The 121,896-nt window shown below is 52.8% G+C and overlaps 7 protein-coding genes and 1 pseudogene across 15 annotated transcripts; 3 read left to right on the top strand and 5 right to left on the bottom strand.

Moving 5' to 3' along the window:
- Positions 1-458: 458 nt before the first annotated feature.
- Positions 459-20,861, bottom strand: THRA (thyroid hormone receptor alpha). The gene is made up of 9 exons (XM_079904883.1): positions 20,724-20,861; positions 9,967-10,314; positions 7,078-7,145; positions 6,428-6,528; positions 4,342-4,489; positions 3,526-3,731; positions 2,372-2,518; positions 1,525-1,783; positions 459-929 (listed from the first exon to the last, which is right to left on the bottom strand). Exons 2-9 carry the CDS (start codon positions 10,017-10,019, stop codon positions 679-681), a joined length of 1,233 nt encoding a protein of 410 aa, XP_079761009.1. The 5' UTR covers positions 10,020-10,314; positions 20,724-20,861; the 3' UTR covers positions 459-678.
- Positions 20,179-53,270, top strand: MED24 (mediator complex subunit 24; the record flags this gene model as incomplete). 8 transcript variants are annotated; one of them, XM_079904841.1, is made up of 28 exons in its annotated part: positions 20,179-20,541; positions 28,064-28,799; positions 29,193-29,403; positions 29,492-29,574; positions 39,289-39,327; positions 39,676-39,749; positions 40,114-40,346; positions 40,490-40,546; positions 41,990-42,101; positions 42,253-42,403; positions 42,695-42,808; positions 43,315-43,362; positions 43,771-43,853; positions 44,137-44,223; positions 44,663-44,774; positions 45,237-45,379; positions 46,149-46,186; positions 46,629-46,711; positions 47,054-47,232; positions 47,351-47,450; positions 47,769-47,944; positions 49,791-50,055; positions 50,350-50,531; positions 50,709-50,799; positions 51,110-51,209; positions 52,069-52,149; positions 52,405-52,553; positions 52,715-53,270. In XM_079904841.1, exons 3-28 carry the CDS (start codon positions 29,274-29,276, stop codon positions 52,829-52,831), a joined length of 3,027 nt encoding a protein of 1,008 aa, XP_079760967.1. In that variant the 5' UTR covers positions 20,179-20,541; positions 28,064-28,799; positions 29,193-29,273. The 8 variants fall into 8 exon arrangements, with proteins under 8 accessions (XP_079760967.1, XP_079760969.1, XP_079760964.1 ...); XM_079904843.1 differs by lacking the exon at positions 40,490-40,546; XM_079904838.1 differs by lacking the exon at positions 52,715-53,270 and having other exon boundaries at positions 29,236-29,403; positions 52,405-52,691.
- A 1,883-nt stretch (positions 53,271-55,153) lies between these two features.
- CSF3 (colony stimulating factor 3) lies at positions 55,154-63,416 on the bottom strand (the record flags this gene model as incomplete). Its single annotated transcript, XM_079905221.1, has 6 exons — positions 55,154-55,612; positions 55,952-56,098; positions 56,245-56,352; positions 56,761-56,915; positions 57,029-57,098; positions 63,366-63,416. The coding sequence occupies 6 exons, from the start codon at positions 63,414-63,416 to the stop codon at positions 55,448-55,450; spliced, it is 696 nt and encodes a 231-aa protein (XP_079761347.1). The 3' UTR covers positions 55,154-55,447.
- A 230-nt stretch (positions 63,417-63,646) lies between these two features.
- PSMD3 (proteasome 26S subunit, non-ATPase 3) lies at positions 63,647-77,360 on the bottom strand. Its single transcript, XM_079904852.1, has 12 exons — positions 76,806-77,360; positions 74,266-74,456; positions 72,493-72,630; positions 71,124-71,260; positions 70,021-70,211; positions 69,746-69,849; positions 66,273-66,387; positions 66,049-66,168; positions 65,803-65,906; positions 65,365-65,520; positions 64,293-64,343; positions 63,647-64,107 (listed from the first exon to the last, which is right to left on the bottom strand). Exons 1-12 carry the CDS (start codon positions 77,023-77,025, stop codon positions 64,030-64,032), a joined length of 1,605 nt encoding a protein of 534 aa, XP_079760978.1. The 5' UTR covers positions 77,026-77,360; the 3' UTR covers positions 63,647-64,029.
- A 2,732-nt stretch (positions 77,361-80,092) lies between these two features.
- On the bottom strand, positions 80,093-85,235 carry GSDMA (gasdermin A; the record flags this gene model as incomplete). Its single annotated transcript, XM_079905220.1, is given in 6 exon segments — positions 80,093-80,269; positions 80,273-80,329; positions 80,852-80,925; positions 81,650-81,764; positions 82,232-82,338; positions 85,217-85,235. Coding segments are annotated over 6 exon segments (549 nt in total).
- A 13,185-nt stretch (positions 85,236-98,420) lies between these two features.
- Positions 98,421-99,289, bottom strand: LRRC3C (leucine rich repeat containing 3C; the record flags this gene model as incomplete). The annotated part of the gene is made up of 1 exon (XM_079904893.1): positions 98,421-99,289. Exon 1 carries the CDS (start codon positions 99,285-99,287, stop codon positions 98,421-98,423), a length of 867 nt encoding a protein of 288 aa, XP_079761019.1. The 5' UTR covers positions 99,288-99,289.
- A 2,742-nt stretch (positions 99,290-102,031) lies between these two features.
- On the top strand, positions 102,032-103,648 carry LOC307177787 (ribose-5-phosphate isomerase-like; annotated as a pseudogene). The gene is made up of 2 exons: positions 102,032-102,555; positions 103,460-103,648. The product of its transcript is annotated as a ribose-5-phosphate isomerase-like (transcript).
- Positions 103,649-114,069: 10,421 nt separating this feature from the next.
- On the top strand, positions 114,070-119,694 carry ORMDL3 (ORMDL sphingolipid biosynthesis regulator 3). The gene is made up of 4 exons (XM_079904902.1): positions 114,070-114,174; positions 117,493-117,692; positions 118,407-118,558; positions 118,984-119,694. The coding sequence occupies exons 2-4, from the start codon at positions 117,519-117,521 to the stop codon at positions 119,117-119,119; spliced, it is 462 nt and encodes a 153-aa protein (XP_079761028.1). The 5' UTR covers positions 114,070-114,174; positions 117,493-117,518; the 3' UTR covers positions 119,120-119,694.
- The last annotated feature ends 2,202 nt before the right edge of the window (positions 119,695-121,896 follow it).

The raw sequence follows: 121,896 nt of genomic DNA, 5'->3' as shown, positions 1-121,896 counted from the left end.
TCTGGCCAGCCTCAGTTAATAACTTAATATCATCTCTCTATCAATCGCTCGCTCTCTCTTTTTTCTCTTTTTTTCTTCTGTCTAGTACTTCTTCATTTATCTTGTCTCCGTGCCTGGTTTCCAAAGTGCAGTTAGAATGACTGTAATTTTTAACCTCCAGGGGAGGGGCCAAGCCAAGCCTTTCTTTGCACCCAGGCATCTGGGGAAGCAGAGAGGCCCTTAGCCTGGAGGGGGAACCTAGGCCAAGAGACTGGGCGGGGGGCTCTCTCTTGCATGTGTGCAGGGGGTGAGTTGAGGGCATCTTCCCCCATCCCTCCATCCCCTACGGTCAAGATGGCTTGTCCCCTCTTAGCTCTCCCTCCCTTCTCCTACCTTCTCGGAGGACGGGGTCCTGGGAACTGCAGGACACGGTCCCCCCCGCCCCCTGAGCCCCCCCCCCCACCTCCCACACTGTCCTTTTCATAGCAAGTTCATTTGTTTGCCCTGCCCCAGGGCTGGAGGTTCTGAGGAGGGACGGGGCAATGCGGGGTGTGTGTGTGTGTGTGTGGGGAGCTGAATCTATCCGAGGACGAGAGGGAGGAGAGAAGAGGTGTGGGGGTCTCCCTCAGCCCCCAGCTCTGCCCCTTCTCTCCAGGCTCCTCCCCACCAGCTCCGCACACCCTCTGGCCGCCTGAGGCTTTAGACTTCCTGATCCTCAAAGACCTCGAGGAAGAGTGGGGGGAAGAGTTCGGTGGGGCACTCGACTTTCATGTGGAGGAAGCGGCTGGCGTGGCAGGCCCCGATCATGCGGAGGTCAGTCACCTTCATCAGCAGCTTGGGCCAGAAATGCGGAATGTTGTGTTTGCGGTGGTTGACGTAGTGCTCGAACGCCAGCAGGTACGCCTCCTGACTCTTCTCGATCTTGTCCACACACAGCAGGCCCGAGCGGTCTGCGGGGAAGGAGGGGCAGGCGGGTGAGTGGGCGGAGGGGGGCAGAGGCGGAGAGGCTGGGGGAGAGGGAAGAAAAACACGTTCTGGGCAAGTGTAGGGGCAACCGCAGGGCAGAGGGAGGGGACCGGGGGGTGGAGGGGCAGGTAAAGAGGACAGAGGGCAAGAGGTAGGCCTGGAAAGAGAGGAGACCTGGAGACAGGGCAGGACTAGCGGACAGAGAGATGGGGTGGGGAGAGCAATACAGAGGGAGTTAGGGGCAAGAAAGGGGCACTGAGGACAGAGGAGGGATGGGGGAGAGAAGGTGAATGGGAACAGAGTAGGGGATGAGGAACAAAGGGGTCTGGGAGAGACAGAGAGCAGGTGGGGGCAGAGAGAACAAATGAAGCCAGGATAGGAGGAGAGGAGGGACTGGGAGGTAAGAGATGGGCCTGGATATCAGAACAGAGTGGGGGTGGGTGAAAGAGCAGGGGACAGAGAGGTAGCTTTGTGGAGCAGAGAGACCACGGGGTTAAAGAAGGAGCGTGACAGGCCCAGGGCCCAGCCAAACTCTGGGCCCCTGGACGCTCCTGAGCCCTCCCAGCCAGGCCTCGGTACCTGTTGACATTAGCAGCACAGCCTGCAGCAGAGCCACTTCCGTGTCATCCAAGTTAAAGGCAGAGAGTGACTTGCCCAGTTCAAAGATGGCATCGGAGACGACACCCAGGCCGCCATTCTTGAGCTGCTCCCGCTTGACAGCCATCTCCCCGCTCAGTGTCAGGGTGTCGCTCTCGGGGTCATAGCGGACAGCCGCCCGCAGGGACATAATCTCCATGCAGCACCCCTTCAGGAGGATGATCTGGTCTTCGCAAGGCAGCTGCAGAACCACAGGGACACTCAGCAGGCCCCTCCCCGTAAGCATCGCCCGCGGGGGCCCCCTGGGAGCCGCAAGGCCACCACGGGCCAGGAACGTGTGCTCTGAACAGCTCCCTTGCAATGAGCGATGGGTCTGCCCTGTTTCATTAACTCTCCCAACCGTGCCTCTGAGTTAGGTCCCGTCAGTACCTCCATGCCCACCGCAGATGAGCAAAGGGAGGTATAGGGAGTTAGGCCACGTGGCCAAGGTCACAAGCCAGTAGGGCAGCCTGTTCCCAGAGTCAGTGCTCTTTAAAGTAAGGAGAACTTCCAGAGTCAGGATGGCTGCATAGACTTCAGGGGAGACAGGAAGGGACGGGCTGGGGAGGCTGGGCCCGTGGAGCCTGCTGGTTCTTTAGTGATCAGCTCACCCTGTGCGTGTATGTGTGTGCATGTGTGCGTGCGTGTGTGTTGGCTGTGTTGACCTACAGGAATTGCTCCCCATCCAGAGAGCTTCAGATGAGCACGAGCTGGGACTGGGTGATCTGGGGAGCAGCCCGAGGTCTCCCTCCAGCGTGGCACCGTGTCTCTCCTCCCATCTGCCACTCACCTCAGAGAACATGGGCAGTTTTTTGGCAAAGTCCACCACGCGGGTGATGGCCGGGGTGATGATCTTGGTAAACTCGCTGAAGGCCTCAAGGTCCACCTTGTCTCCGTCCGGCATGGAGACGATGGGTGACTGGCCAATGTCATCCGGCTAGAGGGAGAGATGGGGGTCAGCTGGGGCTGCAGACCCCTTTCAACCTCTCACAGAGGCTCCCTGCCCACCAGGGGGAGCTCCAAGGCAGCTTGGGGAGGCGGGGCCACCAGCACCTGGGGACAGCTGTGTCCCAACCCAGGTCTAAGGCTTCTCCCATCTTGGGGCAGAGAATACACCAGCATCAGAGCTCCAAGTTGGCTAATAATCACAAGGGTCATAATAGCAGTAGAGGTAATGTCATAACAATAGAAGCTAGATTTACTGAATATTAACATGTAACTAGGCATGAAGCCATGTGTTTTACACATACTATCTCATTTAATCCTCACCACGACTTATCACCATTAGTTGATGTTATACTTACCATCATTTCACAGATGAGGAAACTGAGACAGACTGCAGCTAAGTAATAAGCCCAAGGTCATGTGGCTAGTAAGTGGTAGAACCAGGATTTGAACCCGGGCAGTCTGATCCCCGACAAGTTACGCACACACGCGCTTGGGATCAGAGTCAGTGCTCCTAACAGCGTACTGTTCCGCACGCGGACACACTCCGCCAGGAGTTTTCTGCCTTCCCCACCATACACAACCAACTATCCGTCTCCTCCCAAGCTGGCCATTTTCTTGGCACTCAGTTTTGCCGGGGCCTAAAACAATGCCCAGCAACCAAGAGGTCCCCCAAAATGCTGTTACATGACTGTGTCCTCACCCTTCCTCCCAGTCACTGTGGACGGGAAAAAGAGGAGAGCTCACCTCCGTTCACTGGAAATTCGATGAGGAGGGCAAGGCCCTGCCCTCATGGAGCTCCCAGTCAGATGGAAAAGGCAGGACCCTGATAGCAGCGACACACACACAGGTGTACGGATCAGCACTGTCAAGTCGTGGAGACTATCAGCCTTGGGTCAGACTAAACTAAGAAGGCTTTCCAGAGGAGGCAAGACTCTGAGTTCACTCTCCTCTCCTGGCTACCTGGCTGCCGCTCCCCCGTGCTCCCTCTCTCCTTACCAGGAATTTCCGCCTCTGTTTCCAATGGCTGCCCTGGGCATTTGTGCTGCGATGGGCCTCCGTGGCAACGTGGATCAGGTCCCACTCTTCGGGAGTGGGCTCTGGTCGCTGCTGCAGTGATCGGATCATCTCCTCCTTCCGCCGCCGCTCCCGGTTCTGCTCAATCAGCTTGCGTTTGGCCACCCGCTTCGAATCATCTAGAACCACTGTCAACAACAGACAGATACGATGCCCTTTGCATGGCACACTCCGTAACCCACTCAGAAACTATGCTTCCCAGTAGGCCAAGAGAGGCTAAGTGACTTCCCAAATCACCTAGCAGTCGGGTGGCACAACCTGGATCCTGAATGATCACTGAGACCACATCAACTCCAATTTGGGCTGACCCAGAGGAAGACCATGTTCTGATCTAAAGGGCTATGGTGACAGTAGTTACTAGAAGACTGTACCATCCAATCCCTAGCTAATGAAAAATGCCCTCTCTCACCCAGAAGTGGGGTGCCTTCTCTAGTAGTCAGAGACACTGTGCTCTTGGGGGGGGGTACTCAGGACTTATTTCTACCCAACAACTCTAAGGCCCTGGAGTGGTGAAAGGCAGGCAGGCACTGGGGCCCATGCCCCGAGCCCAGAGAGGGATCCTGTTTCCTTTTCTTCAGAGATGAGGGCAGCAGGGACCAAGATTCTGAACATTCATTCTGCCACCAGCCTGACCCAGACTGTCCCTCTGCTCTGTGGGTACCTGGAAGGGAGCTGCCGTGTCTGAACGCACCCCCCTCCCACAGCTGCCTGGCCCGCTTCCCCCACCCATCCCCTTACAGTCCATGGCCATGCCCACAGCGATGCACTTCTTGAAGCGGCACAGCTGGCACTGATTGCGGGTGATCTTGTCAATGACACAACAGCTGTCATATTTGCACGAGTAGGTGGGGTGGAGGTTCTTCTGGATTGTGCGGCGAAAGAAGCCCTGGAGTTGGGGGAGGGCAGGGAGACGGAGCATGTTGTGATCACAACCCTCCCTTCCTGGATCAACCGTGCAGTTCTCTGGGGTTGGCGGGGGTGGGGGGCGGCGGGCTGGGGAGCTAGTGAGGGAACCTGGCATCCTCTCGACACAGCAAGCCCAGCATCACTGGGCTCTGCCAGGACTTAGAAATACACATCCTCAGCCCCCCAGCTGCCTAGGGGCCGGGGTACATGGGTAGTGGTGGTGGCAGAGTTAAGGATGGTGACCGCAGTTAGGAGATTTGAGCCTGGGATGGTGTGAGGTGCTCAGAGGCCTGAAGGAATAGCCGCTTTGGACACCAATTAATACCTGATTTTCCATCCTGTTAAACGACTCTAAAAACAACACTGGCCCCAAAACCACTCTCATACATGCTGCCTGTTGCCCATGCAGGTGGAATTCATGAAATGGGGGGCGGGGGGTCAAAAAGTTAAGAAAAGGCATTGGGTATGAACTCTAGTAGCATGAAGAGAATATTTTCAATTTTATATACAGAGTTTAGTCTTTGCTTTAAAGGAAAAACCTCAAGACTCAAGATGGCAGTGATAATATGAAGAGCTAATGTCTGCTGCATACTTACTATGTGTCGGGCACTTATAAGCCTTTTCTTTCCTGTATCATCACATTTAACGCTCACGTCAACCCCGTGAGGTAGGAACTGTTATTATCTCCATTTTGCCGACTAAGAAACTGCAGCTTGGAGAGATTAAGCACTTTGCTCAAAGTCATATGGCTAAATGGCAGCAGACACTCAGAACTGGACCTGAGGTATAAGACACAAGGTCTGAGCTCTCAGATTCTGGGGTGCAATTAAAATCACCTTGGGCAGCCATCAAAAATACAGACTCTTGGGCCTCACGCTAGCGGGCCTCACGCTAGACCTACAACATCAGGCTCTCTAGGAGTGGGAAGGCATCTCTGTCCTTTCGGGATGCCCCGCTGGGACTCAGATGCCCTTGAGGGTGAGGTTCCTGGCTCTATATTACACTGCTGGCATTGCTTGCAGGAACACTGCTAGGGGACTCTATATCCCTGGTGGTCTTGGTCTGATTGACGACACCAGGAAAGAGAGGAACTTGAAGCCTTGACACATTCTTAAAGCTTTCTGTTTCTTGAAAGGTCTTACATTGTCAGGAAGTGATGATCCTGGGAAAACCATGTAGGCTGATGTGTCCAAAGTGAGATCTAATGAAGCCTCTTCAAGCCAGAGACCCGCTCTGCCCAGGGAGACTCTGCCATCCTCTTCTCTGGCCTCCGCCATGCCCCCCAGCACTGGTTCTCACCCTTTCAGGTGCAGTGGAAGCAATCCAAGGCAGATTCCACCACAAAACATTCTGATTGAGTAGGGTTGGAATGAGGCCTTGGGATCTGCACTTAACAAGTACTGCAGGTGGTCCAGGAACTACGTTTTGAGAAACACTGATGCTGTTTAACTGATGTCAGTCTTTCTCTGGTAGGTTGTGAGCAACTTGAGGGAGGCACACATACTGCACATCTCACGCTTAATACACTGAATGGATGGATGAAAGCAGACATGTATTGAGTGCTTCTTTTGTACTTGGTGCTGTTTTAAGTACTCTATGTGCGTTATCTCATTTTATTCCTCTAGCAACTCTATGAAGTAGGTAGTATGTTTATCCCCATTTTATAGATGAAGAAACTGAGGCTCAGAGAGATTAGGCATCTTACCTATGAGTGGCAGAGCAGGGATTATGAATGAACAAATGAATGAATGAATGAATAAGAGAAGAGAAATGAGGATATAACAGGTGCACTTTAGCTTACATGTTTATAGAGCTGTCTGTTGTGCCAGGTGCTGAGGGACTTAAAGGGAATGTGATGGCAGGGGGGGAGGGTGGAGCTCAGGTGGTGGGGGAGGGGCAGGAGCTGGCTGGTCCATACCTTGCAGCCCTCACAAGTGATGCAGCGGTAGTGATAACCGGTTGCCTTGTCCCCACACACGACACACTGCTCGTCTTTGTCCAGGTAACTAGGGATATACCCTGGGAGGGAGGAAGGGAGGCAGGCAGGCAGGCATGGCTTGGGTCCCCAGCAGAGAGGCTCCTATACTTTCTCCATCCCCCAGCTTTTCCTTCCTGGCCCATCCCCTAGCCCAACCTCCCTGAAGGGTTCTCTGTCTCCAGGTATAATCCTGGAGACACATCAGAGGTCACCTTGTCCATCCCCTTCCCTAAGAATATGGAGAATCCAGTTCTTCTGACTGCCCCATTCAGGGCTTTTCTCTTGCTGCATGCCAGGGGCAGGGGATATGGGAGAAGGAGAAGCAAATGTCAGAGCAGCTCATCTTGGGGACCTCGGGCAAGGGAGTTATGGGGGAAGGGAAGAGGCCCTTCCTGACCTAATCCATCCTCAAAGGCTGGAGCGTGCCCCACATCAACCCTCTCACCCCAGACAAGTCCATCCCACGCTCTCCAGGAGGCTCTCCCTGTGGGACACAGGAACTGCTGGTATAGGCCCAGGCCCTGGAATTGTCCCGGCCTGGTTCTGTCGGGTTGAGGGTGGGAAGGAAGGCCACACGCAGCCAGGCTCACCTGACATGCTGGTTTTCAGGGAACATTGGCCGTTCTTTCTTTTTCGCTTTCCATCTGGTGACCTGGCACTGGATGGGGGCAAAGTGGGCCGAATCAGAGAGCAGTCCTTGGGCAGCCCCCCTTCTCATTCCATAGGCTGAAGTCATCCCCCACGCCTGACTCCCTCCTTCTTGTGTCCTCATCCTACCTCCCACCCCCAGGTCAACTGACAAAACTGAGAAGGGTCCAGCTATCTGGAAGCTTTGGGGAGAGAGATAAAGGGCTTGGCTGGGGCACAAGCATGTTCTAGGGCCCCAACATACACACACACACACACACACACACACACACACGAGCACGCCCATAATCTATAAGATAGCCACATATTTAAGCCTTCAGTACATGACACATACGCAGAAAGAATCTTCAGGACATGCTTAAAGCTATATAACCTTTAGAATACACACAAATGTGTGCAACATAAGACCAGCACCCACGAACAACTATGCTGCCTTCAGTACAAACCCAGGCACGGTAAACAAGCAGCAGGTTCTACCATCTATATCTATGCAACTTTCAAGGCTTCCTCAAATGTGTTACATGACCTCTAGGATATGCCTACATGTTACACAACCCTCTAGACGGGCACCTAATAATACCATGCCCCTCCCCCCAGTGAACATGTGACTTGATTTCCAGGTCATGCACACACGCTAAATAACCACAGTGGGACTTCCCTGGTGGCGCAGTGGTTAGGAGTCTGCCTGCCAACGCAGGGGACACGGATTCGAGCCCTGGTCCGGGAAGATCCCATACGCCGTGAAGCAACTAAGCCCGTGCACCACAACTACTGAGCCTGCGCTCTAGAGCCCGCGAGCCACAACTACGGAAGCCCGCGTGTCTGCCACAGCTACTGAGCCCACATGCCGCAACTACTGAGCCCGCGTGCTACAACTACTGAAGCCCGCGCGCCTAGAGCCCGTGCTCTGCAACAAGAGAAGCCACCGCAATGAGAAGTCCACGCACCGCGACGAACGGTAGCCCCCGCTCGCCACCACTAGAGAAAGCCCACGTGCAGCAACGAAGACCCAACACCAGCCAAAAATTAAAATAAAAGTAAATTAAATAACCACAGTGGCCCACTAGAACCTAGACCCAAGAATATGAGAAAAGGATGGGACTCCCAGAGCTGCCCAGTCCATGGCCTCCCTTTAACAGAGCAGCAAACCTAGGCCCCACTTGTGCTGGTGACACTGTGGCTGGAGTCAGAGCCAGGACAAGGACACTGGGCCCCTCCAAGTAAGGTATTAGCAACCCTCAGCCACTGCACACATATGTTGCCAGCCTCTCCACATACATGTTACATAACCTCGGCACACACAGGTTACATAAGCTTTCTACATGCATGCACGGATTGTATAACCTCCCACACCCACCCTGTGTGTGGCATGTTGCAGGGTCCTCCGCCCTCTCTCCACCCGCCTGGGGCCTGATGCGGCTCCCAACACACTGACACAGTGACCTTGGCCAGGGTCACAGCCACAGACAACTCTGTGTTCCACACGCCCTGGGGATTACCCCTGTCTGATGTCTACAACAGTTCGAGGGTCGGATCTCCCTCCTGCCTCTGGAGGGGTGGGTGTGGGGGGAACTCCCCGGCCACCTAGGCCCCAGTCGAGCTGGCAGTCTTCAGCAATTAACTAGACTCACAGCCTCTGGGTGCAGTCCCAGGGACAGCCACAAGGTGGCGCAGGGACATGGGGGAGGGGAGGCAGACAGGGGAGGGGCTGCAGTCCTGGGGGACCAGGAACTGGCATTCCCGCCTTTCTCAGAGTTAGCAGCAGACTTTCCCAGATCCACAGAAGTCTGGGCAGGGAGGTACAGAGGCTGTAAGTGAGAGCTACGCAATGACAGGCTAAATCTTTTTCAGAGCCCCCAGGGGTGGGGATTGGGTTGGGGGGATACCCCCATTGCCCTACCCAGCTGCCAGCCCCATCCACTTCCTCTACCCCTCCAGGGACCCAGTCTTGGGCCCCAGGGCTTTGCTGGGCCAGGCCTCCGGCCTCCTGGCTCAGGATCTGGTCTCCTAGGCAACGGCCACACTACTCCCCAGAGCACCCCCTCCCCCACCCTCTCCCTGGCCATAGGCACAGGCTGTACCCAGCTCCCAGGGCACCACGCCAACTGAGACTGAGCTCTGTGCCACTTGGAGCTGATGGGAGAGGCAGAGACCCTCTGGGCTCCTGAAGCACAATGCAGATAGTAGGTAACCCATCCCTAGTTGCGTGTGCAGGGCTGATGCCTCCTCCACGTGGGAGCAAAACCTTCATAGCTGGCATTCCCTTTCACTTCCTGGGAGGAGCCCCATGGCAATGCCCGCCCTTGCCCATGAACAAGGAAGAGCTTGTGAGGCTCCCAATAGGTTCCAAATATAAGCGTGAGCTGTGACCAACAGCTACTGGTGCATGTGCCCTGAAATGTCATGTCACATGCACCATGGCTTCTGGACAACACGCTGGTGGTCAGAAGTGAACAACCTGGTAGGGAGAGGAGGGAAATGGCAAGGCTTGGATTCCACATGCTCAGGTGAGGGTGGCTGAGGGGACACTGGGGGGCATTGGAGACTCCCAGCACTGTCAAGGGAGGGGCCACGTGCCTGCTGCCTGTAATTACTCTGCTCTGCATCACCTCCCCCTTTCAAAATGGGCATCTTTCCATTGAGGTGCCTAATTCCCTGCCGCATGGGAACATGACCTCATCTCCTGGGCAAAGGTAGGCAGCAGGCTTGTTGGCCTCATGCCCATCCCCCCAGAGGTGCTTAAAAGGCCCAAGCTCCACTCTCTCGGGCCCAGCCAGGTGACCCTTCCTGTTGCCTAGGAGTTGGCACGACCTAGTTGCCAGACCCATTACCTGTTCTCCTCTGGGTCTGACCCACACTCCACCTTGCTTGGCTTCTGTTCCATTCACTTTAATTCCATCCAGGATGCCCTCCAGCACGCCAAGAGACTGGGGTGGGCACACTGGCCCCCCCGGCACGCCCACAGGCCGCCCACCCCCCGCCACCCAGGCCCTAGGGCCCAGCACCCATGGTGCCCGCCTCAGCACTTGGCCTTTCACACCATGCCCTGCGCCCCAAGGGGGGCGGGCGGTGAGAGGGGCCAGGGAGTGGCAGATAGTGGGGTTGTGGGGGAAGCCGGGTCTGTGGGGGGGTCCTGGGCTGGGGGAGTAGCTTCGGAATCTTGTCCTGTCCGGAGGTCCCTGCAGAGAGAGGAAAGAGGCAGGGATAAGGCGGCGCCATGGTGGGGCTGGGTGAATAGGATTCCTTTGGTGCCAACATTTGGGGGCTCGTAACGAGATGGTGGTAGTCATGGAGGGCAGGCACCAGGACAACCCTTCAGATTAACAGACAGCAGGCAAGACTGGAGAGCCACATCCTGCTCCCCAGACATGGAAAGGGATGGAGGGAAAGAATGAGGTCACCCATGTACCTCGTCTCAGTCCTCACATTCCAAGTGCCTGGCCCTTAATAGGCGTCTATTAAACATCAGCTATTGTTACCACCCCCCAGTTTCCCTAAAACTCATCAGTATTACAGGGCAAGAGGCCACCAGAGATGGGCAGCTTCAGCCCAGGCATGGGGGGTACTGGTGAAGGAAGTGTGGCTTGTGGGGGCAGCATGCAGGGATCCTGAATGCCCACGTGGGTGCCTTCACGGAGAGGGGCATTGCAAATAGTAGGGAGACGACCCCCCCGGCTGCTGGCTCAGTTACGACTCCCCACTCCCGGCCCCCCAGGGAGCTTCCCATACAACGTCCCGAATCACACTTCCCAGTCTGAGGACCAGACTTCCCAGTCGGTTTAGCTGAGCTGCCACCCACCAGGATGGCAAGAGGAGGGGAAAGGAAACTAACCCGCGTTAATGGAATAGAGAATATAGGCCCTCTGGTATCAGAGCTGCACAGGTGAGGAAATAAAGCCTCAGAAAGCCCGACCATTCACTCGAGTTGGCACAGCTAGTGAGCAGCCTGCCTCCGATGCTTGCCTTGTCCTGCTATCTGGGGTCCAGGGCAGTGCCCACCTGGGCCAACCATTCCCCCCATGCTGCTCCGCTGACCCCAGCCTGCAGGCCCGAGGCTCCGTGTCTGCACACACAAGGCAGGTGTGGGCACGTGAGAGGGGACAGAAGGCGCAGCTCTCCGCACACAGCCTCCATCGAGTGGCTGCTGCACCAGAGTCGTTGCCCCTGGGCCCCCCCGGCCCCACCCCTAGGAACTGATAAGGAGCCAGGGTGGGAGGGGAAAGGAGAGATAAGTCAGGCCATTGGGCAGGGTAGGACCGGGCTGGACCATGGGACAGGGCCTCTGCACTCAGACAAGTCCCCATCCTGGGGAGCAGGGCAGTAGTACAGAAGGGTGGCCTACTCTGCTTTCGATGCCCCCGCAGACCAGAACTGGGCACTGGGGGCTGGACAGGAGACATGGGGTGGAGGGGTGCGAGCAGGGAGCCTTAGCCCAGGGAGCCGTCAAGAAAGTAGGTCAAGTTTTTCTTGGCTTGCGGAGAAATTCCTGTTATAAATTTATAATGGCGTAGCCAGCCCTAAGGGGTGGAGATGGGGGGAGAAGGAGTGGGTGGGGATGCCCAGAGCCTGGGCATAGGGGCCTGCTGCTCTCAGCCAGAGCAGTGAGGGGCTGGGGGCCGAGGCAGGCGTGGGCCTTGGGCTGGACAATAGAGGGTTATTTTCTGTCGCCTCTGTTTCCACTTCTATCTGTGCCCAGTGAAGCTTCCTTTGGTCTGTCTGTCTGCATCTGAATGTCTCTCTCTCTCTCTCTCTCTCTGGGTCTGGGTGTCTCCCTGTCTCCCCCACCCCCCAAGACTGTGCCTCGGTGCTTGGCACACCCTGGCTGCGGTGCTGCCCCCGCCCGTCTCCTGCCCACCTGGCATACTGCCACCACTTGTTTACAGAAGCTGGAAAAATCCACTCGCCAGCCTGAGGCCCGAGTGCCCCCGGGGAGGGGAGGAGGCAGGCACAGGAGTGGGCATGCTGAGAGAGGGGCAGCCGCGCGAGCAGGCCCTGGAGGCAGGTGAAGGGAACCGGGGTGTGTGGGAATGGGTATCAGCGGCTACGGGCCAGACCAGGCAGGGAGCACCGGCGGCAGCACATGGCATGGGCAGCTCCTGCCCCAGGCCACAGCTCTGGAAGACCCCTCCCCCTGACTTCTGCTACCGCCAGTTGCTACAGGGCACACCTGGGGCAGTGCCAACCTAAGCCACCATGTTTTTTTTCCCTTCCCCCGACCCAGCCTGGCCTTAACTCCAAATGTGGCTGGGCACTGCCAAGGGCTTGCACGTGCCTGCTGCAGGGGGTGGAGGGAGGAGGCCCCCACTCTGCCTCACCTCTATGCTGAGCCGAACGGTGCCTGATGCCACCCAGGCTCCACTGAGCCCCTGGTAGTGGGCAGGGAAGCAAGGTCCTGCCCTCACTGCTTAGGGCACCCTTGCCTGGCACCTAGCAGGAGGCTGGAACCCCTGGGGAGTCCTTGTCATCTCTCTGGGGACATACCTGGGCCTCTGAGGCGACAGGGCAGGCAGAGGGCCCAGCATGCGGGGAGGCACATAGCACATGTGCCTGTGTCAGCTGTGGGCAGTGGGGCAGGGGGGCGGGGCAGAGATACCCATGCTGCAGGGCAGCCTCTCTCCCCTCCTCCTGGAGTCCTCCTCAATTCCCCCAGTGCCAGCCTGGCACATCCCCTGCAGAGGAAGACGATCAGCATCCCCCCAAGAGGCAGAGGGCTGGAGCTATGGGGCTCTGAGACTAGGCCGGACAGCCGGCAGGCAAGGCCCACCTGTTGGCTGGCCTGGCCACCCACTCCCTCTTTGTCAGATAAGAGATGCCTGGTGGCAGTGTGGGCAAGGTGCCCGCGGAGGGGGAAGCATTTCATTAAGCTTAAGTGCTTCTGCAATGGGGGGACTGAGACAAGAGGCCAATGCGGCATCCATGGGCACCATGCCATGTTCCTGCTGCTGGACTGTCCCACTCCGCAGTCCTGTGGACCCAAGGGACTCCCTGGAAGGACTCCTAGGGCTGCCAGAGGGGACTCTCTGCCCCAGAATCCAGCCCCCAATTCTGTACCCACCACTCTCCTGAGTGTCTGCTCTTGGCTTTGGCCCCACCTGTCAGGGCCGGTGAACTTTGTCCTTAATGCTCTACGGAAAGCCCAGCCCTCCTCCTTGCCAACCACAGAGGGAAAGACTCACATAGAGAGAGGGGGGCTGAGAAAATGGGAGAAAGAGAAGAAGCAGAGAGGTGAAAGGGACGATGGGGGAAGAGGGGGAGAAGGATGAGGAGAGGCAAGAACAAAGAGATGGGCAGGGGTGGGGGCAGAGGCAGGGATGACAATGAAGCCAAGGGAGAGGAAGAAAGGCAGCAAGGAGATGGGAGTGGAGAGAGAAGGGTGAGGGAGAAAAGAGGACAGAGAAGGGAAGGGGAGACAAAGGCAGAAAGGTAACAAAGAAAGATGGGTGGGGGGTGCTTCATGGAGGCTGGGGGGAGGGGAGAAGAGAAATGGTTTCCACGGTGACAGCTGGTTCTTGGTGGCCTGGCATGTGGGCTATTAATAGTGCTGTGGGGAGATTCACACCTCCCTCTCCCCTTCCCCTTTGCCTGCTGCTAGGGTGGGGGGAGGTACTTCTCCCCCACTCCCAATTATCTGGCACTGACGCCCTGACTCCACACCATGGGGGCCAAGAAGGGTGGCCAGGTGGCCACTGTAGCCCAAACACACACACACACATACACACACACACACACACACACACACACACACACGGGCATGCACAGGCAAACACAGGCATCTGTGTGCAGACACTGCCGCCTGTGCCAGCGTGGGCTCCCATGGACAGCCACAAACACCAACAGCCCCGGGAGTCTGGAGATGGTGGAGGCTGCGGCAGCAACACAGGCACGCAGGTTGAGGAGTAGATGCCTCTCGGGGCTGGGACCTCTTCCTCCTCTCCCAGATCCCCCCGTTCTATTCTCAGGTATGGACTGAAGGGGACTGCCCCACCCAACCTGCTGTTATCCTAGTGCCAGCAGAGAGAGGAGGAGTGAAGGCGGGAAGGGAGGTACTATTTGGCAGGTGTGACATGGCAGAGGAGTACACAGACAGAGGCACCAGCTTGGCAAGCGTGGCGGGGGGGGCGTGGGTGGGCAGGGGCTGAGGCAGCCTCTTTGGTGGGCTCTCGCTGGGCCCCCATGAGATGGATTCTGGAGCGTAAGGGCAGTGACCCTTAAGTCTGATCTCCTAGCCACTGTGGGGCCTTGGAGGCTAGAGAATGGGAGATGGGGTTGGGGGATATAATATAAGGGGGAGATAGGTTACTTAAACAAAAGGATCCTCTCCTCCAAAAGAATATAACAGGAAATTCCCCCCTGCAGGCACAGACAGAAAGACATAAACAGTAGCCTTGACTTGGGCCAGATGCCCAGTATTAACATCAAAGACTGTGCTTCCCGCCCAACCCCACCATAACCTCACCCACCTGCTGCTCTCCTGTCCCTCCTCCCACCCCAGGCCAGCTCCAGTCAGGCATTAAGGTGGGCGCCCAAGTCTAGGCTCACCTCCATCCCCCCCACGCATACTGACGATGGTTGTGCCCGCATCCATGCTCAAGAGCTCAGCCCCTTCCCTGTCAACCCACAGAACTTCGTGCCCCCTGCCCCAGTTCCCCCCAGAAATGGAGGGGGAGATCCAAATAGCCAAGAAGGCAGAGTTAGGAGCACCCACAAGCTGGGCATACTCTCCCTGCCCTCCCCCCAGCAGCCAGCGGGTAATCGGAGCTGGGAGGTGGGGCAGCTGAAGGCTGGAGGCATGAATGTCACAGGGCCAAGGCGCTCAGTGCAGATGGCATCAGGGGCACAGGGCTTGGGGTCCTCCCTTCCCCACTCCCCTCTTCCAAGGAGGAGGCTGCAGAGAGGAGTCTGCAAGCGCTGGGGAGCACGCCCAGGAGGGAAGGGAATGGTGGACGGGAAAAGAAAAGCAGGGATGTTCTCCCAGGCACCCCAGAGAGGCGGGAGATAGCCCCCACCCAAGCAGAACTGGCCGAGGAGGGGAGGTGGGGGAGAGGGACGAAGAGAGAAGCGGGGAGAGAGAAGCCAGGAGAGGGAGGGAGAGAATGGGGAGAGAGAGAGAGATTGAAAATTGTGTGTGTGTGTGTGTGTGTGTGTGTGTGTGTGTGAGAGAGAGAGAGAGAGAGAGAGAGAGAGACAGAGAGAGAGAGACACAGAGAGAGAGAGAGGGGGGGAGAGAGAGAGAGAGAGAGAGAGAGAGAGGGAGGGAGGGAGGGAGAGAGGGAGAGAGGGAGAAGGGAGAAGGGAGGGAGGGGAGCGCATACGAGGGAGAGAGAGCAGGCGAGAGCGAGCAAGTAAATGCAGCTGAGTCTCCCGCACACACACGGACACGTGCAGACACACACACTCACCCCGCATGCGCAGAGCCTCGGGCTCTGGGTACCCCATTCCAGCAGATATTCAGAGCCCTCCCCAGCCCACACATGCCCAAAACACGCATACATGGATTGCACGCACAACACACCCACTCACTGATGTGTACAAAGACGCTGATAGCCACCAAAGCCTCAGGTCCCATTCCCCTTCCCTCGCCCACGCCCCACGCGCCTGGGTAAAAGAGAAAATGAAACAGGCAGCCAAGGCTCTAGGAGCCAAGAGCTCATCTCTTCCTTACAAGAGTAAGAGAGGAGGAAGAGGGCTGGGGGCTGGGGCCAATCACGCTGCTCTGCCACTGCTGGAGGTGTGGCTGTGCCTTTGGCCCTAACCTTTAACCCCAGTCCCCAGTGCTGGGTGCCCACCTCCAAAGCAGGGGACCAAGGATAGCATTTTCTGGGCACCAATAAGTTCCATCTTGCTCCCCTTGTCTACCCAGAGAACTTCTGACCCCTCCCTCTGGACCACCTCACACAATGGCATGCAAGCGGGAGGTCCCCTTTGGTGCCCCAGCCCTGGCCTGCCAGGAAGGCAGGCGACACCATATGCCTGAAAACCACATGCTCCCCTCCCTCCAGCAGCCCCAGATGCCTCTGTGAGAGACGGAGAACTGTCTCTGGTTCCAAGCAGCGTGTGTATCCGCACCCTGGAGCGTTCCAGGCCTTGGGAAGAGAGGAGAATCCACAGGCGTTGTTTGCCGTGCCAGTGCCAGGATGCAATACCGACTGACCACAGGTGTCACCCCACGTTATGTTATTTACCCTCACTCTGCGTGAGGTGGGCATCATTGTCTCCAGATTATGAAAACCTAGGCCCAGAGTCAGAAACTGGCAAATGGTGAAAACCCAGCCTCCAACTCCCAGCCCGCGCTCTTCCCGCCATGGTCACGCTCGCCTCCCTCCCCAAGAGGCACAAAAGTCCCCCAAGCACCTTTAGAGCCATGAGAACCAGGGTTGAGATGAGCTCCCTACTCCAGAGGCTCCCCAGTGGCCCACCATGAGGCATATCCCCACCACTGTCCTGGGGGAGCTGCATAAAAGGGATTTGGGGGGAGAGAGGAGTCCTATCACCAGATGCAGAGGAAAGGTGGCAACCCAGGACAGACCCTGGGTCTCGAGGTGCCACGCCTAACACCCTCCTTATTCACTGCCGCCGTCCTCCACACTAATGCCCCCTCCATGCAGGGGTGGGGAATCTGTCAGCCCGGGCTGGGTCCTGGTTGATTGATCAATGGCAGGTAGCTGAGATGCTGGGTCCCCAGGAGAGAGGAAGGGTGCCGTACTCTACTCATAAGAAAGGAGCGGGGGTATGGAGAGAGCCTGCTTTCCTTGTTTTTTCTCTCCCCCATTCCCAGTGCTCAGACTTGTCCTAACCAGAGATGCAGTGATGCCCAAACATTCGTGCATTTGCCCCTAACTGGGGAGGTGTGTCCAGGCTGAGATGTCAAGAGCTCCTTTTAAGAAGCAGCTAAAAGGTGATCAGAGGAGAGCAAGGCAGAGGGGCTCCAGCCTGCACAAACTCATGCGGGAGAGAGAGGGGACGTGGAGGCCGAGGAGGCTGGAGATTAGCGACCCACTATCCCTACCACCCCCATCCCCATCCCATTCCCGTGATGTCTAGGAGATCCAATTCTCCACCGAGCTTCTCCAAGAAGTGACCTACAGACCTCCTCGTTGTAACAGCTAACACATACAGTGCATGTTAGGCACCAGGCACTTGTTAAAGCGTGTTATGTATTCTGACTCCTCTAATCCTCAAAAAGCTGAAGGAGGTAGGTATTATCCTCCTCAATTCACAGACAAGGCAAGTGAGAGGTTAAATCGCTTGCCCAGGAGTATACAGCCCACAAGTGGCAGGGCTGGGATTCAAACCCAGGCGATCTAGTTCCTATATATATATATATATATATATATATATATATTTATCCCTGTTTTTAACCATTACAGCATATCACCTGCTAGAGGAACAATATCTTGTTCTTTCATCCAGCTATGTGTTCCCTGTGACCCAGCCTCAGTTTCCCTTTCAGTAGCAGCCATGGATTCTCTATGGTAGAATCCCTACCAGTGTCTCCTCATCCATGGTCTGGGCCACAGCTAGAGGGGAGCATGGCCAGAAATGGTAGATGTCCCCTGCTCAAACTCCCTCTCCGGAAGACTTGCCACTCTGGGCTGGAGGGCCAGCGCATGGGAGAGGGCCTCACGAAGTCTGGGCAGCTGTACCCTCAGAACCAGGCTCTGAGGCTGGGCAAAGCAGACACAGCTGTTGGGCATCTCGGAGGTGGGTCTCAGCTGCCAGGGGTGTGGAGAAAGGCCACTGTGAGTCCTGCCAAAGACCCAGCTCAGCCGGGTCCTGCCAACTCCTGCCACCGCCCCCGGGGGCAATTATCTTCCAGCGGGTCAGTGTGGAGGGAGCCCCCTCTCCGGCCTGTTTGGGAGCTGGCTAGCCATGGCCTGCACACCCAGGCCTTCCACCCAGCTGGTGTCCCCTGGCTGAGCCTGCCAGCCTGAGAGATCAGCATGGGCAGTGGCCGACCCCCTTTCCTTCTCCCCCCCACTCCCAGCCCCCCAAACTCGCTGGCCGCAGCTGCAGTACTGAGGAAGCGCGCAGGATGTCCTGAGCAGCCAGCTGAGCCCCCTGCCCCCCACCCCAACCTCCCGCTGACCCCAGAGGCAGGGCAGGCAGGCCGAGGGGCGGGGTTTGAGTATGAACAACTGGAGAAGAATGAAGAACCTCACCACCAGTTCCCAGCTCTGAGCAAGGAGGCTGCGGCAGAAACGGAGACCAGAACAGGGGTCGACGGGGTCAGGGACAGGTGAGAGTTACAGACTAGCAGAGAAGCGAGGAGGGAGGAGACACAGCGGAGACAGCGTTGGAGCGAAATTCCAAGTCAAAAATACACATCACTCACCCAGACACTCACCAACATACTGCCTCCTACGGCAGGCTTCCAAGTTTAGACAGGAGGGCAGAGGTGGGTAAAGGGGCCAGACTCACGGTGGGAGGCAGGAACTCAGCTGGGGGCCCGTGAGCATCCCCAGGAATGGCTCAAACAACCCCAGCAGGGGCGGCTAGGTTCCTTATTTGCTTTTGGGGTGGGGATAGAGGCTGCTTCCTAGGAGCCAGGTTTCCCCAAGACCCCCCTCCCCCCAGCAACCAGGATCATCTCAGCTCCTGAAGTCACTGAGCACTGCTTCAGGTCCATGACTCGGCCCTCTAGAACTCCCCTACCCCCTACTCTCTTTGCTCTAATTTCTCTGTCCCTCAAAAAAAAAGAACGTCAAAAAAGAAGACAGGAGGAAGCTTGAGGAGAAAAGTCTATGACTGTATGTCCATCTAGGGGTGTGCCTGACTGCACAGCTACACCGTGCGCATCCAGAGTTGTAGACCTGTGACTGTGTGGGCCGGAGCCTTGTAAGTGCCTTCTGCACCTGAGGCCCTGGGACTGTGTGCAAATGAGTGTACCTGTGTCCAGAGTTCCCACAGTCAATCAATTAACAAGTATTTACAGAGCACTTCCTATGCTAGGCTCTGGGTGGGATCCAGAGCAATTCCAGAGATTCTCCCAGGTCTCAAGGAGCTCACCATCTGGGGGAGGGGGGGGATGACAAGCGAAAGAGGTGGAAAATGTTATCGTGAATGCATGCCTTACACCATTATGGGAGCAGGGGTTTTGTGGTATACAGAACCTCAGAGAGCCACAGTAAGAGTCCAGGAAAATACTTGTTGCTAAGTTGTGTATCCGTGTGTTGATGTGTAACTGCATTTGCGTTTGACTGAGTGACAGCGACTGATACGGCAAGGAGATGATGCCTGTGTGACTGGGCTCATGCGAGCACGTGTGTGCCTGTGAGTGACAGGGTCTTTTGTAATGTACGGCTGTGTGCAATTGCTCTGTGTTCATGCAAGCGTGCGATAGTGACTTTTTCTGTGTGGGTGACAGCGACTCCTCCTTGTTGTGTGTGACAGCATCTCCATGTGACCCTGTGCATGGGTATGTGCATGGGTTGGTCTCCCTGCTCTTGGTCTCCTGTGGGTGTGTCTCACCCCTCTGAGCTCCCCTGTGCAGTGGCAGCCAGCCTCTTCCCTTGTCCCCATGTGGGTGTGTCCAGCAGCTCCTGTCCTTGAATCCGCCTGGGTGTCCCCGGGTGTGCATGTGGCTGTCTATGTGGGCACATCTGTGTGTCTGCATGTCACGTTTGCTTCCCCCCTCATCTTGGACAACAGCCCCCTTCATCCCTTCCCCCTCCTGGGGCCAGAGCCAGCACTGAGAGGTGGGCTCCCATCTCACTGACTTTCCTTCTGCAACCTCCACCCCTGGAAACGCGTGGCTCTCTCCATTGCCCCTATCATCCCCCACCCCGCAGGCTTTTCCTTCACACTGGACTAGGGAAGGCCCCAGGCAGAGAAGGGGCACCAGAGACACGTTGCAAGGGGAGGGAAACGGGTGGCACACACAACACGGGTCCATTCCTCCCTCTCTTCCCTAACCGCCCTAGCTTGCAACTCCCTTAATCATCTAGGAACCCTCAGATACACCCCCCCGCCCCGCACACACACACACACCCCCCCCCAACCAGTCGCGTTTTTGCAATTAGGAATGTTGCAACCAGAGAGCCATGTTCAATTGGGGAGGCGGGTGAAGGGGGGGGGACTTCCTCCTCCCGGGGCCAGTGCAAGCCCACCCCCCACCCCACTCCTACCGCCCTCCGCAGCTGGAGGCAGCTTTGCAAAGGCCACTCGGCCTCGGCCTGGGAGGCTAGGGGTGGGAGCTGGGGGGGCAGGCCTCCGGCGCACCGTAAACAAACCGCGGCGCGGCGGGCGGGGGAGCTCCGGCGGCCGGCAGCGGGGCCGGGCCCGGGAATGCGCAGCGGACGGGCCGGACAGAGGCCGGGCGGGCCCTCGAGGGGGAGGCCCGGACGCCATCTCCGCCGGCGAACCCCGGGGCCCACCGACCTCCCAGCAACGCCTCTCTTCCCCAGGGCGTAAGTTGCAAGCTCCCGGCCAGTGACAGGGTCACCGGGGCGTCCAGGAAAGCTGAGGCTGGCAGCGGGTACCCCTCGGGCGCCCCCAGCCCACCTGGGAGCTGGCCAGAGAGCCCCGCGGCTTTGCATAATCAATCGCGATGCATTTGCATATTAATGCCCCCTCGCTCCCTCCCCCTTACCTCGGCGTGGCGCGCTGGACCGGGCTGGGCAGCGACGCGGGGGTCTCAGCGCCCCGTGCCGGGGGCGTCCATGGGGGGCCGGTGGGGCCCGGGCCGCCCGCCTCCTGCGCCCGGGTGTGAGTGCGAGTGAGCGCGGGGGGGCGGGGGGCGAGTGTGGCGGCCCCGCGGCTCCTCCGGCAGAGGCGGCGGCCGCTCTTAGCTCCTCCCTCCCCCGCCCCACTCTGGCTGGGGCTCGGGCTCTGCGCGCCCGCCCGGCTCTCGGCTGCTCCCTGCAGGCCGCCTAGACGCCGCCGCCGCCGCCGCCGCCGCCGCCGCCGGCCCCCGCCTCCCGCCCCCCGCCCCCCGCCGCGCCCCGGGACCCCGGCCAGCCGCCCCTCGGCCGCCTCTGCCCCCGCCCCGCCCGCACTTGCCCGCCCCACTCCAGGCGTCTCCGGCGGGAGTGGTACTTGGTGACATATTTTGGAAGAGATGTCATTTAGAAAATAGCCTTCCCTTGCTGGAAGAATTGCAGGGTTGGGGGAGATGCACCACGGGGATGGAGAAGGGCTTATCGGCGAGCCGCCTGCACCTTAGAAGTCGGGGGGAAAGTCTAAATACCAAACCCCAGGAGGTTTAGAGTTTGTTTTGAGTTCGGGTCCCTTCTCTGCCAGTAACTCACTGTGTGACCTTGAACAAATCGCCACCGCTCTAGGTGGCAGAGCTGCCTCAACCTTAAAATTTGAGGATTGTGCACGGTTACCCCTGAGGTCCTTTTAACTTCAATCATCCTGTGTTTTTAATCCTTTTGGAGGTATGCTTCCCCATTACCTCCCTTGCAGGCTCATTTCTAACATCATTACCTGATCCACTGCCTCCTCTTTCAAATGTCACCCTCCTCCAGTATAGGCTTTTTCTATTCACTGTCACCAGTCATTTCCTCAACAATCTGGTCCTCTTGCTGAGCTGGGGAGGGGGTAAGGCTTGCCCTACCCCATCAATTCTCAGCTTCACAGAGGTGGTTTTTCCTCCCATGTTTGCCCCCCCCATCCAAATGTACAGGGCCAGTCTAAGGAGGAGGGTGGGCTGTGTAAAAATGGACCCCCTTCCCCAAAGGAGAGGCCTCCATCATGCCAGCCCCACCCCTCATGCACACACACACACACACACACACACCTGCATTCATGGACATAAAACCAACCCAGTGACGCCAGATCCTTTCATCTCAGGATCTCCCAGCACCAGGCAGAGCCCTAATTACCCCAGCACCCTCCCCTACCCCTCCGGTTCACCTGCTGTCATTAGCTCAGTTTTTACCAGTGGGGGCCATAGCCTACCCACGGCTCCCAGGGCGGGGCCCTGTCTCCACTCTCTGCTCTTGGAGAGGTGTGTGTGTGTGTGTGTGTGTGTGTGTGTGTGTGTGTGTGTTAAGGGGAGCTGTTCTACCAGTTGCCCAGTTTGTACTGAATCACTTGTCAAATGTGGGGTTCTGACCAACAGCCTATGTGAATTGGGCTGCCCTTGGTCTTCTTTTTTTTTTTTTTTTTTTTGCGGTATGCGGGCCTCTCCCTGTTGTGGCCTCTCCTGTTGCAGAGCACAGGCTCCGGACGTGCAGGCTCAGCGGCCATGGCTCACGGGCCCAGCCGCTCCAGGGCATGTGGGATCTTCCGGGACTGGGGCACGAACCCGTGTCCCCTGCATCGGCAGGCGGACTCTCAACCACTGCGCCACCAGGGGAGCCCTGCCCTTGGTCTTCTTAGTCTCAGCCACCTGCATCCTCAGCTCTGTTGGAACCACTTCTTTTAGGGGGTATTGGGGTTTGCAATGCATGGGAGAGGCGAGAGTGACTCTCTTGGGACCCCCTGGAATCAAGGGGATGAGAAATGCATGGGATGCAGAGTGGAGTGGTGGTGATTAGGGGTTTGCAGTGGGGGAAGGGAGCCTGCAGTGGGGAATTGGGGCTGCAGTGTGCAGTGTCAGCATGCAGTAAATGAACGTGTGGGTTCAGCCTGGGCTCACGGTGGACATGCAACAGCTGCAATACGGGGCAGGAAGCTGATCACGCAGGGTCAGGGCAGCATGCAGGGGGAGGTGCAGTGATGGTGGCTGTCTGCCAATCAATGCCACCTCCTCAGGGATCGGGTTTGGCTGATTGGCAGGGGGGGGTGGGGGGTGGGGGTGGCGCAGGGCAGGGCCGCGGTGTGCAGTGCTTAGGGTGCAGGCTGTACCATGTATGGAGATAGTCCCTTGGGACTGGGCTGCCCAAGGAGTTAGGCAGTACATAATCTCAGTACATGAGATACATTTATGAGATGAGGTGCGTGTATCCTCTGCATCCATCAGCCGGAAGCAGGAGGCAGTGGAGAGGTCTAGCAGCAATCTGGATTAGGTAGCGCAGGGTGATGGAGTCCAGAGTGAGAAGGTGAAAGTGCTATGGTTTTTGTCTCCCCTCCATTCTGGCTTCCCCACCACATCTTTTTTTTTTTTTTTTTGTGGTATGCGGGCCTCTCACTGTTGTGGCCTCTCCCGTTGCGGAGCACAGGCTCCGGACGCGCAGGCTCAGTGGCCACGGCTCACGGGCCTAGCCGCTCCGCGGCATGTGGGATCTTCCCGGACCGGGGCACGTACCCGTGTCCCCTGCATCGGCAGGCAGACTCTCAACACTGCGCCATCAGGGAAGCCCCCCACCACATCTTTTTGATGAAAGGCCCTAAAGTTATTGAATGAGGGAGACTTTTTGAAATCCTAGACCCAGAGCCATAGAAAATGAAGTGTCTCCTGATCCATCTTTTTTCCCCAGGGCCAGAGTGAGCACCTTGAACTCAAAGATGAAAGTTCACCATTCTTATCTTCTCCTTACCTCTCTCCCTTTCCTTGGCTCCAGATGTGGGCTGGTAACAGACCTGGGCAAGGACAAAGTGAAGGGCATACTGCCTCCAAAGCAGGCATCTTGCCAGATGCCAGGATCCAGCCCAAGTCTGTGCTTATAGCCCCTGGCCCTGTGTTGCATCACTCCCGTTCCCACCGCACTCACCCTGCCTACCCCCATTTCTTGAAGCTTATAGCTCGCCTCATGGTCATTTCATCCCCAACTCATGTTCCCTCCTTGCCATGAAACCTCTACCGGGATGCTCCGACCATCCCCGCCACCCCTGCCTCAGCGCTGAGTCCAAGGGGAGAACAGAATGGTGGGGCATGAGTGAGGATGGATAGAGACCCCGCAAGGGGATACATCTGACGGCCCCCTCCCTCTTAGACTTTGGTTGCCAAGGAGGCAGCAAGAACAGCCTGTTCTCTGGGCTCCCATTGGAACAGCTATGCCCAGGCCCCTCCCTCTCTTCCTTCTCTTTCCTTCTCTCCCTCCCAGACTGTTGCTAGGAAGCACCCCAAGATTTCTCAAGGGTCCCACCCCTAGAAGCCAGGGGATCCAGATTGCTTTCTGAATAGCTTCCCCAAAAGCCTGGAAGCCAAGACCCCACACAGCATTCTCCACCCCTGCCAAGAAGCCCCAAACAGTTTGGGGGAACAGGGGACAAGCCCTCTGCCAGCCTGTCCTGGAACTAGCTCAGTGGCCTGGGCCTCAGTAATTCCTCTCCCCATCTCATCTTGACCTCCTGGGCTCTGAGTGATGTCAGCAAGTGATGAGGTGTCCAGCAGACACCCCTTGACTCTGCAGACACAGCCCCACTTATTGGGGAGTTCTGGAAAGACTCTGGAAAGCAGAGGAAACTGAGGTATCACCAACTAAGAGAACTTAAAACCCAGGTATTTCTCCCTCTTACCAATTTTTTAATCAAGAAAAGATGGTGGAAATGGAGGAAAGAAAGGGGGGGTCAGTTTATGGGAATTGGGGATTAAGTGGCTGGCAGAGATGAGAGACTGGGAAATTAGCAAACAATTGTCCTGCTAAGAGTAAAGTGGCCACTTAATGCCCCCCTATCGACCACATTTGTCCCATCACGTGCCCTGGTTATGGGTCACAAAAAAGAATCAGCGAAGGGACTCGGGCCTGGCTGAGCCTTGCTTCTGGTATCTGAGGATAGAAATGGAAAACCAAGCTGACACCTTCTCCAGGTTGTCTTTCAGAGTTTCTCCTACTTTTATTCATTCATTTGACACTTTTTTTTGAACATTTAATACATGCCAGGTATTGGATCCCCTAAATGTGCTCAGCTTCTGGTCTCTCTGCCGTGTGGATCCCCTTCGTCCTGCTTTGGCAGGAGGAGAGAGGAGGGGAGGGGTATGGGGCAGTCTCCTTTACCTACCACACTGCAGCCCTCCCCCTTCAGTTAAAGGAGAGATGGGACAGGTTGATGTGGAGGCCAAGAGTACAGAGTGGCTCTCAGGGCCCGGAGGAAGGAGCAGCTGGCCTGTCCAGGATTCAGGATCACAGCACTCTTTTCTCCGCGCTGGAGGGTGTGGAGAGGGAAGGCATCCTTCAGGGTGTTAGGGAGGAAACAACTCCAAGGATTGGTTCAAATTCTGCCTTTCACTGTCCTGGCTTGTCTCTTTCTGGACCTTTCCTGGGGGCAGTGGGAAGACAGAGATGGAACTGTGGGCATCCAGGAGCTGTCCCTGGAACTACCTCGTAGCCTTCTCCCCCATCTTCCTCTTCCCCAGATAGACAGAGCAGGGATTCTGAGGTGGGGACTGGTGGGGGGAGGGAACTGGTTTGGAGCCAGCTGTGTATGAGTGTGTGGGAACAACTCTCTTTCTTTCCCACCCACCTGCTGCCAATTAACTCCCCTTAGTGGGGGGACCCAGGCAAGCATCCAAAGGAAAATGTTCCAGTTAGAGGAGGGGAAACGAGTCAGTTACCCTATAGAGAGAAGGGAAGATGAAACCCTTTGTGCGTTGTACGCTTACCAAGTATTTCAGTGTTTCTGGGTCTAGACTTGCCACTTTTCCTTATACTTCTTTACAGCCTAGGTGAGGAATGTTTCCATGTCCTTGGTTACCAAAACCCCAGTTCCTCACAGCCTCTTACTCCACCCCAAGTCCTCACTCTGACCTAGTTCCTTTTCTGCTACTGCTCCAGTGTCGCCGTGTCACTCTGCCTGGCTGGCTTCTATCTGCCCCTCTTCTCCAGCCAGACCCCTTCCCCAGGCAGACCAGGCAACAAGATGAAGAGCTTGGGGCTCAGGGCTAAGAGAGCAGAAGTGGGAGCCCAGTCTGGATCAGTGCTGAGGGAGAAGGAAAGGATAGCCAAGGAAAGTGGAATATGTAAGAGGGGCTGTGTGTGGGGCGGGTTTCCTTCTACACACAAAGGGGATGTTGGCATCTCTTCTCTCATTCACAGGAGTATTATCATGGAGTCCTGTCCTTGTGGAGGGCAAGCCAAGAGCTTGTGAGTCCTAGGAAGCTATTCTGGGCTGAAGGGGAGCAGTGGTGTACAGAAAGGCTGTCTCTGAAATTGATAGACTAGAGAGTCAGGCCAAAGTAGAGAAATTGGAAATAGCCCTTGCCCAGAACTAAGGAAGCCCTTTTAGGGAATTCCCTGGTGGTCCAGTGGTTAGGACTCCACACTTTCACTGCCAAGGGCCCAGGTTCAATCCCTAGTTGGGGAACTAAGATCCCACAAGCCATGCGGCATGGCCAAAAAAAAAATAATAATAAAAATAATAATAAGGGAGTTCTTTTACACCCTTAGGAGTCCAGTCCTTGGGGAAACCCTGCCAAACCAAGAGAAAGGGCTGCTGGTGACAGGTGGGGGATAGGGAAGGCAGACTGTCTCACCACAGAAGCCACCTCCCTGCCACTGTAAAGTGGGGAGGAGGCGCCCCCCGGAGATCTGCCAGCTTCCTGAAAGAAGGGGATGATTTTTTTTTTTTTTTTTTTTTTTTTGCGGTACGCGGGCCTCTCTCTGTTGTGGCCTCTCCCGTTGCGGAGCACAGGCTCCGGACACACAGGCTCAGCGGCCATAGCTCACAGGCCCAGCCGCTTCGCGGCATGTGGGATCCTCCCGGACCGGGGCACAAACCCGCGTCCCCTGCATCGGCAGGCGGACTCTCAACCACTGCGTCACCAGGGAAGCCCGGAAGGGGATGATTTAAGTTCAGACTATCACTATCCTCAGGGCCCAAACATTCTCCACTCCCATGTGGACTGGACCAAATACCTACTAAGTCTGGAGCAGTAACAAAGTTGACAGTTTTTCTCCAAGAGGGCAGTTTGGGCTCTGACAGATGGGAAAGGAGCTGCAGGATCCAGGGATGGGTCAAGGTGGGGAGCCCTAAGCTGCAGTAACAGCAAAGAGATGAGAGGAGGGAAGAGGCAAAGGTAGAGTGAGGGGCCTGGGAGAAGAAGGGGGGCCAGATATGTGAGGGGCTGCTGAGAAAAAGGGTCTGTGGCTGTCTCCAGCATATGTGTGTGTGTGGGGCGGGGGGGAGCGTGGAGGTTAAGTGTGAGGAGTCTGGGTTCTCCCTCCTTCTTGCTTTGGAAGCTTTGGCTACACATATTTAGCAGCTGTTTTGTATAAACATAATTTCCCCGTGGTGTCGCTTGGGCAGGCACTAAAGGGAGCAGAATGGAAGGGGTTGTGGGTGGGTTATGGGGATGGAGGAAGGCCATAGGCAGTCATGACCTTAGAGGGATGTGATCTGGCTCTCCTCCAGGTGCACTCTCCTCTTCAGAACAGGAGTTCTTGTCTCCCTGTTTAGACTATGCTCCAGATACCCAGGATCCTGTGATTCTCTGCCCTGAGGGCCTCATGTTTGCTTCCAGGGCCTTAGTGGACTGCTCTTCCAGAGTCATCCCTCTGAGAACTGATTTTGCCACTGAAAGTATGACCAAAGCATGGTTATTGGGAAATATGGATGGAGCTTGGACTCATGGATGGGAATATGAGGCTCCTCACAGTATGGGATGGGGGGCTGAAAATAGGGGTAGCAGGACACTGGCTGGAGGCTTCCATATTGTTCTGGTTGTAAATGTTAGCGATGACCTGTCCACGGGACAGGACAGGGATGAGGCCTGTGTATAGGGAAGCTCAGATGAGGCCCAGATGTTGGAGTCAGAGGTGGGTAGCATTTGCTTTTGGCTTCTCACTGCAGGGAAGGGAGGAAGAAGGGCTAATACCCCAAACACTGGACATAATTATCTACGATATGGGTCCATAGGATAAAGCGAGACATTATATTGGTTTTAATAAACATTTCTTTAAAGAATAGTTTTAGATTTATAGGAAAAAAATTGAAGATAGTAGAGGGTCCTTATGTACCCCACACCCAACCCCCCGCCTTTAACCTCTTACATTAGTATGGTTCATGTTACAATTAATGAACCAATACTGATACATTTTTATTAACGAAAGTCCACGCTTTATTCAGATTGCTTAGTTTTCACCTAATGTTCTTCTGTTTCAGGATCACATTCAGGATACCAAGTTACATTTAGTCATCGTGTCTCCTTAGGTCCTCTTGACTGTAACAGTTTCTCAAACTTTCCTTATTTTCTATATCCTAAACCTCAGTTTCCTCCTTATGTCTCCCTGTAGTCAAGCAGTATTCTGGGCCAAGAGATTCTGAGAGGACTTCCAGATTTGGGGGTGAAGTAGTGGGTGAGGTGTGTACAACTGACAGAGACTCAGTGTCACTTCTGGAATACAGGTGTGGAAATGAGAAGAACTCAGGAAGATCCAGGGGTTTAGGAGAACAAAAGGAGGCCAGGAAAGAGAAAACCTATTGCTGAACGTATGCCACACCTTTGGTGTGCCTACTAACTACGGGTAATGGAAGGGTGTCGGAAAGTGATTTAAATCTCGGTCGATAGTGACGTCACTGGACGATGCCTGATAAAAGGGAGACCTTTCGAGAGCCTTTCTCCCTAAGCCCCCCGAGTCTTTGGGATGCCTCAGCTACTAGTAGTCTTTTCCTAAAGGAGAGAAACAATGCGAGCTGACCAGCTTCGTCTCTTGGGTTCCTCGCTTAGCGTCCTCGCCAGCGGAGTCCAAGGAACTACAACTCCCAGAAGACATCGTGGCATGAGCGGTCTCTTGCTGCATTCCTACTGGTTCATGTTTGTTACTCCCAGCCAATAGAAAATTAGCTCTTTGATAAGTGCCAAAATGGCGGTACCTAGGATCTAGGACTGGATTATCCGGTAGGCTTAAATTTGGGGAGGTGGTGGATGAAAAGGAAAGAGGGAATTATAGTTTTAGGGTTGGGGAAGGTGGAGGGAATGCGGGGGAGGAATCTGGATTTGGGATGGTAGTGGCTGAGGGACGCAGCCAGAGCTAAGGGCGTATTTAGGCAACCGGAACTGGCTTAACCCCTTGGTACCCATTTATTCTTCGTATTAAGCCCATTTGACACTCTCTTCTTAGTGCTCCAGTTTAGAGAAAGTTGATTCAGGAGGGAAAAGCCTGACAGGATCCCTACTTTTCCCCTTTCTCCTTTCTCCTTTTCCGCATTTTTGTTCTGCCTCCCTTTAATCATCCTGTATCTTCTCCATTCAACTCTGTGCTGCACCCCTGCCCCCCGTTCTTTTCCTCAGAATCCCCTAGCCCCTTCTCTAGCTCGACTTCTCCCACCTCAAGGCTGACCGCCACGGGCCCCGCCTCCTCAGAGTAAAATCATGAAGGTGGTGAACCTGAAGCAAGCCATTCTGCAAGCTTGGAAGGAGCGATGGAGTGACTACCAGTGGGCAATCAACATGAAGAAATTCTTTCCCAAAGGAGCCACCTGGGACATTCTCAACCTAGCAGGTCTCAAGTGAAGTAGGAAGGAAGGATGGGAGGGCTAAACCCAAAATTGTTGTAACCGCTCAGTCTTCCTTTGTTATTCCCCTTGCAGAAGCACTACTGGAGCAGGCCATGATTGGACCTTCCCCCAATCCTCTCATCCTGTCCTACCTGAAGTATGCCATTAGTTCCCAGGTAAACTCTTCCACCTATGCCAGAGAATGAGGGTTTGAAGGTAAAAGACTTGGAATACAGTTGTCAGCTCACACTTTCTAGGTGAATTTGTTTGAACACATCGTTTCTCTGAGCCTCAGTTTTCTTATGAAAATAATAGTACTTCATTGGTTATGATGAATATTACGTTAACTTATTCTATCAGTAAATATTCACAGATGCTTGTATGTGCCAGACGGTGCCATAGGCTCTGGGGATTTAGCTGTGAACAAGGTCTAATCCAAGCACTCAAGGAATATAGTGGGTAATACAGTCATGTAAATAAGCAGTCAGTCACAGAATGGGACTATGATATAGGCTCGGACAGAGTACTATGGGAGTACATAGGAGAGATACCTAATCCAGTTTGAGCAACCAGGTAGGAAGTGATGTTTAAACCAAGACGTGAGTGTTGAGTGGGAGTTAGCCAGGCAGATTGATGAGTGTGTACAAAGCAGAGAGAAAAGCATATGCAACGGCTGGGAGACAAACATCACATGATGTTTAGGAACTGAAAATAATGTGGTATGGCTAGAGTAGCAGTTTTGGTCTCAGGACATTTTGTATTCTTAAAAATTGAGTCTCCTACAGAGCTTTTGTTTAGATTATATCTATTCATATTTACCACTTTAAAAATGAAAGCTGAGAAATGTAAAAACTATGTATTTAAAAATAATAAAAAGTAAACCCATTATATATTAATATAAGTAAAATTTTAATGAAAAATAACCATATTTTACAAAACAAACAAAAAAATTAGTGAGGAAGCTGGCATTGTTTTACATTTTTGCAAATCTCTTTAACTTTGACTTAATAGAATACAGCTGAATTCTCATAGCTGCTTCTGCATTCAGTTGTTGCAGTAGGCTGTTTCAGCTGAAGTATATGAAGGAAATCTGGCCTCACACATCAGGTATTTAGTTTGAAAAGGGAAGAACATTTTAATAAGCCTTTCAGATAAATGTAGATATTCTTTGACATTCCACTAAAGTTCAATAGGTGATGTGAAATCACATCAATGAACTTTTAATACTCTGTTACATTAAAATCCATTGGTCTCTCTCTTGCGCTTTGAATAGATCTTTTACCCATGCCTGATTTTATAAATTGTGAATTGGTCATTTGGTAAATATCCATTACTAAGTTATATAGATATTCTAATTGTTGACACATTTAATTACATAGTGTAATCACATGTCATGGAGCCTCTGGGACATTCCACTGTACAATTGTGAGAGAATAAGAGTAAAAAAGGGGGGCTTCCCTGGTGGTACAGTGGTTAAGAATTCACCTGCCAGTGCAGAGGACACGGCTTCAAGCCCTGGTCCAGGAAGATCCCACATGCCACGGAGCAACTAAGCCTGTGCACCACAACTACTGAGCCTGTGCTCTAGAGCCCGCAAGCCACAACTACTGAGCCCATGTGCCACAACTACTGAAGCCCGTGCACCCAGGGCCCATGCTCTGCAACAAGAGAAGCCACCACACCACAACCAAGAGTAGTTCCCACTCGCCCCAACTAAAGAAAGCCCACGCGCAGCAACGAAGACCCAACGCAGCCAAAAATAAATAAATTAATTAATTAAAAAAAAAAGAATGAACTACTGACATACACAACATAAAGCTCAGCAACATTTATGTTAAATAAAAAAAGATAGCGTTAAGAGTTTATACTATATGAGTCCATTTCTATGAAATCCAAATATAGGCAATAGTTATCTATGGTGATAGAAAACATTTAGTGGACTAGAAAAGGAAAGATGGACTAGAAAAGCGTACAAGGAAACTTTCTGGGAGAATGGAAACATTCTGTATCTTATTTTGGAAGTTAGTGACATGGGTATACACAATTACTAAAACTCAATGAATTAATCTTAAAAGCTGTACGTTTTATTGCACGTTAAATAGTGTATATATATATATATATATATATATATATATATATATATATAAATCCTATCACACTATTCCTCCACTTAAAACCCTTTAAATGATTATTCATCACCCTAAGGTAAAGTCCAAACTCCTTAGCATCACCCACAGGTCACTTATGACCTAACCTCTGTCTTTCTCTCTAAACCATTCTCCTCCTTGAAGTGCTAACCCAGCAGTTATCAAAATATGGTCCAGGAGCCCCTGGGGATCTGTGAGGTCAAAACTGTTTTTAAAATACTAAGATGTCATTTGCCTTTTTTACTCTTTTTTTTTTTTAAAGCAATGGGATGCTTTGTGTGTGTGTGTTTATAAAAATTTATTTATTTATTTATTTATTTTTGGCTGTGTTGGGTCTTTGTAGCTGTGTTCAGGCTTTCTCTAGTTGCAGCGAGTGGGGGTTACTCTTCATTGCGGTGCGCGGGCTTCTCATTGCAGTGGCTTTTCTTGTTGCGGAGCACGGGCTCTAGGCGCGCGAGCTTCAGTAGTTGTGGCACACGGGCTCAGCAGTTGTGGCTCGCGGGCTCTAGGGCGCAGGCTCAGTAGTTGTGGCTCACGGGCTTGGTTGCTCAAACCCGTGTCCCCTGCATTGGCAGGCGGATTCTTAACCACTGTGCCACCAGGGAAGCCCTTCATTCTTTTTTTAAATTGCTGAGTAGGGACTTCCTTGGTGGTCCAGCAGTAAAGAATCCACCTTACAATGCAGGGGACACGGGTTTGATCCCTGGTCAGGGAACTAAGATCCCACAAGCTGTGGGGCAACTAAGCCCGCATGCCACAACTACTGAGCTCGCATGCCTCAACTAGAGAGCCTGCGTGCCGCAAACTACAGAGTCCACACTCTGGAACCTGCATGCCACAACTACTACAGAGCCCACGCACCCTGGAGCCTGTGCGCCACAACTAAAGAGAAAACCTGCATGCCTCAAGTAGAGAGAAGCACGCACACCTGCAACAAAAGATCTTGCGTGCCTCAACAAGGATCCCGTGTGCCGCAACTAAGACCCGACGCAGCCAAAAATAAATATAAATAATAAATCTTAAAAAAAAAAATTGCTGAGTGGTATTCCTCAGCTGGCTCATGGTCCTTATGCTTCCTTTTTCCTCTTGGCATCAAGTCTGCTTTCTGTGTTGGCACATATTCATCTACCTTGTTCTTTTTTTAAAATAAATTTATTTATTTTTTATTTATTTATTTTTGGCTGCATTGGGTCTTCATTGCTGTGTGCGGGCTTTCTCTAGTTGTGGCGAGTGGGGGCTACTCTTTGTTGCGGTGCATGGGCTTCTCAACTGTGGTGGCTTCTCGTCGTGGAGCACGGGCTCTAGGTGCACAGGCTTCAGTAGTTGTGGTGCGCGGGCTCTAGAGCACAGGCTCAGTAGTTGTGGCACATGGGCTTAGTTGCTCTGTGGCATGTGGAATCTTCCTGGGCCAGGGATCAAACCCATGTCCCCTGCATTGGCAGGCAGATTCTTAACCCCTGTGCCACCAGGGAAGTCCCTACCTTTTTCTTTTTCACTGCTGCCTAGTGTTCCATATGTAGTGTAATTTAAGTTGTTTTAAATTTTTTACTGTTATAGTCAATGTTTTACTGAACATTCTTGTACTTGCCTCTGCATATCTGGGACTATTTCCCTAGGATAGATAGCTAGAAATGGAATTGCTGGTTTGAAGAGTGCACACATACTAAATTATAGTAGATCCTGCAGATTGCCCTCAAAAAAAGGATTGTATCAGTTTACACCTGCCCCATAGTGCTTGATAGTGTTTCCCCACACCTTTGCCAAGGTTGAATCTGTTAAGATTATTTTCTAGAGAGGCAAAAAATTACAACATGTTATAAGATGTATTTCCATGATTGTGATATTGAGCGTATTTTTTCATGTTTATTGGCCCTCTGTGTATATTGTATGAATTACTTATGAATATCATTTGCCCATTTTTCTGTCATTAGTTTGTTTTCTTAAATTTTTTAGTAACAGCTTTATTTGAGATATAAATCACATACCATACAGTTTACCCATTTAAGGTGTACAATTCACTGGTTTTTAGTATATTTAGAATTGTGCAACCATCACCACAGTCATTTAGAACCTTTTCATCACTCCAAGAATTCTTACTGATTTTTCAGTCTTTTAGTATACTCTGTCTTGTAATCATTGTCTGATTTTTATGTTTTAAATTTTCTATCACTTTTTTACTTTATCATTTTATTTTTTTTAGCATGCAGAATTCTATTTATTTATTTTGGCTGCACAGTGTGCCTCGCAGGATCTTAGTTCCCCAACCAGGCATTGAACCCAGGCCCTCGGCAGTGAAAGCATGGATTCCTAACCCCTGGACTACCAGGGAATTCCCCAGAATTTTATTTTATTATTAATTTTTAAAATATTTATTTATTTGGCTGCATCGGGTCTTAGTTGCGGCACACGGGATCTTCGTTGTGGGCATGGACTTCTCTCTAGTTCAGGCTTACGGGCTCTAGAGCACACGGCCTTAGTTGCCCCGCAGTATTTGGGATCTTAGTTCCCCAACCAGGGATCGAACCTGCGTCCCCTGCATCGGAAGGCAGATTCTTGACCATTGGACCACCAGGGAGGTCCCTCCCCAGAATTTTAAATATGTATTTGTTGTCAGGTTTAACCATTTTTTCCTCTGTATGGCTTTTGTCTTGCATAAGGGCTTCCCTGCTCCAAGGATCAGAATATAGTCTTTAATTTCTGCCAACACTTCACTTTGTTTAATCCATTTAAAACTTATGCTGGTGTGAGGAAGAGATCCAAATTTATTTATTTTTCCAAATAGATGGACAATTGGCTCAACTGCCTTTATTGAATAGGCCATTCTTTGTCATATCTTAAATTCTCTTATAGACTAGGGTCTATTTCTTGACATTCTAGTATATATCATTGACATATTTGTCTTTTCTTGTACCAGTACTTTACTGTTTTAATTACTATACCTTTATAGTATGTTTGATATCTTGTTAGGGAAGTGTTCCCTTAGTTGTTTTATTTTTCAAAAATTTCTTGGCTATTTTCAGGCATTTTCTTTTCCAGACAGATTTTAGACTTAAGTTCCTTAAAAAGGCCTTTTGCATTTTGATTGGGGTTTCCTTGACTTTGGATTTGTGGATCAATTTTAGAAATATCACTCTGATTGCAGTTTGAAGAATGAGTTGGAGGGAGGTAAGACAGAAAGCAGGGAGACAATTTTTCTGTAAAGGACCAGATAATAAATGCTTTCAGCTTAGCAGGCTGTATGGTCTCTGTTAGCAGGCCTATAACGTGTAGGCGATATAGAAGTAAGTGGACATGGCTGTGTCCTGATGCAGCTTTATTTACCAAAAAGGTGATGAGCCGGATTTGGCTTGCGAGCTGTTGTTTTCCAGCCCCTGATTTCGGCTGTTGCAGGGATTCAGGTAAGAGACGATACCAGCATAAACTTGAGAAGTGGCAGCAGAAAAAAAAAAAAGGTGAATTCAAGAACAAATTAGGAAGTGGCATTGCGAGGACTTGGTGATTAGCTGGATGAAAGGTGTGAGGGAGAGGAAGAAGTCAAGGCCAGTGTCTAGGTGTCTGGTTTGGACATCCGGATGGCTGATGGGATCGTAAGGAGACGGTGGGAGAAGAGCAGGACTGTTGTTAGCATTGCAGATGAGGGGTGGAGATGCCTTGTTTGATTCTGGCCTTGGTTCGTGGAAAGCGCCTGTGTGGGCTGTCAAAGAGAAGATACTCAGTAGGCAGTAGAACATCGATGTCTGGGACTCAGGAGGAGAGGTCAGGGCTGGAGCTACGGTTTAGGAGTTGTCAGCCGCAGGTGGTAATTGAAGGTATGGGCGTGGATGAGATTTACCCAGAGAGAGCGTGCAGAGGGAGCAAAGAAGTGACCCAAACCATGTTTCTAAGGAACCAGTCACATTTAAGGAACACACGTAGGAAGAAAATTCCTCATAGGAGTCTGAAAAGAAGGGGCCAGTGAGGAGAGAAGGAAAACAAGGGAGTGTGGTATCAAGAAAAACCCAGGGGGGACTTCCCTGGCGGTCCAGTGGTTAAGACGCTGTGCTTCCAATGCAGGGGCCGGGGGTTCGATCCCTGGTTGGGGAACTAAGATTCAGCATGCCTCAAGGCGTGGCCAAAAAAAAGAAAAGCCCAGGGAGGAGAGGACCAAAGGATGAGTAGGTGTTTCCTGGTGTGAGATGCTGCTGAGAGGTCAGCGAGATCAGAACTGAGAAGTATCCATGGGGTTTAACAAGTTTGTTGATGAGCTTCATGAGAGATTTCATGTGGTGGGAAGGACAGAAGTGATTGGAGTGGGTCGCATTGTGAATGGAAGGTGGGGAGGTAGAGTGTAGAGAACTCCTATGACTGTGAAGAGAGCGTGGTGGTTAATTGGAAGTATAGGGTCTGCGGGAGTTTCTTTTAAAAAGAGAAGAATCTTGAGATGTGTAAACTGGTGGCAAAGGCAAGAGAGAGGAAGAGGCTGAAGTACCAGTGAGTGAGAAATAAATATATATGCGAGACCTCCATGACTGGCAAAGTGCTGTGCAAAATTAGTAATTTATTCTTCCTTCGGAGTCAAGAGGCTCTTTGGTCCAGTGCTGTGCGTGTAGAGAGCCCTTAGGAGTAGTTGAAGGCGTCGAATATGAAGAAGAGAAGGGGGATTAGAGAGCAGCTGCAGGGTCTCTCTGGGCTGGCCAGGTGTGCACTGGGCTGCGTCAATGGGCTCCAGCCTTGGGGGCTGGTGGTAGTTCAGAGCTTCTACGTTGATAGATATAGTAGGACTGAGATAAGTTATAAGTCCTGCTGTGAAAAACAGTTCACCATGTGGAAAGTATTTTTAGGTCTTTAGAGTAGAGGGCTTTATCGATACTGTTAGCAGAAATTCACTGAACACAATTCTGAATTTGGAGACAATAAATTCATGGTAACTGACAACATCCCTTAGAACATACAGAATTGGGGCTTTCTCTTGTGGTAGTTTGGGGTCAGTTTCTAGTGGAAACATCCAGCTCCCCCTTCAGGTTGGTATCCAGCAAGGTTCGGTTCACTTCCAAGCTCTTGCTATGGGGACATCAGTTATTAATAAACAAACACTCGCCTGGAATGCTATGGTCATCCTGCCAGGCAGGCTCCCAACTTTCTGGTCCCTGTCAGACACCAGCTAGTGCTTCACAGCGTGACCCGCTGAGAGTGGCACTAAACACTAATTGTGTATTTAAGTCCTCTGTGTGTTTTGCTCCTCTTTATCCAAGAATACTGGTTAAAAAATGTCTGAACAGAGAGCAGCCTGTTCATGTGAGGGAGAAATTATACATGGAAGGCATTGCCAAGCATGTAAAATTTGCCATACTGAGTCATTGAGGGTGACTTAGCTTTCTTCTTTTTTTAAAAAAATTTATTTATTATTTTTGGCTGCGTCCGGTCTTCGTTGCTGCGCACAGGCTTTCTCTAGTTGCGGCGAGTGGGGGCTACTCTTCCTTGCGATGCACGGGCTTCTCATTGCAGTGGCTTCTCTTGCCGCGGAGCACGGGCTCTAGGTGCACAGGCTTCAGTAGTTGCAGCTCGCGGGCTTCAGTAGTTGTGGCTCGCGGGCTCTAGAGCGTAGGCTCAGTTGTTGTGGCGCACGGGCTTAGTTGCTTCGTGGCATGTGAGATCTTCCTGGACCAGGGCTCGAACCCGTGTCCCCTGCATTGACAGGCGGATTCTTAACCACTGCGCCACCAGGGAAGCCCTAGCTTTCTTCTTAAATCTTTGGAAATTTCTTTTCCTCTAGTGAAGACAACCTATGAGGCAGGTGATTATCCTGACAGTTTCTGGCATTGTATTCTGCTTTTTATTTTGGTATATTTTGCCACTGATTTTGAGTATAGAGTTGTAACTATTTTCTATAGTATTATTCATATTTGATCAGCATGCTATAATTTTTTTTTTTTTTTGCGGTACGCGGGCCTCTCACTGTTGTGGCCTCTTCCGTTGCGGAGCACAGGCTCCGAACGCGCAGGCTCAGCGGCCATGGCTCGCGGGCCCAGCCGCTCTGCGGCATGTGGGATCTTCCCGGACCGGGGCACGAACCCGTGTCCCCTGCATCGGCAGGCGGACTCTCAACCACTGCGCCACCAGGGAAGCCCGCTATAATTATTTTTTAAAAATATGACAACTTAAAAGCTCTCTGTTAGGTTTGATTTCATTCAGGACAGATTATTTCTTTTGAACTACATCTCCAATCTTATAATGGTGATAATAGGTTTTGCTAATAGAAATTTGTGTTACGGTAAAAATGTTTTCAGAATGCTAGTTACTAGAATTCGTCAAACCAAAGCAGTCCTACTATGTGGTAGGCCCCAGACTAGGTTCTAGGGAAACATATAAATTTAACACTATTTCTGTTCTCAGGGATCTTGCTGTTCAGATGGCATTTTGCGAAATGTGTTTTGCAGATACTAGTTAAATGAGATTCCTTGGTCAAGTAAATTGGAAAAATATTGCTTGCTTCATCTCCAGTGATCTTAGAGAGTCTCATTGTATACAAGTATATTATTATGGGTAAGAGCAGTCCTACAGTAAAGAAAGCTCTTTACTAAAAGAACCCTTAAAAAAAAGCTCTCTGTGTATGTTTATTTCAGGGTTTCTCAAATTCATGTCACACAGAAGCTCTGCGTATGTGTGTGCATGTGTAAAAGTTTTTAACATCTTGAGGACCCTTTGGAACAGCATCACCCAATAGAACTTTCTACAGTGATAAAAATGTTCTGTATCTGCGCTGTCCAGTACAGCAGCCACTAGCCCCATGAGCCTGTTGAGCACCTGAAATGTGGTTACTATGAGTAAGGAACTGAATTTTTAATGTTATTTAATTTAAACTTAAACAGCCATATGTGGCTAATGGCTTCCCTATTGGACAGTGCAGCTTTGGAAGCTACTTTGAGAAATATTGATCTAAAGTTGTGTTTTACTTATTCATTCTACAAACATTAACAAGTTGATGGTGGTCACTGAGTAAAATCACCCTTGTCTTTTTTTTTTTAACATCTTTATTGGAGTATAATTGCTTTGCAACGTTGTGTTAGTTTCTGCTGTATAACAAAGTGAATCAGCTATATGTACACACATATCCCCGTATCTCCTCCCTCTTGCGTCTCCCTCCCACCCTCCCTAAGCACCCTTGTCTTCAAGGAGCTCCTAGTTTGGTGGGGGCAGCAGGTACCCACTGTGTAATGATGGGTCTAAGGGGATTACTTGGAGCACCGAGAAAGGATTTCAGCTTTGGGTGGTGTCCTGGAGGTATCCTAGAGAATGAATATGTGTATTGAAATTCACTTCCTATTTCAAAGTGGAGTTACTACCTGTTCATTGCAAGAGCAGTTCGTATGTCTCCAGTTCTTGTCCAGATAAAATCACCCTTGGTAGGAGTTGCAGGAGTAGAGTAACTGACCTCACTTGTGTCCATTCTTCTGCCCACCAGCAGTCAAACCTTGTACTATACGGTGGACAGTGTGTGGCAGGTGAACATGAAACATGGCCCCTTTGAATACTCCCAAATCATCTTCTTAGTGGGTTTATGCTGGTGCTGTCAATCATAGTGAGTTTGATGGAAGCAGGGATGGGCACAGTGCCTGGTGTTACTGCCTCGGGGCTTGTGGAAGGCCTCTTGAAGGGGTTGAGATTTTAGGAGCGACTTTAAGTGTCTGTGTTTTGTTCCTCTCAACTGTGTTGTTCCTCTCAGACACCAGTTTTCTGAACTTTATCTTTCTTCTTTCCCTCCAGATGGTGTCCTACTCCTCCGTCCTCACAGCTATCAGTAAGGTATGACCATAGATACTTACAAGCTAGATGGGGGATGGGGGGACAGAGATATGGTAGTGACAGATGGGGCCCCACCTCCTTGGCTGCTCTGATAGAGTGACCTCTGTGGCTGGGCAGGCAGCACAGCATGCCTCTGGCTGGCATGGCTGCCTCCCATTAGAGGGAGGGGGATCCTAGGAAGTGGGCACTGGCAATTAGGAGCCAATTTCCAGTGTTGAAAGGCTGCCGAGTCTGAAACCTGGGGTTGGAGGAAAGATGAGCAGGACTCGTGAATGCGCCAACTGCCTCATGTTTGAGACTGGGGGGTGACTGGGACACCCCGTCGCATCGCCACTGTTCTCTCCACAGTTTGATGACTTTTCCCGGGACCTGTGTGTCCAGGCTTTGCTGGATATCATGGACATGTTTTGTGACCGACTGAGGTAATGGCAGGGATGAGGAGCTCACCACCTTCCAGCATTACCTTAGTGTAAAGGAGAAGCTCCCGGCATATAGGCTCAGACCACCTCTGTGGGTTCCCACACTTCTTCCCACCTGCTCGTCTGCACCCACCCATCCACGTCTTTTTCTACTTACTCCCTTAGGACTAAAGTGCCTCTTCTCTATTTGGAGTAACTCATTTGAAATCTTATCCAGTGAAAGCCAACAGGGCAGTCTTCCCCAGGACTTTGCAAGCTTCCCAACTTTCTTCCCTAGTAAGGGAGTGCCAGGCACTCTGGGGAACATGGGTGTGGGTCGGATTTCAGCCTTTGGATCAAAGACAGATTTTGCATCCTTTCCCGGTAGCTGTCACGGCAAAGCAGAGGAGTGCATCGGGCTGTGCCGGGCCCTTCTCAGCGCCCTCCACTGGCTGCTGCGCTGCACCGCAGCCTCTGCAGAGCGGCTCCGGGAGGGGCTGGAGGCCGGCTCCCCAGCGGCTGGTGAGAAGCAGCTTGCCATGTGCCTGCAGCGCCTGGAGAAGACCCTCAGCAGCACCAAGAACCGGGCCCTGCTCCACATCGCCAAACTAGAGGAGGCCTGTATGTCCCCTGGTTCCCTGAGCCCCACCCGTCACTGCTCCCATAGCTGGTTCTTTAATTGAGAGGGGAGAGGCAGGATGCCATCCCACTTTTTTCCAGGAGGATCTGAAATCATCCCACTTCCTTTTTTTTCTCCCCATAAGCATTGCATACATCCCAGGGACTTGGGCAGGGTGGCACCCGAGCCAATCAACCAACAGGTATTTACTGAGCATTATTGTACGCCCAGCACTGTGCCAGGTGCTGGGGGTGGGGGCGGGGGGCTACCGAAGGGGCATGTGGCAGGGTCCCTGCCCTCAACAAGTGTACGTGCTAGTGGGGAGCAAGGCTAGTACATAATATACATGGAAAAAACGAGAGGTCAAGACAAGCACGCCATCCATCGCTGTGTTTGTCTCCATGTTACTCATCTGAAAGCAGATAACTTTTGTGTTTGAGTGCTGCCTAAAACATCCCTTTAAATGCAGTGCCTGCCTGCTGCCAGGCCTGCTGAGCCACACGCCTCTCTACTCAAGTGCAGATGTGAAACGTTGGAACCCTCCAGAGCCCGGGATCAGACAGATCACCTGGTGGGAGGGAAGACGGGTATTTCTGGACATGGGGCCTGAAGGCCACGGTCTTGCTGCTGAGGCTCGGGGCCACCTAAGGATCGCTTGTTCTCCAGTAACGAGAATGCTGGGGTGGGTTACACCCAGGTCTCTAGGACCTGGTTGAAGAACTTGTTACAGGATTAGTATATTTATTACTTCTCAAAATATGGCTATGGGCTATGAAAAGTCCAGAAAGATGATCACTACGTAAAAGTGGGCTATGTTGACAGTTTGTCTATTTTGAGCGCTTGACAAATGTTTATTGGCTGAAAAATGAATGAACTTTTAACTTAATTTTATTGGATCTCAGGTCTTATCTTTTTGTTTTTTTCCCCTATGCTACATGGAGGTTAATGGGCTAGTTGGCGCCATTATTCATCATTTGACCCTCTGGAAGTGTAACTAGGATAAGTGACTTATAAGTGCCAAACTGTGTGGTATAGACCATGAGTTCAGGCATTTAGGAGTAAGAGGTCAGTGGGTTGGACCAGTTGGGTAAGTTGTTAAAGGAGCTGGGGCTTGAACATAGACTCGCAGGGTAGTGAGAGTGTGAGGGGAGAAGGTGAGTAGGAGGGGCTTTTCAGAGGGGAGAACAGCGAGAGCAAAGGCCCAGACAGGGAGCAGGTGAACACAGAAGGCTGTTTAGGAATCCAGCTTGACTGCGGTGGAGAGCGGTGGCCACTTGCAAAGCTGGCCCACTCTCGGAATGATTTGTGGTCACCTCCCTGTTCTGGCCACTGGACTGCAAGCCCCCTGGGCCTCTCTCTGTCACTGCCTGTCTTCTGCCGTACCTAGTTTCTGAAGTCAGCTGTGGGCGACCCCTAAGGAATCGGGCTTCTGGGGATCGTTTCTAGTGGCTTCATCATTGGTGCTCACCCCCCTTCTGGAAACAGTGCATGCTGCCCTCAGGCCCCTAGCTTCCACGCCATCCTCGGGGGAAGCCTCCCTGCGTGGTTTTTGTGGGCCCAGGGGGTGCCAAGTCAAGGAGTTTGGGGCCAGTCTCTCTCTCTCCTCTGCTCCCCATGATTCTCTGCATTTTCTTTTCTCTGCCAGCCTCCTGGACTGCCATCGAGCATTGTCTCTTGAAGCTTGGGGAGATCCTGGCCAATCTCAGCAGCCCCCAGCTCCGGAGCCAGGCTGAGCAGTGTGGCACGCTCATTAGGAGGTACCTGCTCCCAGGGTGATCTGGTGAAGGGAGAGAGGAAAGGCCCGGGTATGGGGGGGAAGATGTGGCCTCTGGCCCTGACCCCTCTGCTCTCCCCTCCTCTCTGACTCTCCCTTACCGCCCGCACACTGTCCCCTCTGTGTCCCCTCAGCATCCCCACCATGCTGTCCGTGCACTCTGAGCAGCTGCACAAGACTGGCTTCCCCACGGTCCACGCGGTGGTCCTGCTTGAGGGCACCATGAACCTGACCGGCGAGACACAGCCCCTGGTGGAGCAGCTGATGATGGTGAAACGCATGCAGGTGGGAGGCCAGCGCTGCTTCTCTGTCCCCGGGGCGGGCCGGCTGTGTGGGGGCGGGAGGGAGGATTCTTCTGGTCTTTCAGGGGAGAAATAGGGTTTCTCCTAATTCGTGGTGGAACGTGCATGGTTCTGTCAGGTGGAATGGTTCTGCCATGTCGCCTGCTCTCCCTGGTTCTTGCACACGAGTCGGGGAGGTGCCTGTGCTGCCCTCCTGTGACCCACTGACCCCCGGGGTCAGGAGACGGGACGGGGGTGGGCGCCCTCTTACGCTCTCCCTTGGGTCTTCCCACAGCATATCCCCACCCCGCTCTTTGTCCTGGAGATCTGGAAAGCCTGCTTCGTGGGCCTCATCGAGTCTCCTGAGGGCACGGGGGAGCTCAAGTGGACAGCTTTCACCTTCCTCAAGGTACCTGGGACGTGGGAGCCACAGAGGGCCAGTCTCAGGATGGTTCCCAGGAAGAGCGGAGACACCCTGGGCCTTTGCCCCACATTTCTCCCCGCTGACTTCATGCCCAGCTTGCCAGGTCCCCCAGCACAAGTTGCCCTGATTTTCCCTGAAGGTCCCAGGGCTGTTCAGCCTGCTTGGCAGGCTCTGCCATGTCTTGGCCCACAGGTGCTGGGAGCTTGGTCGTCAGCCATGTTGGCGCGGGGCAGCTCCGGGAGCCCACTTTCACTTAGAGCGTTTCCTTGTTGAGCCATGGCAGTGCGGGGTTCCTGGGCCCCGCGGGCTGAGGGCAGCGGGCGCGTGGCTAGACGTCAGCTTTCGCATTTGGCTCTTGGAGCACCTTCACTTCCAGGGCAGGAGTGTTCCTGTCTCAACCCAGAGCAGGGGGACGGAAGGGATGCCTTTCGTTCTGGGTGAAAGAGAGAAGAAATTGAGCTGCCTGTTTTTCCCCCTGCCTCACCCTGTAGATTCCACAGGTTTTGGTGAAGTTGAAGAAATACTCCCATGGGGACAAGGTAAGTTAAAGAAATGAGATGGGGAGTTGGCATGGGAACAGGTGAATCCTTGTTACAGCTCTGGAGAAACAAGGGCAAGGGAAGGGTCACTTGGCCCTACCTGGGCGGTAGTGCGTTCTTGTGCTGGGGAGGGCTGGAAGCGGGGGTATCCCCCGAGCATCCGCGGGCACCCACGCACAGAAGGCAGCCAGGCTGCTCCAGAGGCGAGGGTGCCCGGGATGACCAGGGCCGAGATGGCAGGGAGCAGTGATGCCCCATCCTGTCCCCGTCCAGTCGCTGGAAGCCAGCAGTGGGCACGGCCGACCTGTAGGCGGCTGTGCCCAGCGGGGTGTCATTGTGAGCCTGCCTCACGGGCCGTGGGTGGGCGGAGGACCTGGAAGCCAGAAGGCAGTTTCTGTCTCTTTGCAGGACTTCACCGAGGATGTCAATTCTGCTTTTGAGTTCCTGCTGAAGCTCACGCCCTTGCTGGACAAAGCCGACCAGCGCTGCAAGTATGAGGTCCCCTGCTCACCTCACTGTGCTGGAGGAGTCCTGGCTCTTCCCCTGCTCTTTGTGCCAGATCAGCACCGGGGACCGGCTCCTCGTTCCTCCTCTCGGCAGGGGCAGGAGGCAGCAGCCCCGTGGCTGCCGAGTGCCCAAGCCCCTCTGCCTCCCCTCAGGCACTCAAAATGTTCTTCACCCTAAAGGAGGGAGGATGTTGGGCAGGGCCTCACGGCTCGCCCTCCATAATCCCTGCAGTATGCCTAGGCCCCCCATCATCTTTTTCCCTCACAGCTGTGACTGTACAAATTTCCTACTCCAAGAATGTAGCAAGCAGGGGCTTCTGTCTGAAGCCAGTACGAACAACCTCATGGCCAAGCGGTAAGTATGAACTCCTGGGCTGGCCCATGGGCCCCTTGACCACCCGCCTCATGTCCAGACTGGGCTGCTGGGTGCCTTTTCCCTCCTGTCGAGGGTTTGAGTGTGGGTGATGGGAACCACACCTAGGGTTACCAGGGACAGGAGACACTGATTTCTGCAGACCAGGGTTTTGCACTGTTAGGGCTTTAACTCTCGCCCTCCTTTGTGATCGAAGTAGAAATTGTAAGACTTCCTTCAGTCTTAAATGAACTTTCAAAACAGATGTGATGACTAGAGACGATTTGAAGCAGTTGCGATACTGGACGCACTTTCATAGGCATCACCCGAGCCCGTGGTGCTTATGTGCTTCGCGCCTTCTCTGTGCCTCTGCTCCTGGGCCTGGACTAAGGAGCGTGTCAGGAATTCATCTCTGTTCCCTTACCTTCTCTTGTGGCCACAGCAAAGCAGACCGGGAGCACGCACCCCAGCTGAAATCAGATGAAAATGCCAACATCCAGCCCAACCCCGGGCTGATCCTCCGCGCAGAGCCCACCGTCACCAACATCCTCAAAGTGAGTGCGCTGTTCCCTTGCCACCAGGGGCATACCTTCCCTCTTTCCAGTTTCCCTCTTCTTCCAGATAAGTAAATAGGCCACGGACCTCTCTCTCTTCTGGTTACTTTGGAAGTAGAGAAAGGGGGAAGGTGAGGGAAGCGCCCCTGGAAACAAGTGTTTGTTGAGCTTCACTGGTCAGCCAGGCGCTGTGGTGGGTGTGGAAACAGCGCTGAATCGCACAGCAGAGACCTCGCCCATCCTGACTCCAGCGCCATCGTCCATCCCAGTTTAGTCGAGAGGAATGGATCGGAGAGCAAAGAACTTAAGGAACGGCTTTCCAGATTGGAGTCAGATGTCGATTAAATGGCAGGTCCTGGTATCCCGTTTAATGGAGACATGCAGAGAGAGAAACTGTGGCTAGGCTGTACCTGGGGGGGTCTTCAGTGTTCTTCAGGACTTGGTTTCCTGTCTTGTCCCCAGACGATGGATGCAGACCACTCCAAGTCCCCGGAGGGGCTGCTGGGGGTCCTGGGCCACATGCTGTCTGGGAAGAGCCTGGACTTGCTGCTGGCTGCTGCTGCGGCCACTGGGAAGCTTAAGTCCTTTGCCCGGAAATTCATCAAGTAAGGAAGCCTGAGCCCCTGACCAGGGTCTGGGAGGCACGTGTGAAGGAGGAGGTGGGAACTTCCCTGGTGGCCCAGTGGCTAAGACTCTGTGCTCCCAATGCAGGCGGCCCGGGTTCGATCCCTTGTCAGGGAACTAGATCCCACATGCCGCAACTAAGAGTTCACATGCCGCAACTGAAAGATCCCACGTGCTGCAGTGAAGATCCCGTGTGCCGCGACTAAGACCCGGCACAGCCAAATATAAATAAATAAATATTAAAAAGAAAGAAAGCAAAAAACAAAGGAGGAGGTGGCAGAATAAGGGCAAGGCACTGGGGTCTGAGTCTCCCCAGAGATGCCAAGGCAGAGCATGCCAGCTGGAGACCTGGGGGAAGGGCCCGTTCTCTGGACATGAAGTGCTGTTTTCTCTTCAGCTGAGGATGGAGTGCAGGTGTTTGGCAAGGTGACGAGGTGTTGGATAGCAGGTGTGGAGGGATGGTGTTCATACCCACTTATTAATAAGGGACTCTCAAATTCTGCTGACTTTTTGGATTGACCTGGAATTTGATGTGTAGAATGTTGTTCCATTCAGCGAGCCATTCTCTAGGCCTTGGAAATCTTTTGAAAATAGAAAGAGTTCTTGTTTCTGTAGCAATGGTGTTCCTTTTAAGTTGAACCCATAATTCAGACTCTAGTGACCGCCTCTCTGAGTGGGCAGAGCCCCTGACCCCAGCCGCTGCCCAGCCCTTGCCCTGGTTGATGCAACCTGTCTCCATTCCTTCTGCAGTTTGAATGAATTCACGACACACCGCAGCGAAGAAAGCAGTAAGTCAGCTCCACACACCCCCAGGCCCAGTGGTGCTGAAGGAGGGGTGTGGAGGGAGAGAACAGGGGAGGGAAGAGGACACTTTTGCTCATCCTGGGGAGGCTGTGTTCTCCCCTAGGAATGACTGACTGAAGCTTTTGGGGAGCCGTGAAAGAGGGTCATGCTGGGAAAAGCATTCTTCCCAAACCACCCTTTGCCTCTCTCCATCCCCCCTTGCGATTTGGTCAGGTGTTGGGGGAAAGGAGGGTTCAGGAGTCTTTGGTTCCAAGGAAGGGATGATGTTCCAACTGAGACTCAAGAAAAGGATTCTGAGCCTCAGAGCTTTGAAGGAGCCACTCGGTCCCTGACCTTCCTTGAGGCAGATCTTGAGCCCCTCCCGACCCAGACAAGGCCTTTGGGCCCCTGCCCTAGGCTGGGGGTCAGCCTTTTCATCCTCCACAGCCAAGGCGGCCTCAGTTCGAGCCTTGCTCTTTGACATCTCCTTTCTCATGCTGTGCCACGTGGCCCAGACCTATGGCTCAGAGGTGAGTGACGGGGAGCAGTCAGGCTTGGGGCACTTGGGACAAAGGGGAAGGTAACAACCAATAAGTCTCCCCACCTCACACCCCTACCCCACCCCCGTCAATGTCCCAAGCCAGTTAGTTCTCCTGGCTGCAGAAATCAGATGCCCCTGCCCCAAGTCAATAGATGCCCCCTTGTCATGTCCTGAATCCTTCAGTTCCACACCCACCACTAGGTGGCAGCATAGCCCCTGTCTTTCCCCCTCAGACCAATTTGTCCCCAGTTCTTCAGGCTGGGAGCGGGGAAGCCACTGGGCAGGAAGAGAGGTGCGGGGTGCTGCACCTCCCCACCCCCTCCTTTCTCAGGTGATCCTGTCCGAGTCAAACACGGGAGGAGAGGTGTTCTTCTTTGAGACCTGGATGCAGACCTGCATGCCCGAGGAGGGAAAAATCCTGAACCCTGACCACCCCTGCTTCCGGCCCGACTCCACCAAAGTGGAGTCCCTGGTGGCTCTGCTCAACAATTCCTCGGAGATAAAGCTGGTGTCAGTGGCCTGGGCGCCCACTCCAAGGGTGGTAGTGCGGGTAGGGCCCAGACCCTCTCCCTCAGCCCATCCCACGCCCCCCAGTGGTGATTTTTCTCCCATTCCCACCCTCTCGTAGGCAGATGAAGTGGCATGAAGCCTGTCTCAACATTTCGGCGGCCATCTTGGAAATCCTCAATGCCTGGGAGAATGGGGTGCTGGCCTTTGAGTCCATCCAGGTAGCCCCACCTTTCCAGCGGCCTTCTCTCTTCCCTGAGACACAGAGGCAGTCTTCGATAGCTTGTCAGATTTCGTAAGAACGAAAAGGCCCTTAATCCAGGAGCCTGTGTGTGGCTCTTGATCTTTCTTGTGGTCATAGTGTTAGCTGCTCCGTCCCCCGCAGGGAACTTGGGGAAAATCAGGCCTGTGGTGAAAAGAGGCATGGAACACGGCCCTGGATCCCACTGACGCGCTGAGCTGCCCACGGAGGCCGGGGCAGGTGGTGGCCAGGGAAGGGGAGAGGGTGGCCCCATCACCCTTCCCCCCTCCCCCCCCAGAAAATCACCGATAACATCAAGGGGAAGGTGTGCAGCCTGGCAGTGTGTGCTGTGGCCTGGCTTGTGGCCCACGTGCGGATGCTGGGGCTGGACGAGCGTGAGAAGTCGCTGCAGATGATCCGCCAGCTGGCAGGGCCGCTGTACAGCGAGAACACCCTGCAGTTCTACAACGAGAGGTCAGCGGCCCATCCCCTCCCTTCTGGAACTCTGCAGGTCTGTCCTGAGAAGCCAGCGCCTCTGGAAACCACTCTCTTCCTCTTCTCTTACCTTCCCAAACATGCAGCTCACCTGCTCAGTCTCTTCCTCACTCACTCACGTTCTCAATCACGTCTTCACTCACTGACTCAGCAACACTTAGTGTGTGTCTCTGTGCCGGGAGTGTTATTACCCAGCACCCGCTGTGTGTGCCGGAACTACAGACCCCACGTGGCTATGATTCCTGCCCTTGAAGGGCTCGAGTCCTGGGGAGCTGGCTTGCCAGAACGGAATGGTTATCTTAGCTCTGTCACTCTTAAGGAACTGTGAGCCCATCTGTAGATCTTATAGGCCTTGGGCCTGTCCACCCCCTCCCTACCCTGCCCCTCCAGGCCCAGCTATCTTCTGTACCGTTTTCCTGCCTGGGCTTTTCAGGGACTTGGAGGACCTCCCTAGCGACTTCAGCTGTGTTGAGTTCAGTGGTGTTTGTTCATTTGCCCATCCAATAAGCTTTTTAAAAAAAATACGGTAAAAAATACCTAACATAAAGTTTACCACCTTAACCATTTTTAAGGGCACAGTTCAGTAGTGTGTTAAGTATATTCACACTGTTGTGAAACAGATATCCAGAACTTTTTCATCTTGTAAATCTGAACCTGGACCCGTTAAACAACACCCCTTCCCCCAGCCCCTGGCAACCACCGTCCTACTTTCTGTTTCTCTGAATTTGATTTCTTTCGGTACCCCATGTAAGTGGAGTCATGTAGTGTTTGTCTTTTTGTGGCGGGCATATCTCATTTTGTGTAATGTCCCCAAGGTTCAACCATGTCATTGCATGTGTCAGAATTTCCTTCCTTTTTAAGGCTGGATCGTATGTATATACCACATTTTGCTTATCCATCCCTTGGTTGATGGACACGTGGGTTTCTTTCACTTCTCGGCTTTTGTGAATAGTGCTGCTGTGAACGTGGGCATGCGCCAAGCAATGAGTTACGAGCGATGACCCACAAGGTAGCCATCAGGATGTCTTTTAAGAGAAGTGGAAACACTGAGCTGAAATGAGGTTGGGAGGATCTGTAAAATCCCGTCTCCTCTTTATTCCTCCCCTCCCTCAGCGTCCTCCCCGCAAAAGTCATGGACTGTTTTCTGTGACGTAATCCATTCTAAGCACCCTGACTCCTGTCTGGGAAATCTGTGGCTCGATCATGCAGGTGGAAATAGTGGCCGTGAAAGTCATGGTGACTTTCCCAGAGCCACCCAGTGTTCCCCGAACGGTTAGCGCTCAGGCCCAGGCCTGCATTCCTTGTCGAAGACTCTTCATGAGAAAATTCCTGGATATACATTTATACTTGCCCAGCTACCAACGGCCGGGAAAAGTCTTGTGGGGCAGTCCTTGGGCCCTTGTCCTGGAAGTAACAGCTACTTTGGGAGGAGGCCAAGGCTGGGTGGGGAACCCCCGCAAGCACTCAGCCTAGAGGGAAGTGATTGTATTTATTTATGCCAGAGGATTGTCAGGGCCCAGGCCTGGGGGATGGAGGAAGTTGGAGAGAGAGAGTGAGAGAAAGTATGAATGAATATATTGCTAGAATGACCTGGGGGAGGCAAGTGCCCCGGCCCCCCATAGGCTGGTGCCGGAGCAGGACTCGTGGGGTCAGGTCTCCTAGGGGTTTGCAACTTCCCCTTGTCTCCTCCCTCAGCATAGAGTGGGATTAATTCCGTAACCCGAGTCCTGGGAAGGGTCGGGCCTGCCTGTTCCTGCCCCCACCCCAGCTATTGAACCTGCTGCTGCCTGAACCATAGGCCCTCCCGCCTCCCTCCCCCCATCAGGGTGGTGATCATGAGCTCCATCCTGGAGCATATGTGTGCGGACGTGCTGCAGCAGACGGCCACACAGATCAAGTTCCCATCCACGGGCATGGACACCATGCCCTACTGGAACCTGCTGCCCCCCAAGCGACCCATCAAGGAGGTGCTGACGGACATATTTGCTAAGGTGCTGGAGAAGGGATGGGTGGACAGTCGCTCCATCCACATCTTTGACACCCTGCTGCACATGGGAGGCGTCTACTGGTTCTGCAACAACCTGATTAAGGTACTGGGGTTGGGGGTGGGGGTGGGCTGGGGGGAACAGGCGTCCTCAGACCGCCGGAGACAGCTGGGAAAACGCCTGACGGGACCAAGTGTGGTCTGGTCCTCTGGCTTCTCAACCCCCAGCCCAGTCGGCCGGGCTTCTCTGCGAGGCCCACTGAATGCAGAGAAGATTCCTTGGACTCCAGAGGCCGGTCCTCGCCTCGGGAGCTCCTGGGGTCTGAAGGGAGTTGCAGGACGTCACTGCCCACGTTGAGGGCCCTCAGCTCCTCGGTCCTCCTCTGCCCCGTCCTTCCAGGAGCTGTTGAAGGAGACGCGGAAGGAGCACACGCTGCGGGCGGTGGAGCTGCTCTACTCCATCTTCTGTCTGGACATGCAGCAAGTGACCCTGGTCCTGCTGGGCCACATCCTGCCTGGTCTGCTCACCGACTCCTCCAAGTGGCACAGCCTCATGGACCCCCCTGGCACCGCTCTCGCCAAGTAGGATTTTGTGGAGAGCCTTAAGTCCCCCCAGCCTGGAGTGGGGCACCCTGCCTGGGCCACCCAGGAAGCTGGGCTGTGGGGAAGCCCTGTCGGGTGGGGCCTGATCAGCATGGGCACAGAAACCGCGTCGGGGCCTCTTTGATTTTACCCCCTTTTCCTGGACCCCTTTGCCAGGCTGGCCGTCTGGTGTGCCCTGAGTTCCTACTCTTCCCACAAGGGGCAGGCGTCCTCCCGCCAAAAGAAGAGACAGCGCGAAGACATCGAGGTAGGGTAGGGGCCCCTTCCCCCGTTCATTGCCCTTGTGCTTGTTCAGCAGATGCTCACTGAGCCTCTTCTGGTAAGAGGCGCCTTCCCGGGCACAGGCAGCCAGGCATGGTCCCTGCCTCTGGGCCACTGTGTCAGGGGTGACTGTGTGGGAGGGTCTCTCCCTAGGGTAGTGGGAGAGGCGAGGAGAGGGAAGCTGACCCCCTGGAGATGCTGCCTGTGGCCTGTGGGGGCTTGACTCCAAACTGAGCTCCAGTCCTGGAAGATCTGGGGATGCAGCTGTGGGTAACAGTGGCTCTCCTGCCCCCCAGGATTACATCAGCCTCTTCCCCTTGGATGACATGCAGCCCTCGAAGCTGATGCGACTGCTGAGCTCCAATGAGGAAGATGCAAATATCCTTTCGAGTCCCAGTGAGTGTGTGGACGGGCCGGGCGGGCTGTTTCCTTTCCCGGGAACTCACTCCTCCTGAGAGCTGCTCTGCAGCTCGCTGGCTGGTCGGAGAGGCTGTGGTAGGAGTCTGCCCCGTTCTGTCCCCTACGGATGCTCTGCTTCCTCTCCTCGAGCCACCAAAGCTTGCTGTGGATCACTCCCTAAGGGCTGAAGCTCTTCTGCCCAGATCCCATCCCAGCCCGGGGTGCATAGTTGACCCTTCCCCACGCCTCACGGCAGTGAGTTCACTGCCTTGGGCACAGTCTGTGCCACTGACTCACAGCTCTGACCTTCCTTCCCCTGAAGCAGGCCCTGAGACCTGGAGCAGGCCTGGGCTGGTACTTGGGACTGCTCCCCACTCTTCCTGCCTGGAGAGCACCCCAACTCCACCTGCTTCCCTAGATGTCATCGCCTCTCCTTGCTAAGGGCTCTTCCGTGGCGTTTAATTTTTCCTGTTTCCAGAGATTTCTCCTGAGCCTAGAAGTTTCTCTGAGGTCTTTTAGGGACTAGGGGACCAATTGTGCACTTGAACAGAGGAAAGCTGCCATGGCCTTTGGCTAGTCACTTAGCAAATCTCAGCCTCAGCTTCCTCGTCTGTAAAACGGAGACGTGAGGATTAGCGGTTTCAGCCGTACGCAGCCCACAGATTGGCACCTGGCGGTGACCAGATGGTAGTTCTCTCTCACCTGCTTGTGGGGAAGCCTGTATTTGGGGACCGTGTGACTGGACCCAATCATCTTCTCCGGCCGGGCCCTCCACCCCCGACAGGCGAGGGCTCCCGTGGGCGGCGGTTCGGAACTCAGGAGGCCATTGGCTCAGTGCCCCTCGCTTGCCCCACAGCGGACCGGTCCATGAGCAGCAACCTGTCAGCCTCCCAGCTTCACACGGTTAACATGAGAGACCCGCTGAACCGAGTCCTGGGTGAGGCCTCCCAGCCCCGCTCCCCACCCTCCTCCCCTTTGCCCTCCGTCCCCCCTGATTGCCAGCTCTCCTGTCTCCCCCAGGCCCCCGTCGCGTCCCTCTCTGGCTCGCCCCCAGCTTTCCTTTGTACTTTCTCTTTTTGACGTCCCCATTTGGGGGGACACCCTTAGCACTTCTTTCTTCTCCCAGAATCTGACCTCTTCCCAAACCCTTCTCATGGAGTTCTCCTTCCCCCCCGCCACCCTTTCCTCACAGCCAACCTGTTCCTGCTCATCTCCTCCATCCTGGGCTCTCGGACCGCCGGCCCCCACACGCAGTTTGCGCAGTGGTTCATGGAGGGCTGCGTGGACTGCCTGGAACAGGGCGGCCGAGGCAGCATCCTGCAGTTCATGCCCTTTACCACCGTGAGTGCCGCGCCCCCGGGCCACTGGCCCACCCTCCAGCTCAGAGCGGGTCAGCACGTCGCAGGAGAGCTTGGGGTCCAGCGGCCAGGAGGGAGGGCTTCTTCCTCCTGGACGTCACACCCACCATCACCTTGCTGAGCAGCTGTCTGTCTGTCTGACAGGTATCGGAACTGGTGAAGGTGTCAGCCATGTCCAGCCCCAAGGTGGTTCTGGCCATCACGGACCTCAGCCTGCCCCTGGGCCGCCAGGTGGCCGCCAAAGCCATTGCCGCCCTCTGAGGGGCTTGGAGTGACCACAGGGGCTGGCAGGCAGGGTCCCAGCCCCGGGCGCCTCAGAAAAGGACGTGTGGAAAGATGAGACATCATTGCTCATATCCACATGATGTAACTACCCTCCGTCGGTCTCCAGATCTTTCCCCTGCTCCTGACTTCTGACCTCTAAGACGGCTCCCAGTTTCTTTCATAATTTCCTTTCCCACTGCCAGCACCTGATGCGTGTGAGCAGCCTGGTTCCTTGACTCCGGGCGGTCTGACTGCAGCCCTCCCGCCCGACCCCTGTGCGTGCCTCCCGCTTCCAAGAGTGGATTTAGCTCCGGGGAACTTTACAGGTGCAGGGTATGTGTGTATATATGTGTGTGTGTATATATATATATATATATTATCTCTTTTTACATGGGTGTGTTCACCTCGGCTGGCTTGTAAGTAAAGACCTCGTGGATCCCTCTGTGCCTGTTGGTACTGTTGGTGCCTGTGTCCGATGGGGGTGGGGAACGGCTGGCTCCGCCTTGGACCCGTGCAGGCCCAGCTGGAGGAAGCAGGAGGGCGCAGAGGAGGGCTGGGCACAGGGTCCCTGTTTGTGTGCTCAGTAGGGGTGGGGCAGGGCAGCGGGAGCAGCTTGCCTTCCTCATTCCCGCCTGCCACTTCCCCCCACCTCGCAAAGTCAGACTTACTCCGAAAAGGGAGAGGTTTTGGCTAAAGGCCCCGCTGGTGCTGGGGTAGGGTGTCCTGTTCTGATGTTCCCCAGCCCGGCCAAGCCCCACCCAGAGTCTGACTGGCCTGGAGTTGGATCTTTCCTCTCCAGTAAGGACTTGGGGGGTATGAGGGGTGAGGGGCTGAGGCATGAGGGGGGATGGAGGCAGGAACTCTGTTTAACCCTTCTTTGCCTGGTCGTCTCCAAGCCCCGGTTCTTCAGGACCAACTAGAGAGGGGGGACCCTGAGCCGTGCAGCTGGGGGTTCTAGCCCCACTCAGCCCGACCCTGCTTCTAAGGAACCAGATGGGGAAGGGAAGTGGGAAGTGACTCAGGAGCTGAGGATGGGGAAGTCTTGGGAGGGGACCTGGGGACTGGTTGGCCGTCTGGACGTCCTTGGTCTGGTGGTGGCAGCCTGGAAGCATACGTGCGTCTTCAGCTGAGAGCACAGAGAGCTTTGTCTTGAATCTGAGCTGTGAAGCGGCGCCTCCGGTCTCCCCAGGTGTGAGCTCAGGCCTCTTCAGCCCATTAGCCCCGAGACAGGTAGGAAGGCTGCGGGCTCCCCGCCAGATCAGAGGCAGTGCTTGACGAGGGACAGAAGTGCAGAGCCTGGAATGTGGGGTCCAACCCAAGCTGTCACCTTGACCTCAGCTTCCTAATCTGTAAAAGGCCCTTCATAATTCTGTGTTTGTGGGTGGCTGTGAGCATGGATGGGTGAAGGTTTATGGAAGGTGGTAAACTGAAGCCCTGTGCACATGTTAAATCCTCCCTCGCTTCGGGCCCGTGTCCATCTGTGTCTGGACTGTTGAGCCCCCCAGTCCCCCTCTCCCAACCCTACTCTCTCCTCCCCCGGTACGGGTGACCCATCTACCTTCTGTCCTCCCTGCTAGGCGGTGGCTCCACGGGGCCAGGGACCACGCCTGCCTCATTCACTGCCGTGTCCTAGCACCCGGCCCAGTGTCTGCACCCAGTGGGTGCACCTCCTCTTCCCCTCCTTTGGGCCTCGCCCTCCATTCAACTCCCTGCCCGCGACCCCTGGCCAGGCACCAGCTGGACTCAAGAAGGAGGAAGGACATTTACTGGAGACAAACACTTTATTATCGTGAAGTTTGGCTACAATGAGAAAGTGGGCGCCGAGGGGGAAGGTGAACGGTCGAGCGTCCCTCTCACACCCCGTCACACGAGCCCCCTCATCTTTTCCCTCCCACATTCCCAGCCCCACCCAGCAAGGCAGAGACACGACTGCCCAGCCTGAAAAGGAGTCAGAATCCCGACCCTGACCCCGGCGGGGTGGGGCAGGCGCCACTAGACTGATGGTGTCTATAGCGCATCCAGAAAAACGAGGCGTCGCTGATGGTTGCCTGGGCTCCCCACACAAGGAGTCAAAACGTGCCCGAAAAAAATCTTAAAACGATTCCCCAGCAAATTCGCGGGACCCCAGGGTCAAGCGTCCCGGCTTCGGCTGCCTCTGATGGGCTCCGTGCCCGAGGCAAAGGGGACTCGAGGGAAGCAGCCAAGTCAGGCAGAGCCAGGGGTGCAAGGACCCAGTTGGGGAACACTGCTGTTTAAATATTAAACAGGGCTGTCTCATCTCCCACGTGGGAGACTTCCCGATGATTCCAAGGGTCCCGAGGTAGGCACCCTCAGGGTAGGGGTTCGCTGTGGCTCTCCCCAGAGCCCACCACGGAGCCAGGCAGGGAGGAGTCACGGGAAGTAATACTTGGTATTTACCAACTCCCTCCCAGTCCAGGGGACGGGAAGACGGGAGTTTTTCTCCCTGCTACAGGCGGGAGAATGAAACTTGGAGGTGGAGGGAAGGATCCAGGAGTCCGGGGCTCCTTTCTGTCTTCCCCGTCTTTAAATATTAGGTTTAAATAAGCATAAATATTAAATAGAGATAAATACACTGGATGGGGAGGGCTTTGCTCAGGGCTCGGCCAGGTAGCGCAGGACACGGTACGCGAGCTCCAGGAAGCTCTGCAGCTTGGAAGCAACCAGGACCCCTCCTGCCCGGCGCTGGAAAGCCGAGGTGAAGGTCGGCATGGGGCCCTGGGTGGGCTGCACAGCAGGGGCCACCCCCAGGTCTTCCATCTGTGGGGGAAGGTGAGGTCAGCAATCAGGCCGTGCTGAGTGGGTAGTTAGCACGGGGAGGAAAGGCGAAGGGCTGATGGGCTGTAGACGATCCAGGGTTCATGGTGGAGCCAGGACCGAACCCAGGTCTCTTTAAGGTCCAGTGACCCCGCCTCATGCCCTCAACTAGGGGGGATGGGGTAGGGTCCTGGGATGAGGTGGTAGCTCCCTACATCCAGCCCACCGAGAATGTTTCTGCCCCAGCCCTAGAGAACTCCGGGGTCCCCAGGCTGGCAGCACCACCTTTGAGGACCAGCTCGGTCCGGGGCCCTAACGCTTGCTGCTCCGGAAGAGACTCACCTGCAGCCAGATGTTGGTGGCAAAGTCGGTGACGTCCAGCTGCAGTATGTCCAAGGTGGGGGCCAACTCTGGGGAGATCCCCGCCAGGGCCTGCAGGAGGCCCTGGTAGAGGAAGAGGCCGCCGTGCAGTTGGCTCAGGCAGGCTGTCTGGGAGATGGGATAGGAAAGTCAGGGGACGCTGCCTGGGCTGCTCCCCTCAGGGGCCCAGCATGGAGCCTGGAGGACTGGGGAGCCTTCCAGGTCATCCTTTCCCGCCTGTCCCCTCATCTCCCTTCTCCCCTCCGGACACTCACCAGCTGCAGGGTCTGGCTGGAGCAGCTACTCAGGGAAGCCTGGGGGATGCCCAGAGAGTGCCCAAGCAGCACCAGCTCCTCAGGGTGGCACAGCTTGTGGGTGGTGCACTGGGGATGGGAAGGATGCTGAGTGAGGGGGACTGGCAGAGCCGGGCGGCTCTTCCTTCCCGAGTGCCCCCATCTCTCCACATCCACATCTTCCCTCCCTCCACGTCCCGCCAGGCTTCTCAGCCCTGTTCCTCCGTCCAAGCCCCCAGCCAGCCCCTCCCAGCACTGTCCCCAAGAGGTTCTTCCCCCAGTTCCCCACCAGCCGCTGGGGCTCTGCCTCTCCTAATTTCCTCCCATTTCCCCTGAGTCTCTCCTCTCCCATCCCATGTCCCTTCCCCATGGTTCCCTTTGCTTCCCTCCGCTTCTCTGTCTCCCCTCAGCTCTGCCTTGCACACCTTCTTTCCTCCCTGCCCGCTGCTGCAGTATCTCTGTCCCCTCCCTGTCCCTCCGCAGGCTGCCCTCACTCACCAGCCTCTCCTGCAGCTCAGCGCCATCAGCCTGGATTTTCCTCACTTGCTCTAAGCACTTAAGCAGGAAGCTCTGGGGCAGGGAGCTGGCAGGGCCGAGGGGTGTGGCTTCTTGCACCGTCAAGAGTGCGCTGTGCCAGAGCAGCAGCTGCAGGGCTGGGAGCAGACGGGGGCTCAGGAGACGTGCATACCTCTCTCGGAGCCCAGGGACCCTGCCCTCTGCCACTCCGGGCCCCGCAGCTCTCCCCTCCTGGGGCCCGGACACTCACCCATCAGCTTCATGGGGCTCTGGGCAGCAGGTTCAGCCGGGGGTCTGGATGGGTCTGTAGGTTCTGGGTTCTGTCAGGGACCAGGTCCAGGGGCCTTTATACACAAGCCCATGGAGGCCTGGGAGGAAATTACCTGGTGCTGCGACTAAGGCTTAGTAATAACTTCCCAAGATTTATGCAAATTTGGTGTCCAGGACAATGCAGGGGGGTTGGGACAAAAAAAAGTGTTTGCGAAAGTTTTGTGAAATTGTGGAATCTCTGATTCTTCTTTGACGTCTTGCCCCCCTCAAACTCCCTTCCTCCCCTCAGCCCCACCCAGGTCTGAATTGCCCCAGAGTGTTTGAACTGAACCGCTGAACCAAAGCTGAGCCAATGATAAAAGCCGGGGAGGCTGGAGTCAGGTCGACCCCGGGGAAGAGGCAGGCCTAGGCCTTGGGGCCCTCCCTCCCACCCTCCCCTGGCACATCTCCTGGGTCAGCCCCATTTGCCACTCTCCCTTGGGATTCTCAAGCCACCTGCTCCCTAGGCCCCCAATTCTGAGAAGGAAGAAACCAGTTGCCCTATTTCTATCCCCCCCAATTCCCAGAGGCTGCCTTTCTGAGTGCCCTCTTGAGGGGCCAGGGGCCTGAGATAGGAACACTGGGGTCTTGCCTCCTGTCCCCACCGCACATGTTGAGAGGCATCACCCTGGTTCCTGTCCCGAACTGATTAGCTGGGAACTCCCCAATCCCCCCCATGACTCATTCCTTTAAAGCCCCCGGAATCCTGGCAGAGACCAGAGGAAACCGGATGTCTGTCCCGAATGAAGCAAGACCCATTGAGGCTCTCGGTTCAGGTTCACCTGACCTTGCCCTTCCTCCTCCCCGCACCCCCCCCCCAACCCGCCCGCACTACCCCTCCCCCCTAGTGTCGCAGTGCTTTGGAGTTGAGGGTCTGGGACAGGTGGCTTCCCTGGCCAGGTTCACTGCCAGCGGGCATGTGTGTGCTGCCCTGAGTGGAGAAGCGCTAGGGTGAGCAAAAAGAAACCACCCGGCTTCAAACCCGAGAACCACGTACTCTTAGCGCTGGAAGGGACTTTGGAGTCTGTTCCAACCCTGTGAACTGGGCCAGTGAGGGAAGAGGCTTGCCCAAGGTCATGGGTAGCAGAGTCAGAGTTATAATCCAGACCTCTGCCTTGGGCCTGAGAGTTTTCCACAGGCCATGGGGCCTGCCTGGGGAAGTCTGACCAACTGCACGCAAGACTGTCATGTTCTGTCCCAACAGAACGTTGTTCTACCCCAGGACGGGCCAGAACAGAGTCTCTTCGGATGAGGAGTGGGTGTGTCTGACTGGGCCAGGCCATCTCTGGGGCGGGGGTGCCCCCTGGTGGCCACAGCTGGCAGGGCCTTCACCTGCTAATCAATTCACGTCCTGCCTCTGGTCCCTGGTCCTGCCGGGCAGCCCTGGCCCCCAGCTCCACCTTAGGCCAGGCAACTGGCCACCATGCCCCTATTAAGCCCAGTTCTGCGCCCACCTCCATGGGAGGAGAGGGGTGGGTTTAACAGAACTGTGGCGGGATGGCAGAGGTTCTCACAAACATGCCTCCTCTCCTTCCCACTAAGAACCTCCGGAGGACCCAGCCCGCCCCAGATGTTGTGCAGAGCATGCCCTGTACATTGGCAAATGCATTGCTTTCAATAAGCCTATGAGGAATGTATCAGAACCATTTCCCCTTTTACAGAAGATGAATCTGACCTTGGAGAGGTTGACTTGCCCAAAACTAGCAGAGCCAAGGTCTGCACTGTGCCAGAGTCTTAAACTCTTACCCATTGAATCTCTTTCATTCATTCATTATTTATATAAAATTTATTTATTTATTTGGCTGCGTCGGGTCTTAGTTGTGGCACGCGAGATCTTCCTTGTGGCATGCAGGGTATTTCGGTGCGGTGTGCAGGCTCTAGAGGGACAGGGCTGAGTTGCCCCACAGCATGTAGGATCTTAGTTCCCTGACCAGGGATCAAACCCCCGTCCCCTGCATTGGAAGGCGGATTCTTAACCACTGGACCACCAGGGAAGTGCCCACCATTGAATCTCTTGACCAATGTTTGGCCTTCCTCAACCATAACCAGGCCAGCTCTAGACCCAAACTTTAATTTTCACTTACAGTCCAAGTGTGTCAGAGGTTTGGCTCAGAAAATGCTACTTCTAACGAGGGTGGCCAGAATGGTGAAAGGACTTGCGATGATGATTTGAAGAAAACACACCATTTTGTCTGGTCAAGAGGAGAGGTTGTTGTGTGGTCTCAAGGGCTAGAAGCGGGCAGGGAGTGGAAGCCCAGCTAGCCAGCTTTCAGCTCAAGGAAAGAGCTTTCTAACTGCCAGAGGTGCTGGAGGATGGAGTGGGCTACTTCCAGAGGAAGTGAACTGCCTGACCAGGGAGGTGTTCTGGCCTCCATTCCATAGAGGGAAAATCCGAATGTTGGCTGGCAGTTACCGGACACCTCTTATATGCCAGGCACCTTCCATTACACTTTTGTCTTTCATCCTATCAACCAAGTGTGGACTATTCCCATTAGAGACAAGGGACAGCCTCAGAGAACCGAAAGGCCCAAGATCACAGAACAAGTCGGGGGCAGAGCGAGGCAGGATCTGTGATCAGCCTTCCCAAGCCCCCGTCATTCCTATTACACTATCTTCCTGTTCAGAGAGCTGTATGTACTTCTTGGATGATGGCTCAATCCAGATCTCAGCCCCACCCATGAGAGAATAAAGACCAGGCAGAGAGAAAGCCCGGTTACCAGTCCTGACACATGCGGGCTGAGCCAGACTGAAATGATCTGGCAAAGGTCCTGGCTCCAGAGACCCCCCACTAGCTGTTATTCATCCTTCCAGCTTCCTAAAGGCTTTCCCAGTTATTTCTCAATGGCCAGAGTGGGTGAGTGGCTTCCACTCACACTTCCTGTTTTCATCTGGAACTGGGCTTGGAGTGTCCTTATGAAGGCTCCGGCGTAATGCCTTTGTTGCAGACTTGGCCTCTGGGCCAAGATACGTACACCCTGAGTTAAGAATCGGTTTTACATGTTTTAAGTGGTTGGAAAAAAATCAAAAGATTTTTTTTTCTTTGGCTGCATTGCGCAGCATGCGAGATCTTAGTTCCCTGACCAGGGACCTCGCCCCCTGCAGTGGAAGCACAGTCTTAACCACTAGATTGCCAGGGAAGTCCCAAAAGAATATTTTAGCACAGGTAAAAATCATGAAAAGCCAGTGTTCATAAATAATTTGTTTACATATTGTTTATGTAAGGCCCCTTTCAAGAAGGGCAGAAGTGAGTAGGTGTGAAAGAGCACATGGCTCACAAGCCTAAAAAACGTACCATCTGGCCCTTTAAGAAAAGTTCGCAAACTAGCACACAGGACATATGTACAAGGGGACATACAGAAATGTCCTCTGCAGTGTTGTTTGTAACAGTAAACCAGTGGCCACCAATAAATTAATGAACAAATAAATTGTGGCACATTCATACCACATGTGCCTCTCCATCCTTCCACAATAGAAAACCCACGACGAAAGCAGTTTGTTTCATTCAGTTCTTTTCTTAGTCCCTAGAACAGTGCTGGGCACGGGTTTAAACATGATTAGATCTCAAAACCCATACTGAGTAAAAGGAACTTACTTTCATGTGATACATCATTAACAAAGATTTAAAAACTCAAGACAATACTATATTTTGTAGTAAAACTATAAAAACATAAACTGGAAGGATACCCACTGAATTCATCAGAGAGGCTGCCTTTAGGGAAGGAGGGAGGAGGCCTGGGGAAGGAAGATGGGCTTTTAACTTATCTGTCATGTTTTATCTTGCATGAAAAAACTTGACATGATAACAAAAGGTTGACATTTATTAAAATTGGGTGGAAAGTACATGGGTATTTCTTATGTTATTCTTTGTACTTCTCTGTAGTTTTCTAATTAAAAAACAAAACTGGAAGGTAGAGAACACAGTGAACTCTCCAAGCATAAAAATAACACTGAACTTCTCCAGGAAAAGAAAGCTAAGCCAGTGACGATGAATTATAAGAAACTTCCAGACTGTGAGCAGACAGAAGAATGGTCTATAGACTCAAGGTGGTTGAGAACCAGGAAATCATGACAAATGACCCCAACTCTGTGTAACAGGATGATAGACTCTCCAATCCATTACCAACCAGGAAAGGGTATGGGGCACTTTGGGCTGGGTGCTGACTTTAAGATTTGTCATTGGGAATAACAGTAATTACAACTAATTATCACACACTCAAAAAGAAAGTCATTTTAGAGGTCAGGTAAAGTGGTCATGGGCCAGAAGGACAGCCATGTGGGGACAAAAACCAACCAACCAACCAGATAACAGAGCCACAGACTGAGGCTGGGAGAAGGCTGCACAGCCTACAGAACGTGACCTGAACTTGGTATCACGTAGGCCAGTGTTCAAGTCCCACCTAAGCCTGTCCTCACGAGCCTGGAAGGGGCACAGAGGGGTGCTCACTGTTAGTCCCCATCCTTCCTGGAAGGGAATTAAAGATCTCCTATTAGGGGCTTCCCTGGTGGTGCACTGGTTGAGAATCTGCCTGCCAACGGAGGGGACACGGGTTCGAGTCCTGGTCTGGGAAGATCCCACATGCCGCGGAGCAACTAGGCCCGTGAGCCACAACTACTGAGCCTGCGCGTCTGGAGCCTGTGCTCCGCAACAAGAGAGGCCGCGATAGTGAGAGGCCCGCGCACCGCGATGAAGAGTGGCCCCCGCTTGCCACAACTAGAGAAAGCCCTCGCACAGAAACGAAGACCCAACACAGTCAAAAATAAATAAATTAATTAAAAAAAAGATCTCCTATCAGATTTTCGAATTGGCCTGTAAAATGGGGAAAAGATTGAATCCTTTAAAAAAAAATAATGGAAAGTTTGGATGCTGGAATAATAACATCTTCCACAAAGATCAAGGGGGGAGCTTGGGGAAAAAAAGTGCTGTTTCACAAAGCAAACTTTAAAAAGTTTCACTAGGTACTTCCCTGGTGGTGCAGTGGTTTAGAATCCGCCTGCCAATGCAGAGGACACGGGTTCGAGCCCTGGTCCAGGAAGGTCCCACATGCCGCAGAGCAACTAAGCCCGTGCGCCGCAACTACTGAGCCTGCGCTGTAGAGCCCGCGAGCCACAACTATTGAGCCCGTGTGCCACAGCTACTGAAGCCCGCGCACCTAGAACCCGTGCTCTGCAACGAGAAGCCCGCGCACCACAACGAAAAGTAACCCCTGCTCGCCACAACTAGAGAAAGCTCGTGCCGCAATGAAGACCCAATGCAGCCAAAAAAAAAAAAAAAGTGTCACTACCTGGGTTTCACAAAAGCTTAAAGGAAGTGGGCAATACCAAATCACACCGAGGCTGCGGTGGGATCAGAAACCAAAGCAAGGCCAGTCTAAAACATGCCTTTGATGGAAGTTAGGGCTATCGGGGTATGAAAATCAGCAGCTGGTGATGAACACATGGCGTACCTTTCCTAACAAACAAGACGTTAACCAGCTCGTGTGCCAGGTACTGGGCAAGGCCCCGGGGGGACAGAAGTGCCTCATGCTCTTTAAGAAGTTACAATCTAGTTGGGAGGATAAGGCTTTCACAGCGACAACCTCCTAAGAGAATCTGATTATCCAGTGAGTGGTTCAGACGCCAGGGAGTTGAATCACTGTGAGGCAGGATGCCTGGAAGATGTGTAGCAATCAGCAAGGTGCAGAGCGAGAGCTCGACAGGAGAGGGAACGCAGCTAGGAGAGGCAGAAACCCACGAGGCATCGTTCTGATAGCAGAGCTCGCGCAGCAGGAACGAAGGGTACGTGTACGGCAACGCCCCAGGTGCCAACCAGAGAACATCAATGATGCGAAGAACCCAATGTGGGGAGCACTGCTGACAGCGACTGGGAGACTTACAGAGACCCTGGCAGGTGCATTTTCCCACCACATGCAGCTGAAGGTGGGCTGGGCATCCACAGGGAGCCCCCTCTCGCCTGACCCCCGCTCTGCTCTCAGGGAGGAGCCTATCCCCCACTCCATAAGGACCACTGGGCAGAACCCTGCTCTCAACCCGCTGGAGCCTTGCAGGAGACCCTTCTCTCCTCTGTGAACCTCACCTGAGGGTCAGACTCGCACCTTGTGTTTGATCCACTGGAAGCCCAGATTCCCAGTTTTAGAGCCAGGAGGTCACTGAGTCTAATCATTTATCTGGCAGATATGGGAAAGGAGCCTGAGAAGTTTGGAGGTGCCAGTTATCTGAGAGCCAGTTAGATATGAAAGAGTAAACCCAGGCCCTCTGATCCCAGATCAGAGTCTCTCCACCCAGCCCTCGGCCTCCTCTTCATCTACAGCTGCTTCGGGTCCTCGGGTCATGCTCCCCACACTGGGTCCTCTGCATCATTGATGTTCTCTGGTTGGCACCTGGGGCGTTGCCGTACACGTACCCTTCGTTCCTGCTGAGCGAGCTCTGCTATCAGAACGATGCCTCGTGGGTTTCTGCCTCTCCTAGCTGCGTTCCCTCCCAGGCCAGAAAAAACTCTGGGCCTGTTAACGTTGCACATGTGAGAGTGAAATAAGAGTAATTAACTGATGCACAAAGGGTCCTGGAGAACTTTTTATTGTTTAAAAATCACAACTGAAGCTTCAAAAAACATACAACCTAACACATGTCCCAGTTCCAGTGCCCTCCTCCCTGGAGGAGAGCACAGGGCTAGTCCCTCCCATCCTGCTGCCCACACTGCTAGCCAGGACCCTGCCCTGGGGAGGCTGCCTGCTCGCCCTCCTGCCCACGTGTGCTACGTCACCGGCTGGGGAGGGGCCCTGGGATGAGGTGGGGGTGACTGGCTCCCTGCACCCCTCAGCCCCTGCACATATGCAGTCTGTGTGCAGCGTGTGGGAAAAGGGGCCGGTTCCCTGGGCAGGGACCCCCAATGGGGAAGGATAAAGAGCCAGTCCCCACTCACCCACCCCTCCCCAGCCCCCCAGCTCAAGGAAAGCTGTCATCGTCATCTTCCGCCATCTCCTTGGCAAACTCCAAGTCCTGCTGCTCCCGCTCCCGCCGCTCCTGGGGACAGAGGGGGCGAGGGCCGGGCTGCTGAGGACAGGTCGGGCTCTCTCACTCCGTCTCCACCCAGGGCCAGAGACCGCCCAAGCTTCGGAGTTGCCCCAGCCCTTGCAGAAAGCTCCCCTCTCCCCTTTCTAGAGGGAAGTTTGATCTTTCAGTCTTACCCGAAGCAGAAGGCAGCTTACCTCCGCAGACTCCAAGTCCTTGTTGTACGATTTGGGAGGAAACCTCATGGCCTGAAGCACAACAGAGAGAGGAACAAGGTGAAGAGGAGGCATCAACGTAACACCCACTCATCGTGCTCCTGCGTGCCAGGCGCCAGGGTATGCGCGGGGTAGGTGATCACTCCCTAGTTCAGTCCGGTGGTGGAGCCAGGCATCGAGACTAATTCATTACTACAACACCACAGGATAAGTGCTGAAGATGGAGAATTAGAAGAAGCCAGAGGTATAAATGATTAACCCTCCTGATCGGGCCGGGAGAGGGACTGGCAGTGAGAAGGAAGACGAAGAATGGATGGGCTGTGGGAGTGGAGGAAAGGCGTTGCAGGCAGAGGACTCAGGGTGTGAGCTGGCCCGGCCTGAGTTCATTGGGGCCAACTGGGGCGGAGGAGGGGGGTCGGCGGAGAGGTCCTGGGTGGGGGGGAGGCCAGGGACGCCGGGGACCAGATCACGAAGGGCCTTTCCTGTCTAGCAGAGCACAGCGTTTGCCTGGTTATAAGTGAAGCTATATCCCTGGTTTCCTGGGGGAAGAGAGCAGGAAAAAAATCGGCAGCCCAACAGTACCAGCACCTAACCCAGCGCCTGACACAGGGTAAGAGCTTAAGAGCCTTTTGTGGAATGAGATGGCAGCCCTACCTTTTACACAATTCAGACTTCGCTAAGTGCCCCAAGATAGTGATTTCATGTAATCCTGTCAACCCTGCGAAGCAGGCAGGGCAGGTAACACCTCATTACCAGCTTCACAGAAGGAGAAACAGGCTCAGAGAAGGTAAATGACTCAAACTTGGAACCAAATCCAGAACACTGCGCTCTGAATCCCTGTCTGACCCTCCCTGGCAACCAGACCCCTGAAGAGCAAAGGGAAGGTGCTGTGGTCCCACAAGCAGTCCTCTGCCCCTTCCGGACACCCAGTGGTTTTACAGAGATCGTCTGGGAACTGTGCCCCAAACCAAGCCAGTCTTCCCTGAGGAACCCGTGGGTGTGGAGGGGGGCACGTTGCTGCCAAGCATCGCCTCTGCAGCCCAGGGCTCCGCACCTTGACAGACATGTTGTGAATATCCAGGCAGAAGGAGATGCGCTGGTGGAAGGCTAGCTGGGGCTCACGGGTGGAATAGATGTCAATCATCTCCTTGGACTGGACGTAGCCCTTCTCGTGGTTGATGCTGGCCTCAATGACGCCATCCCGGATGGCCTGCAGGCCCCAAAGGTAGGAAGAGTCACCAGAAAGTCCATCTTCTAAGTCCTAGAACATCTTGTCCCACCTCTTTGTCCTCCTTGATCTCTCACACACTCACTGGCATACACACACCCTCTCTCTTTCTGTGGCAACTTCCTGGCTTCACTGCAAGACGGGCACTCCCTGAAAAGACTATGCCACTGCTTTACCCATTCCCCTCCTTGGTCAACCTCCTCCCACCCCCATCTCTGAAATAAGGCAGGAAGGTGACAACCGCGGTCCCCGAGCCAGGCCCACCTTGGCAACAATGAACTCTGCATCCTCTGGGCTATCGAGCTGCAGCTTCTGGGCGATGTCCGCCAGGGAGATTCGGGAATAGGAGAGGCTGATCATGCGCACACCTGGGAGAGGAAGGAGCGGTGGGGAAGATGGGGCGGGCACAGACCCGTCACCCGCCCAGGCGCCCACAGGGTTGTCCCTGCCCCTGGAGAAGCCTAGTCCGGGTCCTGCTCTGCCAGGGGCCCCTCAGACGCTGCTCCACACCTGTCTTGATGACGTTGTGTCGCAGTCGGATGATGAGGGTGTAGGTCCCATCTGCTTGAAACTTCTCCCCAAACTGATCCAGGACCTGGTTGAACTTGGCCAGGTTTCCCGTCCTGACAGCTGCAGTGGGGAGAGGAGTGGATCAGATGCTGCACAGGGTGCACACAAAAAAGGGGCCACGGTGCCAGGGGTCCGGCAAGCTCTGGGAGGGGACCAGCCCTTACCCTGGGTCAGAAGGAAGTAAGGCATGAGCGAGCGCTTGAGGGACGGTTGACGGAACTGCAGCCGGTCCGGGATCTCCCCCAGCAACAGCTCCACCACAATCAGAAGCTTGTGCACCTGGCAGAGTGCGACAGAGGAACACAGTGGGCAGGGAGCCCCACCGGGTGGTAGAAGAGAATGAAATGGGGCTTCAATTCAGTCAGACACACAGGGAAAGAGGGAACGTGGCACTGGGACCAGGCCCACAGAGAGAGGAAAAAAATCCTCAAGCTGTGCTGGGCGTGGAATTGAAGCTCTGCCTTGGGAGACAGGCCTTGTGAGCTTCTGACCCTTTGGCCACACCAGGTCCTCAGCTGCATTTCATCTGGCCAATCGGTGCACAGCGCCCTGAAATGGCAAAGTTCTAAAGTACAGGCAGATGGGTAGGTTCTGTGGCTCAGAAATGGTGAGGAAGCAGGGCCGAGAGGCCTAGGCAATGGAATGTGAGTCAGCCAAAGATGCTGCTAAGGAGGTGAACTATGTGTAAAGTTAGTTATCTGGGTAGAGGCAGCAGCTCAGGGAAGGGCCTGCAGCACCTCAGCGAGTGAGCCGGCTGGCTGGAAAATCGGGCCCCCCCTCCTCCAAATACCACTGTGGGTATTTCTCAAGGGCGCCTCCCGTGGATTCAGCACCGTGCAAGGACGACTACGGTGGAGGGGACGATGCCCAGCAGTTACGGAGCCTCCCACCAAGCAGGAGGGACAGGAGCACAGACAGCTAAACCACGTGACAGCAAGTGTCACGAGGGAGGTAAGGGGTTAAAATGGGTGGTGGCTGATGGTGTCCACCCCTGGGCAAGGACCCTTCCTTCGCTCCTCCACCCACACCCACGAGGCTGCCCTGTCCCTTGGCCCTCGGCGTACCCCACGAGTGAGGGGAAAGCCATGCCGACGGCAGAAGCTAACACATGCCTTAAGGATTCTGATGAAGCAGAAAAGGAGGGAGGACGTTTCAGACAAGGGAACAGGCTGGTGAAGAGGCCGGCATACTGGAGGGGGTGTGTGTGGGGCCACCTGGAGAGATGAGCGGGGGCCCGTCCGGGGACGTGCGGTTTTGAATGCCAGGCTGAGTTCTGAGTTTGGAGACAGAACTAGCTAGGCTGTACTTGCTAGCTAGGAAACGCTGAGCAACTGAGTCTTTGGTTTCTACCTCCCTAAAACGGGCCTAACAACAACAATAATACCTGGCTTGCCTACTTCACAAGACTTACAATACTCTACTGGGCGGGCAATGGGGAGAAATGCGAGCTTCCCGGGCCACGCAGACGGGCCTGGAGCTCCGCTGAGTCAGGCAGCTGTGCGGAAGCTGGGCTGGTGGAGGGGAGGATGGCGACCAGCAGGGTCAGCGGCTTGAACAAGGGCACTGGTAACATCAGAGAGGAGATGAATACAAAAGCCATGGAGGCAAATCAACAGATGACTCAGCGATGGTGAAGGGGGTGTGGGGAGGAGTCCAAGATGGCCCGGCGGCTCCTATCTGGATCAGGAGGGCAGGAGGAAGGACTGGTGAGGGGTGCCCAGAAGGGCCTGTCTGGACAAACTGAGGGTGAGGAATCAGGCAGTCTCTACACAGAGATGCGTGGTGGGAAGTCGGATTTGCAGGTCTGGCTTCATGAAAGGGGTTAGAATTTGTATTATGGGCTGAACTGTGAACCCCCAAATTCATATGCTGAAGCCCTAACCCCCTAGTACCTCAGAATGTGACTGGATTTGGAGATAGAGCCGTTAAAGAAATAATTAAGGTAAAATGAGGTCATATGAGTGGGCCCTAATTCAATACGACTGGGGTTCTTATAAGAAGGATTAGGATACAGACGTGCACAGAGGAGAGACCATTTGAAGACGTCAGAAGATGGCCAACTACAAGCAAAAGAGAAGCCCTCGAAAGAACCAGCCATGCTGACACCCGGACCTTGGACTTCTTGCCTCCAAAACTGTGATGAAATAAATTTCTATTGTTTAAGCCACCCAGTCTTGTAATAGCAACCCGAGCAGATTAAGACAGTTCGTAACGGACTTTGGTGAAGCGTCATGGAGGTCACAGCTGAGCCATGAAGGCAAATGAGATCACCCAAGGCGAGAATGTGGATTTCTACAGATGGATACTTTCAACATGCTCTGTTGTGGACTCCAAGTTAAATTCGATGTCTCTCTTTACCCATTCTCACTCTCCCTGTTTTTACTTAAAGCTGGCTTCTCCATGTGGGCTCTCATCCCACTCCTCCTACCTTGTTCAAGGCCTTGGCCCATCGCCTATTTGCTTAAGTCTCTCTGGGTGGCAAGTTCCCCAACTCTGCCCCTTCCCCTCTCAGGCAACCCTCCCACCTCCTTCCTGGCTCCCTGGCCAACAGTCTACAGGTCAAAGACCGTACTCCAGCGCCCTCTGCTCCTTCTTCTGGCGACCTGGCTCCACCACAGAAAACTGTGAAACCTTACCCATCCACAGTAAAACCTGGTCTGAAAACACTGCTTTACCCCACGAGACCTCTCCCTGGTGCACAACACAGCCTATATGTTAATTACCTGTATTTTTAGTGAATTTTTGAAGAAGCCTTAGTGTGTGTCCTACGTTGTAAAAGCAATCTCTCACTGTGCAATGTACCCCATGTGTCTGGAAAGCCATTCCTTTCTATGAAAATTCTACCCATCTTTCAAAACCCAGATCAAATTTAACTATTTAAGATTACTTTGACCACAACTGAATCTGCCGTTCTCTGAACTTCTGAACTGAAACAAAACAAACCTCCCACCACACTGAGCTAATCACTGCACGTGCTCACCCTGCTCTCTTTCAAGGGCACTAGGAGGTGGATGTGTTAATGTGAGAGCAGAGGTTTGTAGCTGGGAAAGCTGGTCCTAATTCTGGCTACCAGTCTCTGTGCCTTTACACAGGCCGTCAAGCCTTTCTGAGTCAATGTTCTTTATCTATCTCTTCGAGGGCAAATACCATTTCTTATTCTTCTTTTCTATCCCTCATAGTGCCTAACGTGAAGGTCAGTACTCAAAAAACTACCTGGTGACTGACAGCTTTGCCACGGCCAAGGTTTACCTCCACCTGAGTCAGACAGCCTTAGGGAGAGCTCTGGGTTCCCTGGCCACAGACAACACTGCTCCCGAAGGGGCATGTGAGGGACCAGGTAAGAGCCTGGGGTTTATCAACACAATCCAGGCCCTCACCCGCAATGACTACAGGGGGTTCTGGGGAATGAGGAATATTCTAAACCTACGTACCGGGGAGAATACTGGAAACAGAAACTGCCCGAGGTACAGGTAGCGTCTGCCTAACGCGCCCTGAACAGTGTCACGTGCAAACAGACATGCGATGCCACCTTCAGGGTAAGAAGATTAAGGACCTCCTGGGCTCCTCAGATAGGGAAGCGGCACTAACATGGTATGAGACAAGTAAGGGGGTCAAAGGGGTGAGAACTGCCGCTCACCGTCTGTTTGAAGCCGACAGCTGTGTGCTGAGGGGCCTTGCGAAGGGCATTGGTCATCGTCCTCCGGGCCTCTGAGTACTCCAGCTGGATGGCTTTGATGCGCCCTGGGTGTGAAGAAGAGAACTGATCAAGAGGATGGTGTGATCCAAACTCCGGCCCCCCGCAAACCAGAGTGCCAAATGGGCGCTCTTATGCACCAAGGGCACCACTTTCTTAGCAAATTTGCACCGAGTGAGCCCGAGACACCTTCCGGCTGGGGGCCGGGCCCTGCTCACCTGTATAGTAGAGGTACCTTGCCCACTCATTGTTGTTGGCCTGCTCGGGGAACACAGACTTGGACACCAGCTTCTCGGCCTGGTCGTACAAGCTGTAGTGTAGGTAGTTCCGCAGCAGGAGGTTCAGCAGTGTGGCCTGCCCGTCCGCGTCATGCCGCAGGGTGGCGGTCCGGAGCCGAGCGTGCAAGAAGCTTCAAGAAGGAAAGAACCGGGAGGTCAAAGCCTTCACGTAACAACTCTTCAAGCTGCCTCTGACCTCTCCATTCTCTCTCAATTCCTAAAAAAGTGACTCAAACTGCTTTTCTGGTTATTCACTGAATACTCAACAAATGAAGCACTAGTCCAGGTGCACAGAAGGACAGAACTCTGCTCAGGGAACCTGCATTCTAGTGGGGGGAGACAGACAGCCATCACGATGAATAAGCGTACCATGCAGCTCAACAAAAGGTGGTGGGGTGACGTCGAAAGCAGGGTAAGTACGACGGGAACCGCAGAAGGAGAGGAGGATGGGGTTGCAACTTTAAACAGCCCAGTCAGCGTAGGACTCGCTGAGAAGGTAACAGTTAAGCAGAGGCTTGAAAGAGGCAGGGAGGAGAGCGTTCTCGGCCGAGGGAACAGTGCGCTGGCGTGCCCGTGATAGAGCGAGGCGGCCAGCGTCCGGGGAGCAGTGGAAATAAAGTCAAGGAGGCAGTAACGGGGGCCAGACCCCGTGGGGCCTTATAAGCTGACATCACGAGGGCTTTGGCTTTTCCCTGAGGGAAACGGGGAGCCGCTGCAGGTTTCAAGTAGAGGAGCGAAAGGCTTTCCGGCCTGAACCTGCTTGCACCTCTGACCCACTAATGAGTCCTCCCCTGACGTGTGGTGAAGGGAAGAGCCTGGGAGACAGGACTTAACAGGCCAGTGGTCGTCTCCATTTCCTCATCTAGTCTCAGCCTTGCCCTCAAACCCTCGCTCTCAAACCCTTGCACACCCATTACCCCCACTTCCTGCTGGGCACGTTACATCTACCAGCCCACAGCCCCCTGCAAGTCCACAGCTCTGTGGTAGTGCCTGACCGTGTCTCTGACCCCACGGGCCGCGAGCCAGACCGCTGGCCACAGTACCTGCGCACCACATCCAGCTTGTCCAGGAACTCATAGACCCGAGCATGGTAATAGTAACACTTTGCAGCCACAAGGTCCAGGGCCCGGCGGTTCTGAGTGCTGATCTTCTGCATCAGGTCATCAGAGATCTTCTGTGCCTGGGGAGGCAGCCAAAAGAGAATCAAGCGTCAGTGTTTCAAAACGTTAAACACGGAGCCAGCAATTCCCCTCCTAGGCATACGTCCAAGAGAACTGGAAACACACGTTCACATAAAAACTTGCACACGAACATTCATATCAGCATCATTCACAATAACCAAAACGTGGAAACAACTCAAGTGCCTATCACCCAATGAATGGATAAACAAAATGTGGTATATCTATAGGATGGAATTTTACTCAGCCATAAAAATGAACAGAGTACAGATATATGCCACAACATGGATGAACTTAGAAAACATCATGCTACAAAAAAAAGCCAGACACAAAAGGCACATATTATATAATTCCATTTAGATAAAACGCCCAGAATAGGAAAATCCATGGGACACAAAATATTAATAGATTACTGGGCTGGGGTGAGGGCAGAACAAGGAGTGACTACAGATAGGTATGGCGTTTTTCGGTGGGGGCAGTGATTAAACTGGTGTGGAATTAGATAGTGAGGGCGGTTGCACAACCTTGTGAATATACCAAAGACTACTGAGTTGTACACTTTCAAGGGAGTGAATTATTCCTAAAAACCAACCAAACGAAAGCCAACCAGTGGCAGAGCAAGGAAAACACAAAACAGAGGACTGAGGAGACCTGTCATTTTTGGGGCATGCTCTTGGGACAGCAGCTAAGCCTGACAAAGGAGCTGGCCCCGGCTGGAAGGCGTGGTACAAGAGTGCTATCCAAAATGGAGTCTTTCAGTTTCATAATAATAGCTACCATTTATTAAAATGTTGTGAAAGCTTACTACGTGCAGATCATTGTGCTAAGTATTTTTAAAATATATTATTTTATTTAATACTAACAATAATCTTGTAAGGTGGGCAGTTTGTCTCATTTTACACACAGCTGGGAGAAATTAATGTGCCTAAGGTACAAACGGGATTTGAACCCAGGTATTTCTGTCTCCAGACCTACTCTTCTCGAAAGCATCCACTATACTGGGATCGCACCACAGACGGGTACAGAGTGGCCACTGCCAGCCCTTTCCCAGAGCCTGAGCAGGAGTTGAGGGGTCTTCCCCGGATGTGGGGCTGGGTGCATTCCCACACGGGGGAAGAGCCTGGGGGACAGTTAATAACCCAGCGATTGTCTATTTCTTCACTAGAGGCACCCTCCCCCACTAAGCCCGCACCCCGCCTGGGGCGCGTCCGTCACTTGCACGGGCCCCGGCTACCTCTTTGTAGCTCTTGCTGTTCATCAGGAAGATGACCACGAGGAGCTGGAGGTAGGCTTCCACTTCAGGCAGGAGGGGAGCAGACGCAGCTTTTCCTGTTCGGGGACGGAACTGCAAATCGGCTTCTGTGTCCATGGGCTAGAGAGGACATGAGTTACCGTGGAAGAGCTCAGTCAGATCAATCAACCAAGAATTTATTAAGCACTCACTATGTATTTCAACAAATATTTAATAAGTGTCTACTACACGCCAAGATTTTTCTAGGTGCTGGGGGTTCAGAAATAAAGATGACACAGTCTCTTTCTGAAGGGAGTCAAGGAGGCTGGCAATACAATAAATACAGAAAAGGGTTACAGGAGTATAACATCCTTACAGAATATAATGTGGACAGAAAGGATGATGTAAGGACCCCTCGGAGAGCCTACAATCTAAGTAAAGATTAAACCACCATACTTGGAACCACTGCGAATTCTATCAGGCAGGGTTAATAAAGGGATATAATTCTAGAGATGAGATCAAGAATAATGAGTCAGGGAGTTCCCTGGTGGTCTAGTGGTTGGGATTCTGGGCTTTCACTGCCGTGGCCTGGGTTCAGTCCCTGGTTGGGGAACTGAGTCCTGCAAATCGTGCGGTGTGGCCAAAATTAAAAAAAAAAAAAAAAAGAATAATGAAACAAAAATTTTTTTTTGGTGGGAACAAAGGAATTTGGGGAGAAATTGACATATACATAGTACTTACCTTCAGATCTAGTCACCAAAACTGGAATAATGTGTAATAGATCAAAAGACGATCATGGTGGGTTACTTTAGAGATGTAAAGGTTAAAAACATTCCAGGTGGGGCTGGGAGAGGGGGCGCTTTTCCTTTTTCCCAGACAGTAAAGTCTTCACTGTCCACCTCAAGGATTTTCTGAGTTTTTACATCTATGAAACAGACTGTAAGCATACAGGATTTTAGGGAGATGAAGGTGTCTGAAGGGCCAGTGAGGTTTGAGAAGGGGCAGGACCCGAACTGTATCATGGATGATAAGGGGAGTTTTACAGCCAGAAAGGAAAAGGAGAGGTTTCTCCTGGCATGGAGACCACTACCACCAGCAAACTAACTTCATCAACATGCACTCTGTGCCACACCCTGTTCTAAGAGCTTTCCCCCTCCTCCTCGCCCCCCCCCAAATCTGTTCATCACATTTACCAAATGAAGAAAATGAGGCACAAGGAGGTTAGGTCATTTGCCCAAGTCCCACAGATACCAAATGGTAGAGTTTGGATTCAAATTCAGCACCCCCTCCAAAACCTGTGCTCTTAACCACTGTTCTTTTGTTCCTTTTTTTGTTGCTTTTTTTTTTTTTGGCCGCACCATGTGGCATGTGGGATCTGTGGGATCTTAGTTCCCCAATCAGGGGTGGAAGCAAGGAATCTTAACCACTGGACCGCCAGGGAAGTCCCTTAACCACTGTTCTACACATCCTTCATGGTGAAGCTTCGGAGGCAAAAAGGCAGTGGAATAGGCCCCCTGTTGGGGGTGGTGGGAAATGAGTGTGGCTGGAAGGGTCCTGATTCCTGGCTCTTCTTCCTGACTCAGAAGAATGACTCTACAGGGCAGAAGGATGGTCGCCTTGTTAGAGGGCAAATGAGTATTAAGAGGGGCTGTCTTGCTTCATGACTCTGCTATGGCAGGTAACAAGACAGGTCTCCAGGATAGGAAACAGTTACACAGGGTGGAATGTGTGTGTCAAGCCAAGCCTGCACCCTTCACCCTGGCCTGACTCACTTACCTCTTCCAGAAAGGGTAGCAAGAAGTCTCGAGTGGCACTGTTGGAGGTGAAAAAGCCATGCACAGCCTTGTACAGAACGTAGTGGTTGAGGCGGCGTGATGTGGAAGGTAGCATCCGCAGGGCCCGCAGCACGAACCGGGGCTCCTTGCCTGAGACTGCCTTCTCCAGCTGTTTCACGTGCTCCTTGATGTCTGTGGAGGACAAGGGGAGAAAAATGTTAATTCCAACTCCTACTCCCCCCACCCCCCGCCACTCCAGCCAAGCAGTCCTAGGGAGCCTCTTACAAATGGCAGGATGTGGCCAATCACCGCTTTTGCCCTAAGAGCAATAGTTATGGATGCCATACATTGATTTTAAGACATAATCAAGAGACAAAGAAAAATAAAGCTGGGGTGGGGGAAGGAGTAGAGGGTGACAGAAAAAAGAAAAAAACAATGAAAAACAAAAACACGTGGAGATTTAGCGTATCGTCAAATAGGAAAAGACTTCTAAAATTCTTCTGAGAACTGTAAGCAAAAGAAAAATATCTGCAACACATGTGACCAGAGATTCATATTGTTTTTCAACAAGGAGCTCGTATAAAGGATTACAATAAATAAAAATGAACATGAATGGACAATACAAAAAGAGGAATGACAAATAACAGACGTGAAAAGTATATTTCACTAGTATTCAAATAATCACAAGGGAAAACATTTTTCAATTACCATTCTAGTGGTGTTTAAAAAATGATAACATATAGAGTACAGGGGTGAGCAAGACATTTCTGCTCGTATAATGTATATCAGTACAGTTTTTCTGGACAGTAACTACCAAAAACCTTAAAAACAAACGTAAATACCCGTTCAATTCAGGGATCTCTAATGAAGAAATAATTATAGAGGTAGATCAGACACTTGGGCACAGAGATGACGGCTGCAAAGCTATTTGTAACAGAGAAAAATAGACACAACTTAAATATCCAGAAATAAGGGAATGCAATCAATTGGTCGTTTCTCAGTTACCTTTGTATTTTTAGCATAGGGTGCCGGGGTCACATTAACGATATAATAATAATAACAGCTAATATTTATGGAGGATTTTACTATGTTTTCATCACGTATTAGGCACAGTTGTAAACATTTTAATCTTCACAACAACCCAATTAAGTAGGTACTATTACTTGCACTTATAGAGATGAGGAAACTAATCCCAGAGCGTATATTCTTAGCCATTATATCAGTTATTCAATAAATGTTTCTGCAATACATTGAATGCTTTGTTTATGGATATGTTGCATGAAGGCACACAAAATCATCTGTATTTAGTTATGCCTTGTTCCAAACTGTATATATAAACTTGATCTCAATTATGGGAGAGCAGCTCAAAAATTCATAGGAAATAACGTCAACCACGGTTGGGTTTTTTCCCCCCCTACTTTAGACCTCTTATATTAAAATGTTTATAAGAAACATATGTATATACCCAGTAGGTACTGCTGAATGGCACCTTTGCCACTGGTTGACTATCGTTATTTCATGTAAAATGATCTTTATTAGACACTGAGCCTGCTATCCAACTTCAGAGTAGAAGCTGATGCAGTCAGCGCTACCACATCCTCAAAGCACCACCCAGGAGCCTAACTTTGCTTATTTCAATGTTTTCGAGCTAGTTTCTCGTGCAGTTAAGTAGAGAGAAAACCCGATAAATAGTCCGGTCCTACTTGATCCAGAACCAGAAAAGAGCACCAGGGTCACAGTGGGAAGCTCTCACTCTACCCACTCCAAATGCGGACAGGATGCTCTAAGTAGGAAAAGTGAAATATGAACTTGGAGGAACAAGAGGATGATAGGAAACAGGGAACAGGCACCTAGGAGAAAAGAAATGGGATTGGTATATAGTTTACGTGGAAGGTGAACATTAGGAACTCACACATCCGACACCTAAAAAGTTGGAGTGTGTAATGTGTTTAAACTCTTTAGAAACAGAGTAGGAGTAAGTGCTTGCAGGAAAAGAAAAAGAGCAATGGGATCGTTTGGGCACCTCAATTACAGCAACAAGGAAGCAAGATACTAGGTAGAAAGGGGGAGTTAGGGGAGTTTGCTAAAGGTAGTTAAGACAACAGAAACCATTCTTAAAATGCAGGGGCCAGTATTTGGCGTCATTCTGACCCCCTTCAAACATAAATACAGACACTGGTTTTTAGAGAGATCAATCGTGCACTGGGGTCGCTAGAATCAGTCCGGTGGGATGTAAATGGAGTAATAAGGTCAGAGGAGAAAACTCAGAAGAGTCTATGGGCCCAGTGAGACCTACTTCTAGATGCAATCCCCAGTGGGGGGTGGTGTGTGCGAAGGGAGGAGTCCTGAGCCTAGAGAAAACGTTCAGTTATCCGGGCTGGGGTCGGGAGTGTCAGGGTAGTGGGGGCAGGCATTTTGGGTGATCGCAAGGAACCCTCAAGTCAAGGTGGTAGAGGCTGCGCTGGCATCCCAAGGAGAGGGTGGATCACCGCTGCGCTGTCACCCGTGATAATGGCACGTCCCCGGCCCGGGCTCTCTTACCCTCCAAGGTGACGGTGTCCAGCTCTCGCTGGGAGTGCTCAGCCGCCGCAGCCGCCGCCTTGCCATCGGTCTCGCCAGTTGATCCGCCACTCGCCGCCGCCTCCTCTTTCATCTCTACATCCTGGGTCGCCGGGGGCGGCGGTGGTTCTTGTTCCCCTCCGCCGGGCGGCGGCTTCGCCTTATCCGCGCCGCGGCGCCGCGCCGAGCCCTCCTGCTTCATGGCGCCCGGGGTCGCGGCCTAGTCCGGGGACCGAGGCCGGGGCCTCGCGTGAACCCTCGCACCGGAGACCAGGAACAGAGCCGGGCCTGCACACGAGCGCGGACTCGCGTCGGGCCGCACGATGACGGAGCACCTGCAAACCCCTTCCCGGCGCTGGGCCTTCTGGGAAACGCCAGGCCGGGCTGGCCGATGGCCGAGTCATCAAAGGGGAAAAAAGTCAACCGCCGAGATGCAGGATGGAGGCGGATCTTCGCAGAAAGAGCGGGGAGGAGCCTTTATGAATTTGCGGGGCTTGCTTTGGAGTGCTCCAGTGTGTTGATTTTTTTTCTTGCGCCTCTCGAGTGCATTTCCGTATATGTCCACAAGAGGTCACCTCAGGCTCCAACTGGGTTACCGCGGACTCCACCGCGAGTAACCCACCCCGCGTGGAGTGGGTAGGGCCTATCGGAACGTAGGGCGTGATGACGCCACGAGTTGCTGGGCGGGTTTCATGCCTAAACTCGCTCAATTTGCGCCTGGCAAGAGGTCCGTTTTGATATCCAGGAGGCTGGTCTTCAACCGCCGCCCGAAGGGATGTGGAGCTAGGTTGTTGGACTTAAAATAAAACCAAACTGGAGACAAGGAAGAACCTTATGGGATTCAGACTTCTTTGTCCGAGTTTAGCTCGTGCTGAAAATAAGGCATAAAATCTCTGCAGCCTGGGAGTGCGGATGGGGGCAGAGTGCATTTGTGTGTGATTACTTAAGTTTAATAAAATTTAGGGGTCCACTCTGTGAGGCCCAGGGCTAGCACATTCAGGGGGAGGGGTGGTAAAAAACAGCGCCAGAATGTAGCCTCCTGGAAGCCTTGCTCTGGGCTGCTGTGTATTGTGAGGCCAGAGGAAAGAGAGAGGCTTCAGGGGGTACGTTGGGGCGCCTTTATGCATCCAGACAGACACTGAAGTGAAATGGGGGAACAGAATAATAGTACACCTAAGGAGCACCTAAGAATCCTCCAAGGGAAAGAAATTGGACCTGAAACCCTGGCCACTTATCTTTCAAAGGAATCCTCCAGCGATTCTGCAGGAGGAGGATACAGTTTCCAATTTCTTAAGACACAAAACAAAAACTCCCTTCCTATCTTGGAACTTTTATCTCTTCCATAAATGGAAGTTTTAAGTTTTAGACCAGGTCAGACCCTGCAAGACAACCTAGCCCTGTTGTAAGGTCCTAGAGGGCAGAGAATATGTTTCGACTATATTCTCCTTTATATTTATACAGAGAGAGGGTATTCTCTGTATTCCTCCTTTTGCACTATTGCAGCGAATAGCTCCTTGCACTAAACAGCCACTTACTCAATGGAAAAGTGTGTGCTCCAGTTTTAGGGGAAAAATGCCTTGGCCAATTCCTCCCTAACTGTCCCCCTGCCCCCTAGGACTGGGAGAAGGATAACAGGACTTTTGAATCATCACTGGAATAAACTCATGAAAATCTCTTCTTTGTAACACCATATCTGTAACTGAAGGTGGGCGTGAGAATGGTAAAGGAAGAAAACCGACAGGTTTTGTTGTTCATCTTCATGAGGTTACCCTTCTGGATAGTTAAGGTGTTAGCTCACTTCATTGTTAAGTTTACATCACAAGGGAAAAATAATCAAGTCAGCAGATAACTACCCAGTATGTCCTTGAGCAATATAGCGAGGCCTTGGAAGATGCCCCAGAATGGGGGAGGATGGCTTAACGCAAAACTTTTGTCAGTGGGTCATGAATTCTTGGTGAGTGAGGGAAGCAGCCTGGGTAGGGGGTGGCTAAGAATGGGGAGAGTCTGACTCCTGGGGCCAAAAACCTTGCAGAAGTTATTCCACCCATAAAACTATTTTAAGAGAGAATGGTGGAAGATGTTAAAACCCAGCTTTAGGCAGAGGAGGCTGGTATGAACCCAGCAGTTTTATGACACTGAATGTCTGTATTAGCCCTTCCACATGCCAACCTACCCACATGACAACCACGCTAATTGGGGGCAGAAGAAGGAAAGGTGAAATGAGAAGATAATATCACACTTTCTTTTTAAAGTTTGGCATCAGTCTAATTCTTGGGTACTGTTTATTTATTTAGTTTTACTTATCTGCATTTTTTTTTTATTATCTGCATTTTTAAAGAAATTTTATTATTTTTTTTTTGGCCGCGCCGCACAGCCTGCGGGATCTTAGATCGAACCCGGGCCCCCAGCATTGGGAGCGTGGAGTCTTACCCACTGGACCACCAGGGAAGTCCCATCTTTTGCCTTTAGAATCTAGACTCCATATTCCACACCCTCACAGTTCTTCTCTAAGCATTTTCCAGGTGGTTTGAGGACCACATGATAGTATTCATGTACATGTAATCTCTATGTAGTATGATAATGTTTATTTATTTTTTCCTGGCACAAATTAAGAATTTCCTTAGGATAGGTTCTTCAAAGAAAAACACCAAAAGACATTTCACCCAAGGTGAAATAATATTTTTTTCATCAATTCCAGTAAAGCTTGATTTTTGGAATCATAAGCGGTAGGGATTTTACCCAGATGATGCACTGGAAGATCTACAACTGGATAAACCATTTCCTGAGGTGAGAGAACATTTTCAGTCTTATGATTTGGATCATATGGGGGAAAAACGTCCATAGCCACACTCCATAGATTATAATCATTGCTAAATATTTAGCACAGTGGAACAGTGAAACAAATGGACGAACACCTAAAATGTATAAAGAAAAAGAGGACTTCAGATATTTGATTAGATAGGGGGTTCTAAAGGGGTAGGGGTTGGGCTAGGAAACTGTTTAATTTTGGTTTTGCTGAAATGGGTCATAGTTTTAAAAGTTTGAGTGTTTCCACTTTTAGAGGACTTAAGCATCAGCAGATGGGTTGTGGAGCCATGGGGCAGGGGGACATACAGAGCTGGACAAGTGGAAATTGATTATCTTGGGTAATCAGCTAAGGTTTCCATCATCCTCAGCCTGCTGGCTCCCAAACGCCCTTGCATGTCAGGACAGGGCACAATAAAGTAGGGAAGGCCTTAGGAGAGCAGGAAGCCAATGGAAAAGGCAACTTAGGACGCCTTGGTCAGTAGCTGCAGGAGGGAGAGGCCAGCGTAACGGGCACAGAGGCGGGGAAGGGTGTCTGCGTCCCATGTGTACTGGGGGCCCGATCTCTGCACTTCCAGGCCACTCAGCCCCACTAGGGCCTCTGTGAGGGTCAGTTCCTCTTCCCCAAGAGAGGAAAGCAGCTAAGGCTGCAGGGGGAAAACACTCTCTTTATCCTGGAGGAAATTCCGTTCCATTGTGCTCTCCACCCAGAAGGAACCAAAGTAGTATGAAAAGGAAGAACTAGAAACCTCTCTTCCTTTTTCCTAACTCAAAAAAACCATGAAGAGGGCTACCGTTCTTTTACTATAACCCCTTTTGTTACATTACATGACAACTCTGTCTGGGCCTTTTAATAACGCTGAATGATGAGCAGCAATTTGTTTTTAGCCCCATTTGACAGAGGAGTGAATTGAGGCAGACTCAGAGACATTAAGATTTTCTCACATCCCTTGGTTAGGAATAAACCAAGTCAGAGTTTTCTGTCTCTTCTACTAGGATCAGGTTGAAAAACCCAGATAGTTGCCCAGAAGGGCACTCTTTTCCCTCTAGTTGTGAAATAGCAAACAGGAAGAAACATGGAGAGAAATGAGAAGTGGGCATGAGCTCCTGGGATAAGACAGAGGCCCTGGAGGATGGTTCTGTCATTAGGCGAAATTGTATCTTTCCACTGGTTCTAGCTGACTCCCTCGCAAACTCTCCCGACATCTGCCATTTTTTCTCACCAGCTTTAGCTGCAAAGGTAAGATCTTTTTCTCCATGGATTGTACCAGCAGCTTCTGTTGGGCTTCACTTAGCTCTGGAGAAGAAAAGCAGAGAAAGAGATGTGTGGGTGCAAAGGGGACTACAGGCTCCCAGTGGGTGTATTTCCAGAATGTTGGCATCCGTTGATTCATACATTCATCCGTGGTTGAATGCCTGCTCTAGGCCAGGCACCTTTGCTGGATGTGTTAGGTAAAAATCAACCTCTCTTCACTCAAGGAACTTGCAGTCTAGTGGAGAAGACAAAGTAACATGCAATTATAATCAGGCTGTTACAGGAGCCATAGCTGAGGGTCTACTTTGGTCTTGGTGTTTGAGGGCAGGCTTGGTGAAGGAACAAACACCTCAGCTTACACGTGAAGGTCCAGAGAGTTTTTCGAGGTGGGGGAATGTTTCTTGCAGAGGGAAGAAGAGAATTCAGGGGCAAGATCAGAAGATGTTATCCTCGAATTAAAACTAACAGATATCGATATAAACGTGATGAGCTTAGATATATGTAGAAGTTTTAAATATATGGCTGATAAAACTAGGGTTATTTCCCAACCTCTGTTAGCAAGACTAGGCTATGATGACCAAGTGAATCCTTAGGAATGAAACCAACTTTTTTAAATGTAGATATAAACTACTTAACTGTAGTATAATTTGCCTGACATTTACTTCTTTACTCATTCATTCATTAATTTATTCATCTGGAAATTCATTCAGTGACTCATTCCTACCACTGAATAGGTATATAAATGAAGACCTCACTCCCCACTTACCTGTTAGGGGTCCAAGGAAATAGAGGAGAGCACCCATAGCCTCCTTTGAGAGTAGGACATCTTTTGGGAGTGCCTGCAGGGTTACTTCATGTCCCTTGTCTAGAGCTCCTTCAAGCTGTGGGGAAAGTTGGGTTACTATTCAAGATAACACAGTTAAAGGGCATAGTGCCTGGCACATAGCATTCCCTTGAGATGTGCTAACTATCTCCATTTCCTTGTTTCTTTTTCAAGGTATCAAGCCCTGAAAAGTGTTGGACTCCTGGGTTCCTTGGTGTCTGAGCCCTGGACTCTGGAAAGGAAAGGTCCAGCCCCCTTCCAACGGAGGGGGAGCCTACCCTCTGTCCATGAGGAGGGAGCATGTGCTTCGGGGGAATCTGCACTGTTTGCCCTTCTCCAGAGGGACACGGGGAGCAGTGGCGACCCTGGCAGCCTGGGGAACACTTGACCAGCCTTGGGGAAGGCATCCACTGTCGATTCCTCTAGCTACTGCCCACCTTCTGCCAGATCCGTCAGATAGCCACACACAGCTCCACCAAAAGCCTTCCTTCTTCTGCATCTCCTACCCTTCCCTTGGGTCCTCACCGTGAGCTCCAGGTCTTCTAGCTCCTTTTTCTTCCCTAAGAGTTTGCTGAGGGAGCTGAGCAGGGAGCTCTTCCCTTCTGGGCTCAGCTTCTCCACTTCCAGGGTCTCTCTCGTTTTTTTATTTTTTTGGCTGTACGCGGGCCTCTCACTGTTGTGGCCTCTCCCATTGTGGAGCACAGGCTCCGGACGCGCAGGCTCAGCGGCCATGGCTCACGGGCCCAGCCGCTCCGCGGCATGTGGGATCTTCCCGGACCAGGGCACGAACCCGCGTCCCCTGCATCGGCAGGCGGACTCTCAACCACTGCGCCACCGGGGAAGCCCCCGCAAACCACTTTTGACACGTTCGATCAGTCACAGCACCTTCTCCATACACTGCACAAATCTTTTTTTGCATTTCAGTTGCGTTTTTACCTTTCTTGAAATAATAAAGCATAATATTCAGAAAATGTTGCTGTTTTTCTTCCATCTTCAATATTAAAATGGCTACACAAAAATTCACCAATTTTGGACTTCCCTGATGGCGCAGTGATTAAGAATCCTCCTGCCAGTGTAGGGGACACAGGTTCGAGCCCTGATCTAGGAAGATCCCACATGCCGCGGAGCAACTAAGCCCGTGAGCCACAACTACTGAACCTGCGCTGTAGAGCCTGCAAGCCACAACTACTGAGCCCAAGTGCCACAACTACTGAAGCCCGGGTGCCTAGAGCCCGTGCTCCACAACAAGAGAAGCCCCCACTCGCCACGACTAGAGAAAGCCCGCGCGCAACAATGAAGACCCAACGCAGCCATAAATAAATAATTCTAAAAATTCACCAATTTTGATTTTTTTTTAAATGCACGCTGATGTGACAGCTGTCACAATACAATCTAACAAAGTTGTTTTGAATGAAGTTAAAGACAACTAAGCACTACTAGAGCCATCTTACAGAAAAAACCAAATGATCTTTTTGGCCAACCCAATACAATGTTGTGTTGGTTTCAGGTGTACAGCAAAGTGATTCAGTTATATGTACATATTCTTTTTCATATTCGTTTCCATGATGGTTTATTACAGGATATTGACTATAGTTCCCCGTGCTATACAGTAAGACCTTGTTGTTTATCTATTTTATATATAGTAGTTTGTATCTGCTAATCCCAAACTCCTAATTTATCCCTCCCTACCAAGGTCTTGCTCTTATCTTAAATCCCTGCCTGGAAGGAATTTTAAAGGGGACTTGACACACATGGCAGATCTCTAGATGACAAACCAAGACATTTACAAGCAAGGCTCCTGTGGTGTTGGGATGTGTGTCTGCGCATCCGTATGTATAACCTGAATACCACTGAGCCTTCATACACTCACCTTTAGGGTCTCCTCAGTATCACCCAACAAAAATGAAGTGTGACCTTGAAGGCTATGAACAGTCAGTTAGGACTTCTTTATTTTGGCTGCACTGCCCAGCATGCGGGATCTTAGTTCCCTGACCAGGGATCAAAACCACGCCCCCAGCATTGGAAGCGCGGACTCAACAACTGGACCGCCAGGAAGTCCCAAGGTCTTTACTGGAGGTTTTCTTGAAGGGCTGGTGGTGAATGGGGGAGATTAGACCACATAACACACAGCAAAAGTCCTAAAAACTTGACTGTTCCTCCTCTGTCCCCAAAGTCTCATTCAGTATGACAGCTGCTCCCAAATCTGTCTCCCCTGTCTTGAAACAAAACAAGACTTTGCCCCTGCTGGGCCTCTGGTCCCTGCCCCCATCTTTTGGTTCACTTCCCTTCCCATCCACCCTGGGCTCGTCTTGTTCGGCTGTCTAATACCTCCTCCTTCGACAGCTCTAACCATTACCTTCAACAAACATCCCTTCTCCTTAGGCGGTGGGATGGGAGATTGGGCGTGGGGGAAGGCTGCCATTAGTCACGCGGTTCCTGTCACAGTTGCACATGTATGCAGAAATGTGTGTCTGTGTAATAACCTTTCCATCTCTCTTTTCCTGGTTCTTCCTGGATTTCCATCTCTTCCTCTCTGTATCTCTTATTCAGCACATTGATGTGATACGACAGCAATCCAGCATGTGGTCCTGGGCTGTGCAGTCTCCCATCCTTTAATCAGCTCCAGAGAAGGCGGCTCCACTCCCCACCCTCTTCCCAGCCCACCATTGCCTCAGCCAGACTCTTGGGAGTTTCTTCCTAGTGTCTATCTTCCTCCCACTGACTGCAAGCCAAGGTTTCCAGTTCAGCTCATCCTCCAAAGACTTGGAGAATAGTGATTTCAAGAAGTCACACCTGGGACTTCCCTGGTGGTCCACTGGTTAAGAATCCGCCTTCCAACACAGGGGATGAGGGCTTCATCCCTGGTCAGGGACATAAGATCCCACATGCCACAGGGCAACTAAGCCTGAGTGCCACAACTACTGAGTTCACGCGCCTCAACGAGAGAGCCCGAGTGCCGCAACAAAAAGATCCTGTGTTCTACAACTAAGACACGACACAGGGGCTTCTCTGATGGCGCAGTGGTTAAGAGTCTGCCCGGACATGGGTTCGAGCCCTGGTCCGGGAAGATCCCACGTGCCGCGGAGCAACTAAGCCCGTGCGCCACAACTACTGAGCCTGATCTCTAGAGCCCACGTGCCCAGAGCCCGTGCTCCACAACAAGAGAAGCCACCGCAATGAGAAGCCCGCACACTGCAACGAAGAATAGCCCCCGCTCGCTGAAATTAGAGAAAGCCCACGTGCAGCAACAAAGACCCAATGCAGCCAAAAAAAAAAAAAAAAAAAATTTATTAAAAAAAAAGACCCAACACAGCCAAGAATAAATAAATAAATATTAAAAAAAAAAAGTCACACCTGTTTCTGTTCTTCCTGAGGACCCAGAAAGTCCATCAAGCCAGCTTTCTCTCCTCTGACCTAGAAATCTTGCTACTTTATTTCTCTTGCCCTCCTTCCTTCCCTCTGAACTCTACCAGACCTGTCCTTATTCTCCTTGTCCTGCTCCCACCCCACCTTCACCCCCTCGCACCATCCCCCCAACTGCATGATGGTGTTCCAAGCAGGAGCCTTTGAGGGTTCAAGGCACAGAGAAGAAATAAGGGCTTGTGAGGTCAGTCAGGTTGGAAGGTCTTGTGCTTTTGGAATAAAAACATCCATGCCAGGCTTGTCCCAGTGCTGTTCCTCCCACCCAGCATATGCTGTCTTTTTGTCACCCTCTACCCCATTCAGCACCAGCTCCTCAAGAAAACCTCCAGTAAAGTCCTTAGGGATAGGCCACAGAATCACTTTAGGGTCCAGAGACTTCTTTTCCTCAGAGTCCTTGTTTATGTTCAGGGGAATCTGGGACACAATTCAAATTGTGTTGGAGGAAATTTAAGTTGGATTAATGTGTAAGTACTCTTCAGGTCAATTAATTGTGATTTATTGAAACAGGAGCCTGGGTAGGGCACCGTGCTGATGCAGGCAACAGGCTTTACTCTGTATCTCCCTCTGGTGGTCAGTTAAGGGAGGTAATGGGCGATAATCATCCCAGAGTTTTGCTCCAATCTCCTGATTTGTGTGTGGTTGCTAGGAGATGGGGGTCAGGCAAGGGAATCGACTTAGGGGAGGAAGCCCCAGCCACCTGTTCTCTAAGACGCTGACCCACAGAGTACACTGCAGACTCTGAAGACAGACACAGACATTGGGACAGGGCATTATTTACTTATTTTACTTACCCATTTTCTTCTTTAATCTCCTTTTTTTTTTTTTACAGTTTTTTTTCTTCTTTTGGGGGGTGGGATGGGGTTTCCTTCTGTTGTAGATTTGATTTTATTTTATTTTTTGGCCACGCTGTGTGGCATGTGTTATCCTAGTTCCCCGACCAGGGATCGAACCTGTGCCCCCTGCATTTGAAGTGTGGACTCTTAACCACTGGACTGCCGGGTTATTCTTCTTTATTATTCTTAATTTTCTCCTCAGGACGGGGCCAAAGAGGAAGGAGAGAGGGGTAGGCTACTGAAGTTCAGGAGGGTGGAAGGCATTGATCCTGGCAAGAATGGGAAGAAGCTGACACCCTGGGAGTTATGAGGGCAGGAAGGAGCTTAAGGAACGTGCCTGTAGCAGACAGAGCCAATTTGTAGGGTGTGGGAAGCCTGGAGCACTTGGGGGAAGGGACCCCCTGCACAGACATACTCCCAGACCTTTGCTGAGTTAAAGGAGGTGGACTAGCTAGGGATGAAGACAGGCTGGAGTGGTGGAGAAGCAGGAAGAATGTGCTGTGAGGGCGTTGCGTTTTATATTTCTCATGGGGGACTTCCCTGGCAGTCCAGTGGATAAGATTCTGCGCTTCCACAGCATGGGGAGTGGGTTCGATCCCTGGTCAGGGAACTAAGATCCCCCATGCGAGGCCAAAAAAAAAATTATATCTCTCATGGGAGGTTGGAAGTTTTGGGGTGCACATTGCCGATTGTGAGCTATACTTCCATAAATAAACTATACTTCTTTTCTGAATGGAGTAAAACCCCCAGACTCTTTTCTTATCCCCTAAAAAAAAGTTCTTCCTAAATTCTCAAACCTGCTTTAGAGCCTAAGACATCTCCAAAATCCTGGCTGAGCAGACACTGGTCAGTGGCTTGTGACACTTACTCAAAGTTGTGCTGAATCACTGAAGAAGTACGTCAAACTCATGGTCAAACTACAAGGTGCCAGCCCTCGCTGCCCCTAGCCCTCTGCTGCCAGGCCCCCTACCCCTAGTCAGGCTGAAGATGCAGCTGCGCCAGGTGCTGGAGCTCCTGTCCACTCACAGCTGATGAAAGAGAAGCTTTCCTCCTCAGCTGTGACTGCTAGGCCCTCGTGATGGGACAGAGGTCCCAGATCCTTGTTGAAGAGACTGGGTCCCAGATGGAGGCTTTGAAGCTCTGCTTCCAGGAGAACTTGGAGTCGAAGCTCCTCTCCATTTCACCAGCTCCCCCAGGCCTGCGCCAAGCCCCACTCTGTTTTCCCCAGTTCTGGTTGGGGAAAGCCAGGTGTTGTTGGCCACACCTGAAATACGGCGAGGATGGCATGGAGGGCGCAGAATGGTGACAAGGCATTGGGGTCCCGGGTATAATGGTGTCCATCCCCTTGTATGTCAAGGCTGCAGAGTCCGACTAGGGCTGGGTGACCTTCAGCTCCTCGCCCTAAAAGCCCCTGAGTAGCTTGAAGTGAAGACAGAAGAGCACTGCATCCCCCTGGAAAACTTGGTCCAGGATGATCACCACCTGCACAGTAGAGAATAAACATTACAAGGTGCTTTGCATTTGGGGAGCTACCAACTTCAGAGGTGGTCCGCAGTAAAATTTTATATTATTTTAAAATTATTTATTTAGGCTGTGCCAGGTCTTAGTTGCGGCACGTGGGATCTTTTCCTGTTTTTGTTTTTTTTAAAATAAATTATTTATTTATTTTTGGCTGTGTTGGGTCTTCGTTTCTGTGCGAGAGCTTTCTCTAGTTGCGGTGAGCGGGGTCCACTCTTCATCGCGGTGCGCGGGCCTCTCACTGTCGCGGCCTCTCTTGTTGCGGAGCACAGGCTCCAGACGCGCAGGCTCAGTAGTTGTGGCTCACGGGCCCAGTTGCTCCGTGGCATGTGGGATCTTCCCAGACCAGGGCTCGAACCCCTGTCTCCTGCATTGGCAGGCAGATTCTCAACAACTGCGCCACCAGGGAAGCCCCCACGTGGGATCTTTGTTGCTGCATGTGGGCTTCTTAGTTGCGGCGTGCATGTGGGATCTAGTTCCCCAACGAGGGCTGGAACACAGGTGACCTGCAATGGGAGCATGGAGTCTTACCCACTGGACCACCAGGGAAGTCCCTGCAGTAAAATTTTAAATTTCAGCCCCTGCCCCCATCCTTGACCCCTTCTGCCCATTAGTGCTAGAGCAGAGGAAAAATAGGCATGGGTTAAGAATTTGGAAACCTGAGTTCTGTAGAGAGCTCTGCCAAGAGCCTGCTGTGTGGCCCCGGAGAAGTACCTTCTGCTCTCTGGTCCAGAGTGCTCATCAGTGAGAGAGGGAGTAGAGCTGGATGCACTCCCACATCGTTTCTAGCGTTCAATTTTACCCTAGTTGTCATCCCTGACACCCATCTTGCGACCCTCAGATCCTCATCAGCTCTGTCTGTTGGGGAAGGAACACTTTCTCCGTGGACATGGCTAGTAGCTGCTGTTGCTCCTCGCTCAGCTCTGCAGAGGGTAAAGGAGTAGAGACCACGTGAGGGACAGGGGCACAGTCTCTCCCTCTGGTGGGCAGCGGATTGTAAGGCAGCTCTGGTAGTTGGGGTGTGTGTGTGTGTGTGTGTTGGGGGACAGCAGATTCAATCCCCTCCAGGAGAGGATAAGAGAAGATTCCTAAGAGGATACATTCCCCTTTCTTTTAGGAAAAATGGGTGGGTGGGTGGGGTAGAAGGGCTTGCACTTCTTGCCTTTTCCTCGGAGGTGACACCTGGGTTTGGACCCTGAGACGCTCTGCTTTGTAGCTGGTACCACAGCACGCAACCTATGCAGTTGCATTGGGTCCCATGCTTGGTTTAATGCTCTGCTGTTGTCATCTTGAATATTTCTTAATAAATTTTTAACAAGGAGCCCTGTATTTTTCATTTTGCAGTGGGACTTGTAAATTAAGTTGCAGGTCCTTCTTGGTGCAATTGGGCCCAACCCAGTAGGCCCATCAGTCACATCGGAGACTGACCCCATCCCCGCTCCCGACCCTCATCGCTCAGAACTTCCAGCACGTAGAGGATGTATCCAGCCAGTATGGAACGGAGTTTGCTAGAAGTCTCCTGTAGTCATTCGAGGACTGAGTAACCGGGCCCGCCCCTCGGACTCCCAGAACCTCTGGCTTGTTAAAATCCAGGGCCCCATCCACCTGGCAGAGAGATGGGAAGTGATCAGCTAGGTACTCCTGCAGTTAGTGAGACAGAGAGCTCCCCGAGGGAGAGGGAGCAGGTCTCCCCACTCAGAGTGAGGATTCCCTCAGGGCAGGAGCCTAGTCTCTCCCTTAGCATAAAGAATCCTCCCTCGAGTGGACGTGCTGGCTGAGATATCCCTGAAGGAGGCCAGTCACTCCCCATCCAACCTGCATCTGGCCCCCGCAACCCGTAGCCCCGCCCCAGGCCGCCCACTCCCGCCCCCAGCCATGTTAAGCCCCTCCCCTCGCTCCCGTAGTCCCGCCTTCACCATCCGGCCCCGCCCCCGCGGCGGACAGTCTAGCCATCACCAGTTTAGCCCCCCTCCCAGGGACCCCCGCCAGCCGTTTAAGCCCCGCCTCTCGCCCCCTCAGTCCTGCAGTCACCACTCCAGCGTGCTCCGGAACTCCCTCATCACCCCGCCCCCAGCCTCCCGCAATCCCGCCCACTCCGTCCAGGCCCCGCCCCCAGGAGCCCCAGCCGAGCCCCAGCCGAGCCCCAGCCCCGCCCCCGCCGTGTCCCACAGCTCCTGCAGCCTCCACCCCTGGCCCAGCAGCGCCAATCCTTCCCTCAGCCCGGCGGTCTGCTGTTCCGGGTCAGGCCCTTCAGCACCAGCAGCTCCTCGTCCACCTAAGCCTGTAGCTCCCGAAACCTCGTGGGCTCCCGGGGGACCGGCTCAGGCCCAGACAGAGCTATGAGGACAGGACAGAGGTGACTAGGACCCTACTTTGCTCCGTCTGCCTTCACATAACTTCACCCAGAGGGTCCCCCCACCCCCAGGCACAGAGGCCCCCTTCTGAGGCTTGGTGTCCTGTGTCTCCCTCAAGTGCCCCTCCCCAGGGAAAGAGGATCAGGGCAGGGTCTGGTGTGGGGTGACGGGGGAGCTCAGCTCCTTACAGTATTTTTTGATGGACGTTCAGGACCCTGCAGAGGGGAAAGGGACTCCACGGGTGACTGTGACTGAAGAAGGAGGACTGAGAGCCCTAAAGGAAGAGGCGTCCTCCTGACCGCTGGTGCAGCCCCGGGTGGGTTCAGCCTCATCCTGCCTAGAAGAGCCTGGTGGAGCCTGGGGCAGGGGGAGGATGCACTTAAAGGCCCAGGAAACCCGTGGCTGGGATGCCTGTCATCACTGCATCCTGAGAGACCCCTCTGCATCCCACCCACCACCACCCCAGGGTTTTGAGAAAGGGCTCTGGGCTTGAATTCCTCACTTGACCGGTTTCTTTCCTTTGCTGGAGAAGGGGGATCTTTGTGTCCCTCTCGCCTTCTGAGACTTTGTCCCCCATCACCTTATGGGATGTGGAGGGAAGAAGAGTCCTTCAGCTTCTCTCACCTTCGGAGGGGAACAGCTTCAGGTTCTGGTCCTTGAACGGGAGGATGTCTGTGAGGGCTCAGAAATGGGGCACTGGCTGTCACTGACTCCCAACTCCTCCTTCCTGGCCAGCTCGCCTCACCACACACACCCACAGAGTGTGGTCTCCGAGAGGGGAGGAGTGGTGAGAGGTGTATACTTTAGGGAGCTGCACAGAAGGTGTTGGAAGGGGCTGGGGTCATCAGTTGGTTTGGGGGGGCAGAGCCTAAAGAGGAATGGAAGACCCCCACCGCCCAGATTTCAGCCCTGAGACTGGGGGACCAACCCTGGGCTGTCTGCCTCCCCTCCTCTCCTCCACATTCACCCGGCTCCCATCCAGGGCACCCCCCTGCTCTACCCAGTGACTACTGCTTGGGGTAGGCTGATGGTGGTGTTGGGACTGAGAGAGCCCTGGGGAAAGACAGGTCGTCAAGGGGCAGGTGGTGGTGGCGGAAGATGGAAGAGAAATGAAGAGAGGGGAACTTGGCAGAGGGAGGTGAGAACTCTGGCAGGGGCTGGAGCTGTGAGCGAAAAGCACCGGCTGGAGTCTTAAAGCCTGGGGTTTGTTCACAGATTGCCCACTGAGTAGCTGGTGAGCCAATGGACTTTTCCGAGGTAGTTTCCTAAACATGTGAGATGGGGATTGCAATAGCAAGTAGCCTACTTATCTTATGTGAAATAATAGATGGAAAAATCCTTAGAAAAGAGAAGAGCGGTATTATAAAAGATGAAGACGCCATTATTAGGGGAACTGGATGAGAGGCAGGTATGGACGGGAGAGAGGTACATTAGGATGCCCTAATGATGGGCAAGGATGCAGGGGAGATTCAAGGGCTGTGGGAGGGAAGGAGTGGGGGCAAGCGTGTGTATGGATGGGGTGGGGCATGGAAAGCATCTTGGAGGTTCCCAACTCTGAATCCAGCAGCGGTGAGGAGGGGGATGGAATGGCCCCTCCAGTCTCGCTCCCCTCCTCTAGGGTGGCTTCCCTCAGCATCTCACAGCCTCGGTCACCATGTACAGACAGGTTTTCCCCATGCTCCTGAAGCTTCTTAGCTTCTTGTGCTGCGGGGGTGGAGCTGGCTCTGAGTGGGTGAGGCTCTCTTCTGATCCATGTCCAGCTCCCTCAGTGGCACCCCTAGGTCTACCCTTCCCTCAGCCCATTCCCTTGGAAGGAAGCGTGTGTGTGTGTGTGTGTGTGTGTGTGTGTGTGTGTGTGTGTGTGTGTGTCTCAGAGGGACAGGGGACCTGTGGGTTCTAGTCTTGCTTCTTCCCTGACTCCCTGTGTGACATTGGACAACTCACCATCCCTCTCTGGGCCTTTTCGTAAAGTGAAGACCCCTGCCATCTCTGATAGCCTGAACCCCTCTGGGTGGGGGCATACCCCTTGGTGCCAGCCCCCTTGGCTGGCCTGGCATCCTCAACCTGCCTCCCCACCTCAGTCAGCAGCTCACCCCTTCTTAGGTTTTCCAGATCATTCACAATGCTGAGGTTTTGGATGTCCATGGAATTTTGACATTTGCTGCTGACTGTGACAGAGATATTCACCAGGTGCCCTACGACTGCAGTCTTGGTGATCTTGGAGTCTTTTCTTGGTTCTCCGGGACAGACACCATGCCATTGTGCTTGTTCCCATACATCCTTTGAGAGAACCTTCCCTGATGGCTTGACTCTGCATGATAAATTGCCCCGACCCCTAAAATGAATAAAAATTGAGTGCTGACTTCAGACATTAGTTTTAGTGTGGGGACTTGAGTTTATTTTGTTTGTTTGTTTTGTTTTGTTTTTCAGTACGCGGGCCTCTCACTGTTGTGGCCTCTCCCGTTGCGGAGCACAGGCTCCGGACACGCAGGCTCAGTGGCCATGGCTCACGGGCCCAGCCACTCTGCAGCACGTGGGATCTTCGCGGACCGGGGCACGAACCCGTGTCCCCTGAATCGGCAGGCGGACTTTCAACCACTGCGCCACCAGGGAAGCCCTTTTGTTTTTTTTTTAAACATTCTAAAAGAGGAAGAGAGTAATCGTCATAAGTGCAGAAATGAGTATTGTGACTGGGAGGAGATAAGCTGGATTTTCCAGGGACCTGAGGCAGGTGTGTGGGTGTGGTGGTGATTGTGGGACATCAATTGGGGACAGAGAGACAAGAACAGAGAAGGGCCATGATGTGCTGAATCAGGTGCTGGAGAGCCATCTTCACCCATTCAAAGGGCTGTCGTTTCCAGGAGAGACTGGGCTGCTCTGCACAGCCTCAGGGCAGATCTTGGTCCCATGGAGGAAGGAACAAGGAGGCAGCCCTGGTAGAACAAGCATTTTTCCAATAGTCTTTCTGCATTATTTACTTCTGCCCTCATAGGAGGGAAACTTTCTCAAATGCATCACGGGCTCCCTGTCCCTGAAAGTGGACACTCCAAGATTTGACCTCTTTTGCAGGTAACTCAAAGTCAGTGAGATTAATAGTATGCATTTTGCCAACATCCATAGGCCCCTTAGAGGCGGGGAGAATAATTTGTCCACACAGGGTCATTTAGAAGACACTACATGTAAATTGGTGCAGCCACTATGGAAAACAGTACGGAGTTCATCAAAAAACTAAAAATAGAGTTGCCATATGATCCAGCAATCCCACTCCTGGGCAAATACCTGAAGAAAACTGTAATTTGAAGAGATACATGAACCCCAATGTTTACTGCAGCACTATTCACAATAGCCAAGACATGGAAACAACCTCAATGTCCATCAACAGATGAATGGATAAAGAAGATGTGGTACATATATACAGTGGAATACTACTCAGCCATAAAAAAGAATGAAATGAAATAATGCCATTTGCAGCAACATGGATGGACCTAGAGATTATTGTACTAAGTCAGAAAGAGAAAGACAAATATCATATGATATCACTTATATGTGGAATCTAAAATATTACACAAATGAACTTATCTCCAAAATAAAAACAGACTCACAGACGTAGAGAACAGACTTGTGGTTGCCAAGGAGGAGGAGGGGTGGGGGAGAGATGCATCAGGAGTTTGGGATTAGCAGATGCAGACTATTATATATAAAATAGATAAACAACAAGGTCCTACTGTATAGCACAGGGAACTGTATTCAATATCCTGTGATAAACCATAATGGCCAAGAATATGGAAAACAATGTAGGTACTTCCTTGTTGGTCCAGTGGCTAAGACTCCGTGCTCCCAATGCAGGGGGCCAGGCTTTGATCCCTGGTCAGCGAACTAGATCCTACATGCCGCAACTAAGAGTTTGCATGCCACAACTAAAGATCCTGCATGCTGCAACTAAAAAGATCCCACGTGCCACAACTAAGACCCGGCACAGCCAAATAAATAAATAAATATTAAAAAAGTAAAAAGAATGTATGTACATGTATAACTGAATCACTTTGCTGTACACCAGAAACTATCAAAACATTGTAAGTCAACTATACTTCAATAAAATAAATTTAAAAAAAGAAGACATTACAGGGCCCTACTGCATTGCTTTTTGAGTTCTTAAAAATACTTTTAGGAAGGTCTCTCCCTGCTCTCAGGCTGTTGATACTCCCTGCTATTATTCTATCTGTAGTGAAATTTTTTCCTACTTCAAATATACTGCTTCTAACCTGTTGTATCAAGGAAACCATAGTTCCAAAATTATTAGAACTCTATGTAAAATAAGATTTTAAAACATAGGCGAAATAAATGGGTTCTGAGTGAGTGCTCCTGTGAACAAAGTATCTGAACCTTTGCTTTAGATGCCCCTTTTGGGCTCACGTGGCCCCTGCGCACACCTCTGTCGCCCGGGCTGTCATCACTAACTGTCAGGTCTTCCAAGGATGGGCACCACAATTTCCTCATCTTTGAATCTGCAGCACCTGGTATGTAGTAGTAACTCAATAAATGTTTGTTGAATGAGCCAGTGGACTTGTGGTGGCATGCGCTTTGGCAGCTAAGATGCCTTGCTCTGTCTGCTTGGTTTTCTGCCTTCCTGGTTTGGGAAATCATGCCTTACAGGCAACCGAGGTTACTGATAACAGGACCCCAGAGAAACGAGAGGAAACTGTTTCTGGTTGGAACTCCCCATAGTCTAATGGGGGAGGTACTTGGAAGAAGCTGCCTGGGTTCTCCTGGTTTTGATACTGACACCCCTCATTCAGGGTTGCACTTGGAATGTCTGCACAGGAGCCCAGGACAGGAAGGGTGGGGCACTACTTCTTAAGGGCCTCCCTCAGCTCCCTTGTACTCGGTTTGTTCTCTCTCCACTTCCTTTAGTAGATAACTAGGCTTTGTACGTGCTTCAGTCTCTGTGTCTGGGAGATGTCTTGGTCTCACCAACATCAGAGCTCCCCAAAGAGAAAGGACCTTATTTCTTCCATTAGTCTGGGGGTTCCCTGAGAGATAGGGTCATAGCTCTCCTCCTCAGACTGGGGCTCCCTGAGGGCAGCACCTGCTTTCTCTGCTGCTCCAGAAGCTAGTGGTGGAAGGGCTGAGTGAGGGACTCTCCTCTCCTCCCACCTCCACCCACAGACCACCGGCTCCAGGGTGCTGCCCATGGATGACAAGCCGGGATCTGCCTTCCTGGGTTCTTGCATCAGAGCTGGACCAGGCATGTGGCTGGGCTCTCTTGGTAGCTGGCAGCCTTTTTTTTTTTTTTTTTTTTGGCTGTGTTGGGTCTTCGTTGCTGCGCACGGGCTTTCTCTAGTTGCGGCGAGCGGGGGCTACGCTTCGTTGCGGCGCGCGGGCTTCTCATTGCAGTGGCTTCTCTCGTGGCGGAGCACGGGCTCTAGGCGCACGGGCTTCAGTAATTGTAGCACGCGGGCTCAGTAGTTGTGGCTCACAGGCTCTAGAGCACAGGCTCAGTAGTTGTGGCGCACGGGCTTAGCTGCTCCGCGGCATGTGGGATCTTCCTGGACCAGGGCTCGAACCCGTGTCTCCTGCATCGGCAGGCGGATTCTTACCCACTGCTCCACCAGGGAAGCAGCTTTGTTCCTGGCTCCAGCACATCCCGATGGGAGAGGTTGGTCTTGACATAACGTGTCCCCCTTTCCTCTGTACCAGGCAGAAGGTCCAGAAACAGGCAACCGAAACGAGGCCATCCAGCTGCCTTGCCAGGGCCCACGTGGCGTCTCGGAACACTGGTCCTATGATCACTGGTCTCCGGCAGAGATAAGGATGGGGCTGAAACCACTTCTGTCACGCCTTCCTGCCTGCCCAGAGGACAAACACAACCCAGAGGCCAGGGTGCTGATGGTAGGGCTTAGGGGTTCAGTAACTGGTGTCCTAGCAGGAGCCTCTCTGAGGCTGTGGCGGCCCCACTTTGCCCAGTCTCCTGTGATGGGCTGAGCCGAAGTTACTGCGTTGGACACCCCCCTCACACCAAGTTCTGACTCAGAGACCCCAACTGGCTTGGGCGAAGAGGTCTCTCCCTGGGGAGGAGAGCCGGTGAAGCATCTGTCTGCCACCTCCCTACCCTGCCCCCCCATATTCTGCCCCACTTGTCCTCCCTCTCCTTTCCCTCCTGTCCTAGCTCCAGAGAGGGAAAGAAATTTGAGCCAGAGGGGAGCCATAATGATAACTGGTGGGACGTTTATTATCCAGGGCTCCAGGACCCCTCCTGATCCGGGCTCCAAGCAAAGCTTCCCTCCCTGGATCCTTTCCCATCCTGAACTTACCTCTGAGCATTGGGGTTAGGGGTGACGGTAGGGGAACCCACTCTCTGCAGACCTTAAAGATGCTATCTCCGCTGCTCAGGATGACAGGAAGTTGAATGAGCCTCCAGGAATGGGCATCAACGATAGGGACACGGTGCCCCACCCGACCCCCACCCTCCCACCCCCATGGGTCTCCACAATCTATTTCCCAGAACCTAGGGAGATGAGTCCCAGCCTGATTCCAGAAGGGGGTGGGTGAGCAGAGTGGGACAGATTCTGAGAGTGGCAGGGGAGGGAGTGACAGAGGGTTTGATAGGGATGGGGCCAGGATTCTAAGGCCCAGGCCAGGATGTGGCTGGGTGGACGGTCAAAGGTACAGCCTGAAACTTCCCACATCCAAGTTCTTTCCTCCATCCCTGAGCACCTCTGGAAATGAAGAGGGAGGCCCATGTCCCCTGAGAAAAGAAGATGGGGGGCTGTCCCATGTTCTTCTGAGATGAGTCAAGTTGAGGTTTCCTGGATGAGGTGAGGAAGCTCAGCGTTGGAGTGGTGGGAAGAGCCTCAGGGATCGAGAGAGGAGGGGGCAGGGCTGGAAAGGAGACAGGGAAGTCAGGATGGGTCAGAGGGACGAGGGGAGGTGACTGGATTCCTCTCTGCCGCTCCTTGAGTGGCCGCCTATTCTGCCCCAGGCTCTGCCGTAAGTTGGGTGGAACCCTGGTTCAGTGGTTCTTATCTTCAGTTTCTACTATGGGTTCCAAGAGCTTTCCCAAAGTGGCTGTTTCCTCCATGGAAGCCACGTGATGTATCACCCTCACAGGGGCAAGGGACAGGGAGTGTTGGCCCCTTTGGATCCCTTGAAAAGCCTATTTGGTGATAGGGATGTCTCGTATGGCCCCCTCCTTCAGCCAACCTGGTCTCTGCCCTCCCCCTCTGCCCAGGAATTCTTTTACTAACTTTGGGCACATCTAGTTTCTCCCTACCCCTTGCTCAGACTCCCGCTGAGAGAAGGGACAGACAGCTAAGAGAGTACCGGCTCCCTCTTCTTTTGCTTCCTGTGCACCCTGAGCAGGCTGGAGACTGATGCCTGGGCTTTGGCCTCCTTCCCGCCTCCCTTGTTGTCCTCCCTCCATGTCCCCTTCCATTCCCCATCCTTCTTCCATTCCATCATCATTAATGCATAGGCCCTGGCATGCCTGGCAGACAGGCTCTGGTGTCAGGAGCTGGGAGGTAGCATGGGAGAAAGGAGCTGGCACGCAGCCCAGTGGGAGCACCCACACCAAAGGGGTGGTGGAGGTAGCAGAGAAGGTCTCAACACCCTCCCACTCCTCACTGCGGGGCCACATGTGTTCAACAAACTAAATGATAAGAAAGAGATCGGGGCATTAATAAAGGGGCTTTATTGGATTGTCCAGTGATGTTCTGGGGATGGGAAACCTCCCCACCTCCCTTCCAGCTCTCTAGTGACCCATCCCCAGCTCAGGCAGAGCAGAAAGTTCTTCTCCCCCAAGAGCAAGGGTTCAGGAAGCCCTTCTGGGTAAAAAGGAGAGAGCAGAGAGATAGGGAATCTCTGGAAAAGGAAGCAGGGAACCCTAAACCAGGGGGTCACAATAGAAGGTACAGGGAGAAGAGCCTGGGGCCGTGAGAGAGGCAAGAAGCATGGGGCAGGGGGCGGGGAGGGGAGCTTTTCAGCAGAGGCGGCGGGAGAAGAGAGGAAGAGCCCACGGGGTCCTTTCTGACCTCACTGCCACCTTGGTCCCGCCATCCCCTTGCCCCTCTATGCGCCCTCTTCTCCAGCCCCCAGATATGTCTTGCCGCTGCTCAGACTTTCGAAGTTTTACATCTTCTTCGTCTTGGTCCACCGTCTTTCAGCTGGGGGCCTCCCTCTTCTGCCCAAAGCCCCCCTCATTCTCGCGGAGTCAGTTCAAACATCCATACGGCGCAGGCTTTGAGATCACCTCCGCCACGCTCTCAAGCTGCCTGCTCCTACCTCCAAGTTGGCATACGTGACCATCTACCATCGTTCTCTGTTCTGGGGTCCCCCCATCACTGTGGGCTCAGAAGCTCTGGGTCTCTGAGTCTAGCACAACCCAGACCCAGCGTCGGCATCAAAACTCCCAGGCACCAAAGATGGTGCTGGAGGAGTGAGAGAGATCAGGTGTTTCGGGGAGACAGAGGAGGAAGGAGGTGGAATTGGGGGGTGGGAAGGGGCTGCAGAGGAGGCAGAGGGGGTGGGAGGAGAGGAGAGGGCATAGGAGCAGGGGTGTGGGGTGCAGGGTCGGAAGAGTAGCCCTGGTCATCAGACCACGGTGCTGAGGGTAGAGGAGTCCTCAGAGTGCACAGGCGGCACGGGGGCCCGCTTGAGGGGACGTCGGGTCCCATCCCGGTTCTCCCACACGTACTGGGCCAGATAAGCCACCACCAGCACCAGCCAGCCCCCCATGGTGACCAGCAGGGCCACGTCGGTGCTGTGCCGGGCCCCGCCCCGCCCCGTCCCACACAGCTCTTCCTCCTCGACCAGCGGCAGGAACTCCTGCCCCACGAGGTCTGATCGGGCTCCCGGGCCACAGACGATGCCCGTCTCAGTGCCTGGTGCCAGCCTCACCCGCTGAAGCACCTCCTGCAGGGCGCAGTCGCAGCGCCACGGGTTGGCAGACAGGTTCACTTGGACCTGCAGCCCCGCAAAGGCCTCCACGGGCACCGAGGCCAGCTGGTTGGCAGAGAGGTCGAGGTGGCGCAGCGTGCCCGCCAGGCCCTGGAAAGCGGCCCCTGAGACGTGGGCAAGGACATTATGGGATAGATCCAGCTCCTCCAGGACAGGCAGGTGCTGGAAGGCCCCAGCCGGCACGGACGCCAGCCGGTTGGCGTCCAGGTAGAGCTTGCGGGTGTCATTAGGGATGCCGTTGGGCACAGCCCTCAGGCCTGCCTGGCTGCAGCGGAATGTCCGCTCCCCAGCTTCTTCTGCCACGTAGCAGCCCTGGGGAGACAGCCGGGGGCTGGGCACAGTGCCCCCTGTGCCTATCACCAGCAGCAGGGACAGGAGGTGACCAGCTGGTGGGAGCATGGCCGCAGATTGGCATAGTCCTGGAGTGGAGTAGGATCTGGGGAAGAAAAAGCCCCGTAAATGAAGAATAAGTCCAGAGAATTCCATTCCCACGGCCAGCATTCTCTTCCTGAAGTCCCCCTGTGGATTCCTTTTGGGCCGGGGCCTCTCCTTTGGGAGCTCTCTCAGGCCTGCGTGGCTTTTTTGCTTCTTTGGGGTCCAAGACTCCTTATTGGGCCCTTTGGGTAGAGGGTCCCCTGGGCCTGAGACTCTTCTAGGGTCTCTTTGATTCTGGGAGGCTAATCTATGAAGTCTCTTGGTCCAAAGCCCTACTGGTCATTCTGGGTCTGGGGGCTTCTCAGTGTCTGCTTCTGCTCATGTATTGATTTCCTTCATTGGAATACAGGCTTTTCCTGCCAGCCTACCTGGATGGCTGCCAGGTGGACCAGGTAGGCCCCAGAGAGCCCGATCAGCAACAGGGCTTTGCAGCGTCCAGCTAGGCTAGGTGATTCAGGCCCCAGCTCCTGTACCCATTCACCCTTTCTCCTGGAACGTCCGCCCCTCTGCCCGTCCCGGCTTTGTCCTCTCCGCCCCACTCTTCCCCCCTGTCCTCTCCTTCCTCCTCCCAGCCTCTCACCCCTGTTGGTGGGAGAGCCTTCTCCTGTGCTGCCGTCTCCCCGGAAGTAGCCTCCCTGCTGCTCGGCTCTGGAGACCCGCTTCCTCCTCCAGAAACCTTGCTCTCTCGCTTGTAGCTGCTGGAAGTTGGGGGCTGGGGCCCAAGAGTGTTGGGTTTCCTGGCATATGACTCCAGGCCCCAGGTGTCAGATACCTGAGCCATGGCCTGGCCAGGCGATGCCAAGAGAGGGCAGATCCTGGACCCTGATGAGCTCTGCCTTGGGAAGACTGGGCCCCAATTCCATTCCCTGCCTCAGGCTCCCCTTCCGAGGCCTTGACATGCTATCCTCCATCCTTCCTCTCCCAGCTGGGGCTGAAACTCTGCCTCTTAGAACCTCTGCCCTCTGCCCAGAGCCTGTCTGAGCAGAGGGATCCCTGCTTGGCAGGCTTGGGGGGCAGAACTGGGGTGGGCCCCCTCTCACATCCACTGTCTCCTGAACTCATCTCCCTTCAGCTCCATACCTCCCTTCTGCCCTCCTACAGTGCACTGTCTCCCATGGTGAACAAACTTTCCTCAGCCTTTTCCTTGGAAAACTTGTCTCTCTCTCTGCAGAGGACCTCATCTCCTGGCTCCTCGCAGGGTACCCGACCTCCTTGCCTGGCAGGGGGCACTGCGTTAGTTCTCTGCACTGTTGGTAGACGGCCCCTCAAGGAGTTGGAAGGGGTTCTTCAAGGTTTCTGAAGTCCAATATGGTCATCTACAAGTTTTCACGCTGATTTTCTGTTCTGGATTGGAGCTGACTGAGATTCTCTTAGTTTGCTGGGGCCTTGAGCTCCCAAGTTGGTACTGTTAACTCTCCTTCAGGCCCGGGAGTCAAGGAGGGCTTGTACGACTTATTCCCCAGGGTCTTTTGATCCCTACCATCACGTGCAGCCATGCCACCCCATCACACCACCCTTTTTTAATGTAAAGGAAGGGAACAGAAAACTGGGTGTCACAGAGATTTGCACAAAGGAGCCTGAGGTCATACGCTGTGGAGACCTTTCTGAGAAGGAAAACCTTGCTGGATTTTGTAAGAGACTATGGGTGACCCGGATCGGACAACAGAAGTGAGGGCCCAGTGCAAAATGAAAATGTGGGGCTCCTTTGTTCAAAACTGTTAAGAATTTCAAGACGGCAACCACAGCACATCGTAAAACCAGGTGCAGGGCCCTTCTGAATGCAGGGCGTGAGGCCCTGTGGGACTGCACAGGTCGCAGGCCGCTGAAGCTGGCCCTGTAGGTGACCTTTGGACGAACGATTTCAGACGCGTGATGGAAGCCAGAATCAGAGGGTAGGATACTGGATGATGTTATCTGTGGGCATGTATTTACCACTGACTCATTCTGGTGACATCAACAGGGTCATTTCTCAGACTCCCGTTTGTCCAAGGAATCAGATAAGACACACTTTTTACACCTGGACAGGAGAAGTGAACATTTTGTCTGTGGTTGCTTGTTAGTTAGGCCAGGCACTCTGCCACTGAATACTTGGGAGTCCATTTTGGGATTGGGCCTGAAAGCAGAAGAGGAAGCACATGGAAGCCTACCCCTCCCACGGCTCTCACGTCACGCTGGGCAGGGGCTTTAACGAAGGCACAAGAGGTGAGTTATCTCCTTCTCCGACTAGGCCAGCTACCAGGAAAGAGTGGGACTGGGGTTTCCAGCACAGCAGCTGCTGGAGAAGTAGGAAGTCTGCTCACCTAGGAGGGTCCAGCTGGCTCATGGACGTGGTGCACTGAGGGTGGTTAAGTGCAGTGCTCAGTAGAGAAGGGAGGACAGAGAGGAGGAAGGAACCACACTCAGGACGGTGCACAGTGCAGACTGGGGGTTGACAAGGTTGGAGCAGAAGTTCTTCCCTGCCATTCATTCATTCATCCATTCGTTCAGTGAGGGTTTCCTGTGAGCCCCATGTTATAAGTAGTACTGTGCTCAAGATTCAGCCCCTGTTCTGAGGGTCTCAGATGGCTGTGGTTAACCCAGTGGTTCACCCAGTCTGCACATTAGAATCACTTGGGGGAGTTTCTAAAATTAGTTATGCTTGGGTTTACCTGTACCAATTTTGTTAAAATCTCTGTGCGTGGGGTCTAGGCCCTGGTGCATTTTAAAAAGCTCCCCAGGTATTTCTAACGTGCAGCCTGAGTTAAGAACTGCTGGTCTAGACAAGTACTGGTGGTGGGGACGCTAACAGCATCTGCCTGGCCCCCTCCATCATGTCCAAGGCTGAGGAGGCCAAGAAGCTGGCAGGCCGTGCAGCGGTGGAGAACCACGTGAGGAATAACCAAGTGCTGGGAATTGGGAATGGTTCTACAGTTGTCCACGCCGTGCAGCAAATAGCTGAAAGGGTGAAACAAGAGAATCTGAACCCCGTCTGTATTCCCACTTCCTTCCAGGCCCGTCAGCTCATCCTGCAGTATGGCTGAACTCTCGGTGACCTGGACCGACACCCAGAGACTGACCTCACCATCGATGGTGCTGATGAGGTAGATGTTGATCTCAATCTCATCAAGGGCAGTAGAGGCTGCCTGACTCAGGAGAAAATTGTGGCTGGCAATGCCAGTTGCTTCATCGTGATAACCAATTTCAGGAAAGGTTCAAAGAACCTTAGGGAATCCGTGGCACAAGGGGAACCCCCATCAAGGTCATCCCGATGGCCTATGTCCCAGTGAGCCGAGCTGTGACCCAGAAGTTTGGGGGCGTGATTGAACTTCGAATGGCCAACAAGGCAGATCCCTTGGCGATGGATAACAGTGAGTTCCCTACATATGAATGAGTTCCGTTCTGAGAACGCATTCATATGTCCAAGTTGTTCATAAGTCCAACAAAGTTAGCCTAGGTACCAATGAACACAATCGGCTCTATAGTACTGTACTGTAATAGGTTTATAATACTTTCATACAAATAATACATAAAAAACAAACACAAAAATTAAAGAAAACATTTTTAATCTTACAGTACAGTACCTTGAAAAGTACAGTAGTGCAGTACAACAGCTGGCATACAGGGGCTGCATCGAGTGAACAGGCAAGAAGAGTTGCTGACTGGAGGAGGGAGAGGAGGTGGGAGATGGTAGAGCTGAAGGATAGTCAACGATAGGAGACAGAGGGCAAGCTGCAATTTCACTCACGCCTGACGTGGATGGCACAGGTTCTGATTCCTTGCTGGATTCAATTCTATCTACCCTCTTGAAAAAATGATCCGTGATGTCTGGGTAGTAGCTCTTTTTTTCTCATCATAGATGACATGGTAGCACTGGATTGCATCCTGAACGGCAGCTGCAACCTTCGTGAACCTTTCTACGTTCGGGTCCTGTGCTTCAATAACTAACAGTACCTCCTCAAATAAAAAAAATTCCCTTGCCATTTCTTGCATCCCGACTCTCTTCGGTTCTTTAGTTACTTCTTCCTCTTGTCTCTCTTTGTCCTTTCTCTGGGCCTCCAATTCCACCAGGTCTTCATTAGTAAGCTCCTCATGTTGCATAGCAACAGCACTGTACAGTAAAGTACACAAAAGCACAACAACTTGCAGAGGATGCACGCATGTGACAAGGTACGCCAGACACATGAACTAACTTGCGTGATTGGACATGTGAACACACGTTCGCATCTTTGAAAGTTCACAACTTGAAGGTTCATACGTAGGGGACTTACTGTAATGGGAATTTTATCCTGGACTGGAAGTTTGACAGGGTCCACAAATGGAGTGAAGGGAACACAGCTATCAAAATGATCCCAGGTGTGGTGGACACGGGCCTGTTCATCAGCATGGCGGAGAGAGTCTACTTTGGGATGCAGGACAGCTCGGTGAACATGAGGGAGAAGCCTTTCTAAAGTGGCCCTGCAGGAGCGGAGTGTGTTCCCCTCACGTCCCCATCCCACCGCCGAGGCGGACGTGCTTCTCCAGGAGCCTTTGCCTTAAAGTATCTGTGCCATGTAGACAGCTTGGCAGGGTGGGGGGGTTGAAGGTTAAATCCTGTCCTCTGACTTATTGTTATTAAATGTCTTTTTTAAAAAGAAAAATACAAACAAACATATATATTTTTGCTGTTAAAAATACTCAGTTTTTTTTTTATAAGATAGAACTTGATTTCATGTTGTATATGAACCATTTACCAAAAGAAAGGAGGACTGTCTTTTAAACTTTTAACTTGAGGCTGCTGGTTACGCTTCTGAATATTGGGTTTGCTGAGAGATGTAAATCAAACTTTTCTTTAAACTGGTGAAATGAAGGGCGCAGCCAGCAGTGATTCCCTGATGCCTTACTGGAAACACTGGATTTATTTACTTTTCTGCCACAGTTTTGTTTTCAGTTTTTGTTGCGATTACGCACAACATGTTTTAAGATGTGAATTCCGAAAGTCTGGTGAGTGTAGTGGCGTGGCACTCGTGACGCAGAGTGTGTAAACTATCGAGGGAAAGTGTGGGAGCTCTTTTGCTGAGATGAGGGGGTTCGTTGAGACCCCTCTTGTTGGAAGCCATTGGCCAGAAATACTTACCACTGCTGCCAACCTACTGCTGTGAGCAGCCTTTCAAAGACTGTGTTTTTAATATGTTTTTCGTTCCCTTATTACTCAGCCATAGAAAGGAACGAAGTTGGGTCATTTGTAGCGATGTGGATGAATCTAGAGTCTGTCATACAGAGTGCAGTAAGTCAGAAAGAGAAAAACAAATATCGTCTATTAACGCATAGATGTGGAACCTAGAAAAATGGTACCGATGAACCTATTTGCGGGGCAGGAAAAGAGATGCAGATGTAGAGAACGGACTTGTGGACACACGGGGTGATGGTGAGGGTGGGATGAATTGAGGGAGTAGCATTGACATATATACACTACCATGTGTAAAATAGATAGCTAGTGGGAAACTGCTGTATAGAACAGGGAGATTAGCTCGATGTTCTGTGATGACCTAGAGGGGTGGGATGGGAGGAGGGAGGTCCAAGAGGGAGGGGATATATATATACATAGAGCTGATTCACTTTGTTCTACAGCAGAAACCAACACAACATTGTAAAGCAATTATACTCCAATAAAAAAACAAAATAAAATATTTTTTTGTTCCTTTATTGTTAGTTGCATGGCATCAGAAGTTGTTACCTCTTTATGTTGTTTGAGGGCTGAAATAAAACAGTGTGGGGTCATTTTGAAAGAATAAAAAAAAAAGAACTGCCGGTCTAGAGGGAGACGTGGACGTGTGGACACACGTCCGCACAGTGCCTTTAATGTGATGTCTGCCAGAACCAATGTGTGAAGCCCAGAGCTGTGAAGCCCAGAGAGAGGTTAAGTCACTGTCGCAGACTCTGCTGCTGCTGTCGGGGGAGGTGGCGGGGGGGCGACATTTTAACCTCTACCCAATTAGGGCTTTTCAGGTGGGCTTGGGAATTAAAGTACCATAAAACAGATGAACAGTAGAAAAGCGTACACATTTCTATGTCTTGGAGGGGGAGGGATAAATTGGGGATTTGGGATTAACAGATACGCACTACTATATACAAAAAAGATAAACAACAAGGTCCTACTGTAAAGTCCTACTGTGTGTGTAACTGATTCACTTTTCTGTGCACCTGAAACACTGTAAATCAACTTGACTTCAATGGGGCTTCCCTGGCGGTCCAGTGGTTAGGACTCTGCGTTTCCACTGCAGGGGGCCTGGGTTCCATCCCTGGTTGGGGAACTAAGATCCTGCAAGGTGTGTGGCGCGGCCAAAAAAAAAAAAAAAAATCAACTATACTTCAATTAAAAATTTTTTAAAAAAATTTATATTAATGACAAGGGAGCCCTCATAAGGAAATGGAGATCTAGGGAAGTGGCAAAACATTAATACTTTTATACTAGGTTGAATAAAGAGCAGTGATTGTAGCGAAGTGACTAAAATATACGGGGAGCTTAAAGGAAGGGAAAAACTATTTTAACAAGGCCTGTTTGTACAGAATTCTCTTGGCTTTGATTCTCCATTGAAGAACGTTTCTTTTCTCCCATACAGGGAGGGCATCTTTCACATGGGGGTTTGGTCTCCCGTTTTCTGGAAGAAAAGGGGAGATTAGAATGCTCTTCTTGCATCTGCTCAAAATAATCCTTAAACCCAAGTGGCATATTTTGAGGTGGTGTATTTTGTTTTTATAAATTTATTTTGTTTTTGGCTGTGTTGGGTCTTCGTTGCTGCGCGTGGGCTTTTCTCTAGTTACGGCGAGCGGGGGCTACTCTTTGTTGCTGCGCGTGGGCTTCTCACTGCAGTGGCTTCTCTTGTTGTGGAGCACAGGCTCTAGGTGCACGGGCTTGCAGTAGTTGTAGCGCATGGGTTTAGTTGCTCCGCGGGGTATGGGATCTTCCCCGACCAGGGCTCGAACCCGTGTCCCCTGCATTGGCAGGCGGCTTCTTAACCACTGCACAGCCAGGGAAGCCCCTGGGGTGGTGTATTCTGCCACCCTTCAGTATCCATTCCTAAGCTCCTTCCTTGATAACACACACTGTTTCGGGAGTAGCGATGTGCTCCGTCCCTCATGACAGGGTTGATTGGTCCTCTCAGTTTGTCAGAAATCTCGTCCACTTTCCCAGACACCTTGGCAGCTGGGCGTGGTCCACTGTGATCAATGACGTCTAAACAGAAGTCTGCTAAAGGGGTTTCTAGGACAGTCTTTGATTTGCTCATAAAAGAGGGTGGTTTGGGCCCTCCCCTTCTCTGTACAACTTTCTTTAGGCTTTGAACATGAAGGGTCAACTACAGTCTTTTGTGACCTTGAGGCAGCAAAGCCGAAAGAAAGGTGAAGCGTATCACTGAGACATCGGCCTGGATATCGCTGAGCCGCTCAACCGACACAGGCAGCTGCCCACCTCTGGACTCACTATGTGAGAAAAATAATCTCCTGCTTCTTTCAGAGCTTCTCAACTTGGCCGCACATTCGAATGTGGGAGGTTTTGAAAATTACGGATGCCTGGGTCCACCTTAGAGATTCTGATTACATTGATCTGTCATGTGTACAGTGATGGGACTTTTTAAAGATCCTTAAGAGATTCTGATGGCAACCTAGGGTCACAAAAATTCCTTTGCTTGGGTTTTCTGTTGCTTTTAACTGAGAGCATTCCTACCTGATACACTAACTTTTCCAGGATGTTAGGGAAGGCTTTACCAAGGAGTAGCATTTGAGCTGGGTCTTTAAGGCTCGGTTCATCAGGTGAAGCAGCAGAGTATGTTCAGGGTCAAGGGAGCGTGAGAAGGCTTGGCTTCTCCTAGACAGTAGAGCAGAAGGGGTGGTGTCAAAGGCTGCAGTTAAAGTGGAAAGGGACCAGATCCTTGTGGTCTCATACACCAGGTAAGATTTAGGACTTGGTTCTATGGCTGATGGATTGACGGTTATTTTTTTTTAAATAAATTAATTTATTTATTTTTGACTGCATTGGGTCTTTGTTGCTGCGTGCAGGCTTCTCACTGCAGTGGCTTCTCCGGTTGCGGAGCATGGGCTCTGCGCCACCAGGGAAGCCCGATTGAAGGGTTTTAAAATTACCTTTGATATTTGGATCACGTTGCTGGCTGTGTGAGGGATGTATTGGTGGAAGAGAGACCAGTTACTGCAACAGTCCAGGTGGGAGGTGATGAGGGCATATGCAGGTGACTGATCCCCCAGGGGTCAGTCCCGGTGGGAGGTGATGAGATCAGTTACTGCAACAGTCCAGGTGGGAGGTGATGAGGGCCTGGGTGGACGCCAGAGCATGGGACTGAAGGAGCTATGCCTGGAGGAGCCCAAGATCATCAGACATTTGTGCCACTGGGCACATCCCTTCCCAATCCCCTTGGGCCTTCGGTTCTCTGGACCTCATGGCCTCTGAGATCCCTGCCAGCCTGATGTTCAATGTGTCTATGATGGTGGGACAGGGAAGAGGCTGAGGCACGTCAGGGCCTGGCTCCCAAGTTCAGGGTCCCAGAAAGTAGGTCCTTCAGGCCCCCACCCTGGGCCGACTGAGTCACAACTCCTTCCTCCAAGGGGAGTAACTCCATGCCCCAAAGATGTGACCTTGGAAGGAAGTTCAGCAGGCTTCTAGGACCCTATCTGCCTGATGTTGGAAACTCCCAGATCCAGCATGGGTAGAAGGGGGTCAAAAGGAAAGCAGGAGGGCTGGCTACTTTACCCATCATGTCAGCCAGGGACCCATCTAACGCCAGTCTCCTAGGCAGTGTGGGCTGGAGGGGCAGCAAATGTCTCTGCCATTCCTGTTCCTTGTGGAAACTGACAAGGGTGTATACACCTGCTCCCATCCTCCGATGTACTCTCTCATTTGTTCAACGCACACCTCCTGGGCTTCTTAGGCATTGGGGATGCAGAGAGAAGTAGAACAGCCCCCAGACAATGGTGAAGATGGATGTGAGCACAAACACAGCCCCCTGAGAGCCTAGGGTGGGCTCTAGTTGAGGTGTTTGCAGGCGTCGGAGGAGCCTAGAGGAGAAGCAGTGGATTCTGTTTGGACAGCTGGGGAAGGCTTCACAGAGACGGTGACAGGTGAGGGGTGGCCTTGCGGGACAAGTAGGAGTCTACCAGATGGACAAAGGAATTGTAGGCTGAGACAGGAGCAAGAAAGAGTAAGGTGTGTTCTGAGAATGGCTAGGGGCTTGGTGTGACTGTAGTTTGGGATGTATGGGTCTATTACCTCCCTCAGCTAATGTTCACTGAGGACTCAGTATATGCAGGAAATGCAAATATGAGTAAGAAATATGAAGCAGGCAGCCTCCAGGGGAAGCAGATGTGTAACAGGTAACTTAAATACAGCACCCTCAGTGTAGGAGAGAAGTCTTTTTTTTTTTTTTAAATATTATTTATTTATTTACTTATTTTTTTTTTATTTTTGACTGTGTTGGGTCTTCGATTCTGCGTGAGGGCTTTCTCTAGTTGGGGCGAGCAGGGGCCACTCTTCATCGTGGTGCGCGGGTCTCTCACTATCGCGGCCTCTCTTGTTGTGGAGCCCAGGCTCCAGACGCGCAGGCTCACTAGTTGTGGCTCACGGGCCCAGTTGCTCCGCGGCATGTGGGATTCTCCCAGACCAGGGCTTGAACCCGTGCCCCCTGCATTGGCAGGCAGATTCTCAACCACTGCGCCACCAGGGAAGCCCAGGAGAGAAGTCTTTACGAGGCACCTGTGGAAACATGAGGGACTCATGGTTGGAGGAGTGTTTGTGTCCAGGATTGACTTTTGGGAGAAATGCCACTCCTAGTTGTGTGACCCTCGGCAAAATATTTAAACTCACTGTACGGCAGTTTCCTCATTTGTAAAGTGGAGATAATAAAAGTACTTACTTTGCAGGGCCGTTTTAAAGATTAAGAGAGCTTATGTACGTAAAAGCCTTTGCCCAGTGCCTGGAACACAGCAAACGCTCATAATGTTGGCTGTGATTGTCACTGAAGGAGGAGCTGTGTTAGGAAGAGGAGGAAGCTGATCTGGGGCAGTGACCGCCCAGAATTTCTAAAGAGGTGAGGCCTGCTAAGGGTAGTAATGCGACTGGAAGGATGTGAGGGGAGCTTTTCCTGAAGCTACTGTTTTTATATCCATTGCCCTTTTGATCTGTAATATTTACAGTTTTCTAAACTGTTTTTATTTCATGAGAGAAAATCTCAATTGTCTGTATCAGAGAATATGCAGATTGAGGGGTTCCTAAAGAACAGGCTGCTCTTGGTTCCCAGAGGGAGGTTCTGGTTCTCTGGCCTTGGCTCTGGCCCTGGAGGCCCTGGCAGGCTTGACTCTTTCCCTCTGCAGCCCAAAATAGCTAACCACAGGGCTGGGCGAGGGGAGGAGAGCGGAGTGCCCACTGGCGATGCTGCCCGTCCCGGCACCTCCTCCTGTTTCTCATCAGCTTGGTAGCTCTCAGTGCTCTGTCTGCTCAGCATCACTGCCCCCTCCCTTCCGCTGCCACTACACGCCCATGGTACCCCCACCCAAATAAAAACAACTGCCAACGAAATAAACAGCTCCTTGCTTCGTCGCACTTGCTCTGGGTGTGACCTCAAAACCTCCCCTTCGGGAAGGGGGGAGGTGAGGTGGGGGGAGCCGGAGGGTAGCAGGAGTGAATTGGAGCGGGGTAGGAGGTGGTAAGAATGGAGGGGTGCCATTCATTCCCCCAGGGGTCAGAAGAAGGGGCTCTGTTTCTTGATGCCCCACCTCCTCACTTCCCACCACTACCATCACCCCAGGAATGTACTCCCAGCTTATTACCCTGCCCGTGTTTGCTATCTTGGCCCACACAGTGTATCTATGGCAAGCAGAGGCCACACCACCCTGCCAGATGGAAATACCCCAAGGCTGGGAACACGTCTACTTGAGCAGACTAAGGAGCTCCCAGAGGGCTGGGAGAGCCTGCAAAGGTGACTCACTCTGTTTTAAAAACACAAACAGTTTTCATAAAAAATTTAAAACGAATAATCTCACATTACACAAAGTTTGAAACTAGAGAATGAAAAAGATCACCCCCAAACCCTCCATCCTAACACAAGATCTGTTTTTATTTTATTGAATTTCCACAGCCTAGTAAAGTAGATGCTCAAATATCACTCAAATGTGGAACGGATTAACAAAAGTTGATACATATATAGAGTACTCACTGTGTGCCAGGAATTGTTCTAAATGCTTCACACTTAATGACCCATTTAATCTTCACAACAACATGAGGTGGGTATCACCATGATCATCAACATCCTTCATTTTTAGGAACGGCAGCACAGAGAGGTTCGGTGACTTGCCTAAGGTCACACAGCTGGTAACTACAGGAGATGGGAGTTGAACCCTGGCAGTCTGGGGCCAGGATCTTACCAGCGTTACTCTATTTTGTCTCATCAGAATCGTTAATGCATATGCAGGTTTATAAAAACTTATTATGGACAATTTCAAACAGAATCTCATGTTCCCCTCCCCCAGTTTCAATAATTATCACCTCATGGCCCAACTTGTTTCTTTTAATCCCTTCCCCCATCCCCAGCCCCGATGATTTTGAAGCAAATCCAGTCATCATATCATTTCATCCACACATATTTTAGTATTTATCTCCAAAAGATAAGGAGGTTATTTATTTATTTTATTATTATTATTTTTTAATGTGTTTATTTTATTTTTGACTGCATTGGGTCTTTGCTGCTGTGCGCAGGCTCTCTCCAGTTGTGGCGAGCGGGCGCCGCTCTTCGTTGTGGTGCGCAGGCTGCTCATCGTGGTGGCTTCCCTTGTTGCGGAGCACGGGCTCTAAGCACAGGGGCTTCAGTAGTGTGGCACGCGGGCTCAGTAGCTGTGGCTCGCGGACTCAGTAGTTGTGGCTCACGGGCTTAGTTGCTCCGCGGCATGTGGGATCTTCCCGGACCAGGGCTCAAACCCATGTCCCGTGCACTGGCAGGCGGACTCTTAACCACTACGCCACCAGGGAAGCCCGAGGTTTTTTATTGAAAAAATTACCACAGCACCATATCATGCCTTAAAATGTATATTTCATTAAGATCATCAATTTGAATAGTTAGTGTTCAAATTTCCTCAATAATTTAATAAAATATATATATTTTTAAAAGTTGGTTTGCTTGAATGAGGACCCAGATAAGGTTTTTGGTTGACAGATTGCTTAATTTCTTTTAAGTGTAAGTCTCTCCCTTTCCTTTTTTTCTTCCAATTGATTTGTTAATAAGGGAATTGTGTTTGTTTTGCTGACTGCACCCCTGGAGAATGCTCAGGCTATATACATATATATTTTTTTGGCCGTCCTGTGGGGCAGGGCTTGTGGGATCTTAGTTCCCTGACCAGGGATTGAACCCGGGCCCATGGCAGTGACAGCCCCAAGTCCTAAACACTGAGCCGCCAGGGAACTCCCAGCTCATGCTATTTTGTATCCTGATCTTTTCATCTAACTTAGCAAACATTTTCCTATACTGCTTATTATATGGCTTCCTACTATGTCACCCAATGGATATAGTACGATTATTTTTTTCTTGGGCATTTGGGTTGCTTTCAGTTTCCCATTGTTATAACTAACGTTGGAATAAAGATCTTCGCACATAGTGCATGGTACGTACTTCCTTAGAATATGCTACCAGAAATGGAATCATGGCTCTGAGGCCTGAACAATCGTTCAGCCTCTTGGCACAGATCACCAAGTGTCTGTCCAAGGGGTTATGCATGCCCAGCACCACACAAGAGTGCTGTCACTCATTCTAAGTACTTAGGCCTATTCAAGGCTGAAGGATGTTTGGTGAAGACGTGATAATTATGAAGGCAGAGAGCTAGAGGAGAAAGATGATGACAGGGACTCAGGCTAAATTAAGCAGAAAGTGATCCACAATTTACCACAAACCTAGAGTGAGTCAGTACTCTGTTCATTCCTGTTGTGAAAGATAAAAAACAACAAACCCTTGATAACAGGAGCTATTAATAGGGCATGGCATGTCCAATAATCTTTCTGTTAAGACTATGCATTAGTCAGACCCTTATTTGAGACATGGATCCAGTCTGGGTCACTGAACTTCACAGAGAGTGAGGAAACTGGCAAAGATCAGAGAGCTTGATCAACTTCGGGGAAGACGGAAGAATCCCAGAGAAAAGTTGAAGGAGACAAGTAGGCTCACTTTGGGAAAAATAAGAGACTTTTTTTTTTTTTTTGCTGTACGTGGGCCTCACTATTGTGGCCTCTGCCGTTGCAGAGCACAGGCTCCAGACGCGCAGGCTCAGCGGCCATGGCTCACAGGCCCAGCCGCTCCATGGCATGTGGGATCTTCCCGGACCGGGGCACGAACCCGTGTCCCCTACATCGGCAGGCAAACTCTCAACCACTGCACCACCAGGGAAGCCCAAGAGATTTTTTTTTTTGCCTCAATACTGGGGAGGCTTCTAAGGAAAGGACAACACTCAGTTTTTGCTTATTTCTTCACAAGGCTGACTGTAAGGAAAGGGGCCTCTCCCCACCAGTAGGAACTTCTGTAAGACACAGCAAAAATTTTTCAGACTCTGGGGTGACCATTTAGGTCTTGGGCTGAGTGCTCTTGGGCTACTGGCCCTGGAAATATTCGAGAAGCTGCCTGTCCTGCTCTGAGTGTTTCAGATATCCACCTGCTTGGTGCCCACTAGGTGCCTCTGGGGGCCCCACTCCTGCTTTGTGACAGCTGTTCCCTGGAAGCCCCCTTGGGGAGGGGTGGGTGAGGTCACCAGAGGAGTGCTCCCCAGGTTCGCTGGGCCAGCATTCTCCTTTTTGTCCCCTCACCTTCAGTGTGTGTTTACAGCCAGTCAGATTGGCGTGTCATGACATCACCTGACCCTGCTATTCCAGCCCTGTTGTGCATAGAGTGGACTTAGAACCTGGGTCAGGGGATTGGAAACTCCTCAAACAAGGCACTCTTGGTGACATGGAGAGTGGGAGTGACCCAGGAGACCTCAAGAGTCGTTTAGTTCAACCTCCTAGAGCAACAGCTTCCTACCACGCAACAGCTGCTATACATACATTCTTCTGAATTCCCACAACCTCGGAGGTAGGTTTTCACAGGCATGGAATTGGAGATTAAGACAAGTTATTTGCCCAGGGTGACACTGCTGGTGAAGCAGTGCCTGCTAAGTCTACCTGACAGGAAAATCTGGGCCCTTGCCTTTAGAGCATGCAGAGGTGAAAAGTGCAGATCCGAGAGCCTCCCACCCAAAGCCAAACAGCTGACCAGGGGCTGGGACTCAGGGTCTTGGCTATTCATCAGGTCGTCTTCCCAAGTCCTCTTCCAACTTCTAATGTGGGGAGGCCGAGGATGGGACCTGGCCCAGGCCAGCCTGGGTCAGGTGTAACTGAGGAGCAGACAGGCTGTGGACTGCGTTCTCTGCCCTGCAGACTCTCATCCTAAGCAACGTTGTGAAAAGCCCGCTTCCAGGAGCGCCCAGCACCGGCTGAGCCAGTCGATTTCTGGAGGGCCAGGGCACAGGCAGCGAGGTGTAGATGAAAAACTCTGACTTGAAGTCAGAATTTCTGGGGGGACCCAGCCAGGGGCTGTGCAAGCTACTTAAAACTCCAAGTTTCCTCGCCAGCAAAATCGGGCAAGAGTAAACCCCACAAGCAGCGCGCAGACGCCGAAACAGGCATTGCCATGCGCCAAAGCGATACCATCTGATCTTTGTTTCTCTTGCTATTGAAAGCTCCGTGCGGCCCCAGCGAGGCCTGGGCTGGAGCAGGGGTTAAAAAAAAACTACAACTCCCAGGAGGCGGCGGGCGGGCCGGCGCTGGGCGGTGACGTAATGGGGGCCGGCGCGGGTCGTTGATTCGGCCGGAGCTGCCAGCGGGGTGGCTGCCGCCGCGGCTTATTACAGCTGCTGGAGCAGCAGCGGCCCTGGCCCCCGGGCACCCCTCCCGGGCCTCGAGCTCCGGCCGCGCACGGTGAGTTCGGACGGGCGGCTTCGGAGTGGCCAAACCGGGAGCCTCCTGGGGCTAGAGGCGGGACGGGAAAGGAGGTGGGGGCTGCTGGGGAGGCGCCCGTGGCTGGAGGGGACCGGGACAGGGTGAGCGGAGGTGGAGGGGGTGCGTCAGCCGAGCGGGGGGCGGGGGGGGCGTGCATCAGTCGAAGGGATGCCCAAAGGGGAAAGTGCGGGCGGAGGCCCGGGATGGGGCGTAGAAGAGGAGTGCTCGGTCTGGGGGTGGGGGGCGGGGAGAGGCTGGGCTTCGGGGATAAAGGTTTGTTCGCTTCCAGGGCTGGGTGAACGCGTGGGGGTGGGGGTGGGGCTCCGGACCGGGCCAGGCTCCGAGTGCGAGGTCCCAGGCTGGGGAACGGAGCGGAGGCTCCCCACTTCGGCTTGAAGTCCCACTCAGAAAACCCCAACAATAGTGAAAACTCCGCCTCCTCGCTTCACCCTCTCCCCGTGCTAGTGTGGGTTCCCTCCTGTACTCGCCGTTTTTCCATTCCCACCGCCACCCCGAGTCCGGGAGGCAGAGCCGGAGCTGCGAGGTGAACGACTGTGGCCCTGCGGTTTGTGGGGTGGGCGGAATGAAAATGGCACTGTGGCGTGCTGCCAGGGACTCCCCGTTGGGGTCCAGGTTGCAGGCTTTGTGCTCCTCACCCCAGAAGGCGAAAGATTTGCTGCCCTTACTTGGGGGAGAGATTAGGAAGCGCTCACCTGGCTGCTGGCACTGTGGCCTCGGCTTAGGTGTCTGACAGACTGGCTAGGCAGAGATATTTGTATACGGAGCCAGAGAGGAAGGGAGGGAATTAGTAGGAAAGAGTTACCAGCAAGAAAGTAGTTAACAGAACAAAGTTGCTGCAGGCTCTGGTTTGAGGCAGGTTGTGAAACCACATCAGGGACTGACACAGGCAGCCACCTGCCCGCTGCCAGCGGTGGCAGCAGAACTTTTCAGGCTCAGCTGCTGTGCGCCTACTCTCTCTCCAACAGCTTCTTCTCTCCATTTCTCCCCTTCTGGGCCAGGGGAGTTGGCTATTTCACTAGCAGTGGTGATATGTACCCTTAGTCACACAAAAGTCTCAAGAGTGCTTCTTGCTTCCAGTCTTTTTCTTAGTTTATTGACCTCTTCTGTTTTTTTCTTTTTTGGGGGGGGCCTCTTTTGGGGGAGTGGGCTCCTGAGATGTTTTGTTCTCAGGGCACTTAGTGTTCAGGTTTCAGGAAGAAGCTTCCCAGGGCGTCATTTAAGTCATAGGTCTGGGCCCCTCCTATACTCATCAGGCTTCGTTGGATGCCCTGATACAGCCAGAAAGGAGTGTAGGATGATCTGGAACTCAGCAAGGCTCTTAGCACTCCTGGACAAAACACTAGGGAGGACTAGAGGTCTAGCTACTCCTACACCCTTGAGGGTCTAGGTTAGGGAGAAGTGGGGAGGGGCAGCAGTGTCTGGTCAACTTGGGGAATTCTTTCTCTCTCCTTCGTCAGTAATGAAGTTCTTCAGAGCCCTCACTTCCTAGCCAAGTCTCCCCGACCACCCTGTCCACCAGGTGGAGGCTTTTGTGCAGTAGGTGTCCCAGGAGCTCTGGTAGGGTAACTGAAGCCCTAAGGCCCTGGGAAGGTAAACACCTGAGCCACTCCTGGTTTTCTGGTTCCTTGGGTTTCTCTTAGGCCCAGTGATCCAGCGTGATGGGTCGAGCTGGTGGGTCCCAGGAGCATCGCTACTTTTGGATGCACCCTGGACCATCTCATGTGTTTGTATGTTGGGAAAGTGTGTTGTGGGTCACATTTCCCCTGAGGTCTTTAAGCTTGGAGCCATCTGAAAGGAGGAAACTTGTTCCCATTATCCTGGAAGTAGGGAACTGATTCTTGAGAATCGGCTCCTTTGCAGACTCTGTGATCCTAGCCAGAGATAGAGGGCAACCGATTCTGAGGGGGTTTGTTGCAGCAGGGTGAGGGAGGTGACCTTCTGGGCACTTCCAGGATGCCCTCATCTGTATCCCCAGGAAAGATGGGGCTGTTATCATGGTGATGACCTTAGGGTCTTTATCAGGCAGGATCTTCCCTCAGCTAGGGAGGAGAGCCAGTACAAAGGTGCCATCTGTCCCCACCTCCTGCTGGTCACAGGGCCCTCAGGGCCCTCAGGGATCTGGGGACAGCTCAGCTCTGGACATGGGGCTGCTCGTTCCCCTCCTTACCTGCATCCAGGAATGCAGCTGGGCTGCGTTGTTTCATGGGCATCAAGGGCAGCCTTCCTGGTTCCTCCTGCTGCAGGGCTTCTGCCCTTAGAGCTGGGCAGGGGAAGGCATGGTGCTAACTTACACCTGGAAACAGGTGCTGGGAAAGGAGGCCCAGGTGACAATGGGTGGGCAGAGAGAAAAGGGGGGGGGGTAGGAGAGAGGCCACAGGTGTGGTTTTGTGTCCCTGGGAGAGGTATGTTGATGTGGGCTCCAGCCACCCGTGGGAGCTGTAGGTGTTGGCTGTGTTCTCTATCCTTGCCTCTCCTCTGGTGGGGAAAAGGGCCCTGGTAGTTTGGCAGCAAAATGGGTGGCATCACGAAGGGGTAGCCTGAGTGGCTGCCAAATGGATGAAACATCTGGACGGAAAAAAAAAAAACATCTGGACGGGTTGTTTTGTGTCACCAAGAAGGCAGCTTCCAGGTCTGGGCAAAGTTCGTCTCTAGTGTGTTTTCTCTTTTCTTCCCTTTCCCTCTCTTTCTACGCTGCCAGTCATACCCAGGATTGGAGAATTAGGGGAGATGGGTAGAAGCAATGACCCCCTAAATATTTTATCCACTACTGACTGTTCTCATCTCCTTTTATTCCTTGTAACGGGAGGGGGGGGGCTCAGGGGTGGAGGTGTCTTATATCAGACCCTCAGCAAGACGGAGTCCAGCAGGGGTTATGCCGAGTGATTCTAAGGGCACAGGCCTCTTCTCCCCTCCCCTGGGCTTCGTGGGAAGAGGACCCTCTGGAGGGTGAGATTGCGGGATGGGCAGTGGTTTCTTGACTCTGGGGCTCCATGCCTCTTGATGACCTATCCACCCAGGCAGTCCCAGTGCCTGGAAGGGCACTGTCCTGATCGGACTATGTGCGGAGCAGCCTGGTGTTCATCCCAAGCCAGCAGTGAGAAATGAATAGAGTTAAGTCTACATGGACTTTCTCTGGCCTCCTCGCTTGAGAATCAAAATGGTAGACCTGCTTGGAGTTCTCGGGGAGAGCAGAGCCTCCTTCCCTGCAGGATTTGGAGGGTGTGAGAGGGCAGGGAAAGTGGTGTGACCTGTCTCACCTGTGCTGCTTGTTTGCAGAACGGTGGCAGGAGAGGGGCAGCAGGATGAATGTGGGAACAGCACACAGCGAGGTGAACCCCAACACGCGGGTGATGAACAGCCGTGGCATCTGGCTGTCCTACGTGCTGGCCATCGGGCTCCTCCACGTCGTGCTGCTCAGCATTCCCTTTGTGAGCGTCCCCGTCGTCTGGACCCTCACCAACCTCATCCACAACATGGTGAGGACCTGTTGCTGCCTGCCTTTGCTGGGGCTGGGGAGGATGGGAGCCCGCCAGACCTGGGCCAGACGTCAGGGTGACCTGCTGACGGCACGTGTCAGCAGAGCCCGGACCCCACCCTCTTCTTTCTGCCCCACTCCTCTTTATTGGAATAAAATCTGCAGATAGGTCCACACCTCTAGGATGGGGTGACTTGTGGACCTGGAAGATGGGCCACGGAGAGCTGAACTAAGGGCCCTAAAGAGTCCAGAGGACCCAGGTCCTAGCCTGGGGCAGAAATGCCTCTTTCCCGAGTTAGGATGTCAGAGCATCTTTTCCTCTTGCCCCTCTCTGCTCCCTCGCTGCCTGCTTGCTCCCTGGTATTCTTTTGGTGGGCAAGCAGGGGCCTCGTTCCTTCCCATCTGCTTGCCCCCTGCCAGCTGGCAGGCACAGGGAGCCTAGCCCTGGGCTGGAGGGGTGGCGTCTCCATGCTGGTTCTGTGGCTGACACCTCCCCCGGAGTTCTCCTCATGCCAGGCCTGCCCTCTCACCCGGTGGGTCCCCTTATTTTCTGGCCAGGCTCCCAGCTCCTCCCACCTGACCTCCAGCCCGCATCCCCCTGCCCAGCGGAGGGGGCTGCAGATCGCCAGGAGCCCACGTCTGTGGCTGGGGCGGAGGAGCTGAGCTGGAGGGCCTTCGGCCTTGTGCGTCCTCTAACAAAGACCCCTCCCTCCAGGGCATGTACATCTTCCTGCACACGGTGAAGGGGACCCCCTTTGAGACCCCAGACCAGGGCAAGGCGAGGCTGCTAACCCACTGGGAGCAGATGGACTATGGAGTGCAGTTCACGGCATCTCGGAAATTCCTGACCATCACACCCATCGTGCTGTGAGTGCCTTAGGGAGAGGGGGACGCCAGCAGGAAGGCCGAGGCCTGGGGGACCCTGGGGCCCTGCAAGGCTTAAACCCCTCGCCAGCTGTGGCTCTTGGCATAGGAATGAGCAAGGGAAGGAAGGTTGGGGTGTGCCTGGGTCTTACACTGGGCTCAGGCTGTGCCTCCCTGGTCCTGTCTTTCCTCGGTTGGGGCTTCCTTCCTGCCAGTGAGTTTGGCCCATGGGCTTGGGGTAGAGCAAGGGGACTGGGTCAGCAGGGGCTTCTTTAGCTGCACAGATCTTGCCACCCTACTTCTGTTCTGGGGGGGTCTTTCCCATAACTCCTCGGCTGTCAGGAATCTGCCTGCCCCGACCAGGGAGTGAGGGAGAAAGGCGTCTTCCAAACAGCGTCTTATACCTGCCCCCAACCTTCCCCACCCAGGTACTTCCTCACCAGCTTCTACACCAAGTACGACCAGATCCATTTCATCCTCAACACTGTGTCCTTGATGAGCGTGCTCATCCCCAAGCTGCCGCAGCTCCATGGAGTCCGGATTTTTGGAATCAATAAGTACTGAGGGTGCAGCCCCTTCCCCTGCGTGGGATGGCAGGGGAGGGGTAGAAGCCTGTGCTGTGACGCTGAAGACAGAAGGAGCCGCCGGGTACCGCCGGAGCTGGGGGTTGAGCCTCTGGGCCCTAGTTTCCCCCTCACTTCCCACAGTAGCAGACTTGAAGTAGTTTGGGGTGGGTCCCCCCGGGGCCCCCCCCCGGGGCTCTGACCCCTCCTGATTCTTTTGATCTTTTCCTTTTGCCTCATGGGGGTGCTCCTGGAATGGGCTGGGCTCCTGGGCTGAACACAGACCTATGAGGTTCGGACGAGAGGCCAGGGAAGCCCCCTGCTCGCTTGCGCCTCCTTGGCCTGCTAAAGCACTTTAACCCCCGTGAGCAGGGCAGAGGGAACGGTACAGCTTCTGGTTTGTTTCACTTTAATTCTTAAGTCTTTAGGATGACACTTAGTGTGTGCTTATCTATACGAAAGCAGTTGTGTGAGCGTGCCTCATCCCTCTGGGTAGAGAATTGTCTAATTCAAGTCAGACAGCTCCCGTACAGCACCCCCCGGGGTACTAGGTGCGGGTGGGGAGGGTAAGGAGATGTGGGGGATGGGGCTGAGTGTGCATGGCCTGGTCCCAGAGGTGGGGGGCCAGGGCTGCAGCCTTCTGGCCCTGGTGGAGGTGGGGAGGGGGCTGGGGGCAGGGGTGGGGAGGGTGAATTGAGACTGAAAACAACGGGGCCGCAGAGCAGCGGGGTTTCGTGTAAGATGCGGGGTGGTGGGGGGAACAGACCCAACCTCATTCTTTGGGAAGTGGTCAGGGAAGGGGGCAGTCTTGGAGGGTCACTTACCCACAGCATGGTGGGGGTAATGGGAAGGGAGGCGGCTATGGGTTTGAAGCTCCGGGGTTGGCATGAGGGGGTGGAGATGGGTGGAAGGGGCCTGTGCGTCATCGTAAGCACAGGTCCAGTTTGACGCCCGTCTCTGCAGTGGTGTGAGGGCCGCGGGGACATGGGACAGACATGATGAATGGTGGGGCCCTCCTGCAGCCCTTCACCCGGTAACCTCCTTGTGCAGACTGCGCTGGGGCAGGGCCTCTCGTGTGGCATGCACCTTTGGGGCCATCAGGCCACCTCCAAAGGGGTTTGGTGGGCTTCAGAGTCCCGCATGGTCCCTCTCAAGCGGGACAGTGGCAGGCGCAGGGAGTGACCTGCAGGGGCGGGAAGGAGCCGCCTTCTCCCCTCCCCAGCCTGACTGGGGTCCGTGTTACTTCTGAGAAGGTGTGGGTGCCAGGGCGCTGAGGGAGCGGTGGCAGCGGCGGTGGTGGCGTCACTGGCCCTGTTTTCTGCATCCTGGTCCCCCCAACCCCCGCCCCACGTATCATAAGGAACTTTGACCTCAAAATCTTTCTAAGCAAAGTGTGAATAGGATTTTTACTCCCTTTGTACAGTATTCTGAGAAACACAAATAAAGGACAGTGTGTTCCTATTTCCCCTGAGTTTGGCCTCTGCTTCCTGGAGGGGGCGGAGACGGGGCAGTGTGGAGCATCAGTCTGACCCTCTGCCTGGATGGTGGGAGGGCCCCTGGGACCTCTGCTTTTCCTGCTGCCTCCAGCAGAGCAAGCTGGAGGGGCTGGCGGGGAACTGGCAGAGGCAGTAAGCCGGCCAGAGAGCAGCATTTTGCTCTGGGACTTCGCCTGGCTGGTCCTCAGACAGAACTTACACCTCTGGGCTTCAGCCAGGCTGGGCTGGCAGAGGGAGAGCTTGTGACACGGCCAGGGAGGAGGTCAGTTCAGCAATGGCTTCATGTAGAAGGCAGAGCCCCAAGGGGTGCCCAGTCCTTTCCTCTGAATTCCTGCCCTGTTTCACTTCTCTTCCTTGCCTTGGAGGGCTGCATCTCCTCCTGGCCTTTGTGTCTTCAGAGGAATCTTCCTGCTTCCTTCTCCCCACCATAAGCGTGAGTGGGACGGAATAGGACTTACTGAGGCTCACATGGCCAGGAGAGGGAGCGCGTTCAGTGCAGTGTCATCTGTGTATATCTATCATCTGTGTATATCTGTCATCTGTGTATATCTGTCATCTGTATATCTGTCACCTGTGTATATCTGTCACCTGTGTATATCTATCATCTGTGTATATCATCTGTGTATGTCTATCATCTCTCTCCCACCTGCTCCCTGGGTCCAGGAGGAGGGAAGGGTTGGTTTCTTACCTTTGGCCTGTCTGCCTCCACCCCAGCTATAATGTGGCTTATCTAAAAGCCTGACAGGTGGGGCACTTAGCTTTCCAGTTTTTTTTGTTTTTTTTTCAATTCCCGTATCATAATTTCCTGAGACACAGTGGCCAGGAACTGTGCAGAGATCTTACACGGAGGGGACTCTTTCAACCTCCATTTTTGGTGAGTAGCTGAGGACAAAAAAAGAGGGTGGCCCCTGAGATGGACTGTGGGCCCTGGGCACAGCCTTTCCATATACCCAGATGAATTCCTAGGTGGGGAATGAGTGGAGAGTTGGCCACCATGATGGGGGCAGGGGCAGAGAAGGGAGCATGGGTGAGTAGGTGCCTGGGCTAGCCAGAAGGGACTTAGGGGAAGGTGGCCAGGAAGACTGTGAGGGGTGATCTGGCCTCAGGAGGGTGACAGAGGAGCCTGAAGAAAGGGAAGGAGATGCGGAATGATTGACGGAAGGGGAAAGAGTAAGAAGGATTTGGAGGAAAGAGAGCCCGAAGGGTCCAACGTGGTGGGGACACAAGAGCTGCTGCTGAACAGAAATGGGGGAGGAGCAGCTGTGTCAGGCTGGCCCCGTGG

Source organism: Stenella coeruleoalba, assembly GCF_951394435.1.
Source record: "Stenella coeruleoalba genome assembly, chromosome: 19".
Lineage (NCBI taxonomy): Eukaryota > Metazoa > Chordata > Mammalia > Artiodactyla > Delphinidae > Stenella > Stenella coeruleoalba.
The sequence above is the reverse complement of the archived record's forward strand: the minus strand, read 5'-3'. Positions and strand labels throughout refer to the sequence as shown.

Bases quoted from the DNA above. Each gene is read 5' to 3' on its own strand.
- THRA (XM_079904883.1), bottom strand. From the start codon at position 10,019: ATGGAACAGAAGCCAAGCAAGGTGGAGTGTGGGTCAGACCCAGAGGAG. The intron at 4,490-6,427 runs GTATGGACCAGC...CCCCAACTCCAG, and splicing joins TCACTTGTGAGGGCTGCAAG to GGCTTCTTTCGCCGCACAAT. The intron at 3,732-4,341 runs GTAAGGGGATGG...TGTTGTTGACAG, and splicing joins TGTGGGCATGGCCATGGACT to TGGTTCTAGATGATTCGAAG.
- PSMD3 (XM_079904852.1), bottom strand. From the start codon at position 77,025: ATGAAGCAGGAGGGCTCGGCGCGGCGCCGCGGCGCGGATAAGGCGAAG. The intron at 69,850-70,020 runs GTGAGCAGGGCC...CTTCACACCCAG, and splicing joins AAGGTACCTCTACTATACAG to GGCGCATCAAAGCCATCCAG. The intron at 65,521-65,802 runs GTGGGCCTGGCT...TGGGGCCTGCAG, and splicing joins CAGAGTTCATTGTTGCCAAG to GCCATCCGGGATGGCGTCAT.
- ORMDL3 (XM_079904902.1), top strand. From the start codon at position 117,519: ATGAATGTGGGAACAGCACACAGCGAGGTGAACCCCAACACGCGGGTG. The intron at 117,693-118,406 runs GTGAGGACCTGT...CCCTCCCTCCAG, and splicing joins CCAACCTCATCCACAACATG to GGCATGTACATCTTCCTGCA. The intron at 118,559-118,983 runs GTGAGTGCCTTA...TTCCCCACCCAG, and splicing joins ACCATCACACCCATCGTGCT to GTACTTCCTCACCAGCTTCT.